At 48.7% G+C, this 106280-nt stretch overlaps 2 protein-coding genes across 6 annotated transcripts; both read left to right on the top strand.

The window, feature by feature from the left end:
• The first annotated feature begins 1140 nt into the window (after nt 1-1140).
• On the top strand, nt 1141-32186 carry FAM3D (FAM3 metabolism regulating signaling molecule D). Of its 4 annotated transcripts, none has more exons than XM_037905773.2 (11): nt 1141-2190; nt 2911-3051; nt 14818-14887; nt 16602-16709; nt 17469-17489; nt 18526-18649; nt 19149-19207; nt 23786-23836; nt 26825-26909; nt 27589-27715; nt 28777-32186. In XM_037905773.2, the coding sequence occupies exons 3-11, from the start codon at nt 14875-14877 to the stop codon at nt 28864-28866; spliced, it is 678 nt and encodes a 225-aa protein (XP_037761701.1). In that variant the 5' UTR covers nt 1141-2190; nt 2911-3051; nt 14818-14874; the 3' UTR covers nt 28867-32186. The 4 variants fall into 4 exon arrangements, with proteins under 4 accessions (XP_037761701.1, XP_043406692.1, XP_037761702.1 ...); XM_043550757.1 differs by having other exon boundaries at nt 14821-14887; nt 28777-31025; XM_037905774.2 differs by lacking the exons at nt 1141-2190; nt 2911-3051 and adding an exon at nt 13630-13748 and having other exon boundaries at nt 14821-14887; nt 28777-31025.
• Nucleotides 32187-38545: 6359 nt separating this feature from the next.
• FAM107A (family with sequence similarity 107 member A) lies at nt 38546-103688 on the top strand. Of its 2 annotated transcripts, XM_037905520.2 has the most exons (5): nt 38546-39471; nt 70026-70089; nt 93644-93818; nt 98490-98646; nt 99719-103688. In XM_037905520.2, exons 1-5 carry the CDS (start codon nt 39448-39450, stop codon nt 99824-99826), a joined length of 528 nt encoding a protein of 175 aa, XP_037761448.1. In that variant the 5' UTR covers nt 38546-39447; the 3' UTR covers nt 99827-103688. The 2 variants fall into 2 exon arrangements, with proteins under 2 accessions (XP_037761448.1, XP_027684043.1); XM_027828242.3 differs by lacking the exons at nt 38546-39471; nt 70026-70089 and adding an exon at nt 72072-72594.
• The last annotated feature ends 2592 nt before the right edge of the window (nt 103689-106280 follow it).

Below are 106280 nucleotides of genomic sequence, written 5' to 3'. Positions count from 1 at the left end.
TTTGCTGTTAACTCTGGGCTCCGTTGGAAGCATTATGTCTTCTGGAGAAATAGGTGCTGGCCCAAGACAAACCGTACCGTTTCACGTGAAGATAGCAGGCTAGATTCTGCTCTCAGTTACACCTGTGTACATTCAGCATCACTCAGGCCAGCAAATGGGTTTACTCCAGATTTACACCATTCTCAATGAGAGCAGAATCCAGCTTATCTATTTTATAACCATCCAAGGACACTTTCCTTCTTTTCTTACAGATTTCTGTAAATAAAGACACCAAATGATGTTCGACTAAGATGAAAAGTGGCACAAAAGAAGGAACGGTAACAAAGTCCAAAGTAAGGCTGACACGCTGTCCATGATGCCCACAGTATCTTTTTTACACAACTGTGTAAGGTTGGAAACTGCATCATGAGGCCACCCAATCTAGGCTTGGTCAATTTACACCTTTATTCATAAATGTTCAGACAGAATTATTGTCCCTTATAGTTTCTGATGACATAATACGATAGACAATAAACAAATAAGACGGAACAGGTAGGAGCTCAAGTAACCGAGTTCTGGGGGACTGGGAAGTTCTCCTGAACGTCAAGATGGTCTCTGGCCTCCGAGCTGGTGTTCTCCTGCAGTCTCTCATCTGCTATTTCCCTGACTTGGGCCTTGCTTCCTTGGGTTCTTATTTCTTTCCATATTACACAGTCATTAGATTTCCTCCAGTCAACCTTACGTAGCGTGACGCATACCACTTGTACATTCACCCCAAACTTTCATAATTTGTTTTTTGTGCTCCAGGCTATGTTGTTATAAATCATTAGCATTACATCAGCATTAAACATAGCCCTTATTTTCTGCCATTCAGAAATTTCCTTTATGTTTTGATGTCATTGTTCAGTGTATGTGGATCATCAGAACCTTTAATTGCTATTACATCAAAATAGGAGAGTTATGGGAACAATATGACCTGACCTTAATGTCAGTATTTTATTATCTTTTCCACCCAGCGTCTTCATAGAATCATAGGACTGGAAAGGGACTCGAGAGGTCATCTAGTCCAGCCCCCTGCACTCAAGGCAGGACTAAGTATTATCTAGACAATCCCTGACAGGTGTTTGTCTAACGTGCTCTTAAAAATCTCCAGTGTTGGAGATTCCACAACCTCCCTAGGCAATTTATTCCAGCGCTTAATTCAGGGGGACTATTTTGCTCAAAGTCTAATATCATGCTTCTAAATCAGTAAAAAAAGACCTGGTTGGTTTGCCTGTTGTATTTTGAGGTGCTTTTTATTTTGCGGCCTTGATATTCAGTTTTTTCCCCAACAGCTGCATCAGACTTGAATGCTGCGTCAGCTGTCCCTTTGACATTGTTTGCTCCCCTGGCACCTCTTATTTCCTATGTAACAAACTCCACAAGTGCTCCCGGCACGGGGGGGGCCAAGCTCAGAGGGTGGACAATGGTGTAAATTAGACCAGCCCCTCACACTAACTTAGCCCCAACTTGAACAGTGGTTCAACCACATTATAAAGTCACTGAGTGTCTCACAGAGAAAATATTGCTTTATTTCTCTGCTGTAATCTGGGGCCTGACCCTGCGAAGTTTTACGTAGGCAAGTAGCCCAATGACTTCAGTAGTAATATTTATGTAACGGCAAGTACGTGATCATACCTATCATCTGTTGCAATTGCTACGTGAACTACTTTAAAACTGAGCAGTAAAGAGGCACATGAGATTCTGGGATAGGTCATACATCTTCCTGGGTTTATATGTTGAGAAAGAAATGGGGTAGAGAACAGCTAAGTATGAATAAAAGGCCAAAAGGAGGAAATGAACTAAACAAATGAATTAGCAACATTTGAGCAAGATAATTATGACTGATCCCTTTGTGTGCACACGGACACTTTTGTCAGTGCAAACCTGAGCTACCATGTGAATAACCACACAGACTTCCTTGTTCTTGTGGTTTGTTCTGATCCGCTGAGCTGTGTGTAGTTGATTTAACATTTACTAGACCAGCAGCACAATGCACACGGAAAGTGTTTGTGGTGATTCACAGAGGGGATGGGCTGTACCATGGACTCAACCCAGTGGATCACTGGACTTACAAGCGTTAGTCAGAAGGTGTCCTGTCCTCTCTCTGACAATACCCCATTTGGAACGCAGCCTTCAGAGAGTAAAGAGACCTGTCGGACGGTTTCCCTGGTATGTACATTTGAATTAAGGCCACAAAAGAGCTCTGATACCTTTAAGTTGCTGGAAAAATGCCCAGAAAGAGGGGTTTTTTAAGTACAGTATAACTAAAATAATAGATTTTTGTCCTTTGTTTTGGTGACCATTGTAGATGTTTTTTACAATTAAATCTGGCTCAAGCAAGGGTGATTTCAGTAGCTCAATGTAAAATAAAACACAGCTAGCAGCAACCGTTTGGGACTGCGTATTTATTTATTTTCCCTTATTTATCATCCCTTATGTATTATCCCTTCTTATAATATGGGGAAGCTGAGAGAGAAATCGGATTAGCTGGTGTACTTTTACAGTCTATAACCTGGGGACAGGTTTTCTTCTTTCCACTCCTCTCTCTGTTCTTACCCTTCTTTATTTCTATGTATCTGGTTTTCCAAAGGAAAATTTTCCAGCCAGGGTTACTTGTACAACACTGTTTGTGGCAAAAGTTAGTTTTAAAGCCCTGAGCCATTTCAGTTTCTGCATGTCCATTGACTAACTGGAGATAGAACCTGTTGTCTGATGTGTGTTCTGTGCCAAATGTCTTTATTGTTTACTAATATCAGAATATCACTAGAAGTATTTCTGAAAGAAACAGGATTTTTTTAGTACCAGTGCCAAATGCTGTGGCTAATTAAAATGTAATGTTTATGGCTAGTCTAAGGGCCAGTTGAGTATTGATTGGTTGTTTTTTGATAGCGCCTGAAGAGATCGTTCTCGGATCAGACCTCCACAGAACTACACCCTGTACACACATGGAACAGACAGCTTACAATTTCAGCACATGACAAGGAAACAGGCAAAGAGAAACAACCAATTCGAGGAGTCGAAGAAGACAAGGTACCCATGTAATGATCAGGTTTAGTGCAGATCATGTTTAGCACTCAGGCTGGCTAATAATGAACTCTTCACTGTCTTACAAGAGAAATCTTTTAATATTCTTGTTCAAAAAACCCAGAGCTGAACTGACCTGAGCTGTAAATAAAGCAAATAGGTCTGTAAACTGTAGATCTGTGCAAGGCTTCACCGCGGACTCTTTAATGCTGATATGACTCCAATGTGCTGTAGAGGGAGGCTTTGGGTCCAGTGCAGCCACATGTTTTATTATCTTTTTTAGCTGATTTTAAATTCATCCCCGGTGTAAGCAGTTCTCACCAGGAATGTTATTAAAAACGAGGATTGCCAACGTCGGCTGTTGGGTTTGGTTCTCCTCTGCTCTGGTGCACAGCTCAGCCAGGTTTGCAGGAACATCGGGGAGCCAGGTCCAGCTCCTTCCGTCTGAGAGCCAGGTTTGGCCCTGCTGAGAGTCTGGGCGACTTGTACCATGGACTCTGGGTCCTTAGTGGAACAAAGAACGCAGCTGTACTTACACAGTGGGGGATTCTACCCAGGAAAGCAGTGACTGTGAAAAAGACTTAGGGATAATCAGCTGAACATAAACTCCATTTGCAATGCAGGGGCCAAAGGGCTGTGGGATCCCTGGATGCAGAAACACAGGACTCTTCAATAGGAGTAGAGAGGTTATTGTACCTGGGTATTTGGCACTGCTGCAGCCACTGTTGGAATACTGTGTCCAGTTCTGGAGTTCACAATTCACAAAGGCTGTAGATAAATTGGACAGAGTCCAAAGAAGAGCCATGAGAATGATTAAAGGATTAGAAAACCTGCCTTATAATGATAGACTCCAGTAGCTCAATCTATTTAGCGAAGAGACAGTTAAGAAGTGACTTGATCCCAGTTTATAAGTATCTGCAATGGGTTCTTCAGTCTTGCAGAGAAAGGTCTCGCGTGATCCAATGACTGGAAGTTGAAACTAGACAAATTCAGACTGGAAAAATAAGGTGTACGTTATTAACAGTGACGACAATTAACCACTGGAACTGTTTCCCAAGGGTCGTGGTGGATTCTCCATCACTGGCAAAGTTTCAATCAGGATTGGGAATGTTTCGAACAGGTCGACTCTAGGGCTTACGGGGGAGGCCGGTCTCTGGCCTGTGCGATGCAGGAGGTCTGAGGAGATGATCACAATGGTCCCGCCTGGCCTGGGAATCGATGAATCTCTGGACTCATCACAGTGGAGCATAAATGTAGCACAGTCGCCCTCCGCCATGCCACTCCCCACGCATGCTTACCCCCGCCATGCCCCTTACACCACAGGGGTGGGAGGCAGGTGGCAAAGCCGCTGCTCTCTGGCTGATCTGAGCCTGGAGGCCACAGGCACCTGGGCATGAATGAGAGGACCTCTGAGACTGCTCTAACTGGTGCCAGGGAGGGGAAGGTCCCAGCACAACCCCCAGCAGTCTGGCCCTGCATCTTTGTAACCACCACCCTGCTGTCTGCTGCTCTTTACTCACAATCTTCATGGCCCTTCCAGAATATGCAGCTATCTAGGGTGCCCTGGACCCTCAGCTGCCTGTCCCATTGATCCAAGTGCTCAGTGCCGTCACAGCACAGTGTATCTCATGGCCCAGACAACGGGCAAGGTTATTAAACAGGTTTCAGAGTAACAGCCGTGTTAGTCTGTATTCGTAAAAAGAAAAGGAGGACTTGTGGCACCTTAGAGACTAACCAATTTATTTGAGCCTAAGCTTTCGTGAGCTACAGCTCACTTCATCGGATGCATACTGTGGAAAATACAGAAGATGTTCTTATACATACAAACCATGAAAAATGGGTGTTTACCACTGCAAAAGGTTTTCTCTCCCCCACCCCACTCTCCTGCTGGTAATAGCTTATCTAAAGCGATCACTCTCCTTACAATGTGTATGATAATCAAGTTGGGCCATTTCCAGCATTTCCATTTCCGGGGAGGTGGGGAGAAAACCTGGATTTGTGCTGGAAATGGCCAACTTGATTATCATACACATTGTAAGGAGAGTGGTCACTTTAGATAAGCTATTACCAGCAGGAGAGTGGGGTGGGGGGAGAGAAAACCTTGTGTAGTGATAAACACCCATTTTTCATGGTTTGTGTGTATAAGAACATCTTCTGTATTTTCCACAGTATGCGTCCGATGAAGTGAGCTGTAGCTCACGAAAGCTCATGTTATTAAACATGGAGCTATCAGGTATGAGAGCCAGCTGCAGTTTACTGACACTGTGCGTCAGGTTCCTTTATCTCTCTATTTGCCTTGGTTTCCCACCTCTTCATTTCCTCCTTTTTATTGCGCTCACAGTGTTCGTTGCTCTTTGAGATTTGTTTTCTTACCCGGTGTGGTGGCTGTGCTGGAGATTGCGGTAGAACAGGTTCTTCCTATTGACCTGCCTCCTGCTTTATCTCCGAGCCTGATAAACTCAGGGCAGATCCTGGAAGGTGGGTGCGGGGTGCCATAGGAACACATCAGCTGCCAGACTGGGTCAGAGCCAAGGATCGCCTCGGCTGGTAGATGGTCTCTGATGGAGGCCAGCACTAGCTGCTTCACAGGAAGGTGCAAGAACCCTGCAGCAGGCAGCTCTGGGAGAAATCTGCTGCCAGGGAAAATTCTCTCCCAAGCCCCAGTAATTAGTGGCTGGTTTATGCTTGGAGCGTCAGATTTCATGTCTGATCCCTGACGCGGGAGGGTTTTTTAGCATGTACCATTCTAATTCTGGGTATTCTTGCTATCCATAGAAATGTCCAGTCCTTTTGTGAATCCCGCTGAGCTCTGGGACAGTGCCAGAGGGACTGACGTAGTTTTACTTTACCTCCAGGCCCTGCTGCAGAGCTTGATGAAACTCACTGTGAGGCTGAGTTCATGGTGGTTTGGATATTGACTCTGTGATGGGCACTGAAACTGGACAAAAGGCTGAAAATCAAGGATAATAAGACAATAGGCCAGATTCTCAGCGGCTGGGAATCGCATAGCTCCAGCTGCAGTCAGTGGAATTCAAGATCTAGCCCAGTGCGTGGAGCTGGGGATAGTTGTCTAGTGGGGCCTGGCAGACCTTCTGTTGAGTCCTGTCACTTGTAGGCGATCCCATTAGGCCTTGTCTGCCAACCCCTTCTTCCCTGAACCAGCTGACCAGCCACATCAGGGTCAGAGAGGAACAGCAGGACGGAGGAACTGGACCCAGCACAGAGAGAACCCAGCAGAGCAGGTGGTATTGGAAGCCATGGCCGGTGCTCCATTCCCTCAATGGGCCCGTCACCACCATAGGGAACAGTGGGTCCCAGATGCATTGTCCAACGCGAGTCTCCCAGTGAGCAGTTCTCCAGCGCAGCGGGCACCAGGATGAGCAGGGTTCTAAGCCAGGTGAGGAGGGGCTGGGACCTAGCCCATCCAGGCGAGTTCCTGGGAAGAGGCGTATTTAGAATAGCTCTGGTAAACGGGGCTGCCCCACAGCAGGAAGGGTTCCTGCCACGTTCAAGCCGCAAATGCACCAGAGGCACCTGCACCTCTTGGGGCACGTTAGTACCCGTGCCCTGCTCTAGAGGGGCAGGAATTCCCTCACTCATCAGCCTCACCCTTCAGGACCAGCCCACAACAACTAAGAGAGGAGAGAAGGGTAGGGCCAACCTAAAACTGCACTGTGCAGTGCGCAGGGACGGAGCCAGGCCATCATCTGTGTGGTGTTGACCCTGGTGGCCCCTGAGCCTTCACCCTTGCCACCTCCAGGGGCCTTCACGCTGCCTGCCCCTTACTCCGGGAAAGCCACAGAGAGTGCAGTGGGCTTCCAGACCCTATCCCAGCTCTGGGCCAGATGCTCAGCAGGACTGGCAGGCACTGCTCCATTGACTTCAGCTAGGGCTGTGCTGATTTACACCCGCTGTGGATCTAGCTGTTTGGCTCTGAACTAAAGATCCAGGGGAAGCCTTTAACCCTGACAACTTATCACTGAGTAACTATTTTCCTACAACAGCTTTGAATTCTTCAAATGACTGACAACAGTAAGCCTTTGGCCGAATATTTGTATGAGTTGAACAGTAAAAAAAAAAAAAAAAAGAAAAGAAAAGAAAAAAAGCCATCTCGCAGGTAGCATTTGCCTATGGACTAGCCCAGCTAATCACATTCGCCCCTACCCTTTTCACGGGTAAAAGTACATTTATTCCCTGTCATAAAACAATCCAGCCCCAGTCCTCTTATCAAATTAGTTTTGATGCATTTGGTTAAGTTTTGCCTTATAAATGTCAGTATTTCACCTTCTCGGCGTTCTACAACTCAAAAGAGCCTGGGATTGACTGGGCCAGGAAGTCTCCTTAGAGACCCATTTGTCAGCCGGGGTTTTCCACACTTCTGCCAAGCAGGACTGCATCTCCCCTCCTTGACTTGCAAGAAGGAAAAAGGTTTAAACTGACCACCCTGAACATCCTCCCAGAGAACAGTGATACTAATGCTGGAGGGGGACTGCTGGGGAAGATGCTGCCTCGTCTTAAATACACAGCTAAGGCATGAACTCAGGCTCACTCATCTGCCTGCTTCTCTGAACTGCCCGGTATTTTTGAAGTCAAAACAAATACATTTTGCAAATGCTCTGAACAAAACAATGATCGTTTCAAAGCAAATTGTATCTATCTGTTCAGCTAGAAGGCACGGTGTCGGATCCTCAGCAGGGGGGAATTGGCACGGCTGCATTAAAATCAATGAAGCATTGCTGATTTACATCAGTTGAGGGGCTGGCCTAATTTTTTTCCAAAGCTGCATAGCGAACATGAGAGACAATTCAGGATGTAGGTCTGTCTTTTGTCTGTGCTACTTTTCTTTTGATCTCTTTGAAGGGAAAATCCTCAACTTCCATGTTTTGGTCAGCTCAATAGCTAGAAATGTCTATTGCCACGAGTGTGTATGTGAGCATGTATCTGAAACCAGGTGGCTGAGCTGAGGTCATCAGCCTGCCAGGAGAGAGAGAAAAGTGCAGCAGTGAAATGAAAAGGAAAAAAGAGAGAGCAGTGTTTTCCTTGGGAAACTAACCTGAGTTTTCCTCCACTATTGAGAGGAGAATGTGAACATTCATAAACTGGAAAGTACTGAATCTCTGAAGCCCTCTCTAAGAATATGTGCATTTCATGAAATTTCTCTCCTAAGGACTGACTGCTGCAAACAATATCTTGGAAAGATCCAAGATCTAACAGGTAGAGAATTTCCTTTAATGTTAGTATTTGACAGGGGTCCTGTAAAGGAGGAAAAGTGTTGCCTGGATAATGTTTATTAAGAAATCGATTTGTTCTTGGAAAGGGTTTTAATTGTTGAGCCAAACAATCTGTACATTTCACCCCCCACTGTCTTCCACAACTTCCTCCTTTCTGCTCTCTCTCTGGCTAGTTGCTTCCTCTTCCATTGCTTTTCAGTGGATCTTCCAAAATCAATCCACACAATTAAAAGGGAACATCACAGAAATAGTGGGATGAAATGATCCCTGGGATATTGCAGTGAAGTGCTGGGGATTTCATTAGGGGCATATTTGATCCAATGAGTTTCATTTGGGGTTACATCAGAGACAAACGGCACAAACAAGTAAATGACTTGCTGAAAGGTGTATTGTTTATTGGCTTATATGCCATTTATCTCTCTGCATACCCTGCAGCAAAATCAACAAGAGTACAGATGAATACACATTGTGTGATGGATAAAAGCTGGGCAAGGGGAGGAAGCAATTGGTTCTGTAGATTATTTTGCAAGAGCCTTCCTGGGAGTGGTTCTCTTCCTGTTAAGGTGGGATTTGGGGCCAGTTAGAATGGGGTTGTGTTGGGCATGAAGCCGCTGCCAGTGCAAAGGGGAAATGCTGGGAAAAAAGCCTTCTTGGAAACACTCCTTCCCCTGACTGAATTCCTAATTCGTTTGAAGATGGAGCTTGATAATTTTATGAAGAGGATGATGGGAGGAGATTGCCTGTGACAGCAGGGAATTGAACTTGATGGCCCAGGAGGTCCCTTCCATCCTACATCCTTATATTTTCTGTATCTCCCTTTCCTGGTTTCTTTCATTGCTAGGGATAGTGGTGTGAAAACAAGCACATGGATTTTCAAGGCTCCATCCCCTGTTTTATGTTTGTGGTGCCAGCAGCCTCCTGGCTTATGGCAATACTCACAGCAGGGAGAGGAAATCTCCACAGGATCTGCTCATGGAGATCCCCCTGTTAGAGAGCTTATTCCTTCACTCTCCCACTTCCCTGGTCCTTCTCGCATGAACAGAGAGCAACAATACCCGAAGTCCAAAGGTGCAAACAATTTGATGTTTATTGGGGTGAACTTCCAGCAAGCTTAAATACAAGTTTCTTTTTCCTTATTTTCGAATCCTAACTTACTTCCTGTTTGCCCCTAATTTATATAGTAATATTCTTAGCTATACCTTAACCAATCATTCTACTGAAATTTAACTAACCAATCCTAACATATTGTAACATGATTAGCTAACCAATTATATCCCAGGTTTCAGAGTAACAGCCGTGTTAGTCTGTATTCGCAAAAAGAAAAGGAGAACTTGTGGCACCTTAGAGACTAACCAATTTATTTGAGCATAAGCTTTCATGAGCTACAGCTCACTTCATCGGATGCATCTTTTTCTTTTTGCAATTATATCCCACCACCTTAATTAGTTTACACCCAGCAAAATTAATTATACAGCAGACAGAAACAATCACAGAACCAGACAGAGACCATGCCAATAAACAACAGCAAAGTGGGAACTATAATGACAAAACAATACAGAAGTGGGGATTTCATAACTACATCTATAAAGACGTAAGACAGGTTTCAGAGTAACAGCCGTGTTAGTCTGTATTCGTAAAAAGAAAAGGAGTACTTGTGGCACCTTAGAGACTAACCAGTTTATTTGAGCATGAGCTTTCGTGAGCTACAGCTCACTTCATCGGATGCATAGCAATGAAGTGAGCTGTAGCTCACGAAAGCTCATGCTCAAATAAACTGGTTAGTCTCTAAGGTGCCACAAGTACTCCTTTTCTTTTTGCGAATCCAGACTAACACGGCTGTTACTCTGAAACCAGCCTAAGCACAGGGCCTCAGACTGTCACAGTGAGAGAAAGACCTTACACTGGCAGACAGTGATTTTGATTCTTTCTTTTATACCTCTAACTAGCCAAGTGATAAGAATACACCTAAATTCTTAAAGTACAGGCCTTTGCAGACAGGCCTGAATATCTATATCCTAACACCCCCTCCCTCACATCATCCCAGAAAAAGCTGCATGGCCCGAAATCTGGCAGTGCTCTGGGAGGGTGGAGCACCCACCCCCCGCCCCCATCTGACTCCCTGGCTTCATGCTCCTCCTGACAGAGCACGGAGTTCTGGTGACTCAGTCCTGGGTGTTGCACTCGGGGCTGGGCAGGGTGGGAGCCCAGAGCTCGGAAAGGCTGAAGGTGGAGGAAGCGCACGCTGTGTTCCCAGACTCGTCTGAATTGGAGTCGGGGGAGAGCGAGGCGCCGCAGCAGAGACGGAAGGAGGCGGAGGCCCTGCAGAGCAGGTCTGGCCGTTCATGGTGCCCGTAGCAGTCGCCAGGCCTAGGTGCTATTCCTGTGACTCTCGGCCAGTCTCGTTCTCCTGCGTGCCTGGGACCTCTGCTGTGCATGGTGGTGCCACAAGAAGGTGGAGGCTGCAGGTCTCCTCCTTTCTCATGCCTTTGCCCCAGGCACAGCAGGAGGGAGTCGCAGCCGCTACAGCCTGAGGATGTGCTTGCCAGGGACCTTGTTCGGCTGGCTGACAAATAGCCGCTGCCGTGCTGGGCCTGAGGCTGCAGTGCAGGGGAGTCCTCGGTGTCCACTGGCCCCTCAGCAAAGAGCCACCGGCCCAGTGACCTGCAGAGAGCTGGGCCCAGTGCCAGAGCAATGGATGGAGTCTCCAAGCCAGGAGAGGAGCTGGGCAGCTCGGGCTGATGCTCCTGCCCCATAACCCCCTCTTCTTCTTCCTGGCCTGGCTGTGGCTGCAGTGCGGGCCTGGCTCTCTTCTCATGTGCGCGAGTTTATCGCCGCTGGCAGACAGAGCAGGCGGACTCCCACGAACGGAGCCATTCTGGAGAGGGGCTGGTCTGGTAACTCCCCCGCACATACGGTGGTTGCCATTGATATCCTTAGAGCTGTCCATTTGCAAGTCCCCTACGCTTCGCCCAAAGGGCTTGACTCAGCCAGCTCCTGGGTGCGTTTGAAATCAGTGCAGCTCCCTGTGAAAGGCAGGACTATTCGTGAGGTTAAGTCTTGGCCCTTGGAGCTCGAGATCCCGGATAAGTGGCTGGGTGAAAGTGCACAGATGTTAATAGCGGTGCGGAAGACAGGCTGAGACGTTTGTTTCAGGCTTTCAGCAATCTGACCTTTGGTCAGCGAACGGCAGTTCCAGCAGGAACCTGAGGAATTGTTCTTTGTCATTCTATTCCAAATTCTCCAGCATCCGGCTCAGACATCTCTATGCTCTAGTTCAAGCCCGCGTTGCTGGGCTGGAGGCAGGAAGCACTGGCTGCAGTTTTGTTGCCTGTAAGATGCAGGAGGTTCTGCATCAGGGGCTCTCAAACTGTGAGTCGTGACCCAATTTTAATGGGGTCACCAGGGCTGACATGAGACTTGCTGGGGCCCAGGCCGAAGCCCATGCCCCACCGCCTGGGACCAATGGAGCTCGGGCTTCGGCTTCAACCCCCCCCACCTGGCATGGTGGGACTCGGGCAGGCTCAGGCTTCGGTCCCCCCTCCTGGGGTTGTGTAGTGTTTCTGTTGTCCGAAGGGGGTTACAGTGCAATGAAGTTTGAGAACCCCTGATGGTAAATGGTCCTAAATGGCTGGACCGCAGCTAAGGGATCATCTTGTGGACATGCTAAGAATAGGCAGCCAGCTAAAATCTGGCAAAGTCCCTTCAGTCTCCACTGTCTAGCCTTTACTGGGAATCAGAGATGGATCTATGGGGGCAGTTCTCCAGTTTCTTAGTTTCTCACATTATAACAGGACTCCAGTAAAACAAGTCAGGATGGAGTTTCCTACTTTTTCTTTCCTTGGACGTTGACGCTGTAGAGAGGAATGTGTCTCTTACTTTCACGCCAACCCAGAGAAATACCTACAACCTCAATACTGGCTGAAAAGGAAAAAAAATTGACTTTGGCCCCTGTTTTCCTTGATTCATACAGTCAAGGTCAGTGGCTGGGGCATGAACAATATTTCACTGGAATAAATTAACTGCCAGAATATTATCTCCTGTAAATAAGATTTTCTGGGGTCAGAAAAACCCACGATGCTGCTAACTGGCAATACATTGCTTAGCAACTATTTATTGTGTTAATAATAAACCTAGATGTGAAGCAACCACACAGAGAGCAAGCTTTGGAGCTCCTTTAAAATGCAGCTAAGGAAAAGAAGGCCAATCTTTTATCCCACATCATGGCTTGGGCTGGTAAGCCCGGGGTCATTAACTCTTCCTTGGCATACTTCAATATTCGCATCAAGTAAAAGTAAAACCAGTACAGCCTTGTAATCTGGTTGAAACCCTTTGGCTTAGCACAGACTTGGGGAGAAGGGGCAATAATTTGCTAAGAGTATAAGAACTTGCCCATCCTAAATGCAGGGTCTTATGGGTAAGGCACTCGGCTGGCCGGGCGGTCTGAGTTCATTGCTGGCTTTGGCAGACCTGCTGGGCCAATAAGGCAGGGCATATCTTTCCCTCCAGCTCATCTCCACTCTCCCTGGGCAAGATGTAAGTTCCTTCTCTGGGATCTGATTGTGCATTGGTGGGGCACTCCAGCCCCGCACTGATCTCCTGCAGGAATGCAGCAAAGGCCCCTGGGGTGGAGTCCTGGACAGGCTGGTTTCTGGGAGGCACCACCAGCTCTTAAAAAAGCACTTTGGGATGCAAGCAGAATCATGTCCTACATGCTCTGAGGGCTGGATGGCGCTTGTAGGTGCTCAGCCACTTTGGGAGGGGGGCAGCGGAGCTGCATCCGCCCAGCTGGAGGCCAGAGGGGCAACGAGCTTCAAGGAGCCACAGCGTCTCTGGGGGCTCACCGGCTTGCAGTCAGGGCACGCATGCCCCTCTGTGGGGTGCAGAGAGAGGGGCCAGGCCATGCCCCTCCACACCCACTTTGCGGGGCTGGAGACACTGGCAGTACCAGCCTGAGGACTGAGGTGACACTCAGCCCTTGCACAACTACGGAACTATTGTCCGAGTCTGAGCAGGAAAAGAAAGATCCGGGAGATGGTTTGCCATTAACTCTTTGGCCCAGTGATTACATGACCTGTCAATCTGGTTATGGGAGGGTCAGTGGAGAAAAGGGAGAGACTCGAGGGAAGGATCTGTTTTCTTCCATCTTTACATAAAAGCAAAATGCACTCTCCTTCCACCGCAGCCTGGCAGCAGCGTTCGTTCTGTGCCCGACAGGCAGGAGGCACCGAACCCAGCACTGCTCGGGTGTGAAATTTTCCAAGGAAGAGCTAACAAAAGTAGCATTTGCTCCTTTAAGGCTGAACTAAGCAGAGCTGGGGGCGTGTGTTGAGCCGTTAAAATTAGCCTCCCAGCTCCAGAGCAATCACAAGTGGTAAAGCAGGAACTGCGGTAAGGGATCCGTCCTCCACAGTCACCTGCAGTGTGTGTGTCAGATCAGAAGCAGCAGCCTGGGGATAGGCAGCAGCACAGGAGGTAAATGTCCCCTTTCCCGCTTCCTTTTACCACTGCTAAGGGGTTAGATTTGGTCAGACAGTCCGATTCATTGTGGCCTGAAGGTGCTCAAAGAGAATGGTAGTGAGGGCTTATAAGAGTAGACGGATAGTCCATGCTCTGTCCCTATGTAGGCAAAACTCCCAGAAAAGTCAATGGGATTATGTCTCAGTAAGGCTAGATAAACTCTCATCCTGTGGAACAAATGCTGATCTTACTCCACTGTAAATCCAAAGTGCTTGGCAGACTTCTGGTGCCACCCCAGGGCAAGTAAGAATCGAATTTGGTCCTGTGTCTTTATTTACATTAGAAATTATCCTAATGAATTTTAATAACTGTTACAGTTATAATTCCCATTTCAGGTGTGTAGCCAAAAAAAAGTATCAAATAGGTGATGCAAAGAATGGAGATCTATATGAGCATGTAACATTTGCTTGTTACTGTTTTCAGGTATTCAGATACTGTGGTTTCTTTGACGGTATTGATTTGTGACAATAAACTTTCCCTAACCTGTCAGGGTCAAGCCTTGCCATGTCCCCACCTGGTGCTTAGCACGCTTTAGGATTAGAAATGTGCTTTGCATTATCCAGCTATGAAATGCAACAAAACTATGATTTGAAATATTCTGTAATAAAGAATGTGCTATCCAATTTTCAAGTAATTTCAGAACTCATTATTCTTATTATAATCGGCAACAGATAGAAAAAAAAATTGATCCATTTTGAAGTAGAACGTAAAACATTACTGGTGGGTCCAAAGAGTAAGTGGTGAGTAGCCAATGGTGGTCTTAAAAATGAAGTAAGTTTAAAACGATGTCTGCTGGTCTCATACAATTGGACGCAAAATTATAAAAATTCTGAGAATTGTAAAAATGACTTGTACTAGCTGTACAAGAGCCATGGCAGCTGAATCCAGTCTGGGGATAAATATGTAAAATGGGATACTTCTATGGTGCTCTAGCAGCATTACGCAGCAAGTAAGCTCTTTAATCTACCGCTTACCTGGGTTTGCTGGAGGACAGTTACATTTCAAGATATTTTTTCTGTTTCAGCAGGTTGACCTGTGATCTTTGATTACAGCCCAGATTCCACTGTACCTGAGCGCTACAATGAGGTTGACAGGTAAGAGGCGAGAGGATATTTGTCTTTTATAATGATTATAAAAAATGCTCTTTGTTCCTATTCTTTGGGCCTGTTTCTCATTCGCATGAAGACCTCTAAATTACCGCGTCCAGCCAGAGTGGTAGGAAAGGATCGACGTGTCAATAAGCATGCTGCCTTTTTCTGAAGAACTTTTATACAGTTCAGCCTATTGTCTTTTTTCCAGTGAAATCCCTCCAGCCTGGGGAAGAGATGACTGTGGAGAGGTTCTTGGTTCCATAAGAGCCATTCACATGCAATATAAATGTTTTCTCCAATCATGTTTCCAAGGCAGGGAAAGAGCATTGTGCTCCATTGACCGTTGCTTTAAAACCAAACACCAATCAGATTTACATTAACAGCTGTTCAACGGCAGCTAGTCACTAGGTGGGGAAGTCAGGAGGCTCCCAGCTCTGGGAACTCAAGAAGGACTTGGATTTACATGGCTTTTGAACACCTCAGAGATGCTTTGCAGTTATGTAGCATCTTTTGCCCACAGACCTCAAAGCGCTATAGAAACATTCATTAATAGAGCCAAAGATTTTTAAGGCCAGAAGAAACATTATGATGATCTAGACCAGTGCTACTCAAAGTGGTGGTCCGCGGACCGGTGCCGGTCCGCGAGCCATCAGCTGCTGGTCTGTGCGCACATTGGGGAAAAATTGCCAGTCCCCCACATCCGATAGCTTGAGAAGCACTGCTCTAGACTGACCTCCCGCATAGCACAAACCAGCAGCTCCACCCAGCGCATCGAACCCAGCCCCAGTAACTCGGGCTAAGCCCCATGAGGCCCATATTATTTGTATGTAAGAATGGGAAACTGAGGCACAGGGAGGCCAAGCGGCTTGCCCAGAGTCGCACAGTGGGCCAGTGGCAGAACGTGACTCCCAGTCTCGTGCTCTCCCCACTCAATCTCTTGCTACATGCAGGCCCCATTAAACAAACCCGCTGGAGCCAGCGAGGGCCGTGCCCCAAGCTCTGAACACCCCTGAGCTCAGAAGAGGGTTGGCTCTAGACGTTGCGGTTCGGGCTCATAGCTAAATGGAACCCACGTATAGTGACATTGCTGTTGCCGGAACCCCACCTTTACAGCACCCCCATCCCTTCGCCTCAGGGGGGATGAGCAGAACTCCCTTCCCCGCCTTCCTGCCCCTCCGCCATAGGGGATCTGGCAGTATCTGCTCTTTTCCCCACGCAGCTGTCAGGGGTATTGGTTGTCTCTTCTCTTGCCTTCTCCCTCTGCAGCTGCATGGGAACTGGCTGATAAACGCTGCTTGGCTAGCCCTCTGCAGCATTGTGCTCTAGGGCCGGGGGCGTGGAGGGCAGGCACAGCCAAACAACAGGAACAGGGTTGGCACTGATGGCCTGCCTAACCCCAATGCTGGTAATTACTTGGGCCCCGGCTCCACGGGGGTGGATGTCTGCACCAGCGCAGGGCCACATCAAAGGGGCTCTGTGTGGGGGCAGGGGTCTGCCCCCATGGCTCCGACTGCAGGGGGGCTCTCGGGCAGCTAAAAAAAGAGAGTCACGTTTTACTTCTCCAAAGGTCGGAGGAGAATTCTGCCAGGAACTTGCGTCCTTCTCTGAGAGTGACCCGTGGTCCCCGGCAAGTGGCGGGAAATGAGCTCAGGGGCCGAGCTGCTCCACTCTCCAGAGCGCTGCGACTTACCACGCTTGTCTCTCTCTCCCATGGCAGGGCTGATCCGGATAGCAGCTGTGATGTTCTCACTGGGCACCACCTGGCTCTTTGTACAGACGTACGTCAACACCGGCTGGAAGGTCATCAGTCTGCGGAGCTGGCTGGGTACGGTGATGTACCAGGACTGCTGGGGCCAGCCTGGAATACATCCAAGGCTTCCCCGGGAGGAAATAGGTGGCTCCATGGGATGTGTCATTTGTAGCAATACTGATCCTATCAGCTCTCGTGGTCCTGCCTCTGGCGGGATGGGGTATTCTGCCCAATATCCCCTCCACAGAACCCCTTTCCTCAGGGCACAGGAATGGCACCGTAAGATCTCGCATCCATCTCTGCAGTGGGTCTGCATGGGCAGCGTACTCTCCATCCTGCTTGCCCACCTAGATCAGCTTCACCGAGTCCTCCAACTCTGCGCCATTTAATGCCCACAGCGGGGCCATGGGCCATGGGCTAGGCACACCGGGTATGTCCACACAGCAGAAAAAGACCTGTGACAGCAAGTCTCAGAGCCTGGGTCAACTGACTGGGGCTTGCGGGACTGGCACGGCAGGGCTATAAAGAGCTCTGTAGATGTTCCGGCTTGGGGCATAGATGTTTGCCCCTGCACTTACTGGCTCTGCATCCATGGCGCCCGGTCAGTTAGTCCATGACAAATCATCTTTTCTCATTTAGACTCATGTATGTATTTCTATGAAGCAGTGGGTCTCCCCAGCCGGCCCCGTTAATCCAGAACGGTGGGTTGGGCTTGTTTAGCCAGACACCCGCCTTCCTCCTCCAATCACTTCCTTTGCTGCCCAGTCTCTCTTTCGGCTCGGCAAAAGGGCAGGATGTCTCAGAAGTGTAATGCTGTTGTTTGTGTCTCTCCAGGTTCCAGCCCCGACCTGCCCAGTGAGTATACCGTTCTCATGTCACTTGTCCCACGCCGGAGCCGCACGGAGCTCTGAGAAGTGCTGGCAGAACGAGGGAGGCAAGGGGTGAAATCCTGCCCCGCTGAAGTGCCTGGGAGTTGTACTGGTGACTCCTGTGGGGCCAGGAGTTCATCCCTGGGGCCTGACTTGTTGTCAGAGAGCCACACCAAGGCCCCAGTTCTGCCCCCCCGTATTGATGTCAAGCGGCCCCCTCCGAGGCGAGCCTTCCCAAGCATGCCAGCTCGAGGCTCGGTGTCTTTCCGAAAGATGCACTGTGGCTCACAGCGAGGTGCTGGGCTGGACACAGGAATCCCTGGGCGAGGTTCTCCGGCCCATGCGATGCCGGAAGTTAGACGAGGGTCCCAGGTGCGACTGCACGCAGTGAGAGCAGCAGTCTTCACTCGATGGACATGCTGTGTCTGGGACTCACCTGCCTGCTGAGACAGCCGCTGACTGGGGCGGGACAAACCCCTTCTGGACGCTGCACTCTCTAGCGATGGCAAACGATTCACTCTGAACCAGCATCACACAAGCCTGCGCCAGGCCCTGCCTGATTCACCCCCTCCACTGACACACTGATCCCCCTCCACTGACACACTGAGCCCTCGTTAAACTTTCAAGGGACTCGGCTAAATGAGCCTTTTGCTCAGCAACTTCCATGTCACTGGCTACTGGAGCTTACCCCAGCCCGTCTCTTTCCTGAGAGATGCTGCAGTTATTTCAGACTCCCTTTTCTGCCCAGAATAGTTGCGTGCCAATATCAGAACAATAAACTCCTGTGGTGCTCTGCCAAGGTGATGCCCTCCCCCCCCCCCACACACACACACAACTGTGCAGGGATGAATTTCACCCAGTGCCCCAAACACTGAAATCTCTGCTCAGGTTAGATGCAAACTCCCTCTGGTGTCTAGAGAAACTGAGTCAGTCCCCTCAGGATTTGGCCCATGTATTGAAAACCCTCACAGGCTGCCTGTGCAATGCAGTGCAATTTACAGTCTGCTCTTCATTCCCTTCAGAGACCCAACCCCCACGAAACAAGTGTGGTAACCAAAACAGTTGTCCTGAAAACTCATTTGCCTTTAAAGTCATGAGTGGAGCAGCCAATGTTGTTGGGCCTTCGATGTGCTTTGAAAATACGATGTAAGTACTGAAGTAGCACACCAAAACACTATGTTACACTGAAGGTAGGAGGGACTCTCTCGGGAGAGGACTTGGAGGGGTTGGCTGAGCAGCCTTGAGGGAGGAACCTTAGCAGCAGCCAAGCTTGGGGAGAGGGATTCAGCCGCTCCTTGTCATGTTGTTAATTTCTTTGCTTGACAAAAGCAGACTCAGGCAAGGGACAAGTTTGGACCCTACATAGTATGTGGGCTGTGCATGGGGGGAACCTGGGGACGGCACCTGCTCGCAGAACAGGAGAAGAAAGCCTGCTGGGTAACAATGGTGATGGGCACAGGCACAAATGGGGTTGAAACCCCTTTGAAAACAGGTCTCCCTGCTGCTGTGTTCATGGACATTGCAGCTGGCCTAAACCAAACCCTACGGATGCCCTTTTCAAATGGCTGTGCTGGGCTCTTTCCTTTGCATGGACATTGCTAGGATGATGCTACTTGCCATTTTATTCTCTGTGCTTTATTTCCAGTATCATGAGTGGCGTGAAGAGCAATGTTGGCAGAGGGTTAAACATCGCACTAGTAAACGGTGAGTTCTCGGAGTGGGAATCATTCTCCTTTTTACACAGGGTGCCCTGTCCCGCACCGACGGCAGGGCTGCAGCCCCAGCCATTTCGATGCATTTGGGCAGCTGCTCACCTCCATGAGTAACTGATCAGTAATGACTCCTTGGGCTCTAGGTTTATAGCTAGTTACCGATTTAATTATTAGTCGGCTGTCTCTCAATTAACTAATGCTTGCCCAGCAAATACAGGGCCAGATCCCAGCTAGCGGAGGTCAGCCCAGGTCCAGTGACTTCAGCTCACACCAGGTGAAGATCTGACTCTTGCATTGCAGAGCACTAAGTAGCATTATTGGGCCCACTCCGGACGTCCTTAGCCGGGCAAACTCCCGTTGAACAGCATTCAATCCGTTTTCATCTAATCTTGCTGGGGCAGGGACCTCAGGGTTTGGTCCCTTATTGGCTGCTGACCAAAAACATATTGATTCCTGGAGTAAACCTCCCTGGTCATTTAACTTTTCTTTGTACTCTCCCTGTTAGCCCCAGCACCCCCTGCTGAGTTTCCCAGAGTGGGCAAAATCACTGGCCCGATGCCGAATTTGGCACAGGCCCCAGAAACACAGACTGACACTGCTGGCTGGGCACTGAACAGAGCCAAGTCCCTCATCCTGCCGGTCTCCAGAAAGATACGGTGGCAATGAGAAAATAGCTGGGAGGTTCAGAGCTCAATGGGTGTCAACACAGCTCAGGGTTTAAATAGCAATCCCCACAAAAAGCACAGAGCTTTAACCAGGTAGCTCCCCCACGGGGAGGAAAGCGGGCTAAGCAAGCCGTGCCCTGGCAGAGTTAATGGAAGGCGGTCAGGTATCAGTAGGTTTGCCCTGAGTCTCTCCTACTGCTGGACATAACATGGCACCCCTTAGGAACCCATTTAGCAGGAGCTGGGGCATAAGCTACTGGGACAGACCATAAAAGACACTGTAGCTTTGTCTCTCCACTCACTGGCATCCTTAACCCGAGAACTGAATTCTCTGGTCGGCATTTCAGGGAAAGGGCCCAGCTCCGGCATGAAGGAGCTGCCATGCCCCCGCAATGGGAGCTCAGCTTGGCAGCTTGAAGTCAATCTGACCAAAGGCCGATTATCAGAGAACGTCTCCGGTAGAAAGAGAGACCCCAGGGGCCCCACTGTTACTCTGCCCGGGTGGTTCTATTGCAATCAGGGGAGCTGTGCAGGCAGGAGACGAGGGTAATGCAGCAGTGAAAGGGGCCCAGGGTGCACTGAGGTGTATCCAATTGCAGGATCAGGATCCTGAGCTATGCATTTAGTTCCGTGTGCCATTAATCTTCATTTCCATTGCTCCCGCAAAACTCATGCTAGTGAAATGGAATTCCATAGTTACTGAGCAAACATTAATAATAGATGCCTGCTTCCATTGGTTTTGCTGGCAAAGACGGCTTTCCATACTATGGCAGTGACCATAATGAACATAATTTGTTAGGAAAGAATCAATATGGTTTTTGTAAAGAGAAATCCTGCCTCATCAATCTACTAGAATTCTCTGAGGGGGTCAACAAGCATGTGGCTCAGAGGGATCCAGTGGATGTAGTCTACTTCGATTTTCAGAAAGCCTTTGACCAGGGCCCTCATCAAAGGCTCCTAAGCAAAGTCAGCTGTCATGGGATAAGAGGGAAGGTTCTCTCATGGAGTGGTAACTGGTTAAAAGATAGGAAACAAAGGGTAGGAATACATGGTCAGTTTTCAGAATGGACAGAGTTAAATAGTGGTGTCCCCCAGGAGTCTGTACTGGGACCAGTCCTATTCAACATATTCATAAATGATCTGGAAAAAGGGTAAACAGTGTGGGGGCAAAATTCACAGATGATACAAAACTACTCAAGATAGTTAAGTCCCAGGCAGACTGTGAAGAGTTACAAAGGGATCTCACAAAACTGGGTGATGGCAACAAAATGGCAGATGAAATTCAATGTTGATAAATGCAAAGTAATGCCCATCAGAAAACAGAATCCCAACTATACATATAAAATGATGGGGTCTAAATTAGCTGTTACCACTCAAGAGAGATCTTGGAGTCATTGTGGATAGTTCTCTGGAAACATCCACTCAATTTGCAGAGGCCATCAAAAAAGCTAACAGAGTGTTGGGAAATATTAAGAAAGGGATAGATAATAAGACAGAAAATATCATATTGCCTCTATAGAAATCCATGGTACGCCCACATCTTGAATACTGCTTGCAGATGTGGTTGCCCTGTCTCTAAGAAGATATACTGGAATTGGAAAAGGTTCAGAAAAGGGCAACAAAAATTATTAGGGTTATGGACCGTTGCCATATGCGGAGAGATTAATAAGATTGGGACTCTTCAGCTTGGAAAAGAGACAACTAAGGGGGGATATGACAGAGATCTATAAAATCATGCCTGGTGTGGAGAAAGTAAATAAGGATGTGTTATTTACTCCTTCTGATAACACAAGAACTAGGGGTCACCCAATGAAATTAATAGGCAGCAGGTTTAAAACAAACAAAAGGAAGAATTTCTTCACACAACGCACAGTCAACCTGTAGAACTCCTTGCCAGAGGATGTTGTGAAGGCCAGGACTATAAGAGCGTTCAAAAAAAGAACTAGATAAGTTCATGGAGGATAGGTCCATCAGTGGCTACTAGCCAGGATGGGCAGGGATGGTGTCCCTAGCCTCTGTTTACCAGAAGCTGGGAATGGGCAAGGGGATGGATCACTGGATGATTACCTGTTCTGTTCATTCCCTTTAGGGCACCTGGCATTGGCCACTGTCGGAAGACAGGATACTGGGCTACATGGACCTTTGGTCTGACCCAATATGGCCGTTCTTATGTTGTTAAGGAAAGACCATTTCCAGTACGGCCACTATGTGGCTTACAACCAGTCCCCTTGTTCTGGTGGCTAGGCTGGGAGTTTAATGGGGACAGGGTGGCCCGTGGCAAGCAGGGCAAGGCACGGCCGCCAGCAGGAGACCACCACTTGGAAAGAGCTGGTCTGGTGTCCCAGCCCCAGCACAGGTCAGTAGGACCAGAGTTACGTTACACTGTGAGGTTCGGGCACTGAGTAGCATTCTCCTGTGCTGGAAACCAATGCAGCCGGTGTCTGAGGGAGCAGGAGGGCTGACCTGCCATGGGGACCCCACACTGGATCCTGGCTTACACGTCTGATTGGCTGGCCTGGGATGCCAGGGGAGTGCCCGGGAGAGGGACATTTGCACACGCCTTTGACCGCCCACAGCCTACCCTTCTTCCTCTCCTCCTGCCCCCGGGCCACGTGGATGGAGATGTGAGCTCGTGGCCCTCCCCTCTCCTCCCCTGCTGGGGAGGCTGGGAGTGCTGTTGACGCGCAGCTGCTCCAGAGTCTCCCGTCCCCAAACAGACTGTGCCCAGCCCCCTGCTGCATCAGAAGTGGGGCGAGGAGACTCCCGGGCCCTTCCCCTGCATCCCGCAGACCCAGGCAGAGAGATCTAGCAGAGAACGGACATCCCCGTCAGCATGGGATGGTACTATCAGTGATAGCAGAGCCTGCCAGCTGCGTGTCACACCTCGGCACTCCAATGCACCGAGCGGGTTAGCGGGCAGCCTCTGGAGTCTCCGAGGGGCACAGCGTGAGACTGCCCAAGAGCGTTCAGTTCCTGCCGATCCTAGTTTGCTCCTGCCCGACTGGGAGAGTGGGCAGCGGTGTGATAAAGACGGAGATGGAGACACCCCAGCTGCTCCTGAGCCTGGCTACAGACACCACAGATTGTCAACATCTGCCCACACATCCACCTAGCCCCACAGATGTCAGGGGGCTGCATGGGTGTCAGAGCAGAAGTGGGTCCACTGAGGAGGCCAAGGGTTTAACGTAGGGGGTTGGTCTTAGGGAACCTTGCATTCCTCCAACGTACTCTGCTCTTTTTAGAGTGAAAACCTTCACTGTCATTTATCAGCAGCATCGCTGCAGATTGACGGACTCTGTGGGGTGTGAATTTAGCACTCAGGAATTCCTAGGAAGAGCTCACACAGGCCTGGGACAATCCACATTGAGCTTTTCATTACGGAATTGTGTGAGATCAGCGCTCCACGCTTTCCTTCTGCTGGTGTCATTTCTCTCTTTGGCAGCTCGGGCCCCTCTCCCTGGGATCGGGGGGTGCTGCCATTGCCTGATTTAATGTTTTCATTCCACATTATGGTCCCAATCCTGCAATCGGATCCACCAGCTCAGACCATTCTGGAGCTCCATTGAGCCTCCTCTGCTGGTGGCACAAGGATCTGTTCTAGTTGGTCCCTTTTGCTGGACTGGGACCTAAAATGAACTGATGGCCGTTCAGCCTGGTGTCACTTATTTTAGCAGCTCCGCTCATTCAACAGCGCTAGATCCTTTCCCCACTACCAGATCGTTGTGCTAATCCCATAGTTCCAGTCATAGGCACCGTGTCCTCTACAAAGTGCAGGATTGCATCAAGGAGCAATTCTGCACATATTCCACTGGATACATGAGCTGAACAGAAGGACTAAACAATGCATTTCTGTCACAAAGCTTACAGTTTCGAAAGTAATTGCGCTATTTCATTTCCCACTTTAGGAACAAATGGCCAGCTCATGAAAACCGAAGTCTTCGACATGTATTCTGGAGGTAGGGCTTTGCTTTCCCTAAACACTCAGCATCTACCAGCACTTCACTTTTATAGTAAGATCCAGAGAATTGCAAGCAGTATTGATAACTAGCTCCTTCTACCTTCTCGTCTGTTTACTCACTAGTAAAATGAAATGGACCTAAGCAGTGCTGCCAACTCTTGCTATTTCTGTTTGGTGTTTTCCTTAAAGTCCCTACTCCTGGAATCATGTTATTAAATGAGACTCTTGGGTTTTATATTTTTTTTAGAAAAGGACATTTCTGGCCCTCATGGCTATGGAGAAAAGCTTGAAAACGTGCCCCCTAATGTCTCAATAAACAAGGCGCATAAAAAGATCCATATTTATTATTTTTAAAGTCTTTGCAAAAAGAAAAAGAGTACTTGTGGCACCTTAGAGACTAACCAATTTATTTGAGCATAAGCTTTCGTGAGCTACAGCTCACGAAAGCTTATGCTCAAATAAATTGGTTAGTCTCTAAGGTGCCACAAGTACTCCTTTTCTTTTTGCGAATACAGACTAACACGGCTGTTACTCTGAAACCTTTTAAAGTCTTGTGATTATTAAACCAATGAGACCTGACTCATGGTTTTTGAACACTGGGGTTTGGCAATCTTGTTTTATGTAGCTTGTTTTCTTCCCCTCCTATCACAGAGTAAATTACAGATTCAATGTATGGATGCTAAGTCGCTTTCTGCATTAATCACATCCATCTAAAAGCATGGTTTTAAAAAACAGTCTTTATCTTCCTATAGAAATCCCCCTCGCTCTGCTCACATGAATTATTCTGCTGGTTTTAATGGGATGCCTCTTGTGAGTGAACGGGACAGTACTGGGCCCACGTTTTGTGTCGTGTAGATACTACAGTGCCCAGATGCCAGCCCTTCTGAAACGTGTATCTAGCAGTTGGCCGATCACAAAGCGCAGAGTACGTGGTGTTAGCTCTGTAAGAAAGCTCATCCGTAGGTTGTATGCTGAACTCCCCAAGGATCTCCATGGGGCTGTTCTCCATTAGGAATGTCATTGCTCAGTGTCTTCCAGCCAGAGAACCCTCCAACCTGCAGTCTGATGGGGGGAAATTCCTTAACTGCCATCGTGCTCTTGGCTTTCCAGCATGATTATTCCACCTGCCAGTATCCAAGAGGCCAAATTCTGCATGCGGGTACACCTCTACTACCCTACTGCAGGCAGCAGAGGGCAGGATTGGGCACTGCGGGGCCAGCCCCTCAGCTGGTGTCAATCAGCGTGGGGCTGTTAACAACAGTGGAGATACACCAGGTTACACCAGCTGAGGATGCGGCCCTAGACGTTTAATTTGAAACCGATGTGGAAAGAACAGAGGGACAAGTCACTTACGCTCTGCGAGTGCAATTCACCTGTGCGGGGTGGCAGCGCGAGGCTCAGGAACCACTCGAGCCCGCAGAGGGGCTTAACTGGCTCTTAGGGCTTGTTTCGGGCCTTCTGCGCAGGATGACTATTGCTTTCCGGGGCTAAGGGCTCGGTGTTTCCTGTGAGCTGCAAAGCACCCTCAGCCGTCCTGGACGTCTGGGTGCTCAGCCGTGTACAGGATTAGACCTGTTCTGCCCAAGAGCTCTTTATGCCCTCCTACCCCGGCTGCGGCTGTGCACCGGCTGCACATTTGCTGCGCAGGAGGCCCCAGGCATTGTCAGTCCAGAAGCTGCAGGTCTCCGCAGGTCCCTAGGCAGAGCCTTACGCTGAAGAATCTCAAGTGACTACAGTAGGTACCGGTAACGGTTGCAATGGAGTCTCAAAGTGCTAGCTAATCTGCATCCAATTTTATGTAGCTAACTAGGGCTGCAAACATGCAGTTGGATCAGACCGTTGCACCTAGGTGTATCCGATTGCAGGATCAGGATCCTGAGCTATGCGTTTAGTTCCATGTGCCATTAATCTTCATTTCCATTGCTCCCACCAGACTCATGCTAGTGAAATGGAATTCCATCGTTACTGAGCAAACATTAATAATAGATGCCTGATGCCTGCTTCCACTGGTTTTGCTGGCAAAGACGGCTTTCCATACCATGGCCGTGGGAGAAATTAGCTCTGCACATGGTGCAAAGGGCCCAATCCTGCAAAGTGCAAGGGACCGTCTGCAAATTGGGGACTGCCTTCGAACCCATTGAAGATAAAAGGTGCTGAGGGGGCATTCGGCACCTGCTCCGATCCTACCCCAAAATGTGGAGAAATTAATTTTCAGCTGAACAGTTCTCCCCAAGGCAGAACATTCTATGCACAGTTGTTGTGTATCTGAGGCCCGGTCATTAACCCACTCCATGGAACCGCCCAGTGGGTATGGGAGGTGGCAGTTGTCTTTGATCCTAATGAGTTTAGCCCAATCGCTTTTAGCTGATTGATCAGCAAGGAGGTATTTTATTAATTAGCCTAAATGATGCTGTGGGATGAACTTTGATTTAAACCATGTTGGATAGGAAAGCTATAAATAATACTTTACGGAAATGGGCTCATTTGGCTCACCAGGGAAACCCAAAGGAGAATAATTGGAAAGGAAATTATTAGTGGAAGACAGACGCCATCTTTCAAAAACCATAGCCTTTCCATACGGTCAGGACCTCAGTATCCAAGTAGCTAGTCAAATAACTTAAGGATCATTGCAGTAAGATCTCTGTGCAATTTTTTTTCTAACATAAAGCATGATTAAATGAAACCAGGATGCATGTTATGCCAGGCAAGAGTAATTGTGTAGAAGTTACATTGCTGTCTATTGTCTGAAACAGGTCTGTTCTCTTAACGTCAATGTGCTGCGAATTCAGTCTGACTTGGAAAATGCTGTTGTACTCTATGGGTGAAATTCTCCTCTGCAATTCACGCTGCGGACTCTCCCAGGACTGTAGGACGTAGTGCTTATGCTGGGCCACTATCCCTGTGCAACATCTGTTGGGAAACTGGTTGTGGCTGGGTACCAGGTCTTTTAGCAGAATGTTTCCATTGGTTTTCTTTTCTTTACCAGATATCAATCTGTTACTGGACTTCCTGAAAGCAATCCAAAGTGGCACTATAGTGATAGTTGCCTCCTACGATGATCCAGCAACAAAGTAAGTACAATCCAAGGAGGTGATGTTTGATTTCCAAGGGCCAGTCCTTCATCCACAAAGTCAATGGGAAATCTCTCATTCGGTTCTGGGGGAGCAGGATCAGACCCCAAGTCCATACAGACAGTCCTTGCATTGCAATCAAAACTGGATTAAGGTAATGTGCTCTACAGGGAGCTACCCCTTGAGACCATTCAGAAACCTCATACGATGCAGAATGCAGCTGTCTGCTTGCCAGTCACCATGTGTCAGGCGGAGAACACATTACGCATCACACCAGTGCTCAGGAAGCTGCACTGAATGTCCCCCAGGAGCTCTGGACCATCACGAACCTCCCCACCTTCTTCCCCAAGTGCAAGGCACATTTCTTTGACCTGCCGTCTATACCAAACATATCACAACAGGTACATTACCCAATTATTATAAAAATTATAATGCTATGGTTTTAAAAACTCCAAACCCAGCACTCCCCTGCACACACTTCTCCCCCAGAGGAGAAGATGAAAGAACAAATAGGTGACAGCTCTTTGTCAAGTTGCGTAATGCCCAACGGGAAGACTCAGCACTATGCTGGTGAGCGCGTCGCACCGATCCGGAACCTGGCTGGAACGGCAGTGCAGGCTTCCCTTGAGAGGATGAGGGAGCTGCTACCCAGCTCTCCTGTTTTCCCTTTTTCTCCTAGGCTGAACGATGAAGCACGGACGTTACTCACCAACCTAGGAAGTAGCCACGCGAGCAAGCTGGCCTTCCGAGACAACTGGACTTTCGTGGGTGCAAAAGGGCTCAAGGATAAAAGCCCCTATGAACAGGTATTTTCCCCTCTCCCCCAAGAGGAAGCCTGTGGCCTTGGTTAGTAGTAGGGCCACTTCTGCCTGAGCTGCTACCATTCAGGCTGTCCTGTCTCCTGCAGGTATTCGTTTGACTCAGACAAATTCTTTTTTTTTTTTTTTAAAGCCTGGCAAGTGCCTGGCTCTGGCCATAGTTCAGCGAGACCATGTGGCACACACAGGCAAATCCAAAGCTTGCCCTCTGTTCCCTTGCACTGCTGTACAGCCGCACGGAACTGGAGGAACCTGCCAGGCCTCGCGTGCAAACGGACAAATCGAACGTCCCCTTCTGCAGCCCAGTTCCTGTGCCCCACACTGAGACGCTGCACAGGGCTGACCTCCAGTGGGCACTCTTCACACACGTGCACTGGAGAAGCCCAGGCCATAGAGAATGTGTGAGGCAAAATGCTTCTGTCCTAATTCCAGCTGTCTCCAAAGCCACCAATTGAGAAGCCACTGCACAGGCCTCCCAGTGACCGCAACTGTGCAGCAGCAGAGACATGTCCTGTGTGCCCCAAGACATGACTGTCTCCTCTGTATTCCCCTCTCCACGCAGTCTTGTGCTGCTCCCGCACAGACAGTCTGCACTGGCAGATGGGAGCCTGGAGCCACCTCTGCTCCTTCCAGCACACACTGGTGCTGCTTTTGCATGTGTGGTCAAAAATGTATAGAGTCAGAACTGGGTTGATAACTCTGTAATGGCATAATCTTTATACCCTAAGTGGTAAGCACCTGAACTTTCTGCACTGTCTGCTGAAAATGTACCCTTCATCTTGCATATACAATTCACTAACTAAATGGCAGGTCCACTAAAGGACAACAGCCTACTACCACTACCAGCTAATGGAGCTTCTCCTTTAGCTCAAGCGGTAGAGCTCTGTGCTGCAGGGCTGAACATCCATGTTCCAAGCCGTGCTGACAATGCATGCAGGGGAGATGACATTATACCCACATTATACTGATTATCTGTCGTCTTGTAAATCTGACATTCCCTTCTGCCCTTGCCAAACCCTCTGCTTTATTTCATTTTTCCCCCTCCAAAGCACTTAAAAAATGAAGCAGCAAAAAACAAATATGACGGCTGGCCGGAAGTTCTGGAAATGGAAGGCTGTCTTCCAAAGAAGATGGATTAACAGTGTGCTGAAGTCAGAACAACGCCCGCATCAAGCCTTATTTAACAATACATTCCTGTTTGGCTGGAAGACGGCATTTCCAGCTGAATCCAGCATATGAACTGATCCCAGCTCCGTGACAGCACAAGCCAACTGGCTGTTTTCAAATCACCAACCAACTTATAACGGTGTCTGAACGCTGCTTTAAAACCGTGTTGGCTATGGTATACTACACCGGCTATGAAGTCACAGCAAAGTCTAATCTTCCAGCATCCTGCTTTATTATATTAATACGGCACACGTTGAGGTGAAGGCAGCGGTGTCAATACCAGGCATTTAATTTTTCTGTCTGTCTCAAAACAATAAGTGCACAACCCCACTTGGGAAGAAATTGCTTCAGCTTCTGCTTCTTGAGTTGTTAAAAGTGATGTTCCCAGTTAAATCCTCCCACGTTGTTGCCAAGAAAAGAGATCAGCAGGCAGGGGGCTTCTCAGCCTGGCTGACAAAGGCAGAACAAAATCCAGTGGCTGGAAGTTCAGGTTAGATCAATTCAACCTTGAAATAAGATGCCATTTCCTAGCAAGACGAGGGATTAAACGTCGGAACAGCTTGCTGGGGAGGTGGTGCGCTCGCTGTCACTTGGAGTCTTTGAGACAAGTTTTTATCTCTTTTTTAAGTTTACACTTTAACCCAGCTTCTAGGAGAAATTCTAAAGCCTTTGGAGGGCGTGGGAGGGGTGGATGTCATGGTGGCCTTGGAATGTGGGAATCTATGACTCCCCCTGTTTGATCCCTTCCTTCATGGGCCACGGGGAGGCCAGGAAGCCCTGCACTGCCCTCAGCATGCTTGTAACACCTGCAGTTCTGCATTATGAGAATAACTGTAATCAAATCTCATGCTTCAGTGCTATAGCCGGTCACCTACAGTGGTCAGGAAGGGATCTTTCTGCCCAGTGAACTGTTGGATTGATGTGTTCTGAGATTTTTTTTTCTCTCCTTCCTCTGAAGCATCAGGGATTGGGCACAGCCAGAGTCAGGACACAGGGCAGGGTGCACCAGAGCTCAGGTGTTCCAGCAAATTCTCTTTCTTGGCTGCCTGGCTGGTGAATCTGGCTCACATGTGCAGGGTCAGACTGATCCCCAGATCTGTGGTCAGGAAGGAATTTCACCCCAGCTCAGTTTGGCAGGGACCATGGGTGGTGGGTTTCGCCTTCCTCGAAGCATGGGGCTGGATCACCTACTTGGATCACCTGGGCATGTGTCACCTAATCAATTCCCCACCATTGCAGTAGCCTCAGGCACTGGTGAAACCATGGTCTGTCCTTTACCCTGCCTGTGGCACCCAACAGTTTAGTCTCCTGACGAATTTACTCCTTTAGCCTAACTAAAATCACTGGGCTCAATACAGGGGTCATTGAGTGAAATCTCTGGCCTATGATGTGCAGGAGGTCAGAGGAGATGGCCCAATGGTGCCTTCTGGTCTTAAACTCTATGAAACTATGTAACATTTTAACATTCTATCTTCAAATAGGTTTCAGAGGGGTAGCCATGTTAGTCTGTATCAGTGAAAACACCAAGGAGTCCTTTTGGCAAATTAGAGACTACCAAATTTATTTGGGCATAAGCTTTCATGGGCTAAAACCCACTTCATCAGATGCAGGGAGTGAAAAATACAGTAGGTGCTGTAATATATATACTGCTTACTGTATTTTTCACTCCGTGCATCTGATGAAGTGAGTTTTAGCTCACGAAAGCTTATGCCCAAATAAATTTGTTAGTCTCTGTAGCGGGGTGGTCACCCACTCTGGGCCTGAAAAGGTTACAGCCAACCCTGGGAGAGGGCTGGGGCTGGGAGCCAAAGACTAGGCTGATGGGGAAGCAGCCACAGCTGGGGCCTTGCCCCAATCAGGCCGTAGCTGGAGCTATAAAAGGCTGTGAGCCAGGAACTCAGGCAGTCTCTCTCTAGCAGTGGAGAGAGACGGGCCTGGCTGCTTGGGACCTCAGCAGGGTACCTAGAGTGGAGCAGGGCTAGGGAAAGGCCAAAGGAGATGGGGTGCTCCAGGCTGCAAAACCCCCAGCCTATAGGCCTTGCTGAAGGCCTAAAGCAGGTACTGGGGTTGCAGAGGGGCAGCCCAGGGGTAGGCAAAGGCAGCAGGTCCAAACCCCCCTTGCCGATGATGAGTGGTTCACAGACTGCAGTCCGCCCCAGTGAGCAGGGGCTAGATGGGGACTGGCAGTAGCCACTGAGGCAAGGTGGAGATAGAAGGTAGGGATTCCCCAGGGAGGGGAGACCTAGACTGCAGGGGCAGTTCAGGGGGCAGAACCCTGATGTAGAGGGGCACCGGGGTCCGGGAGGGACATGGGACCTGCAAGCAAGCAGGACACCAGCCTGCAGAGGGCGCTCCAGAGGCTGGAGAGCTCATTCCCAGGATGGCCAGCGGGAGGCGCTGCAGCAGTGAGCATTACCTCGCTACAGTCTCTAAGGTGCCACAAGGACCCCTTGTTGTCTATGTTCAAATAGTTTTCTCAGGGCATGATGATGCCTTCCAATATATGGTACCCAGTCCTGTCATTCAGATCCCAGTCAGTGCACCTGCTTGCATGCCAGAGGGTGTTTCTGCAGGATACCTGCATACCAGAGGGTGAAGTCAACATTTTAGATTATTAGCGCCTGAAGGAGCCATAATCCAGACAGCAGAACTCCCAGTGAAGTCAATGGGCCAGTGATGAAGTCAATGGACCGTTGAGTCCGATGGGACAGTTTGCACTATGTGCAAAGTTACCTTCATGTGCACGTCTTTGCAAGAATCAGGGCCTCAGCTTGAAAGGTCTTTGTGGCAGGCAGGGGCCAACTTTTACTCTATGGACAGCATCCAGCACAACGGGGGCCCTGTCCTGGTTGTCTCACTTGGACCAGCAGCCTTGGGACAAAGTACTGGGCACTGCCGGGGCCCCAGGGCTCACTGGAGCGCCTCTCTCCCCTCCCCTTGCCCAGCGGGGAGGCTGGGGAAGTTGTTGTGTGTGACGTCTTTTGTCGGCGTTCCCTGAGTTTGATTCCCGCCAGCCAGAGAGGTTTTACTGCGTGTCGCTGGGGTTGTACCTGCTCAAGTGTCCCAGCAGCTCACAGAGCGAGTGTGGGGAGTCCAGAGAGTCCAGAATCATTGCCGGGGGTGGGTTTGCTCTTCTACGTCACACACGCAGGGATGTGGGTTTCTTGCTTTCAGACGTTTATCAGACACAAATTATCTACTTTATATGGGGTCTCTGGTTCTGGGAATATCAAATAGCTGAACGATGGGGAGTTTGGGATTTTTTGAGTCTCTAATAAAATTTTTAACCGATGATGCTAACCGGCTCGTTTTTGGGGAGAGTCACACTGCGGAGCTGGGGGGCCAGATCAGGCAGCACAAGTGTGGATGAATTGTAACTGGGATAAAATAACCTTGTGTTCTCATTTCAAATGACCACATCTGAGCTTGCATAGTCCCCTGAGAATAAAGCCCTAAAAGTCACTGTGGCATGTGCAGTGAACAGGTCAGCTGACCACTTGGCTGGGTCCATGCACCGCTCAGTGCAGGAGTGCATGGTGCGGGTCACGGAGACCTGTACAGCCTGTGCAATGAGATCTGATGGGCGAGGGAGGCAGAGGGGACTAGTGGTTAAAGTCAGGGCTCTGTGCCCAACTCTGCCACTAATATGCTGTGGAATCTGACTTCTAAGCATGGGAAAGATGCAGCTGGAAGCTGCTTTTTCCTTTCTCCCTCGCTCGTTGAACAAAGGGGCGCTGCTGAGAAGGACGTGCCTGAGCATTTAAAACCATAAGAAAACCTTTCTTCACACAGCACCAAGCAAACCTCTGGAACTCGCTGCCCCTGGAGCTCCCTGAGACAAACAGGGCTGGAAGGAGGAGAAGGGAGCCACTTCTGGCCCCCTGTGGTGAGCTAGTCCTAACACTGCAGTGCCAGACCCCCAGGATGAGAGCACCACTCCGCCGGGGGGAGAGAGAGTAGGCTTGCCTTACAGAAGCTGGCAACCCCATATGGGCACCAGTTTGGGATCAAGAAGTGCGTAGTGGGTGCTGCTGCTGTGGAGGTTTGCGTTGCATAGCATGCCTTGGCCATCCATGCAGAGAGGGGGATTTCTGTGCAGGGATCTTCCCAGTCTGCATGAAATGGGGGAAGACATTGTGCTGTCCGGGACTGGATACCGTGCTAGATGATCCACTGGACTGAGCTTGTATTGACGTTCCTGTGAGAAATCTGAGCAGGGAAGGGACTGGGGCCGTGCACCAAAATGAGCAGACCACGTCCCTGACATGATCCATGGAGAGAAATCAGGATTGAATCTTTCTCTGAGCTATGCTCAACCAGAAGTTAGGAGCTTGATGCAGGAATTAGTGGGTGGAATCATGTTATATGTGAGGTCAAATCATAATGACCCCTTGTGACTTTACAAACCTGTGAACCTTAAGCTACATGCTTCTTTATGGCTGGAGCCACTGGACATCCGCCAAGAGCACATGGGGGGTTGAACTCCCTGGGTTGTGGGAGGCACAAGAGTTGTTTCACTCAGTTCTCTTCCTGGCTGCAGATTTCCTTGCCTACTCATATGGGTAAGCAAGAGCCAGCCTGCAGCTGGGCTGTGAGTGACTGGGGAGAACTTTGATACAGATGGGTTTGATTCTCCTCTCACCAGTGGAAATCAGAGCGACTCCAGGGAAGCAAAGCTCCAGTGGAGTTACAGGGGACACGCCAGTGGTTAAAAAACAAAAGGAGTCGGGAGAGAATCCGGCACCGTTACCCTTCACTGAGAGACACACTTGTGACTATTGAGAAATGAAACTTCTGAAAGAGTGATAAACGCATTTAACAAGTTGAAGGAGTACGTGTGGCACCTTAGAGACTAACCAATTTATTTGAGCATAAGCTTTCGTGAGCTACAGCTCACTTCATCGGATGCATACTGTAGAAAATACAGTGGGGAGATTTATATACACAGAGAACATGAAACAATGGGTGTTACCATACACACTGTAACGGGAGTGATCACTTAAGGTGAGCTATTACCAGCAGGAGAGCGGGGAGGGGGAACACTTCAATCTCTTTGGTCACTCTATTACAGACCTAAAAGTGGCAATTCTTCAACAAAAAACTTCAAAAACAGACTCCAACGAGAGACTGCTGAATTGGAATTAATTTGCAAACTGGATACAATTAACTTAGGCTTGAATAGAGATGGGAGCGGATGGGTCATTACACAAAGTAAAACTATTTCCCCATGTTTATTCCCCACCCCCACCCCCCACTGTTCCTCAGACGTTCTTGTCAACTGCTGGAAATGGCCCACCTTGATTATCACGAAAAAAGGTTCCCCCCTACCCCCCCCCCCCACACACACACACTTTCCTGCTGGTAATAGCTCACCTTACCTGATCACTCTCGTTACAGTGTGTATGGTAACACCCATTGTTTCATGTTCTCTATGTATATAAATCTCCCCACTGTATTTTCCACTGCATGCATCCGATGAAGTGAGCTGTAGCTCACGAAAGCTTATGCTCAAATAAATTGGTTAGTCTCTAAGGTGTCACAAGTACTCCTTTTCTTTTTGCAAATACAGACTAACACTGCTGCTACTCTGAAACCTGTCATTTAACAAGTTGTAATTCTAGGTTCAAACCAGTAGGTGGAAACCTTCCCGCAGGAGAGCTGGGAACACAGGCTGCATGTTTAAAATCTCTACTAGAAAACCAAAGCCTGCTGTCCTAGGACAGTAGTGATTCACCTTGTGCTTTGGAGTCTCACTAGACATCTGATGCTGAGTAAACTTCACCAGGGTCCCTACTAAGAGGTTTCATGTAGATACGTGACTCCCTGTGTTTGCTGTGGATCTTATTCAGGGCAGAGTTGTGCAGAATTTGGTAACAGCCCGTGGGCTATTCAGAATGCAGGGCTGCCTTTGACAGAGCCCCTTTGGGAGCGGGGCAATGTCTGCACAAGTTTAAGAGGAGCAAGAGCCGCAAAGCCCTATTTCACAAACACATACGGCAAACCAGGCCAGCCCAGATGTGCCCCAGCTCACTCATGAGCCGAGCCACACTCAGATCTGAAACGCCTGTGTGCATCCAGTGCCTAAAGGCTGGGAAGATGTCTGGCCTAAAGCCTCTGTTAGACTGCCTTCTGCCTCTTGAGCATGGTCTGGGCTAGGAAATCTAATGGCAGGTGAAAACGGTTGTCAGCAACCAGGTGAGCTGGATGGAGGAAGAACATGGGTTACCTGTAATTGTAGACCAGGACAAACTGTGTTCCTGATTCTATAGTCTTTAATTTCATGATCACATATGATTTTTTCCACCAGTCCTGGCCTCATTCAGTGCACAGCAGTGGTGCTGGAACAGTTTTTGGAGTTGGGGTGCTGAGCTGCACCCCTCTTACCCCTGTCTGCGCCCCTCACCGCCCCCTAAAGCTGCAGCCGGGAGCAGGGATGTGGCTCTGGGAGGTGTGGACGGAGACAGGGTAAGGCAGCAGAGACTGGGCTCACAGCTAGGGGTGGGTGCAGAGCCCTGGGTGTGGGGCTGGTGGCTGGGACCATGCCTGTGGGTCAGGCAGCCAGGCAGAACACTGGGGCTGGCGGTGGAGCCCCCGGGCCCGGGGTCAGTGGGTGGGACCCCACATGCAGGCCAGTGGCTGGGTCCCTGAGGCGGGCAGAAGAGCCCCCAGGGCCAGCAGAAGAAATTCATTGTTGATAAATGCAAAGTAATGCCTGTTGGAAAACATAATCCCAACTATACGTATAAAATGTTGGTGTCTAAATTAGCTGTTACCACTTGAGAGAGATCTTGGAGTCATTGTGGATAGTTCTCTGAAAACATCCACTCAATGTGCAGCGGCAGTCAAAAAAGCTAACGGAATGCTGGGAATAATGAAGAAAGGGATAGATAATAAGACAGAAAATATATTTCCTCTATATAAATCCATGGTATGCCCACATCTTGAATACTACATACAGATGCGGTTGCCCATCTCAAAAAAATTACATTGTAATTGGAAAAGATTCAGAAAAGGGAAACAAAAATGATTAGGGGTATGGAACAGCTTCCGAATGAGGAGAGAGTAATAAGACTGGGACTTTTTATCTTGGAAAAGAGACGACTAAGAGGAGATATGACTGAGGTCTATACAATCATGACTGGTGTGGAGAAAGTAAATAAGGATGTGTTATTTACTCCTTCTGATAACACAGGAACTAGGGGCCACCAAATGAAATTAATAGGCAGCAGGTTTAAAACAAACAAAAGGAAGTATTTCTACACACAACACACTGTCAACCTGTGGAACTCCCTGCCAGAGGATGTTGTGAAAGCCAAGACTATAACAGGGATCAAAAAAGAACTAGATAAATTCATGGAGGATAGGTCCAGCAATGGCTATTGGCCAGGATGGGCAGGGTGCAAAACCATGCTCTGAAGTGTCCCTAGCCCCTGTTTGCCAGAAGCTGGGAATGGGCGACAGGGGATGGATCACTTGATGATTACCTGTTCTGTTCATTCCCTCTGAAGCACCTGGCATTGGCCATTGTCGGAAGACAGGACACTGGGCTCGATGGACCTTTGGTGTGACCCAGTATGGCCATTCTTATGACTGCAGGAAGGGACAGTCTGGTCTAGTAGATAAGATAAGATAGATAGATCAGGCATGCGGCCTGCTAGGGTAAGCCCCCTGGCGGGCCAGGCCAGTTTGTTTACCTGCTGTGTTCGCAAGTTCGGCCGATCACGCCTCCCACTGGCCGCGGTTCGCCGCTCCAGGCCAATGGGGGCTGCGGGAAGCAGCGCGGGCCACGGGATGTGCTGGCCGCCACTTCCCGCAGCCCCCATTGGCCGGAGCAGTGAACCGCGGCCAGTGGGAGGCGTGACCGGCCGAACTTGCGAACACAGCAGGTAAACAAACTGGCCTGGCCCGCCAGGGGGCTTACCCTGGTGGGCTGCGTGCCAAAGGTTGCTGATCCCTGAGATAGATAGTTGAGCATGACCCATGAGAAGTGGGGTCTATCCCTGGCTTTGCCATATGTTCTTGTGAGAAATTGGGCAAGTCACTTAAACCAGCATTTTCGCAGGTGGCCACTATCTGTGTGTTCCTCATTTCCTAGGTGCCCAGTGAGAGACAGTGGAGGTCTAATTGTCAGGAGTGCGAACCACTCAGAATTAAAAAGAAAAGGAGGACTTGTGGCACCTTAGAGACTAATCAATTTATTTGAGCATAAGCTTTCGTGAGCTACAGCTCACTTCATCGAATGCTATAGCTCACGAAAGCTTATGCTCAAATAAATTGGTTAGTCTCTAAGGTGCCACAAGTACTCCTTTTCTTTTTGCGAATACAGACTAACACGGCTGCTACTCTGAAACCTGTCACTCAGAAGTGTGACTGATGTCAATAAGAGGAAAAACTCAGGCACTCTGTGGGGTTTTTGGAGACTTTAGGCGAAGGACATTCAGCATTTATACAGCCTGGTATCTGCTTTTCCTGCAGGCTGCTCTGCGGCCTCCAGAATTAAGGCAATTTTGTTACATTCAGAGACACTCTTTCTGTTGCCTGGGAAAGAGGCCTAGGCCAAGCTAAAGAATAAAGGTCCACAGATCAATGCAAAATACCTAATCCACTTCTTAATAACCTAGGGCAGGGGCTGCACTCCTGAGCCTGGGCCTTTGGCCTCCAGATTTCGAACCCTAGATCCCCTAACCCTAAAAACAATTAGGAAAAGTAAGCTGCAGTTTCTTTTCTTAAATACAAATAAAAGCAAAATTCCCTTTAATAACTTTCAAAGGTTATTGCAAAAAGCAGACAGACTTACCAAAATGTTTAAACCGTCAGGAGCCTGCCTGGCATTTACCCTCGTACCAAGAGCCTTATGTGCTTTTCCAATACGTTTAATGAAGTCATGATTTCTCACAAATAAGTCCTCAACTGTGCTGTAAAAACACTGCTGTTAAAGCCAAGTGCTTATGCACACACCCCATATCAGCGCTGAGAAACGAGGGCCATGTAACAACTGCAGTAGCTTTTCCAACACCACACGCCTCGTGCCTTGCCAGCGTTAATCTGTCAGCTGGTTCTATTCCCCTCAGAAAGCAGGGATTCCACGCGAGGGCAGATTAAATGCAAGTTGTAAATATTTCCCACAAGGCCACGGTGTGTTTGTGGTTGGAGTGGAAGGATTTCCAAGGGGCCCTCAGGTTTCAGGCTCTGGGCAGAGACTCTACTTTTGATCCCGTGATTGAGCAATGAGTAAGGCGGGTCAAAAAACGGGGGCTTTAAAGTCAGGCGCCTAAATCCATATTTCGGCAGCTTGCCGAGCAGGCAGCTTTTCAGCAGTGCTGCGGCCGAGCAGCTCCCCCTGGCGGTACTGGACGCCAGTGATCACCCAGCACTTTGTAAAATCCACCCATGTCTCTAGGGGCCTAAGCGTGGCCTTAGGAGCCTGACTCTAGCCACTTTTTCTCCAAAACCATTTGGCTGTGGTAGCTCCACAAGGGGCGGTGGGTGCCCCAGGGGCTCCAGTCACTAGCGGTTTGAAAGGATTCTCCATGACTGAGATCGTCCCTGGTGAGTTTATTAAAGACCATTGACAAGTGTCCTGAGTGGAACTGAGCCTCCCCATCTCACACTGACTTCAACAGAAACAGAGGGTGCTCAGCACCGCACCGGATTGGCCCTGGGGGCTGTCTGAGCTGGGCAGAACTCCAGTTCAGCTGGAGTAAGCATGTAGGACAAGGCCTTTATACGGTGCGGTTCGGCGGTGGGTACCCGCTGGGGCTAAGCCGCGCACAGTTCACGTTATGTAACATCTTTGTTTAAGATGCTTGTTTGTGAGCAGCCGCAAGAACTTGCAGAAGTTGAAGAGCTGCCTGATTGGGATTGCAGACGCCGAGTGCAGGAGCCACAGCCTCGCCGCTGAATAATAATCCTGCATTCTTTCTCTTGGAAGTGGGGAAATGGGCTTATTTTTCAAGGCGTCTCCGCCAAGCCATCGTGAAGTGCAAGACAAATGGCTAGAGAGGATGGCACAAATCCACTAGCAAACAAGGACCTCCTAGTGCTGGGGCCCAGCCGAGCCCAGCAGGTTGAATTCTTTCACAGATCAGCTCTGCATTCTGTGACATCTTGGTCTGTCAAGTACAATTACTATAATCTTCCACAGCCTTTCAGAATAAGGAACCCAGCTTAGAAGCCAGGCATCTACGGGATGAAAGCTGCCTTTGTGCCTGGGCAGACCTTGTGTGCAAGTCAGACATTAGGTATACAAAAGTGAGTTCTTTACGTGGCAGGAGAAGAAGTCAAAGGAAAACTTCGATGCTCATCTCCTTTAAGATCCTGCTGATTTTTGCCTGCGTTGCTCTGTGGAATAAACTGGAGCTGTCAGGGTGCCAGGAGCTGTGTGTTTGCACATTCCCTAGTGTTTAATGCAGCCCATGCCTCTCCACAGATTGTGTGGACAACACCACAGAACGACACGGAGCCTGCGACTCCCTGCAAGCGCAAGCCAAGAGGACAATTTGGAGGGACTGCCGGAGATTTGGGGGAGGCTTCCTGGACACTGAACTTGTACCATGGGAGCAGCTCACGGGAAAAAGGTAATGGGATGCCTTCATTCTTTGATGCTTAAGCATTCGTGGCTTTGAAGAGATGACACTTGTCTGCTCACATGTAGCTCTGCTTCACCCCTTTGTGCGCTGCCCGAGCTTTTCAGTAGTTCAGTGGTGGATTAGAGACCAGAAGCCGCTGGTGTGGACGCAGGTGTCAAACGCTGTCAGCTGGATGAAGTAATTCGATCTGATCAGATTGATAAATTGTCCTTCCTTTAGGGAGCTCTCTAGAGCCAATGAGGAGCGTGGGGTGGGACTGAACAGTGATATGTCTGGAAGCTGGAGGGTTACACACACACACACACACACATAGGGCTTAGTTTTTGCAATCACTGCCAGTGACAATGTTCACTCACATATCTGATGTTTTTAATCCTGTCAGGGAAGGGCAGCAGAGTTTTACCAACTTAGCTTGTGACAGTTCTGAGCGATGTTAAAAGCAGGGCAGCGTTTGGGTTCTGGCGCACTGGGGAGATGTGTCAAGTGATTGGGTGTGCAGGTCTGTAAATTGCATTCTCTGTAGATCGTCTCCAACATGGCTCCAGGGGGGCATCAGCAAGCCAGTGCCAGAAGTGAAGGAGACCTCCTGGGATTGTTCTACTTGCTCAACTCAGCAGTCTGGCGTCTGGCGTCACCAGCAGCTGCTCACTTTTTGCATTCTTTTTTCATTTCATTAGTCTAAATAAAATGCGAACGTGTTCCCCTGCAGTAAAGAGCACTCCTCTCTGGCCTGCCTACACACTTCTTATCAAAAATGACCCTCCACCCTGAGAAAACATGTTAGAGGCTACAGCTGAGCCAATATTCATCACACATCATTTCTTTAATGTAGCCTCTTGTCTGTTCAAGAATCACCTGCAAGCAGCTCAGCATTTCCCCTGAATGTATTCATTAGGCAAAAGCATGACAGGTTCTCAGGAATATTTCTTGCCCTGTACATTGTTCACAGCTCACTCACCACAAAGTATGCAAGGCAGGATTCCTCTGTCGGTGAAACTCAGCTGAGACTCTCCCTCCCCTCATCCGCCAGGAGCGCTCTTTTAAAGGTTTCCTCTCTTTCTCTTCTCCCATAAACTCCCCTTCCCCAGAAGGGCACATTCAGCGTCAGATCCCATCGGCAGAGAAGAGAGGAGGCAGCAATTACAGATTCATAGATTCCAAGGCCAGAAGGGACCATTGTGATTATCTAGCCTGACACCCTGTGTAACACCGGCCTGAGACCCGCCACCAAAACAACCCCTACAGCAGAGCTTTTGGAAAAACATCCCATCCTGATCTCAGAACGGTCAGTGTTGGAGAATCCACCACGACCCTTGGGAAATTGTTCCAGTGGTTAATGACCTTCGCTGTCGAAAAATGATGCTTTATTTTCAGTCTGAATTTGTCTAGCTTCAACTTCCAGCCATTGGATCTGGCTAGACCTTCCTCTGCTAGACTGAAGAGCCCATTATTAAATATTTCTTCCCTGCATAGGCACTTATAGACTGTGATCAAGTCACGCCTTAACCTTCTCTTTCTTCAGTTAGATAGATGGAGCTCGTTAAGTCTCTCACTATAAGGCAAATTTTCTAATCCTTTCGTCGTTCTCAGGGCTCTTCTCTGACCCCTCTCCAATTTATCGCCATTCTTCTTGAATTGTGGGCATCAGACCTGGACACAGGACTCCAGCAGCAGTCGCACCAGTGCCAAGTACAGAAGTAAGATAACCTTGCTTGCACCCAGTTTACCAAGCGAACTAGATCACTCTGAATCAGGGACCGCTCCTCTGCGTTATTTACCACTCCCTCAATTCCTGTGTCATCTGCAAACTTCCATAAATTAGCCTTTTCCTAACCTATCCCATACGCTCCAGCACTGACACAGAGTATAGCTGCATTTGAACTGCACAGGGTAACTTCCTGCTCAAGGAGCCATGCCTGTGCTAGCTCTGACTGAGAGTAGCCACGGGGCTGGAAGTGGCAGGAGGGGATAGCCACCCCAACCATGGTACCCTCGGAGCCCCTGCGTCCATGCTCACAGCAGCTAGCCCCTACTGCTGCTCAGTCCCTGCGCGTGGACTTCTAGCTCCATCAGGGATGTCTCGTGGAGCTGGAGTTTGCACCTGGCTTGAATGATGATGCCCCCGAAGTCTGCAGGACGGAGGACTGAATTTGTACCAAAGCAGCCCTGAAACGCACTTCGATGCCTTCTAAGTTACACCAAGCCTTGTGCTAGGAGCTGAGCGGGGACAAGGTAACAGCATTTTTTAATTTAACGATAAAAACCCCCTCACGAGTGCTGCCCTGGGGCCAGTCCCCCCAATCGCCTGGCCTCTCCGTAACCCCTGCGCAGTCGCTCGTGAATGGCAGCCCCCACAAAATACAGGCATTTCCAGTATAGCAGGCTTGACTCTGACAAGCTTCTGAAAGATGCTGGTTTGGAGACGATTTGATTTGCGTGGGTAAAACAAGGTCACAGATTTCACTTGCATTGCAACAACCACAACATTGCCTGGTTAGACAAAAGAATGTGGCCCTGGATAGCGGCCGTTAAGCAGGAAGACCTGTTAAAGGCTAATGACTTGTGGGTCCATTTTTGATGGTCTAGAGTGAATCTGATGGCAGTGGGAGGGAAAGCCCCTTGGCTCCTGTTTCCTAGGTATGGTTAGGTTGTGCATAAATGGTGCAATCCTTTCTTTCCTCCAGCACTGAGTTAAAGTCCATGGGACCGAACAGAAGCTAGCCTGGCTGATGGGCTGTAATCAGGGGTTCCCAAATGCTGACCTCCTTTCTCTGGCGTCCTTCACAGGCATTTACAAACTCCCTGCGTGTGCTCAGACAAAGTTTCGCCTGATACGTAAAAGTGAAGCAGCAAGAGCCGGATTTAACGTGCCTGCCACAATGTCTAGTGAGTAGCTCGGCCCCGAAAAACACAGGAACAAAGGACAAGGGACTAGCCAGCCATAGGAGGACTAGCCCCGGGCAGGCAAAGCAGCCCCTGAATGACACGCCTCTCTACGGACAGTATCGGGGCTGTGGCCAGGATATAGCTATGCCCCACTGACAGCCCTTTGTGAGTCCTGCCAGCTAGCCCCAGTTGTTTGCTTTGTGGAGACGTTTGGCCCTGGTTATGTGGGTAGGACTTTCATCCATCCCTGCGGTATCTGAGCCCCTCCTATGCTGCTGGATTCAGCCTCCCAGGTGTCCTGCGAGGCAGGGACGTCAGCAGTCCCATGTTATAGCTGGGGAGCCTGAGCCATCCGATGAAGTGGGTTCTAGCCCACGAAAGCTTATGCCCAAATAAATGTGTTAGTCTCTAAGGTGCCACAAGGACTTCTCATTGTTTGAGCCAGAGAGGAGAAGTGACTCGCTCAGGGACACACAGGGTGTCTGTGGCAGAGGTGGGAATTGGGATTCTGTCTTGGGAATTGGGATTCTCTCCAGTCCAGTCTCTTAACCTCCTCTCCGGCTCTGATTTACACGGCTGGACCAGCCCTGTGCACAGGGCCCCGATGAACAGTACTGTGTACTCCTCGCTGCAGCCAAGGACTCAGGCCATAGCCTGTGCTCCTTGTCTCAGATCATGAGAATCGGGGATCTGCGACACTGACAGGCTGCGTGGAAGCGTACTCTGGGGCCCGCAGCGGGAGCCACACCAAGAGATTAGCAGTGTTTGTGCAACCTAAGGAAAGACATCTGCCGCCACACACGACAGGCACAAGGCGGGACTAGGGCCTGCACAAGGAGCGAGCTGATCGCCTGTGAGAGTCAAGGAGGAATTTTCCATCCTGGCACATAGGTGCTGTGTGGGAGGAGCATTACTGCCCAGTGGCATGTCAGTATTGGTCCCTCCGGACCAGCTGGCTCTGCTTTGCCCATGTATGACATCTCCTGTGTGAGCTCCTCCTCCCCTAGCTGTACCTGCCGGTCCTGGCCAGGCTGTGCTAACGGAGGCTGCGTGGTGGTTTTCTCCAAGTCTTCACAGGCGTCATTAAGAGCTGCATTAAATACGCTGCCCCAGACGGGCTGGGTTCCCTCAGCCAGGCCCAGGAAAGCTCCGGTGTAAAGAGCAGGACCTGCACAAGGAAGTGCCCAAAGGCTGAGCCTGATATGGGGCTTCACGCACGTCACACCCAAGCTAGGACTGAAGTCAGGAGTTGTCCCAGCTTCGTACCTCTCAGATTTAGAACAGAACAGCAGCACTGAGGGATTAAAATAAGTGGATTGTGATGTACAGGACATCAGCAGAACAATAGGGCTTAGCAAAGAACGCCGGCATGTCCGCAGGGCATTAGCCGCCAGCCCTAGGTCAGGGATCTGATGCAATTCCCCCTTCCAGGGCTGCAGCCGCTTCACCATCGCTGTCTCACGTGGGGACACTGGCTCCGCATGGATCGGCTCCAGCGCTACCAACTGCAAGATCGGGGCTAAAACAGGGACAAGATGCAATGGGAGGCGCGGAACACGGCCGAGGGCAGGAATGGGGAGATCAGGGTGAAAAGGTCTCAGGGCCAGACCCTCTGCCCAGTGCTTTGCACAGCACAGGCTCCGCAGTCACCAGTAAGATAGAGGGGAATAAAGGCAATGGGGGGGTTATTAGATTTAGAGTGGATCGACCTAGGCTAATCTAGCTCACCAGCCCTGTCTGGGAGTGACTCCAGAGACTGGTTTGCAGTTCTGAGGAGAGACTGCAGGAAGCGTCGTGGGATGGAAGTGGAATTGCTCTTTCATGTCTCTGCTGTTGTGTCCGGGGTTTCCTTGCATCTCTTGCTCACCAGCACATTTAAGACATTAGCAATGCTGGCCCCAAGCTTTGGCTGGCAGAGCCGGCCACCTTCTCAGTGGCGGTTCTGGCTACACACATTCTCCGGAATGTCAGGCTTCCACAACACTGCAAAGACATTACCCTGGTGTCGGCTCATCTTCGGTTCCCCTTCCCTTGCAGCCGGGAGCGCGGCTTCGGGTATGAAATATTGAAGGCAGCAGTCCAATGGTTTAGGAAGAAGGCTTCAGACAATGACCAGGGGGTTGCTTAAGCAAATGAAGCATGCTGCACCAGCCTGGTCGTCTGTTTTAAATTCTCCTTGTGGAGAGGTGTAGTTATAGTCAAGGGGAAGGGTCTGGCGTCTCTGGGAACTGGAGATATGCCGTAGGTCAAGAGTGTTAAACTGGAAACAGCAGCTGGAACTGAAAACTCCACCAAAGCCGTGGAGTCAGCCTGTGTAACTCATTTCTTTATGAACTGCCACGGTGCTCTACTCCTTGGCCTGTCAGTATTTCTAGTCTGTCATAGGGCAAGCCCACCTGCAGCACCCTGCAGTGGAAGAACAGGCATGCTGGCCTCAAATTCCCTCCTTCAGAGCCCCCATTAACGTCACACAGGCTTTCTTGTCTCAATAATTCCCTCCTTTGGGACAGTTTATTACCAAAACATAGTTAAAATACTCCGTAACAAAAGCTCCAGACTCAGTTCACTTCTCCATAGTCGCCAGTGTTTATAGTCCTTAATGCTTCACATTGTCCAGTCACTGACCTAGCACGTACCACATGCCCGCATCTTCCACCACACCCAGATACTTCTTTGGACCTTTCAGCAAGACAGACATCCCAGCCAGCACAGCTGGACTGTAACCATGCTCTTCCCAGCAGGAACCCCCACATCCTCTCTGCTGGGAGTTCTGCCTCACCAGGGGACCACCCATATCCGCCCCCTTTTCCAGCTCCCAGCCGCCGGTGGATAAGCCCCTCTGCTGCTCACAAATTCCCGAAACATCGGACATTCACACACTTCTGGGAACAGCATGGGCCCGCCCCCGCCAGCATGACCTCACATGCCCGGCGTGTGCAAGGTCTCGCCACATGGGGGATGCCATTTTCTAGAGCACCCCAGCCCCGCCAGCCTGACCCACTTCCAGCGGGCGAGGTTAGGTCAGAGGGGTGGAGTGACGCCCTCTTCAGAATGGTGCCCCCATCTGATACTGGACAAAACCACCTCTGGTTTTCTTCTAGGACCGGATGGGGGACAAACCAGCCAAAGAGAGGCCAGGCCGGAATCAAACCAGACGAGTGGCCTCCCTATCCTCTTCCCCTTTCCCTCAGCCGTCTCTGGCCCTTTGCTCTGGCTCTCCAGCTTTGATGCCAGGAGGCAACTCCCTCAGCTGTTCTCCTGCCTTCAGCCCCGCCGCGTCCCAGCTCTCCAGTGTGGGCAACTCCACAAGCAAATGCCTCCACTACTCTCATCTTCTGCCTTCGACCAGGAACCACCTACAGCTTCCTTCAGGGACCTCCCGCAATCTCCCAATCTCTAGCCTCCCAGGCAGCTGTCACTGCCCCTTCCTGACCAGCTCTTCTCTTTAGAGCCCCAGTGCCCTCTTTTAAGCCCAGAGGGGGTCAGCTGACCCATCACAGGTGGCCTCTTCCCTTGCCACCATGTGACTCATGCAAACACATTTAAGGATGCTACATAAAAATAAAATGTGCCACACAGATGTTGCCAGGATCACTAGAACTGCTCTGTACTCGGCTGTATTTCTGCCAGTGTCCTGTATCCCCTCGCTCCCACATCTCTGTATTACTTTTCTGACTGCTGCTGATCATCGAGATATTTAAACACTCCCAAGAGCTTTCCTCTCTTGTAATCAACTCATTCTGTCAGTTCCACTTATCCACAGACAAGGACACAGTCCAGTGACGGTGACATCAGCCACTGGTATGGGAAACCGGTTGTCACCAGGCCCCAAGTCCATAGGAAGTGAAAGCAAAGCAGCTTGTAACCTTTTAGTACTGAGTGATAGCCTGTAATCTCTGGAGAGCTGAGCTGCTCCCGATTTAGAGTAGCTACTGTTACAGCAGTCAGTGCTATATGCTATGCCAGCCGTAGTGTAAATGTACCTACTGTGCAACTTTACATTCCATCCGTTTCATAGGTGCATAGATTCACACATATTTAGGTCAGAAGGGACCCTTACAATCGTCTAGTCCGACCTCCTGCACAACGCAGGCCACAGAATCTCACCCACCCACTCCTGCGAAAAACCTCTCACCTGTGTCTGAGCTACTGAAGTCCTCAAATCGTGGTTTAAAGACTTCAAGAAGCAGAGAATCCTCCAGCAAGTGACCCAGGCCCCATGCTACAGAGGAAGGCGAAAAACCTCCAGGGCCTCTTCCAATCTGCCCTGGAGGAAAATTCCTTCCCGACCCCAAATATGGCGATCAGCTAAACCCTGAGCATATGGGCAAGATTCACCAGCCAGATACCCAACTGACACGGTATATCAGGCCATTGCTGAGATCATACTGCAGCACTAGAGAAGTTAAAGAAAGTTGCATACTTCAACTCTTTTCTATTTAAGAAGCTTTGGATAAGAGTGAGCTCTTCCTACTAATTTCTTCAGATTTTTACCTACCGTCCCCTCCCAAGTATAAAGACAGCTCCCCAAGAAATGAAACGATGCCTTGATTGTTCAAAGGTACGGAGTCCCTGCAGCTCCCATTGATGCAAACACAGGATAGTCCAAAATAGCCCTGTTGTTTCAAAATGACCCTGCTTCCTGCAATTTCAAATAAAATATGGTTAGTCATACATTAATTGCAAGTACGATCATTTCATCACACCAGATAATTCATGCTGCACAGGTGACGCATGCTACAAGAGTCAATATTTCAATGCTAAAATACAAGCTAAGTCCTGGAATAAAATCCCTAGAAGGAAATGGGCTAATATTACTTATACTGTACCTCTTCTCTAACGGGAGGAGAACTGTGCATTGATAAATAACAGGTCCCTTGCCCTTTTCATTGGCTTTGGTACAGGTAATAAAGTAAAGCCATGTGATCATATGTTCATAAGAGGTGTCTCTTTCAAAGCTTAGTCCATGGTAAGGCTGTCCCAGATTATGAGCATCTACCTCTTGAATCTGCCACTGGCACAGCAAAGGTAGCAAGTAAAGAACTAAGGAAAAGTTGTGTTTCTTTTGGTTCTTCCTCCTCCAGCTCTCAGTATGGCAGGAGGCAGCGATGCCATTTTTATCAGTGTCACCAGACGGCTGAACAGGTGAGTTCTCTTCCAAGCCCCACAGGTGGATCAGCATCTGAACGCAAGCACAGCCTCAAGCATTGTAGCCCAACCAACCCTAAAAGGAGGGCTTCCTTTTCTGAAGGGCATATTGTTAATGAGCATCTGTTTGCCACAGACTGGACATTGGGTCAAAGCAGCACCTAATATAATTCCATTTGTTCCAATGGAGTTTACACCAGGGAAGAGTTTGACCCTTTCTCTTGAATGGTGCCTGCTGTGAAAAGGCAAGAAGCTGGCAGTGAGCAGAGCTCTTAAATGCTAAGAGGAAGTTTAAAGGGAAAATCTATGTTACTAAATGGAAAATTCATATTGACCAAAAGCCGCTTCTCTCCCTTGGAGCTTTTGGAAACTCTTGTCCTGGCCATTAGAATGCTGGGCCATTCTTTTGGAAAGAGAAGTGCAGAGAAACGGCAAACAAGAGCAGCAGTGTTTGTGGCTGGCAGGACAGAGAAGGGCTTTATCATGCGAGCCAGAAGCGGGCTAGTTCATTGACTGCAAGGCAAAGTGCAAGGAAGAAAGAACTCCGATTTCCGGGGGATTAACATGTAATGCCAGCCAGCCACTCCGAGAGCCTGATCATGATTCCACCAGAGTTATAGATCCTGGAACTTCCATTTAACGGGAAGAACTGGAACTGGGGTCCCAGATGTGATTACTCAAAGACTGCTCTGTTCAATCTGCAGCTCAGTTCCCCTTTCCTTCCTTCGAAAGCTCATTAACCTCCTCCGGCGTCAGCTGGAAAGCAACAACCAGTAACAAAACCAGCCTCAGGAATCGAACGGGAAAATGGAACAGAATGGGCCAGGTTCTCAGCTGCTATAAATCAGTAGTTCCATTTAAATCAATAGAGTTTATGCAAATTTACAGCAGCTGAGGATATGCCCCAAAATGTATTTATGTGTACATACAGCTATCCCCAAGTTAGTTGTTAATCCTAATTAAACTGGAAACGCCAATTCTGAAAGGCAGAGCAAAACTCACTGGCTGGAAGCTGACGCCTTTGTGCTCCAAGAAAGGGATGTTGGGGAAGGCAGGAGCATCTGCGCGGGAGGAGGATAAAGCAAGGGGGAAAGAGCATTTGCTTAGATTCAGAGATCCCATGGCCAGAAGAGACCACTGCAATCACGGAGTCTGACCTCCTGCATAGCCCAGGGCAAAAACCGGCCCCACAGTAACCTCTAGAGCAGATCTAGAAAAACAGCCCGTCTGGATTTCAAAATGGTGAGAATCCACCATGACCCCTGAGTAATTGTTCCAGTGGTTAATGAACCTCACTGTTACAAACCAACACCTTATTTCCAGTGTGACTTTGTCTAGCTTCAACTTCCAGCCATTGGATCCAGTTAGACCTTTTGCTGCTAGACTGAAGAGTCTATTAATTAAATATTTGTTACCTGTGATCCCTTCTAGGCTGTGATCACGTCACCCCTTAACTTTCTCTTTGTTAACCTAAATAGTCTGAGCTTCTTGCATCTATTACTGTAAGGCAGGTTTTCTAATCCTTTAATCATTCTCATGGCTCTTCTCTGAGCCCTCTCCAATTTATCATCATCCTTCTTGAACTGTGGGCACCAGAACTGGACACAGGATTCCAGCAGCAGGCACGCCACTGCCAAATACAGGGGTGAAATAACCTCTCTACTCCTACTTGAGATTCCCCTCTTTATGCATCCAAGGATCGCATTAGCCCTTTTGGCCACAGCATTGCATTTTGAGCTGACTATCCACCATCACTCCCAAATCTTTGTCAGAGTCGCTGCTTCCCAGGAGAGAGTCCCCCAGCCTGTAAGCGTGACCTACATTCTTTGTTCCTAGATGGACACATTTACATTTAGCCACATTAAAATGCATATTGTTGTTTGTGCCCAGTTTGCCAAGAGATCCAGAACGCTCTGCATCAGTGACCTGTCCTCTGCATTATTTATCACTCTCCCAATGTGTGTGTCATCTGCAAACTTTATCAGTGATGATTTGATGTTTCCTTCCAGGTCATTGATAAAAAATGTCAAATAGTGTAGGGCCAAGAACGCCCCCCACAGGACTCCATTGGAAACGCAGTGGTGCTGCTCAGTGGTGACTCCCTGTTTTAACGCTGGGGGGGCAGGGAATGCTGGTTGGGGGGAGAGACACTGTGAGTCTATGAAACAATTGCCCTACGTGTGGTTACGGGCTATACTGACCTTAAAGAACTCTTCGTTTATGGCCAGAAAAGCATGCAGGTGTGAGATGCTGTAGGACTGATGGGAATGGCTTGTGTTGTGGTGTGAAGGCTGGGTGCCCCCAGGCATTGCAGGGGACACTGACGCCCAGGCCAGAGTTCCCAGGAAGGACCCGCACTTCCGGATTGTCCCTAGCTCTTTTGTGTAGCTGTTGAGGAAAACCCAGTTTGGACGTTGCCAACTCTCCGCGTTCCCCTCAGCTTTCTAAGGGCAGCCTCTCCGCGCTGCACTGTGCAGGAGCACGTCCGTCCTGCTGGAAGAGCAGCAGCCTTCGCCGCGCATCTGTGCAGGACACGCCCCCTTTGGGCAATGGGACCATCGATGGCAAGGCCCAAAAGGCAGAGCAAGCGGGGCTGGGGGTCACTAAACGCTGCCAGGCGCTTTGAGAGAAGATCCAAAAATCAGCTGTCGCTGTGGGAGGAGGAGTGGGGGGGTCCCTTGCATTTTCCATAATAAACACTTCTGTTCAGGAATCAGAAGAGTTTCGCTAGAATGACTGGCCTGGCCGGCGCTGAAACGACACCTGTTTGTGTCTCCTAGCACTGGCGAGCTTGTTGATGAGCCGTTGGCTCTGACGCAAAGATGAGCGTGCGCACTCTCTCTCCATGCAGCGCTGTTAGGGCTGGGGAGACTCGGGGCAGTGTGTCCACCTTGGCATGTGGCAAGGTTGGCGTGAGCTGGGGGATGAATCCAGTGGCCGTCTGTGGTCTGAATGTCCTCACAGCTCTGTCCACAGGAATCCCTGCAGCCTGCTTCATGATGCCACGTCCCCTCCCTTCTCCTCTTCCTCCTGTGTCCTCCTTCTGACCCTGGCAGCCTCTCCAAGCTGGCTTATAGCCAAACCTCTCTCCGGAGGAGCATGCCTTTCTTACAGCACTAGAGCCAGGCAGAGGGACAATTTCATTCCCAAAGGCTTTCCCACCTCATTTTATGCTTATCCCTATGGGCTAATTTCAGTCACGGTCAGCTAGGCACCACATTTGTGCCTTTGCACGGAATACCCAAAGGCGTCTGCAGCACCCTGGCCTCACACAGCCAACGGGTTGGTAGTTGTTCAGTAATTAATAGCAATCATTGTCTGCAGTGGCCAAAAAGCCACCCCTTTTGCTTTATTTGGTGGAAAGGGGTTCCCCAGCCTTTACTTCCCTCCAGGCCCTCACCTGCAGCTCGCTCCCGCCCTCCCTTTGGCTCCCTTCAGCAGCAGTACGTCAGCCAAAAGGATCAATGCAGAGTGACAGGAGGGGCTCTCTGCCCATGGGTCTGCTCTTCATGGCACTTCAGCTCTGACAGGCAGCAAAAAATGGCCAGTTTGGAGCCGTATTCCTAGCCACGGAGCTAGTGGGTTAGCCCCACATGCTGGGGTTTTTGTGCCAGCTGCAGTATTGACTGCCCTGCTAAGATGGACAGTCTGACACTGGGACCTTCTGCCTTTTGTAATTAAAGGTATGCCCGAGCCAAACCCCATAGCCACAGCCTGGCAAATGTTGTTGACATTCAGACTCCAAAACCAGATCCACACCCAAATTTCTGGCTGCTCCAGATCAGCTAGACCAAAACTCTATCCTGAACAACCGTGAATTTTGGGGTTGGGTGTCAAAATCTGGGCTTGACCAATGAGTCTTGGGCCCTTCACTATTTTCCAGATTTCTTGTGGGAACCGAGATCTCTGAGCTTTGTTACCAGGAGGAAAAGGAAAAGCAGCTCAGTGGTTTGTGAAGCAAAGAAAGCCCAAGGGTAATTAAAGAGCCCAGCTTGTTGACAGGCCTCAGACTCTGGGCTTTTGCTGCAGCCGCAGTCTAGGGAGGAGAATACACTCATGTCACTTCGACATGCCCACAGAAAATGCCCTGATGTACAGCTGAACGCACTGGGCAGGAAGCAAAAGAGAGATGCTGTCTTCCATCCCTAAGAGACCGTTTGAATAGAACTAAAGGGACTGAATTCTGCTGACACTTTGGCCAAATGCCACCTGCTGCGTTTGGGAGGCTGCAGAAAGCATTTCTAGACAGATCACTGGCCCACAGAATAGAGTTCCTTTTAGGACTTTTTTGCACAATTATGCACACTCGTTTGCATGCGCGCACACACACACAATCATTCTAACCGATCTAGCTCTCTCAAGCAGACAATCCCAAATGTATTATTGCTGGGTGAGATTCACCCAGTAGGGTAAGGCACCAGAGGAGAGTCTGAAAAGCAAACAGAGCTGCTACAATTCCACTCTATAGCCCGGGAGCTGTGGAAGAGGGGAATTTCATATCCCCGGTGTGCAGTGGAGTGGGCTCAGCATCACCGTCTCAGGAACCATTTACTTCTCCAATGTGGAGTCAACAAAAAACAGAGCAGCTGAGAAATCTGGGTATTTTCTTTTGCTCTTTCTCCTAAAACTGTTTCCTTTGGGCCCTTCAGAAATCCAGGCAGTTCTCCCACGCTTAGGCAGTGCCCAGTCTGAACTTCCAGCCTGGAGTACAGGCTCCAGATTTAGGACAGCCGCTCTTAGCCCCACAGGAGCCCTTTTGTAGCCAGTCCCAGTTTCAGGGGAGAGTGTATAGCAGGAGATGGGACTGACAAAGCCAAATAAAAGCTCAGCTGGGGAGCAGCCTGGTCTGCGGAGTAGGAGAGGCAGGTGGAGTCGTTAGCGGGAAAGTGACCAGAGCCATCACTGCCCAGGAAAAGCACCAGCTGACAGATCTGTGCCAGCTTGCTGACTCCCAGATCAAAACTGATTCAAGTCTCTGCTGGGCTGCTGCTGTGTCTTTGTTCCTTGGGGTTTGCATTTCGACTGAGCCACTCACATTTCAAGGAAACTTCAGGAAGTAGCAAAATAAGAAGAATAATTTTGGGGTGGGGGGTTGTCATCCCCACAGAATCCTTGAACTCTTACTGCTGTGATCTCTCCATAGCCAACTACTGCTATGCAGCCACCTCTGGGGTGGGACCATGGCTGACAGGTGCACAATTTGCTCAGCTTCTACTGTACGGAAGTCTGGACAGGGGAAGTGTTGGCCAAAGATGCTGGGGCAAACCGCTAAGCTAGCAATAAACACGCTGCCACAACGTTCACAAACAATCTCTAGCCCGTCTCCTCGGCCAAAAGCTGGGAGTGGACGACATGAGATGGCTCACTCGAAGATCACCTGTTCCGTTCATTCCCTCTGGGACACCTGGCATCGGCCACTGTCGGCAGACAGGACACTGGGCTGGATGGACCTTTGGCCTGACCCAGTCTGGCCGTTCTTAGGTTCTTCTCCATGTTTTCCAGTGATTTTCTATCTGGCACTTTTGCAACGTTTCTTCTACATGTACCAAGTCATGTAGGAGCTGCAGTGAGCATACTTCACTCTAAAATCAGCGTTAGCCGAATGTGGGACTAGAGAGAGACTCGAGATGGGCCTGGGTCATGAAGCTCAGACACTCGGCGGTAGCTAAACTTGCCCAAAGTCAGATGGTTCAGATCCAGGTTTTTGATTTAGCTGGTTATAGAGAGATGGGCCAGCCACAGAGACAGACCTGAATGTCTGCCACAGCCTTCAATTGTCCTTGTAAAAGAGCAGCAGAGAATTATTCAGCATTAACATCTCAGAGAGGAAGGCTTCCTCTACATCTAGGAATGTCTCCTTCTGTACAGGTGATGATAAAACCCACTGGCCCCATTAAACTCCAGTGTAGATCATGATTCATTATTTTATGGAAACCACAAGTGTGCTAGGCGCTGCACATAAAACATCCAGCGGGCAGGTCCCTGCCCCACAGAACGTACGGCCTATAGGAGTGGCTTACCAGGTGAGGGAGGGCGTGCCACACACCAGGAAGGGGAGAGGCTTGGGAGGACACAGGCTGCAGACATGCCCACATGGCTGCCTGTCTAGGAGTCATACGTCTTGGCAGTTCAAACGTGAGGAGACTTTTGTTTGTGGCACCTCAGTGCCTGGCCCGTGGAGCTGGGCACTGGGCAGACGTGTGAGTGACAGGGGAGAGGAACCCATGCAGCAATCCCATGCCGTGCTCCAAGCTAGACAGGGTACTGCTACGAGATCCTGCTCCCTCCATCTGCACAGCACAGCCAGCTGGGGCCTGCTGCCTGGGGACCCACCCCGGCCATGCCCACCTGGGGGCTGAGACAGGATCGGCCAGGAAGTGTCTGTCCGCACAATTCGCTCAAGCCACATTCCCCGCCTCCAGATATTTGTGACGTGGGACAGGAAAACACAAGAGGGTGCAACATGCTGCTGCAGCCTGGGAAGGCTCCCAGCATCCGCCACCAGCAGAGTGCCAGCTTGCAGCCCTTTGGACGGGGTGGCAAAAAGAGTGCAGAGAAGCAAGAGGGCTGGGAAAGCAAAGTCTTTCAAGGACTGGTACTTCAGGGGCAGCTGTATGCCCCAGCCAGGCCAGCAGTGCCCCACCGCTGCTCCAGGCCTGGCTCCTTGTAGGACGTGGCAGCTCAAGCCACCAGCAATGCACAGAAATAGCATCCAGGAGCCTTAGGGTCCCTGTGACAATCCTCCATTTGGTGTAAATCAGCCCAGTTCCATGGGCTTCACTGGAGCTATGCCAATTTACATCAGCTGAGGATCTGGCCCAACGTTTTGCCATCCTCAGTGCCTTACTGGTCCTTGCACGTTGAGCGTGTGCATGTGGCAGACCTTCCACTCCATCTTCCCGCGCTGCATGACCCCACCCACCCCCCCGCAGCTTCAGTATGAATCTCTCTTCCAGGGAGCTGCCCTCTTGGGATCCCTCTGCCTTTTTTGCCCTTTCTTTACTCCTCCCTCCCTCCCTCCGTGACATGACCACCCCCGGAACGCCCAGGCCGCACTAGAGCGACGCTGACCAGCCTTGCTCTCCATTTCTAATTGCTGCAGGAACCAGGGGGCGATGGCAAGTGGATGTGTTTGCCCAGGGCACGCTTTGTCCCAGGTTTTAAAGAACTGTCCCTGTTTGCATTCCCAAGCCAGTGGTGATGTGTCCAAGTCCTAGGCTGAAACCCCAACAACCCAAACGCTGGGGCTGGGAGCCAGACATCTAGGCCTGGGTACAAATTCCGCGGTTACCACCCCTGTCTAATGGGCTGAACCAGAACCCAAAATCTGAACAGAGCAAACTTTGAGAGGTTTGGCCCAAACATCGGCTGGCTTTTCCTGCTAGGACCCATCTCCTGTAGGCCTGAGGCAGTGAGGTCAAGTGGGAAGGGGGCCGTAGTGGGCATCAGAAGAGCTGGGTTCTGTTGGTAGCTCTGTCCTCTGACCATGAGCAAGTCAGGTAACCTTTAGCACCCGACTTCCCCCATCTGTAAAATAGAGATAGTGGGTAAAATTACCATGAACAGCTGTATGTCAGAGCTAGGTATTGTTACATGCGAAGTTCTTATGCGATGAGTGTCACTTGTTGCAAAGCCCAATTCTATTGGGCTCTGTAGCGTCCTCCTTACCGTGTTCTCCTCCGTGTGACAGCAATTCAGCTGTGACTCTCTCTGGGCCCCGTTTGTATCTGCCATCAAGGTAAACTCTTGACACCCCTCGGCGTAGCCAGGAATATCATTTTCATCCTTCATTCAGTGTCTCTGGTGCCATGCACAGAGGACACTAACTCGGGCAGAGCAAGGAGCCTTGAATGGCCCGGGGTTTCCGTGGCCGGTCTGAAAGGGACACGAATAGCAACAGCTCAGGAGCTGCTAACTAACAAAGCTCTGCTGAATGGTGTGAATGTAGCCAGCTGAGGGCAGTGCAAGAATTTGGCTGCATGCGTGTGCACATGTTACACACTCCGCGCACCACAAGGGACTAGCTGAAAAGTGACCCATTGCAGGTGAGGATTTGGCTAAGGCCTAGAGCCAACGGGGGGTCCTTTGGCATCATGTACTGCATGGCATAATGTCTCACTTTGTTTTGTGTTAGGTGGCACCCAACCAAGACTTTCCTTGTGTTCTTTGTGTTGGTGTGTCAGATTTGACAGTCAGTGCCAATGCTTCCCAAATTGTCCTTGCATACGGATTGGCTGGGCTGTGGGCAGTGTTTTACACTGTGTCTGGCCATTCATTGCTTTGGTTAGTTTGCAGGAAGTCTGTTGTTCAGACCTGTCTAAAAGCAGTACATTATGCTTGATCTCACTGGTCTCTGTAGGGTTTGTTTTTAGACTCAATACGCAGCACTGAGACTGGACATTTATTGGGGCCCAGTCTAACTCCCGTTGAATTCACTAGAGGGTTTTTCCACTTGGATTGAGCCCTGAGGTTATTAGCTTCCCTTCTTTGTCTTTGCAGTTATACTTTTCCGGGGAAGTCAGCAAAATGGGCCCGATTCATCAGCGTTTTAACACTCGCGGCCCTCTTCGTTGGTTGCACATTGTTATTTCCATCGTGCAGCACTTGCAGCCTGAGCAGTGCAAAGAGTAAAATCAAAATGAACCAGAAAGACAGGAATCCCTGCCTGGAATAGGTCCCAGCCTAGAGACACAAGTGGGCACAGTACTGCAAAGAGCACACACAGCAACTGGACTGGGCTAAACTGAATTAAATCCAGACCTGCTGTCCACTACCCCAGCATCATACTATGACAGTGAGCCAATCAGTCCAACAACACGTCCTTTGCCTAATGCAGAGACGATTAGCTAATGCACTAAGTAAAGGAAACGTGCTTTTCTTTTCTTTATGTTGATGCATTTATTGTGCCTGAAAGCGAAGCTTCACACTGGTTAGAAGCAGGCATCCTGCTTCCCCAGTGCATGTCCATCCTGACCTACAGGGTCCTCTTCCAGCTTCTTGGACCTCTCTGGGGCAGTGGCAGCTGGTTGCCCTGTGCAGCGCTGGTTTCTGGTTCTGAGATGTGAATGAAAGTCCGTGGGGAATGGGATGAGGTCACCAAATCTGCTTCCATTTCAGGCCTAATCCGAAGCTGAATCCTGGCCTCCCCCCAGAAATGAAAAGCTCATGCCATGAGGCCACAGAAACCCTTAGGGAGGAAAGTGTAGTGCCTCTTATTCCTTGCTAAAGTTGATTGACTAGTCTCCCGCCAATAGCTCCAAAACGGCAGCACTCATTCAGGACCTGCGCGGTGTTCTGCTACCCTGTGTTAAGTATGATTATGGAGTAGCTTGTACTCAGTCCAGACTTTGGCCATGAATTAAAAGGGTGGATTCATGTTGTGATGGCCATGCCTGTCCTGTGAGCAATGAGCATGACCTCTTGGTATTTCAGGTCAGTGTGGGCATTTGCGTTAAAGGTCACAAGGAAAAAAAACCAAAGGGTGCTTGATTTATGAATAAAATAACACAAAGTGCTATTTCAAGCACTGGCAACGTTCTACTTGAATAGCTAGTAAAGTGGCCACCTGTCTGACAGTCTCTGAGCGCAGCCTGAGAGCCGCAGTAATGTGATAATAGTATAGTAATGAGATCTCGTGACTCGCCTCACTGTGTAAGCTTGCCATTTTTCGCTACAGTCGTTGAAAAGTCATTAGGTCACTGTTCATTTTCCTGAGATCAGCCAGAAATTAAATCACACGGAAGTACTATAACCCTGAGCCTAGCTTTAGCCCCAGTGGAATAGGACAGATTTTTAAAGGTCAGAAGATCAGTAATGAAATGTTACACCAATAATTTGATATACTGGAAAGCACTTTGCAATATGATAGTGAAATCTGCTATGTTATGGGAAGGGAATAGAGGTAATATTATCTTTGTGCTTTGCTTAAAAAAACTAATCAGATGCTGTACAAACCCAGCTATGCATATGAGTGCCAGACAATGGGAACTGGCATAAAACAGCAATGCTTATGGTGTGCTGAAACCAAGGTGACAAACGCAAACCACCTGACTCTATGCTCAGAGGATGGTGTGTGTATTTCCCATTAACTTGTTCCTTATGTACATTAAAGGATTCCCATTATTATAGAAACACATATTCTGTCCTTCGTGGGTTAATGCTCTTTTCTGGAAATAAAGATGAGGCGCTATCAGAGAGGGAGGTGTTAGAAGAAGAGGTGTGGTCGCAAACTGATCATTAAAAAAGCATTAAACCACTAAGCCCACATGGTCCATCCGAGAGATCTGAAGGAACTTAAGTATTAGCGGGTGAGCTGCTGACGAAGATATGAAATCTCTTCTTAAAAACAGCTACTGTTCCACAGGACTGGATGGTAGCAAATGTTGAACCTAAATTTTAAAAAAGGCTCTGGGGAATTACACCGCAGTAAACCATACATTGGTACCTGACCAGCTGGTTGAAACAATGGTTAAAAATAGAATTATGAAACACTTGGAGATGATGATCTGATGGCGTCTATCTGGCCTGGTTTCTGTGAAGGAAAATCATGTCTCACTAATCCCTTAGAAGTCTTTGAATGTGTCAGTGTAGTAATGGTTAAAGGAGAACAGGCTTACATTATTTAGACTGCCAGCATGCCTTTTACAAGATCCCTCACAAGAGGCCATAAAAGAACCTAAGTCCTCATGGGCTGGCAAAGTATTGTCATGGGTCAATTCAGCTGCTAAGGGACTGTAACAGAGTGGCTTGCCCCTGAGCTGGAGAGCCTGGGGCTAAGCCTGCCCTGATTACAGGATGAGCCCACCTGGGGGAATCGGGTATTTCAAATACAAAAGGCAGCTGGAAGCTGCAGGAAGCGGGTGTGGTTGAGATGGCCAGAGGCAGAATCCTTGCCAGTAAACCAGGGAAGAGACTGTGTGGATCCTGGAGCTGCAGAAAGATTGTGTGTTTGTCTGGGGACTTTTTTGAGTTCTGTTTTGGACAATTATCTTGCCATCTTGCTGACAAGTGAATTAAAGGAGCTGGGGCTGAGAAGGCAACTGGAACCATTGTGAGTTCTTAAAGGGGCCTCGTGAAGGGGGAACAGAGGCAGGTGGCCCTGGGATGACAGAAACAAAAAGCAAAAGAGTGGGATTCAATGGGCACACAATTTTCAGATGACACAAAGAAAAGTAGGGAACTCAGGATCAGAGAGGACTGTCAGGACCATCAGAGAGACCTGAACAAGCCAGGAGAATGGGCAACATCATGGTAGATTAAAAAAAACTAGGAGGTCTTGTGGCACCTTAGAGACTAAAATTTATTTAAGCATAAGCTTTCATGGGCTAAAACCTGTCATCATGGTAGATGAAGCTCATTGTCAACACATGCAAAGTAATGCACACTGGAAGGAAAAAAATTAATCTGCTCGTACATCTCACAGGGTTCTACATTAACTGTATCACCCCAGGAGAGAGACCTGGTGATCACTGAGGACAGCTCAGTGGAAGCCTCTGCTACACAATATTATGGTACATAAGGAATGACAGGGAGGCTAATACAGTATATAGTTTATGCCCTTGCATAAATCAATGGGCAGCCTTGCTGGGATACTGTGTGCAATACTGGTCAGCCCATCTGCCACAGGACATTGCCGAACTGGAGGGGGGTCAGAGAAGGGCAACAAGAATGAGCAAGAGAGTGGAAAAACTCCTCTGAAGAAAGAGTGGAAAGATTGGAAGTATTTACCTTAGAAAAGTATATAAAATACTGACTGATGCAGAGGATGTAGATCAGGAGTTTCTTTTCTCCTGGTCTCATACTATAAGAACTAAGAGACATTTAATTGAATTGAAAGGTGGCAAATTCAAAACTGATAAAAGGAAATACTTTTTCACACAATGCATAATTAGACGGTGGAACTCACTGCCACAGGAAGTCATTGAGGCCAAGAACGTAGCAAGATTCCAAAAGAAGCTGGAGATTTATGTAGGTGTCAAGAATATCTGGAGTTATAATTAATGACAAGGCCTAGCTGCTGAAGCACCTGCCGTGCTTGCAGTACACCTGACACACTGCTGGCGCCCGAGGGGTTTGGTGCTCTGAGCAACCCCCCAAGAAGTACTTCACTCATCAGCAAAGGCTTGATCCAATGGCTGATTTCCGTGGGCTTTGGACCAGGCCCCAGTTGCTGAGAGGGAGCGTAACAGACAAACTATTGAGAATTAAGATGTTAGAGCAGAGCAGCAGCTTCAGGTAACGTCTTAGTATCTAAGAGGACCCAGCCACATGGTCTCATACAAGGCATTGGGAGCCAGCAATGGGACGACGTCTCCGGTTTAAAATAACCAATGTTCACCTCGGATTTAGCTAATGTGTTTCTAAGTCTCATATGATATGGTTTCACCAGGTGGAATTGCTGTGTCTCTTGGATGTGTCTGGGGCTAATGTGTGGTTTCAATGCATCAGACCTCCATTTAAGGGTTTATTTTTTAAGCACTAACATTGTTTTCATTAATCAGTGTGTTCATTCACTGACCATCCGTGTAAACAGTCTCTATGTCAACTTACGGGAAAGAATTACCTTTTTTCCAATCTCCCTTACACTAGAATATTTTGAGCAAACTCCAGTCAAGTTAATGGAGTTATACTGGTATATACGTGTGTGGGTGTTCAGAACCAGGCTGTAAATGTTCTTTCACTTGGTGGCATTTTATACACCTTAATATTTCCTAGTTACCATGATCTGATTGCAGCAATTCCTTTCCTAGCTCATTTACTCAGATTTTGATTGGCAACATAATACTATGACTATAATGCTATAAGATAAGGGCTTTGATATGGACCTAAAACCATCTGACACCATACTTACAAAAGAGTCATTAAATTTGCATTTGCCACTTGGATTGTGCCCGTGTTGACAGCTGGCTTATCTAGCAACTTTAATCAACACACGAACACAAGTAGAGATTACCGAGAGGATTAATTTTACTGAAAGCTAGCGTTATGTTATCTAGGTGTAGGACAAATATCACTTATTCGAAATGTTGTATAGGAGGGCTGGGTAGGGGCTTTGGCAGAGGCATGGGGTCCCTGGAGCAGACTCTCCCTCACTGGGCTAGAGATGGAAATTAACGAGTAGGGGGAAGAGGAAGAAGAAGGAAAGCTAATTGATCCTTGCTCTTACCAGCCACTTAATGGAGGTCCCCGGGCTTTGGCTTCACCTAATTTATGGTGAAATTCTCCAGTCACAGCTGTTCAGAACTGAAATATCTCAGGAACTACAAAAAGAAAAGGAGGACTTGTGGCACCTTAGAGACTAACAAATTTATTTGAGCATAAGCTTTCGTGAGCTACAGCTCACTTCATCGGATGTAGCTCACAAAAGCTTATGCTCAAATAAATTTGTTAGTCTCTAAGGTGCCACACGTCCTCCTTTTCTTCTTGCGGATACAGACTAACACGGCTGCTACTATGAAATCTGTCAGGAAATATAGTGGTTTCAGGATGAAAAGGTGGGGAAATGCTTAGGATCTGGCTCCATATCAGAGCAGGATCCAAATTTGGGGACTGTACAACACACAGGAGCAGAGCTGGTGCTGTACATGCTGACTATGAAACAAAATCATACCAATAAAAGAGCAAATTCCTGCTAGGAGATCACTCGAGCCGGTCTTTATAAAATAAGTCATTTTCCCAGTTGTCTCTGCAACACGCAATGCTGCAGCCTATCAGAGAGACTTGTGCACTACCAGGAATACAGCCGTCCTAGTGTGGTGTAACGATGGCGCACCACTTCTGGAAGTAACAAACAAAAATCCATGTTCTAGGTTCTAGGTTCTATTTGCGTTTTCCATAAATACATGTTATTATATTTTAACTAACTTTTAAAGGACAGAACAACTCCAGGACGTACGCTAGGAAGGGAGTTTAAAATGGAGGGCTTGGCGCTTGTAAACTGAGGTCACTGGAGCTATGCCAGGCTATGCCATCTGCGGCCCTGCCATGTGGACCGTAAGTGTGTGCTTGGTGCCCCCTTCAACAGCCATGGTGTTTGAGAACCTCTCTCCACCAATGGGGAAATTTCCTGGCTGGATTCACGCCTGGTGGATTTTTTCATCTCCTGTGGGTATAGGGAGCTCGAAGGAATTCAGCCATCCTTGGAGCAGCTTCTTAGAACAGACTAGGAAGGCTAGTGACTCCGTATGCTCCTGTGCATTATGGCTCCAGGCTGTTTGAGGTTCACGGGTTAGATCTCACACCTGGAGGCATGTGTGATGCTGACAGTGCTTCACATGAAACGTCACAGCAAGCAGGCACCTACAAACTGACGAGAATATAGGGCTCTGTCTGGGAGACGTTAGAGCCCTTAGATCCCATTTACTTCAATCAGGATTAAGAGCACTCAGCACTTTGCAGGAGGTGCTCAGAACTTCACAGGATGAGGCCCCCAGTCCCTTTCATTTCATCTGTTAAGCATACCATGGCCTTCCTGCCTGTGGATTAGCTAGTTCTGAACCTAACCAAGAAAACTCTTCCCATCAGATTTTCCACTTTGGGTCGTTTCCCTTTCTCTTCATGTTCCCCTCCTGACACATTGCTGTTTTCCTCTGACATCACATCCCTGTAGGAAAGCAGCCATGATAAGGTTAACTGGGTAACCCAGGGTATTATGGGATGGAGCCAGGTTCCACCCAATCCTTTGCTTCCTGTTTAGACAGTGGGACTTTCCCCTCAACTCTGGAGTGATGCAGTGAAATAAAGCAGCAAGTTCCCAGCCTGTAGTGCTGTGGATTGACTTAGTTTTGTTGCATTGAGCGAGCTCTGCAAAACTTCTGTGATTTAACTGCCTAATTCTCAGAGGGAACCTTCAGCCCATCTCCAGTGGTGGCATGTTCCTGGGATAGCACAAGGTTTATGCTCTGACTTACTGCCCCCCATCCCCATGCAACTGCACATCTGGTGTTGCCATCTCTAAACCATTCCTACATGAGTCTCACAATAATTGTGGGTTCTCCGTAAAGCCCCAGCTCCTGGAGACCAGTGATTACACATGAGACTCCAGCTTTCCTTTAAACAAGTAGTAAGTTTCTAGCCCTCATGGTTGTAGAGAAAAGATCAAAAATGTGAATCAAGTGTAAGGTAAAGACTCAGAAACCAGAAAACAAATTAAAAAAAACAATTTTTAAAAAAAACACTGATGATTTTTAAGCCAATCTCATGATGTTTTTGGAGCCTGAGTCATGATTTTTGACCATTTGGGGTTGGCAATATTGTAAATCTCAGCAGAATTCAGCCATTGTTATGTGAAGAAATCCTCTCCTGATCTCCCCTACCATGCACAGCAGTCTTTGTTATCTCATTGTGGTGCACGTGTTGACATTGGGCGTGTACCTCCGCATTTTTTGCCTTTGGAGTGTGTCGTTAGGAGCCGTGTCTTTCGCTTCGCCCTGATCCGAGTCCACAGTTATAAAGCTAAGCCCAGTACGTGACTTTTTGCTGATCAGTCCAGCTAAGCATGTTTACCGTTTTGACACTGGAACAAAGCAGTTCTTTGTTTGGAGCCCAACCTGCATGTCACTCCTGGCCTGTCACCGTTTGACGTTCCGGGGTCATTTCAGAGCATTTTTGTTCCTCTGCACGTCAGGGCCTTCGTCTTTCTACACAATGAGTAATGTATGTCCTAACTGACAGCCCTAGGGAGGAATTCACCCCTCAGCACAGGGCCCAGTCACCCCGACCTACAGTTTGAGCCCTGGCTGCAGAGGGGTGAATTTCACCCAGTATGAGAGCCCGTCCAGTAAAGACTCTGCAGCCTTTTTCCTGACCTGTCTCCGTTAACAAACTAGGAGGAAACACACCTGACCCCCTAATGCCAATAGAGTCAGTGGGGAGGCGAGTTCTCTAAGCACAGTTGCAGTTACTGACCTGGTTGAGTGTGCATGTTTAGTAACAGTTCTTTGGGGGGAAACAGATTAACGTGGCAAACTCATTCCCTTGTCTCTCCCTTTAAAGAAAAGAAAACAAAAGAAGCAGCTCTCCAAATCTGCAGCCTGGCTTTAGGGAACTGCTCCCCAGAGTTACACACTGGACCAAGCTGACATTTGCCTGCCTAAGGCCTTGTCTACACCACAAACCTGGGCCTGAATAGCCGCACAAGCAGAGCCCCCTACTGCAGATGGAGCGTAAGCTACGCCACTTCCCAGAGTGACACTAGCCAAGCTGACAGACACGCTTGTCTCTCAGCACAGCTGTATCCACACCGCGGTTTTGCCAGCATAGATACACCCACGAGGGATTAGGATTTTGTCACGCTCCTAGCCCACTTAGCCGTGCCATCAAAGCGTGGCCAGGTAGACCAGCCCTGCAGGGTTTGCCTTCAGTTCTATCAGGCAGCTTGCAGCGAAGGACAAGCCACTTAGGCAACGTCACCCACCACAGCAGTGCCGCTATCCACCGTCAGAATACGGGCTGTGGAAGGTGCTCGGCGCCTGACAGTGAGTGTCTGCCCCACAGTCGTGCAAGAAGATTCTGCTCCTCTTGGGTGCCGTGGAGCTGGGGTGGGGCCAGGCCAAGGCCACAGGGTCCATGATTATAACCCTTTGATGGAAGGGGTGCACAGGGGCTGACTTGACTCATGCCACACATGGCCTTAGTGCTATACAAAGAGGGAAGAACAATAAACCATCATTCCAGACCCAAAGACAAAACAGCAGCGCTGCCCTGTACCCTACTCTCAGGGTGCAGATAAACTCCATACCCCTATCCAGGCACATTTCTCCACCCAAAATCTGTCATGAACATAACGGGAATGTATACCCCGGTGTAAACCCTTCAAAGCCAGTAGGACTGGTCCTCCACTCACCACCTTTTTACACCAATGTAATTCCCTTCAATGGAGGGACTCCTGATTCACACGAGGGTAGAGGAGAGATTTGCATTCATCACGATCCCCCTACCCCGACCCGCTGGAGGACTGGAAACCCTGTGTTTTCCAAACAGTATAATATTTTCACACGTTTTCCAAACAGTATAATGTTCAGTCATGGTTTATTTCCCCTGGAGCAGCGTGGCACTGAGACATTGTTACCGGGTGAGTCATGGATGTCCTGGTACCTCCTGTCACACTATGTCCCTCAGTCCAGGAAGTCTGAGAGCGGTTACAGGTCAATTATGTTTTAACAAAATAATACGTTTCCCCCTCCCCCACCCCCCACCCCCACCCCGTCTTTTATTAACCTTGACAAGATTCTGCTCTAGCTGCCTCTGGCAGGGATTTACCCAGGAGTGTCCCCAGTTTCTGGAAAAGGCCGAAGCACATTTCTCAACCCATCGCCGCAATGTTTTCTCCAGGTCTATGATTTGATTTGAAAAGCAAATGCCTGTCCGTTCCCATAACACCTCTCCATAGACCCCGCTGGGTCAGGCAGAGGCACCCATCCCCACTCCCACCCCTCTGGAGCAGAAAAAGAGCGACCTGGGGTAATTATCTGCATCTTGAGGGCTAGAAAGAAGCTGCTGAGGAGGGTTGTAGCCGTTGCAGTGACTCAAGTGACCTTACCCGTATTCAGAGTAGCAGCCGTGTTAGTCTGTATCCGCAAAAAGAAAAGGAGTACTTGTGGCACCTTAGAGACTAACAAATTTATTTGAGCATAAGCATTCGTGAGCTACAGCTCACTTCATGTAGCTCACGAAAGTACTCCTTTTCTTTTCACCCGTATTGTTGGCACTTTTCTTTCTCTTTTCTCGGTGGGGGAGGCATTATTCTAAGGCCCCCCCATACTGAGCAAGTCACTTCACTAGGCCCTTGACTTTGATATTGCTGACCAAGCCCCCGATCCTCAGCTGGTGAAAATCAGCGTAACACCTTGGACTTCCATGGATCTACACTGACTTATGCCTGGTGAGGATCTGTCTCCTGTTGAGGCGAGGAAATATCTGACAGGTTTTGGAAGACGATCTTCCAGCAAGTGGAGTGAAATCCAGGCTCAATTAAAGTCAAAAGCAAAACCACCATTGACTTCAACAGGGTCAGGATTTCACCTGTGGACTCTGAAAGACACAACTGTGCACAACATTACCTCCACCTTCCTGCAATCAGCTCTCAGTGGGCTGAGCGTCAAATGAGGTTTATTAAAGACACGTAAGGGCCAGAAGGAGAAATCTTTTCAAAGTGACCTGAGCCTTTCCCGGTTTATTTTGGAGCTTGCATACACGGTGATGGTTCACTAATGTCATAGCCTGGGTGAATAGTAAATATAAGTCGGTTCATCCCTGTAGAGGGGTGGTTACCCGCTCCTGCCCTGTGGGGCTTAAAAACCAGCCCTGGGAGAGAGTCAGGGCTGAGGGCAAGAGAAGCTAGGCTCATTGGGGAAATGGCCACAGCTGGGCCATGCCCCAATCAGGCCGCAATTGGTCCTAAAAAGGAGCTGCTAGGCTGAAGCTTAGCCAGAGTCTCTCTCTGCGTTCAGAGAGGGAAGGGCCTGGCTGCAGGGATCTGGGGGATACCTAGATTGGAGCAGGGTTGAGGGGGGAAAGGCCTTGGGAGTAGGGGAGCTCTGGCCTGGAAACCCCCCAGGCTGAAAGGCCTAGATTAGGGCCTATTAGATACTGGAGTTGCAAGGGGGCAGCCCACGGGTAGACAGAGGCATCAGGTCCAAACCCCTTTGCCTGCGATGAGTGGCTGATACACTGCAGTCTGCCCTGGGGAGTGGGGTTAAGCGATGACTGGCAGTAGCCAAGACTGAGGCGAGGTGGGGGTAGTGGGTGTGGGTTTCCCGGGGAGGGGAGACCCTCAGGGATTGTTGGGGTTTACTGCCAGGGGGCAGCACCCCAGTGGGAGGAGGCATCGGGTGCTGGGAGGGACTGGGGCCGGCAGTAAGGCAGATCACCAGACAGCAGGGGGTGCTCCAGAGGCTGACGAGCTAATTCCCAAGGACAACCAGCAGGAGGTGTCGCCGGGTGAGTCCGGCTCGATTACTATCCCCTTGCCATGCATGTGAGGAAGGACCATTTCATGCCATACAGAGCTTTGGAAAACTGAGGGTCTGGCCTTGCTGATGCCCTGTCTAATTTCTGTATTGATTATTTAGTTTGCTAGTTTTAAATAGCAATGAACAACTGCCATGCAAAAAGCTCTAGGTGCCCTCGCAATTAATTAGACAAATGACAACCACCCAGCAGCAACAAAGAATCCAATAATGAGTTAACTCCACCAGCTAATAAATCAACGCAGCAAACAGCCTCTGTAAAGGTTTCAGAGTAACAGCCGTGTTAGTCTGTATTCGTAAAAAGAAAAGGAGTACTTGTGGCACCTTAGAGACTAACCAGTTTATTTGAGCATGAGCTTTCGTGAGCTACAGCTCGCTTCATCGGATGCATAGCCTCTGTAAACTCCCCCACCTAGGAGCAACCCCTACACCTTCCCCCACCTCACTGTCAAATTAAGGGTTAATATTTTTATTTATTTTACAATAATTCCTCATCTACTCCATAGGCGCAGTATTCAGTGCACTGACTGAGTCTCTGAGAACATATTTAAGTAAAACCTAACGCCAGATCCTCAGGAGGAGTGAGTCCGCTTGGCTCCCCAGAAGTCAGCTCACTGAGAGGGAAGACTGGTCCTGTGTTGAAGGAACGGGTCTGGGACACAGGAGATCTGGGGCAGTCACTCAGTTTCTGGCTCTGCGACAGACATCCCTGTGTGTGATGCAGTTCTCCAGCTGTAAAAACGGAGATAAGAATCCTTCCTTTCTCTCCTCCCCCGCTTCCCCCCAGCATGTCTTGTCTATTAGTTGTAAGCTCTCTGGGGGCAGGAATTGTCTATACTGCACCTAGCACAATGGGGGGCCCAATCTCAGTGGGGACATCTAGGCACAGCCGTACCCCAAACACTAAGAGCTCATTCTCCTTTCAGCCTGAGAAAAGCCCATCTTCTCTTTGAAACACTGGTTTTCATTTTCCCAAGCTCATGAGTCACTCTGAAATTACAAGACCCAAACAGCTCAGGGTCACAACGTTAGTGTACAGAATTGCTACAATAGGAAGAACAACATAAGGAACATGGCCTACTAGGTGCCTGCTTAGGACTGTGGATAGAAGAAGTAAGAAAAATAACCAATCTTGCTGATAACATCCTGGATGAGTCATCGTCAGATTTCATTGTCTCAGGGTACCAAGTCCAGGAATTTCAGCTTTGCTAGTAAAGTTGGGCGAATTTGAAAACCATGAAATGCATTGTCCGAAGGAGCCGCTCCAGATAAGTATCACCTAGCAACCAGCTGCATTGGCACAGTAACCTTCAGGGAGCCGTGGAGAAATACAAAGGCTTTTTGTTAGCCCCGAAAACTTAAGAGCACAGGTTGAAATTGTTTACTAATTTAGATGCCAAAATGAATCGTAGCTCAAGTAACTCCTAGGAAAGCAGGTTTGATGTGAAACTCCATGGCCCCCTTTGGCTCCACTGAAGTTCTTTACTCTCAGAAAGACTCGTCCATCACAGTACAGAGCCTGTACACCCCTACACATGTACAGGAATCCCTTAAGAAGAGAGTAAACAGGCTGCACAGCGGAGAGGAGTCTGAGAGTGGCAGCCTTATGCATGGGCATGGGAGGCTGTGAGAGTGTATCAGACACAGAGCAACATTTCAAGAGTTTTGAGCATTTCATTTTTACCAGTTATCTGACACTGAACTGATACAGGCTTCCTCATGGGCCCCCATCTGTCCTAGCAACAAGGCACTTGGGATCTGAAGGCCAGTTTAAATCCTGCTCTGTTCCCCTTGATATGGGCCCCCGTGAACTTGCTGATCCAGAGCTGAGCAAAAGCCACTGGCTAGTTCACAAGCAATATGGAGAGACTGCACCCACCCCTTCTTGGACAGAAAGCTAGACATATGAGTTAGGAGCTTGAGTGTGGGAGAACCCAAGAGAAGCTTGAAGGCCCGTTCTGAGGGCAAAGAATTCCATTTGGGCTGTCACTCTGTATGCAGTTTAAACAGAGAGCTGGCGACGACTGTAAATAACACTGGGCAAAATGCTGCTGTCTAATGGAAGTGACTAGCCTGAGGCCCGTGACCCTGTATTAATAACCTGATACTTGGTGTTAGATCCATGTACTGCAAGTATTTGAATGGGAAAGGAGTGGTGCCTGTTGGTTAGCGCAATACACCAAGGGCCAGGAGGGCTCTTGAGTTGGAGCTGACTTGCTGTGCAACTCTGGGACAGGGACTGGGAAGGGATCGTTTCCATTGCTTGTGTGTACCGCGTTACAGGTCGTCACCAAGTGGTGTTGCCACTTCAGAGGAAACAATACTGCCCTATCCTTGTAGTTGGCCAGTTGCTTTTAAGGTCATTGTTCTCATACAAGCTTATTCATATCTGCCTATTAGTTGTAGTCATTATCTTGAGGAAGTTAGAGCCCCCGGGGCACGTTGGCCATGTCAGGAAAATGAACCATCCTGGTGCATCTTTGCAACAACACAGAAAAATTAAATATTTCCTCTTATTTGCTCCACTTCCCGGCAAATGAACCAATGAAGGTTATACGTGTCAAAGGAATTGTAACAGAACAGTAATGCTGAAGTGCTACTACTTGGCTGGACAGACAGACATCTTTGGATCGTCGTAGGTCTGTGACATCCTGACTCTTAGCTTTCATTCTAGAACTTCTTGCTTGTGCTGAAAGTTAGCATGGATCCAAACCAGTTAAGGTTCACCAGTTTTCCTGAGGTTCTTTTGGAACTGTCCGTTTGAGTGTATTCCTATGTCTTTGCTGCTGTGGATCTGGAGTTCTGCTGAAGTGCCTGAGGTCAGAGAACCCAAGAGAGGTTTGCTTTAATTGTGAATTGTGTAACTGTGCTGTTTAAATGGAGGGCACTCACTTTTCTGGCATGGTTTTGTTCGAGAGAGTGAGAGTCCTTCTGTATATGTCAGAACGGCTCTTTTCAAACTTAGCCCTTTTTTTACACAGGAGTGTTCAGGATTGTGTGTGTGCATGCGTACGCACACGCGCTCGCACACACACACATATGTAGGTACCACGTATAGGTATTGGAATACATACCAGGTAATTTCTCCACTACACCCGGTAATATTAAAATCCAGCATTTCCCCCCAAATCGAGGTGAAAACTCATGCCCCTACTCTCTGGGTCCCTACTGTCTTCAAAGTCCATTTATAAGTCCATTGGCAGACTCTGTCCACTGATGATGAATTCAGGGCCTACGCCGGTGAAACTAAGGCATACGGCAAGGGTGATGAATTGGACTCTAGGGCTAAAGGAGGTGATTGCTCCTTGCTACATTATTCCTCTTCCTTCCTAATGCCTGGGTTATCTGAGAAGACGGCCAAGTCCCTCTCCATCTCTGCTGGGGGGAGCAGCCTGAGGTGAGAGAGTGTGAGGTGCAGAATGTGAGTGTGAGGCGCTGGGGCTCGTCATGTGGATCAGGTGGCCAGACTGAGGAGATGGAGACAGACCCCTGGAGCACACAGAAAGGTCACCTCTCGCTTTTCTCTCTTCTCTTTCACAGAAAGAATATTCTCTTCAGTCCACGTTTCCCAACGGAAGTGGGAAGCATGTTGTCAACGGCTCAGGTGAGTGTCTGGAGCGAGCCACACTGGGGTGGGAATGGCACGTTCTGCTCAGCCAAGCAATGGGGTGCTTCGAACAGCAAACAGGGCAATGTCCATCGTTCTGCACAATCAGTGTTCCTGGGGCTACCCCTTGCTCGCAAACACTGCCAGGCTGGGGGGCCAGGGCAGGGAGCTCAGAACATGGGTTCCAGCCAGCCACAATCCTGGTCCGCACTCAGGGCGGAGCAGTGTCACTGAAACACAGTATTTAATATAGGAACATCTGACTGGTTCTGTGTGGGGGCAGAAGGGGAGGAGAGGGTGCTGGGGCTCTGTGCGGCAGCAGAAATGGGGGAGAGGGTGCAGGAAACCCTCTCCCCTGCAGAGGGACCCACCACAACCTCAGTAGGGAGCCCAAGGAATATGCTAGTCTAATGCCATTGATGCTGCTAGACTGTGGCCTGGTACCCAGGGCCCATGGTCTTGTTCCTCATCTGCACTAGCCAGTGTTGTTTAGCGGGTGAGGCAGGATGTGCGCATGACACCATGTAAAGGGTAGCTGAGCTCCCCCAGAATCCCAGGAGGAATTGGGGTTGAGCCAGCCAGAACCGCCCTGAGAACCCCGGCTACAGCATGGCCCCTCCCGAGCAGCCTGCCGCGGTCCCATGACTCTTCAGCTCGATGGTTAGTAAGTCTATATTACAGCCGGCGGGAGATCCACAGGCAGCTTCCCATTAGGCTCCCACACTGCCAGCGTCACACAGGGCAGGCGGCAAAATGGCTGCCCCCAGCAGGGTAACTCTGCTCTGGCCCCCTGTTTCTTCCCAGGTGGTAAAAGTCTCAGCCCCACCCCATACAGATTACAGCTCTGCTGTGACTGAAACGTGGCGATCGCAGGGCACCAGAGAGGAGCTCTGACAGCTGGGTGGGTTGTCTTGCAGTGGGCTAGCAGAGGGGCTCTCTCACCCCTACACCCAAACCCCAAAAGGAACCGTTCTCAGGGCAGAACGTTTCTCGCCCCCGACATCCCTCTCACCGATACGTGTTTGTGGCCCCTGCTGAGACTGAGCCCCAAAATCCCATGAGATCGTGGAGCTTGGGGTATGGCTGCCCCTCCCCGCCCCCGAAGAAGAGGGTGAAGCCCTGTTGGGGAGGGGGGGTGCCCCCTTAAGAACCCAGAGATGCCAGCACCACTGGACGTTCCTTGCTGATAAGCAGTTTATCCAAACCGCCTCCTTCCCCCGCTCACAGTCCCACCCATGGCAGCCTCAGTCCCCCCTACCCCCACCCGTCATGCTACTCTCCCCTTCCTCCCTTCCCTCCCCCTCCATGATCCTGTTCCTTTCCTGTTCTTTACCCCCATGCTCCTGTGAACTCATCCCCTCGTGCCCTTCCCCCGCCCCCCCCTGTTAACAGGCTGCATGCCTGGTATGACCCCGAGCCTTTTGTCTGTGTCATACACTGACACGCAGCATGTCAACATGCGTGTCTGGGCTAAGCGACCATTCAGCCTCCTATCTGCTCCCAATTCAGAGAGGTTTTATTTACTGCAAGTTGTAGGAGCTTGTGGTTTAGGTGTCAATGGTCCTGGGTTCGATCCCTGCTCAGACTCATGGCGTCGGTACCTCTGTGTTGCTGTGGTTTGTGACACTTGTACCTTTTTGTCTTGTAGACTGTAAACTTGCAGGGGCAGGGACTGCCTCTTCCTACATAGTCTCACAGCATCTAGCACGTTTTGGGGCACCACCAGAATAGGAGCAATCATCACTCGAACAGTAACGCTGTTGCCCCAGATTCATGTTGCAGTGGATTATCCCGGGCGGTGGGGAGTGTGGGCCGATCTTTGGACAGTCTGGTTGTCTCTGTCTGCGTGTGCCATGCAGCTTTCAGGGCAGAAATCACTGCTAGAACCTGGGCAGTGATTCTGACGCCTCTGTCAGCTCTGTGGGTTGCGGTGAATGTTCTTGCCTAAATTGTTGTTCCAATCACTTGTCACATGGGAAGCTGTTTTTCCTCCCATGAAAAGAATCATCTCGTTCCTGAGCATTGAGCTAGCCACTTGCTTTGGGGAAAAATGTCCCCAAGCTGAGCAATTCACAGCAAATAAGCCATTTCTGGGTGGAGTTGCCCAACTAGTGCAGAGGAGTTAATAATGCTCCCCTAAGGCGTGGGCAGCTCCCCTCGCACAATAGTAACGTAATATTACAGGAGCCGAGCGGAATGGTTTTGTTAGTGCAGAATGTGCTTGTCAGCAGGGGAGGGCAGCAGCTATGCAGCAAGCTCAGATCACGTGACTGTGTATTCTCACTCCCTCTGAAAAGATCTTACAGAAGTGAGAGAGCTTAGCAGTGCAGAGCCAAAAAGTCATGCACACTTAGACCTGCACAGCACTGAGAAGAAGCTAACTCAGACTACACAATACTGAGAAGCTCAGAGACCTGGATCTCATGTCTCAGAGGGTGGAGGACCAGGTGAGGGTACCACCTGGAGCTACCGGACTGTACAGAGCAATGCTGGTCAAATCAGGTAAGCACAGGTGTCTCTGGCAAAAGTCTCCCAGGCGCCCTCTCAGGCAGAACCAGAAATTTGATCAACTTGAAATTTCCATTCGACCTTCAGCCGGCTCTTCCTCAGCGTTGGCTTTGACAGCAGTGAAGGTGAAGTATTTTATGAACCCTCCTGGGTCTGTGCTGTCTCTGAGTTTCCCTCATAGGAATACTCTGCAGCACATATGTGTTTATTTAAGGGACTATTTTACAGCTAGTTTTAAGCCATGTAACTCTTTTGAGATCTTTCCTTTAAGCCTTCTGCAGTTCACAGGCTTCTTCTGCCTCTCCAAACAGACCCACAGGCCTCTATGTATACTGTAAGCAATCCTGTGCTGTAATTCAAATGCTCTGTTTGGAAGGGAATTATGCTGGAAGAAGATATGTGCTAATGAAATCCCTGCTGTTAAACTTTGGAGATTTTTCTCTGTGATCTTTCAGATATCTTTGGACTACCTAAAAACGTTTGCTGGTGATTGGGACAATGGGATCTTTTTATCATGAGTATGCCAAAAGCAGAGAGCAAATATGTGATGATATATTAGTAGTGAATGTAGGATTTCTAGGCATCTGTCACTTCTTAACAAAAATAACTAGGCTGGTGCATTGGTAGTAATTAGCAATACGTATGTTAGAGAGAATTCTTCTATGCCCATGAGAAATTTCAACAGTAATGACCCAAAACCCTGCTGTCACATTATGGTTTTGACCACTCCCATAGAATACCAGGGCATGTTTTTATAAGTGTAGAGCGCTTGGCATTTCTGAAAGGCATTTCACTGAGACAGCTTGTTAATTGTTAATCAAGGCAGGAATCCAAGGACTGTCATGTGTATTTAACTGTCACAATCCGCGAAACTTTAAACTCAATTGTTAACTAATTTACCAGATTTCACCTGCTGCCACCACAGCAGGGATTTGGCTGTAGGGATAACTTTATAAGCAGTTTCAAGCTTAGCTGAAACACAGTCAAATTTGCATGAATTGTAAACACCTTATAATTCAGTTTGTTGAAAAATAAACCAGTGTTTGTTTCACTTGGAACATTTGGTGATTTGGTGACCATTTGGTGAACCTGTTCTGTTCATTCCCTCTGAAGCACCTGGCATTGCCCACTGTCAGAGACAGGATACTGGGCTAGATGGACCTTTGGTCTAACCCAGTGAGGCCATTCTTATGTTCTTGAGAAATTAGCTAGTGAGCAGGATTGGAGCAGTCCCAGGTGTCATGTACAACCCTTTTGGATTTGAACACCTTTTGAAGGTATCAATACTGGCAGCTTATGTTCTCAGTAGACAATGCTAGCAGCTGGTTCTCAGTAGGCACTGGACCATGCTAAGTTACACCAGTGTAAAGCTAGAGGGACTCTATTACATATGAATTTCTTTGAACTTAATTTGCAACAGTATAGATGACAGCAGAATTTGTCCCCATATTTTCAAGAATGGCACTAAGAGTTGTGATGGATGGGTACATGGGAATATTAGTGAGTTACCAGCCCCTAGAGGCCATGAAAGAGTGTGTTACTCCTTGCACAGCTGTTTGGGGATGTAGCAGGGCGAGTCTCTCAGTAACACTGGTGTAAATCCAGAGTAATGCCACTGACTATTTACAGATCAAAAATGGCAGGCTGTAGGTGCGGCTGGATGGCTCAGGAGTTTGGTAATGTGCTGTGGAGTCTTTGCCTTTCACAGCAGGTTGCTGGATCGATCTAGCTTAGATCAGTGGTAACCCAAAGATGGTACCAACTGAGAGCTGTTGACCTACATGGAAGTAAAGGGTGTGGTCTCCTCCCAGTGGATGGGCACCCACCTCCCAAAGCTGACACTTCCAGTGACCCACAGGAAAGCTCACGCTACTGCTGGTTATGCTGAACTTGCTCTGTGGATGAACAGAGATCTCCATTCCCCAGGGCTTTCAGCCTGGTACCTTTCACCAGCACAAAATGAATAGAACAATATACCAGGTTAGAGAGATTTGACAGAGTGAAGTTCAAAATACATTGTAGGGAACAGGTCTGTACTGGCACTAGGGAAGGACTAGGCAATCCAGCCATCTTTTAAGTCTCTAATTTATGAATACACCTCCGTGGGGCCACCATTTCAGAGCTAATAAGTACGACAGGGAGGCGACCAGCCCTGCTCTGAGCGGGACACTCTGAAATGTTCCTTGTATGTTCTTTATCCCTGAACCCGGCTTCAGGAACACAGTTAAAAATCCAGGTGACAGTAGGTAGTGTGGCTGCTATATTAAAAATGTGAGCAGAGACTGCTGTCAAGATTTCTTTGCTTTCCCCCAGCAACAGTTTGTACCACGAAAGGCCATTTTCTTCTGCCCTTATTCATGGTGAGAAGTGCCTTATTCTGCGAGCAGTCCCTAGAGAGATTGCCTGTGCTATGAGATGAGCTTAATAAATTAGTGGAGAACAGTTTCTTTCCACACCCAGAGTGACATATCGCACAGAGATTCACGCACTGCACCTGGTCTGAAATCACATGGATCTTAACTGTAAAAAAAAAACCCAGTTAGCATTATAGAAAACTAGGGGAGTTATGCTGAAGCAGCTACAGCACCTGCAACCCCAGTGAAGTCCGTGTCGCACAGGGTTCATGTCCTGGCGACTTCCCAAAAGTAACTGCAGCCCTTTCCTTCCCATAAAAAACGACTTATGGCATTGCAAATGCAATTCATGTTTTCTTTCTCTTCCTGACGTTGCACCCTCTGTTCTTTGTTTTGTCTCTGAATTTTAGTCTTGATCAAAGCTTAGAGAACCTGCAATGTCTGCATTTGCTGCTCTCATTCAGAGAGTTAGGAATCATTTCCCAGGGTGATCGCATCTGGTTACATTTGCCCTATTGCATTATAATTACCAGAATTAGGCTTGGTTAATTATTTAAAACTATGGATTAAACGGGGACAAAGGATTTCTGTCTTCCTTTTGGAGCATGCCCTGTTGCTCCTCAGAGGTGTGACTGCCTAACCCAAGGGTGAGTGATGAGGAGGGAATGTCTGCCAGGTCTCTAGTTAGACCCCGTTTCCCCTGGATGCCATGCAGATGGAACAGAGCAAACGCCATGCACAGCAAATTCCAAAAGCTGCCTACGTGGCAGAGACTAAGACCCCAGACAGTTAAGAAAATCATAATGCTAATTGCTAATGCTAATTGCAATGTCCATCACCACTGCAGACACTAAGCTAATGTAAGGGAATCAAGTTGTTGTTCTCTCCCCAAAATGATCTTTGTTAATAATGAGATTCAAAATGGTTACTGCTCTGAATCACGTACTGTAGATTTTGATCCTTATAAAGCATCTGTCTAAGAGATTTCTAAACACCACTAAATCTCTGGTAATGCATCTGATGAAGTGAGCTGTAGCTCACGAAAGCTTAGGCTCAAATAAATTGGTTAGTCTCTAAGGTGCCACAAGTCCTCCTTTTCTTTTTGCGAATCCAGACTAACACGGCAGCTACTCTGAAATAAATCTCTGGTAGATTCTAGGATGCGTTCACTTTTGATCATATCAACGAGACAGTTCTGCATTTGGCTCTTTTCTTAATCTACTGACACCTCAGGGGATAGAACAGGGGTGGGCAAAGTTTTAGGCCCGAGGGCCACATCGGGGTTACAAAACTATATGGAGGGCTGGATAGGGAAGGCTGTGACTCCCCAAACAGCCTGGCCCCCACCCCCATCCGCCCCCTCCCACTTCCCGCCCCCTGACTGCCCCCCCTCAGAATCCCTGACACATCCAAACCCCCCGCCCCCGCTCCTTGTCCACTGATCACCCCCTCCCGGGACCCTCGCCCCTAACTGCCCCCTGGGACCCCACCCCCTATCTAACCCCTCCCTGTCCCCTGACTCCTCTGACCCCTATCCACATCTCTAACCCCCCCCGCTCCCCATCCCCTGACCACCACCCCAAAAACCTCCACCCCATCCAACTGCTCCCTGACTGCCCCCCCCGAACCCTCAACCCATCCAACCCCCACTGCTCCCTGACTGCCCTCCCCCAGAACCCCCGACCCATCCAACTGTCCCCTGACTGCTGCCCTAGGACCCCCCCACTCCCCGCCCCCTTACCATGCCGGAGCCAGCCCCACCGCCGTGCTGCTCGGCAAGAGCGGCGGGCCAGAGCGCTGGCGGCGCAGCACGCTCAGGCTGTGGGGGTGAGGGGACAGCTGGGGGGGGCCAGGGGCTAGCCTCCCCAGCCAGGAGCTCAGGGGCCAGGCAGGACAGTCCCATGGGCCAGATGTGGCCTGCGGGCCATAGTTTGCCCACCTCTGGGATAGAACAAAACTTTCCAAATCAGTTCATTTTCCTGGGGTTTGGAGAATTCAAGAGGATCAGGCCAGGTCAGCATTCAAAATGCTTTTTATTTGGAAGCTAGGTTCTTATTAATTTCATGCAAGACACATATTCCCACTGGCTAAAGAATACTAGCTGTGTTGCTCATAACTGTGACAAAATAGGGACCAGTATGTGGCTGCTTTATTGGTCTGTGTCTTCAGAGTAATGTCCAGGAGGAACTGTGTCTGGAGCAAGTAGCTTGTGTCTCTCTGGTCAGGATCCTTTTGCAAATCTAACTCTGATCTGTAAACATGTAGGGGCAGATCTTGGCACAGCATCACTGACTACAGAGGAGCTATGACAATTTACTCTGTAGATCTCTCCCAAAGACCTTACTATGGAAATTATAAAGCAAGGAGAACTCTACCAAACAGAAACTCATGACAGATTAATGTTTCCTTTGTGTTTGTGGAACAAAAGTCAAAACAAATATCTGTCCCTTTCCCACAGCATCAGATTATACCAAAGTCATTGTGCGTGTCAGCAATGTTGGGAAACAGAACAACCGATCTCTGGATCCCCTGATGTGGTTGGAAATGTTACCTAAGGCTCCTCCAGAGATCTGAGACATGTTACCATTACTTGTGCAAAGGGACTGTAGAAGGATTCAAAACTCGCATGACTTCTCCAGTGTAACCTCAGGTTAAAAGCCTAATAAAGAGCCTCCTGTTGACTTGTTACTGTATCTTGTATGTCTTCGTATGACTTTGGGTACAGGACGTTGGGATACAGAACAGCCTACACTTAAATATTTCCAATCTTATCGCTTTTTAATAAAGTAGCAAAAAAATCATCTAAATAACTGCAGGGTTATGATGTAAATTGCCAAGAGGCAAGACATTCAAACTGAAGGATCATCATAGAATCGTAGAATCATAGAACTGGAAGGGACCTCGAGAGGTCATCTAGTCCAGTCCCTTGCACTCAAGGCAGGACTAAGTACTATCTAGACCATTCCTGACAGGTGTTTGTCTCACCTGCTCTTAAAAATCTCCAGTGATGGAGATTCCACAACCGCCCTAGGCAATTTATTCCAGTGTTTAACCACCCTTGTAGTTAGGAATTTTTTCCTAATGTCCAACCTAAACCTCTCTTGCTGCAATTTAAGCCTGTTGCTTCTTGTCCTGTCCTCAGGGGTTAACGAGAACAATTTTTCTCCCTCCTTCTTGTAACAACCTTTTATGTACTTGAAAACTGTTCTCATGTCCCCTCTGTCTTCTATTTTCCAGACTAAACAAACCCAGTTTTTTCAATCTTCCCTCATAGGTCATGTTTTCTAGACCTTGAATCATTTTTGTTGCTCTTCTCTGGACTTTCTCCAATTTGTCCACATCTTCCCTGAAATGTGGTGCCCAGAACTGGACACAATACTCCAGCTGAGGCCTAATCAGTGCGGAGTAGAGTGGAAGAATTACGTCTCGTGTCTTGCTTACAATCCCTTTGCCTTAATTCATTCTTTAGGACATGCATATGGCATAACATACAGGATCATCACCGTGCATCTAGCACCGTATATAGAGCCAGATTCAAAGTCCGCTGAAGTCAGTGGAAATTCCCCCATTGATTACAATCACCTTGAGATCAGATCCAGAGATTGCCTTCCTGCACTCATTTGAGACCCGCTGCCAGTTGGCTTAGCAGACTAGCGTCAGTTGTGTTGTCAAGGGCCTGCAGGAAGCAGAAGTTCTGGGTCTTGCTGTTTGAAATGCACACATTAAAACTTCTGGAAAATACATCTTTTCTTCAGAAAATGTGCAGGGTTTTTAAAGTTCCTAATTCATCACAAAGGCTCCCTTAAAACTATAGTCTTATGCTTTGTCCTGACATCTCCCTGGGAACCTTTATGTTGTACGGTGATAAGGTGGAATTTCTAATACTTAGTGTATGGATTCTGAGATATCAGGTGGCTCCTTCAGTCAACAGGGACTCTTTCCATTAAGTTTAGGGATTTTTAATATGTGGATACTGAAATACTCGCCAGTAATAGGTCCCTTGTGTTCCATGATATTGTCAGTGTGGATGCCATTTATTTTTACGTGAGACTGAAGGTGCTCTAGGTTCATACCTTAATTTCCTTGTGGAGTTCGGGCTGACCAGCTGCAAGTGAGCATTTGCAGTTGTCTCTTCTAAACAAACAAACTGCAAACTGTTAGCTACTGTTTTGAACAGTCACATCCATGTTTAGAGACGTGAAGGCCCCAAGAGGTGCCCTTGATGTGCTCATGCAACAAAGAGTCATGTGGGGCATGTAGACATGGGCACGCGCGCTCCAGCCTTCCTTAAAGTGCTTAACTTTAAGCATGTGCTTAACTCCCATTTGTTGCATTAGCGATGAGTGATGCGGCAGGCAGAGTGGCAGGAAAGAGCTCTGTATTCAGCATGCACAGAGGCCAGCTTTATATTCAGAGAGCCCTGTGTTTGTCTTGTAGCCACCTTGCCCAGCTTGCGCTCCTGAGCCCCGGTGACATACCAAACCGGGTCCCTCCAGAAAGTTCACCCTCTTCCTGCATTTCCACGCGTTGTAGTGCACCTTTGACTTCAGTGTTCAAGTTAGGGGTAAATTGGCACCTCAGGGGGTGCACCTCTGTAAAATTCCAGCCTACAGCACAAACTGTACAGATAGAGATATATCACTAAGTTCTGCTTCTTGTTTAAGCCGGGGTGAATTTTGGCGGCCAGGTTATAGACTCCTTAAAATCAGGGAGCACTGCTGACACACCTGACGCAGCCCTAACTGTGGCAATGTGACTGATGGCATTATTCCATTTCACCTGAATGCCCAAAGTCATTTCTTCGACACAGACATTTGCTGGCAGTGCACAGTCAAGGCCTGCCAGCACCACTGCAAACTGTGGTACTAGCTTGAAAGAAAGAGCTTCATTTGAGCAGCTCGCCAGGTTACCCAAAGTCAGCCCTTTTGTGTATGAATACAGGCTTAGCTGAGATTTCTCAAACTCGTCCCACCCTCTGGCCATGTGAGAGCCAGATTGCTGTGGGTAGGCGAACCATACATCTGTAGCCGTTTGGCAAAGCATCACACTTCAAACATCTTTGGGAGCAGAAGGCATTCAGAATGCTGCAGAATTTTCCATCCACCCAGCGAGTTTGAAATGGCCTTTGCCAGATCCCTTTTTGCCTCTGTGCAACAAAGGAGATTGAACTTCTAAGTGAATTAGCAAGTGCAATGGTGCTGCAGTGCCGACGCTTCATGGCAAGAAAAGGCCAAGTCAGCTATTCCTAATTGTAATGGAGGTGGGTTTTTTAAAGCTAACAGCAAGATCTTTGTGTGTCTTTGAATAGAGCCGTAAATATCTGCTTGATACTTCGTTTCCTCCCTGCCTTACCCTATCTGTTATTCAAAAGATATTAAAGCTGTTGCTATTTTTTTAAACATCTTTCCCAGATCCCATCAAAACTTGCTCCATACAGATGGTTTTTTAATATAATTTCTGCAGAATGCAGCATTTTGGGGCTTGTTGGGTTTTTTTTTTGTTTAGCAGATCCAGAGTTATAAAAGGAGTTGGCTTGGGCACTGGAACCTTGGTGCAAGTTTGAGTTGCCATGGAGACCTGTTGTGTTTAATATTTGTGCTTTGGCAGATAAAACGCTGCTTGAGTTTAGAACACCACTGGGATGGCAAATTCTTGGAAATGACTACGAGACTCGTCCGTGTTGCAGCTGAGCATGTTGAGTGCATAATGTAGGTTATTTCATCGTGTCAGAGCAGCAACAGAACCATTCCAACTAGCTGTGATAAGCCACATTGCAATACAGCATATTGAGTTGTGGCTTTTAGATGACTTATGCAATGCATCTTCTCCCACTACACGATAACGGTGTTGATACTACGCCGACCCAGTTCAGTAGCCACATCACTAATTTACTATTTTGCCATTACTGTACTGAGATTTGTTCTTTTTTTATTACAATAAAATACAGACAGGATATGCAAATGAGCAATGGGTTACTTCCTAGAGTTGTATTCGTAAGTCACCATTCAGGAGAGGTGGATTGTTAGAACACTCCATTCAGCCAGTGATTTTAAGAGCCCTGAACAGCCACATTTATACCCAAGCTTCTGGAATCTTGGTCAAGTTTTGACTTTCTGGCAATCTCCAGCAGGAACAGGGTTTCCTAGAATTATGAACATTAATGCTCCTTCCCTGTGAGTCCTGACCCCACCATCAGAATCATGCTTCAGGCCTCTAGTTTTACACTGGTGCCCTATCATAGAATATCAGGGTTGGAAGGGACCTCAGGAGGTCATCTAGTCCAACCCCCTGCTCAAAGCAGGACCAATCCCCAATTTTTGCCCCAGATCCCTAAATGGCCCCCTCAAGGATTGAACTCACAACCCTGGGTTTAGCAGGCCAATGCTCAAACCACTGAGCTATCCCTCCCCCCTCTGTCCCAATCACCTATAAACAGAGAGAAAGAGGAGGAGGAAAAGGTTTTAATGATATCATTTGGCCTGAAGCAATCACAAACATATAGAAATGTGAAATACAACGCACATTCAGTCCTCCCTGAAAATCCAGCAACAGTATTTCAAGAACCTGTAAGAGGGATAATAGGAGTTTGTTTGCTGCCCTTGAATACTGCAGCACCCACTGTAGTTAAGGTAGGACTATTGTATTTAACAGATACCACCTGTTGTAGATATTTTCTAACTTTCATCTAAGCCCCCTTTTTCAGTTGTTCCTAGTTTATTTTAAAAACTCCTTTGGGGGCTGAAATGTTCTATGCTTGGTCTCTGCCCAAAGGTGAACTTTTGTGGAAAGATTGAGTGAAACCATTTTGCAATCATTCAGTCATGAACAAAAACCTTTTCCCCAGATGTTCTAGCCAGAAAATTAGTACTCAAATAACTCAACTATCAGAAACTAGGAATTGCAAACTTGGCTTGTTTTGTAGATCTCGCTGAAGTTTAAAAATCAAAGGGCTCTGAAGAGGAAAAGCTCAATAGCGTTAAAATTATACCTTTTGAAAGTCAGCACTTTTTGCATGTGTGCATTAGAATTTTTCCACACATTTTTATGAAAACATATAAATAATTTATATTGGTATATTTCCAGGTTAAAGGGGCATTTGTTAAGGTCATCCCAGTTAAGGTTGCATTAGTCAAGGATGCGTCAGTTGGCAACATTAATCACTGAAACATCTGTGAAATTATTTTGTTCAAATAGTGATCGATTTTAAGTGTCAATGAGATCAACCAAACCAGCTAACTTTGACATTTCTAGCTTCAGCCCTATTTAAATTTTCTACGCTGGAATAAAAACAGCAGAATAGCAGACACCCAGTTAATGGAATCCCCTCGTTAGTGAAGCCAGCAGAACTTATGAGCACCACTGGTTGAGAGTTCTGCATCAAGAACATTGCAAGGTCGGCCAAGAAAGGATTTCTAAAGGCCTGCTGACTTAGAGAGAAGGCCTCAGTGAAGGACAGTGCTGCTTCAGCCACAAACTCCAAGAGTCTGTGGAGCTCATTAACACCGTTAGCCCATTGTTTGTATTATAATAAGCAAGATGGGGCGGGGGTTATTGTTCTATTTGTCAAACACAGAGCGAGAGGCAGTCCCTGCCCTGGAGAGCAACAATCAAAATAGAGAAGCTAGAGAAAGGGAGGAGGGAACGGACATACCAAACAAGCAGCGTGAACAATGGGACAGCTTGTAGATGCTGTGCGGAGTCGGGGAAGGTTGTGGATGGGTTGGTTTCCTGTTTTCCTTTTTGTGGGGGTTGTTCAGAGGGAAGGGGACTATAGCTACGAGGAGGGGGGCAAAGTTAAAGGGGAATTGAGAAGGGAGGCACAAGGCATGCAGAGTGATGCTGGAAAGGAGAGACTGTCAGGGAGGGAGCGGGCAGCCAATCAGCAAAAGGGAAAGAATTTCAGAGTAAAATCTGTAAAAAGTCGTCAGGTCTCCCCTGAACAGCTCTGGTCCAGGGGTGCTGGGGCAGAGCCTCAGCCCAGAAATAAAGCTTCTGAAGCCTAATAGCCCTGGGTTTTGTTCTTTCTTTGCTTTTGTTTTTAGTCATTTCCACCCCCTCAATCCCTTTTGTCTTTTAGAAACCTGCTGGACCTAGCCTCAAGCTGTAACCAGCCATTGCACCTGTCCACTGAGTGATTACTTTCACTTCCCTTTAGAGGGGAGCTAATCCACTTAACATTCCTTGAGATTTTTCTCATGCACCCAGACTGGCAGACAAGGCAGCTAGAGCCCTTTAATAACAGCACCTGGGGCACCAGTATAACAAGTCTCTGCCAGGTATGGGAATATATGGTCCTGTGGTCGTGGTGCACGGCCATAAACTGATCCATTTTTCCAAGACGGGGCATTTCCAGAGTGAATCCTTCCTAGTTAGAGATAAGTCGAAGGACCCCAAATACATTCTCTGTGAAGTGTATCTCCTGTCTCGTAGGTAAATGACGTCACTGTGACCCAAAGAGCAGAAACAAATGAGATACAGGGATGGGGTTTATAGCTCAATTCACCCTCTGAGTTTGGGTTTCCACTCCAGTCCAGAAAATATAACTTAGCCCTGAAAGAGAGCGATGCTAGTGACGGCGAGACTGGCTCCCAGGGGAAGAGAAAGCATCATGCCACTCCAGAATCCATCACCCCAGCCTGGATAGTATTCAGAATAAGAACATATGAACGGCCATACTGGGTCAGACCAATGGTCCATCTAGCCCAGAATCCTGTTTTATGTTCTTATAGGCAGCAGGTTTAAAACAAACAAAAGGAAGTGTTTTTTCACACAATGCACAGTCAACCTGTGGAACTCCTTACCAGAGGATGTTGTGAAGGCCAAAACTATAACAGGGTTCAAAAAAGAATTAGATAAATTCATACAGGATAGGTCCATCAATGGCTATTAGCTGTTTGCTAGAAGCTGGGAATGGGCGATGGGCTGGATCACTTGGTGATAACCTGTTCTGTTCATTCCCTCTGGGGCACTTGGCGTTGGCCACTGTTGGAGGACAGGATACTGGGCTAGATGGACCTTTGGTCTGCTTCAGTATGGCCGTTCTTATAGTTATGTTCTTATGTTCTGTCTTCCGACAGTGGCCAATGCCAGGTGCTTCAGGGGGAGTGTACAGAACAGGGCAGTTGGAATGATTCACCCTGTCTTCCCCTTCTGGCAGTCAGAGATTTAGGGTCGGACCGAGTATGAGGTTGCATCCCTGACCAGCTTAGCTAATAGCCATTGATGGACCTATCCCCCATGAACTTATCTAGTTCTTTTTTTAATCCAGTAATACTTTGGCCACCACAACATCCCCTGGCAATGAGTTCCACAGGTTGACTGTGGGCTATGTCAAAAACTAATTCCTCTTGTTTGTATTAAACCTGCTGCCTATTAATTTCATTGGGTGACCCTTGGTTTTTGTATTGTGGGAAGGGTTAAATAACACATCTCTATTCACTTTTCCACTCCATTCATGATTTTATAATCCGCTATCATATCCTCCCTTAGCCATCACTTTTCTAAGCTAAACTGCCCTAATCGTTTTAGTTTCTGCTCACACAGAAGCCATTCCATACCCTGGATCATCTTTGTTGCCCTTCTCTGAACCTTTTCCGGTTCCATTATATCCTTTTTGAGATGGGGCAACCAGAACAGGACATGAAATTCAAAGTTTAGCGCACCATGGATTTATATAGTGATAATGATATTTTCTGTCTTATTTTCTATCCCTTTCTTAATGGTTCCCAACATCTAGTTCGCTTTTTTGACTGCGGCTGCACACTGAGTGGATGTTTCCAGAGAACCATCCATGAGGACTTCAAGATCACTTCCTTGAGTGGTAACAGTTAATTTAGAACTCAGAATTTAAATCCCAGAATGGGACTGTTAGAGTTCAGTGGACGCTTAGATCCCTCCTTAGTCAGAGGGAGAGCCAGGTTCGTATGGGGCCCGGCAGGAGGAGAGGATGAAAACAGAAGATAGGGAAGGTCTGCACAAAACTACCTGCATTCCAAGCAGCGCTGCCATTCGGGAGTTGTAGTGAGGATCATTCCATCCAAGTGTAGGTTTCTTCTTTTCTAAATCTAGTGTTTGAAAGCACATTCAGTGCCCCCAGCAAAAGCTGATTGACAGTGTGTTCTATAACACACATCAGGTTGGGACTGAAAACAGCCTAAACTGGGAATGGCTTGGCTATTGAAGTGTGGCTGGAAGCCCTTGCTGAAAACAGACACCCTCACGCTGAGCAGCAGGATGGGCATGTATTGTTCATCACCTGGATTTTGTTTCGCACTTTGGTGACACTTGCAAACATGCAGTTCTGTCTCCAGAATACCAGGCCTCTGACAGGGGCCCAAAAAAGGCCAGAGAAAATTATCCACCTATGCTGTAATGTCAGAGACAGCTGCATGGCTGAAAGACCTCAGTCTGTGGTGGGTACAGGGATATTAATTCAGTATAGATCTTGGCAATTAGACAGAGACCTGACATTTTAGCTACATCTTGCACCGTGGGTCTCAAAGGCAGCGTCTAGCAAACTAACAAGTATGCATACAAGTCTGGGGAGCTACAATTTTCCTGATGTGGCAGTTTCCAACAATGCATTTGCAGTTATCTAACACTCCAGAGAAACCATGCTTTTCAAACCCCAGCTAGTGCTTTTCCAAAGCATTCTACCCATCCTTGGTTTAAGGGGAGGCAATCAGTGCTCCACATTGGGCTGGACAGAATGGTCATTAACCCTCTCCTGTAAAATGCGGAGGTGGACCAGAAAGGAGGTTGGCTTCAGGTCCACAAGTCTGGTGGTGATTTTAGCTCTGGATCCCATTGTAACAACCAATGTCTGGGGCAGTACTTGGGCTCAGATAAAAGGTTCTGGTTTGGGCCCCTCTCGAATAAAATATGTGTAAAACTCGATAGTAATGACACTGTAATTATGCCAAACCCACTAAAGTTGTCCATCAAAACCTAGATCTATACAAACATTCAAAGATAAGGAGGGAGAAATGTCACCTAAGCTCCTCCCCTAAGTGAGCCGTATGGTTTAGAAGAAAAGTCTGTGTCCTGTGTCCTGGCCAGACTGGGTATTCAGGGTCACACATGATGATGCATATACTGGAGATCTGTGTATTGCTTATGAAGCAGAATCATAGAATATCAGGGTTGGAAGGGACCTCAGGAGATCATCTAGTCCAACCCCCTGTTCAAAGCAGGATCAATCCCCAATCAAATCATCCCAGCCAGGGCTTTGTCAAGCCTGACCTTAAAAACTTCTAAGGAAGGAGATTCTACCACCTCCCTAGGCAACGCATTCCAGTGTTTCACCACCCTCCTAGTGAAAAAGTTTTTCCTAATATCCAACCTAAACCTCCCCCACTGCAACTTGAGACCATTACTCCTCGTTCTGTCCTCTTCTACCACTGAGAATAGTCTAGAACCATCCTCTCTGGAACCACCTCTCAGGTAGTTGAAAGCAGCTATCAAATCCCCCCTCATTCTTCTCTTCTGCAGACTAAACAATCCCAGTTCCCTCAGCCTCTCCTCATAAGTCATGTGTTCCAGTCCCCTAATCATTTTTGTTGCCCTTCGCTGGACTCTCTCCAATTTATCCACATCCTTCTTGTAGTGTGGGGCCCAAAACTGGACTTCCCCGTTACTTTTGAAACAGGTGATATGACAAAGGCTCACTGTATTTTTTTTGAACGAGGTGTCCTGCATGCTAGACACAGCACAAAACCTAAGTAAAGCAAGAAGTTGCTATAGAAACTTCCTTTATATTGATATCAGAGTAAATATTTGCTTAACACTTACCTAACTTGTTGACATGCCTGTTTCAAGTACTGCAGCTCTGCAGTGACTTTGACTGTGGGCTGAAATGAAAAATTTAGGTCAAGATTCTCCTTTAAGATCTGCTCAGCAGTGAGACCTGCACCGGTCAGGTGCAGAATATGCACTGTGTGCCTCTGAGAGCAGAATTTCTCCCTTACTCTTTGGGCCTAGGCATTGCCTTGGTAAACATTTAACAAAGGGAACTCCTCCTTTCGCCACTCCTTTCCCTAGGTGTGGTAATCTTGTTCCTTTAAAAGGAAATGGCTTTCCCCCTCTTATTCCTCACGTCCTCTTCAGTCTGAGGTCTTGGTTCCTATTTCACCTCACTTTCTCCCCTCTTTGACTTGCATGCTGCCTAGGTATACACAGTTTAACAGCAGGCGGTGAGCACATGAATAGCTGCTGCAGAGAAAGCTGGCCTAACCATTTCCTGGCATCCAGTGCTTTAGAAATCTCATGTTTTTATTAAAATAAATTAATTCCTGACTCTAGATCTTGATTACGCCCAGCTGGACTCTGCATTGTTATGAATGTAAACATTCAGGGCCCAGTCCCCCACTGGTGTAAGTCAGCACAGCTCCATGTCTGACTGGGCTTTGCAGATTAAACTAGTTGATGATTTGGGCCTAAACCAGGGCTGGTTTACATTCTGCAAAACCAAAACCAGTGGTGGTTTGGATCCTGGCCCCCTGCACAGGCTAGGGCATGGCTGGAAGGGTTTGGGTTTGGCCCATTTCTAACTTCAATGTTCAATGGTCATTTAGGCATCGAGGCAAGCAGGAGTAGGGCCCAATATCTGCCACGCAGCCTCTCTCTCTGTACGTATCATAGCGACAGCCCCAAGAGCTCCACTCCACGGTCTGCTCTGTCTGGCTCAGATAGATGCGCCGGCCACTTGACCGGCTCTGGTAACTCTCCAGGCAGGCAGCCAATCCACCCCACAGGCTTTTCAGCCATAATACTTGTTCCTTTCTCTGGAAAAACAAAGCGAAGGCAGCTCCTCTCAAGGACTGAAATGTTACATGAGGCTTCTCGGACTAATAACAAAGGCCGTGCCCTTCTCCCTCAGAGCCGCATGAACGCCAGGTGTCTCTGTGCCTCCAGTTTCACCCCGGAATACAAAAGGGAAGGACCCCTAAGGCAGAAAGGCGAGAGAATTACGACAAGGCCAGGAAATGCAGGTGTCAAGTTGTCATTTCCAAGCCTTTTGCTTTGGTCTTCTCTCTCACTTCTCTCTAGCTTCTTTCCAAGCTAGAAAGGAGGAGCACGTTCTATGGTGGCCTTCCAATTCTGTGTGTCAATGAATGTAAACAATTCTGAGATGGGTCAGTTCTCTGCTTGTCTGGCACAGAGACAAGTAGCTTTAGTCTGAGGTATGGACAAGCACTCGAAGCTCCTCCTGCTGCTCCATCAGCGGGCTTCAGCCTGACCTGTGGGCCCCCCTGTACATGGGAGAGGCGGTTCAGGCTCCAGGGCATCCTGTCTCCTCCTCTCTCCTGAAGCTGCCCTCCAGGGCGACAAGTGGTACAGTGGCTTCTCTGAGTCTCCTCCTGCCTGCTAGGAAATGGACTGAGGCCTCCACGCCTTGCACAGCTCTGCATGGATGGGGAGGAAACTGCCGCATGCTGAGCCCAAGCCAAACGCCCACCAACGTCCATGGCCTTTCTCAGATCTACACACTCTGGCCTTTTTCACCCTGAAAAGCGCCTTCCCTAGAAAGCCTGAAATGTCTAGCGACGAGGAAAGGGAACGTATGTGAACAGCAAGTCAATGGCTTTTATAGGGGCTGGTAGGGCTGCCAACTTTCTAATCGCAAAAAACCAAATGCTCTAGCCCCGCCCCTGACCCGAGGCCCCGCCCCCACTCACTACTTTCCCCCTCCTTCAGTGACTCGCTCTCCCGCACCCTCACTCACTTTCGCTGGGCTGGGGCAGGGGCTTGGGGTGTGGGAGGGGGTGAGCACTCTTAACTGGGGGTGTGGGCTCCAGGGTGGGGCTAGAAATGAGGGGTTCAGGGTGCAGGAGGGGGCTCTGGGCTGGGGCAGGGAGTTGGGGTGCGGGAAAGGATGAGGGTGCCGGCTGGGGGTGCTGGCTCTGGGGTGGGGCTGGGGATGAGGGATTTGGGATGCAGGAGGGGGCTCCAGGCTGGGGGATGGGGCTGAGGGATTCGGAGTGCGGGAGGGGCTGCGGGTTGAGGCAGGGGGTTGAGGTGCGGGGGGTGAGGGCTCCATCTGTGGGGGTGCAGGCTCTGGGGTGGGGTTGAGGATAAGGAGTTTGGGGTGCAGGAGGGGGCTCTGGGTTTGGGGGCTCAGGACTGGGGCAGGGGATTGGGGCTCGGGGTTGGGCAGGCTTACCTCAGGTGGATCCCGGTCAGCGGTGCAGTGGGGCTAAGGCAGGCTCCCTGCCTGTCCTGACTCTGCACTGCACCCCTGAAGCGGCCAGCAGGTCCGGCTTCTAGGCAAGGGGGCCAGGAGGCTCCACGAGCTGCTCTCACCCCCCCATCTCCCACTAGGCCATTGCAAGGGGCCAGATCCCACTGACATATGACTGAACCTTGCAAAAACGGGCCCGGTGCTGCAGAGAGGGAGCGTGGGTGACCACACAAACCCTCTGAATGACGATACTAAGCCAGCTGATAGCCTTATGGCTTTGATATTAGTGACAGCCAGGCCTGAAAACTTTGGCTCAGCTCCACTAGAGGTCATTTGGCCATAGGGGGCCCGTCTGGTAGAGTGCGATGGAAGAGATGCCTGGGTCCTTAACCCACAGGCAAGCCCTGAGTCCTGTTTCAGAGAACACAGGCACTTTTCACGGTCTCGCTTTTCTTTTTATACTCCACCCACTGTAAATTACACCCTGAACTGCACCAGGCAAAGGACCCATGAAGCTTTACATAAGAACAGCCAGCCTGAGTCAGAGTAAAGATCCATCTAGCCTAGTATCCTGTCGTCCGGGAGGCTCCATCAGCAGCATAGCTAGGAGTGGAGATTTGGTTGGGCCCCGACTTTCGGGTGGACGGGCAATGACAGACGGTGCTCGCTCCGCTTCTCCCCCACCGCCACGCTCTGTTCCTAGCGCTGGTGCCCCCAGGCACAGGGCTTCACCTGCCGAGCTGGGCACGTGCACGGGGCGGCTCAGGACATGGCCAGGCAGAGCTGCCGGAGTGTGGCTTTCTGAAGGGCGGGCACGTAGCTCCATCCTGGGTTTCAGGCGCCCGAGTGACTACACGCCTGCACAGATTGGAGTGGGCCTGGATGCTAAGTGGGTGGGCCGCAGACTCACCCAGGGCTACGCCTTTGGGCTCCACTATTGGAGAAGACCCCGACATTGGAAAATTGAAGGGCCGGATAATAGTATTTAGCCATTGGCCTACACTAGGGGTGGTGTGAAACCTTACTTGAAGTCAATGGAGCCTGATTCCTATCTGCTGTACATTGGCATTACTTCGCTGAAGTCCCTGGAGCTGCAGGGATTTACACCAACTGGGGATCTGGGCTTTTACGTGCTTAGTGCTTGATTTTACTTTTGAACTTGCTACTTGGTTTCAGCTCTGTTACCCACTGGCTGGGCCGGACACCAATAGCTGGCGCACAGTGAGCAGGATGAAGATAGTGACATACCTAAGCAGACAGATGAGTCCTGCCCCATCTGAGATCTAGCACCCTCTTTGGCTTTTAATGGCCTCATATTCAAAGTGCTGAACACCCAGCATCTGATCTTGGCATCAGTGGAAGCTGTTTGGGTGCAGGGATGCGAGAACAATTTGTACAGAGAAGGTCCTGAGAGCCATTGAACCAAACTGCAAACCCTATCTATGATGGAAACCACTTCAAGTTAGGGGGGTGTCACCACACCCCCACCACCCCTAGTTCCAGCACCTACAGTTGGGGCTCAGTACTTTTGAAAATCAAACCACGTATTCAGGTACCTAAATATGAACTCAGGAGCCTAATTTCCTTTGGAAGAATCTTACCCCTAATGTATTGATTTGAGATTTGAAATGCTGGTAACAGCGACATTAAGGGCCAGACCCTCAGTCAGGCTGGTTGTTCAAAGGTACCGTAAGTATTTGCCAAGCAAAACTTTGCAAGAAAAGAAACAAGTTTGTTTTTTTCCAAATTTTTCTTCAAACATTTCAGTTTTTTGATTAAATGAAACAAAACATTTCTTCGCAATTTGGGATGAAAATTCCATTTCAAGTTAATTCAAATCAAAACGAACAACCCTTGGGTTTTTGGTATTGTCTCCCCTAGCTTTCTCATCCTTCCCCTTTCTTCCTCTGGAAAAGGGAAGAAACAAAACAAATTAAACGCAAAATTATCCTGACCGACTCTCCCCCTCCGCTGCTGCAAATCAGTGGCCTCCATTGAAGCCTGATTTTCACCAGCTGAGGATCTGGCCCTAGAACAGGGGTGGGCAAACTTTTTGGCCCGAGGGCCACATCAGGGTTGTGAAACTATGTAGAAGGCCGAGTAAGGAAGGCTGTGCCTCCACAAACAGCCTGGCCCCTGCCCCCCATCTACCCACTCCCACTTCCCACTCCCTGGCTGCCCCCCTCAGAATCCCTGACCCATCCAACTCCCCCGTTCCCTGTACCCTGACAGCCCCCTCCTGGGACCCCCACCCCTAACTGCCCCCTGGGACCTCACCCCTTATCCAACCCCTCCTTCTCCCTGTCCCCTGACTGCCCCAACTCCTATCCACACCCCCAACCCCTGACAGGCCCCCTGGGACTCCCATGCTGTATCCAACCCCCCCTGTTCCCGTCCCCTGACTGCCCCCCCCAAAACCTCTGCCCCATCCAACCACCCCCTGCTCCCTGTCCCCTGAGCGCCCCCCGAACCCCCAACCCATCCAACCTCCCCGCTCCCTGACTGCCCGCCTGAAGCCCCAAGCCATCCAACCCCCCCGCTCCCTGACTCCCCCCCCGAACCCCCGACCCATCCAAACCCCCCGCTCCCTGAATGCCCCCCCCAGAACTCCCGACCCATCCAACCGCCCCCTGCTCCCTGTCCCCTGACTGCCGCCCCGGGACCCCCCGCTCCCCGCCCCCCCTTACCATGCCAGAGCCAGCCACGCTGCCGTGCTGCCCAGGAAGAGCGATGGGTCAGAGTGCTGGCAGCTCGGCGCGCTCAGGCTGCGGGGGAGGGGGAACAGCAGGGGAGGGGCCAGGGACTAGCCTCCCGGACTGGGAGCTCAGGGGCCGGGCAAGACAGTCCCATGGGCCAGATGTGGCCCACGGGCTGTAGTTTGCTCACCTCTGCCCTAGAAGTATATGAATCAGTCAGGCATTTGTCACTGAACGGCTGCCCCCAGCCATCTTTCACGTCTGCCAATAATAATGTATGATTCTAATAGAAAATAATTTGGTATAAGACATCATTGGCCCAGGATCCCAGCAACCTTGAAATGTGTACTGAACTTTTCACCCCAATTATGCTGATGTAATGGGATGTGATTTGTTTTTCTTCATTCCCAGCGTGCTGGGGCTCTAGCCCCATTAACATGCAATGGGAAGCTGTTCAGAACTGAGTCATTTTCCTCAGCAGTATTCGTTCTTACACAAGTTTATTTGCTAGCAACCCATTTTAAGTTTGGTGAACTCTTACTGATTCTGGAAGAATCACCCTAGCCGGCCTTGTTCCATTGATTGCTCTTTCAAATGGATTTTATAGCTGAAAAGAGAAAGATATTGCAAACCAACAGTTTGCCCTGCTGTTCCCCGGACCCAAACACCCCCACAGTACGCTCTCCAAAACAGTGTAAAAGAGAGAGAGTTCCTGACGTAGTGCTGCGTGCACTTGCTTCCTGAGGTTACGCTGCACTGATTTGTAAATTTCCAAACTGTACGCGCAGGTGGTTGTGAGTGAGTGGTTAAGAATGAATTCCTCGTTACAGGCCACTTCAATTTCTGCACGCATGCATCCTTTATGCATCCTGGCACAAACCTCGTCAGCCTGGCTGTGCATTGTGCTAAAAGACCCTTGAAAGTTCGCGTACTTTATCCCTCAGTCTGTGGTTTTGGTCATTTTGTATAAATATATATTTTTTAAAGTTATTGAACTTTGCACAACATCAGCAGGCTAGTCTGACATCCAAAATATTGTCAATTACAACATCACAAGCACATGTTTTGACATATTAACATATTAAGTATGAGATGTGTGAACTGTAATCTTGATACTCTGGGGCACAGGGTTGGGTACAAAGCAGTAGACCAGTAGGGTATCACTGACAGTTTAAGATTTCATACATTTCATACAATTTATGACAGTTTCTTCGGAGCAGTTTATGGGGTCACATCCTGTCGTCATGGGTCCACCTGGATCTGCGCTCGTTAGGGTCTGGATGCATTAGCAGTAAGGTGCAAAGTAGCAGCACCACATGGGAGTATCTGGGCCAGTGTTTGTCTTTTGTTTTATTATGCCCTATTTCATTGTCATAAACGATTGCAGCGTAGCGACGGGCATTAATCGATCATTGTCATTAAATGCTGTAGCCCGTGAACTGAGCAGCTGCCACCGTTTAACAAGTGGACTAATTCATTTGTATAAAATTCACACTATCATGGGGATTTTCTGAACAGCAAGATTTTTTGCATGGGTACATGCACACCCACACACGCCAAGCCACACACACCCACACACTTAGATTGTAAGCTCTTTGGGGAAGGGACCCTCTTTTTGTTGCGTTTGTACAGCACCAAGCATCCTGGCTCTTCACTGGGGCTACCTGGTGCTATTAAAAAACACACATACATACCGGCACACACATACACACACCACCCGGGGGTCGGGGTGAAAGGAAGGTGTACCTGTTGGATTTTTGACCTCAAATTCAATTTGTTCCTGTCTATAATGAGCCTTCTCTTTTCTCTTCCAGCGTCTATGTATTCAGAAATACAGAGGGAGCGGCCTGAGGTTAGGAATTTCATGTCTCACCCAGACTACATAGATGGAAACCCGGATCTCATCAAACCTAAGAAGCTCCTAAATCCTGTAAAAGCCTCGAAAAGCCACCAAGAGCTCCACAGAGAGCTGCTTATGAACCACAAAAGGTGAGGTAAAGACGCAAACGCCTCTTCAGCGGCCTTTGCATTGGGCTGGATGAGAGAGACTGTGGTTTCTGGTGTCACATCAGGGCAGGCAGCAGTGACTCATCAGAAAGCCACAGGCTGGGTTTTTGACGATTGCGGCAAATCGTTTTACTGTTATGGGCAAACAGCAAAAGGCGTGAAACAGGCTACAGTGGGAGGCGGCTTTTCTCTGCCATGCTGTGACCCAGATTGTAAAAGAATCGCTCTGTCATTCGGAAAAGCTAGGAAGTTCCTAAAAGCTAGGGGCCTGCTTTTCAGAGCTGCAGAGTGCTCACCAGCCATTCCAACGGAAGGCAGTGGGAGCTGCAGGTGCTAAGCACCTCCGAGAATCAGATCGCTCAGCCAGCTGAACCCTCCAAGTCTTGTCTTGTGTCCCACAAACATCCCTCCCTCCTGTCTTATTCCCCCTGCCCACCAGGCAATGCCACGATTTACAGCCCGTCTATGCCTCTTGGAGTGTTTGGTGTGAATTTTTTGCTGGGGAAAGGTGGACTGCTCTGTTTATTGACAGCGCAGATCATATCAATGCAGGCTCCTGCATACTGGGAAAATGCTGACACCCATTTCCCTACAAGCAGACTGGTGCTAGGTTAAAGCCTGAGACAGCATTCATGGGCCTGATTCTCCAGTGTGTTCCTCCAGTTTAACCATGTTGTAATCAATGGAGTTACAGCAGTGTAAAGCTGGAATATGGCAATAGGGAATTAGGCCCACAGGTGCATCAGCACTCCCGCAGTAACGTGGAAAGTGATGATTTCGAAAGCAGCTGGGTAAAAGCACATTTGGTACAGAGCCCTTTGAGCAAGGAGCGAATTCTACTGACTCTCAGTGGGATGTTTCCTAACAGTCTGAGCTGTTTGCAAATCTGACATCATCAAATAACAATAATATCCATTTGCTCGGCTAATTATGAACAGCAGCCAGACTGATTGAAAGTGACATCAGTAATCGTAAGAGACAAATCAAGGTATTTAATCGGCTAACAATCAAGCCCTCCAAAAGCAAATTGGGGTCATTGATATTGACACAACCTGGACTTGGACTTGACCCTGTCATTACAGATGATAATGTGGACTTGGACAGGTCACCTGCGCACACCACGCTGGGAGCAGAGCAGAGAATGCACTTCGTTTAGCTTAACTTTTCATTGATCAATACAAAAGTGAGCTGCAATTTGATGGTAGAGCGCTGGGCATGCTGCCTTATGTTACTTCCCCTTAGCCCACTAGATGTCCCCAGAATACAGCCTATACTACCACAAGCTCTCTCTCTCTTTTGAGAACCTCAGACATCTTTTCTTTAAACTCCAGTTAGGTTTCTCAAAGCTTCAGTTGGCCCCCTTCCCCTCCCCCGCCCAAGGCCTTGTGAAAAGTGACCAAGAAAATCCTTTTTCCAGAAGAATGCATGATGCCCTGTATTGTACAAAATGTGCCTCATATCTGCAGTTAAATGTAACTGTGTTCAGAATATTTCATCCAGCTTTAAAGGGCTTTAGGGGCTGAGCCAAAGCGCATTGATTTACATGGAATTTGGATCAAGCCTACAGAAATGTGGCAGATCACAGTATAATCAGTCTTTCCCCATAGTGGACAGCTATAAAACTTCTGATTCCTCTCCCTCAAAAAATAAAACTTCCCCAACTACTTCTAGAAGTTCAGTAAAATGTACAATTCCAAACTACTCCAAATTGTCCTCCAAGGACACTGACTTTCCAATTGCCCTGGACAAGGGGGCTTGGTCGCGGCCATTCTGTGTCAATATCACTGAGATCACTTCTTAATCAGCTCTTCTGTTAGTTTCTTATAATTTAGCACAGTCAGACTAAAGTTAAGCAAAGTCTTTGCTTCTCAAAGTTCAGCAAGTGTAGATGTGTCCCTATAAGTGGATCGGTTCATATGAATTTATAGCTGAGCAAGCGTTGCAAACGTGTCAAGTATGGAGTCACCATGAGGCAGAAGTGATTACAGGAGATTTTAGTGATTTATATCAAAGGGATTTTTAATATTGACAAGGGACAGGTTCAGCTTCTCTGTGGTGGGGAAGATTTTAAACCCTCCCCCAATCCTAGAAGAAGAGTAGGGACCCTCACACTGTAGTGTAAAGAGAGGAAAAAAGGTGATCTTGTGTTTGGGGCATTAGACTCATGAGGACATTGGGTTCTCTGTCACCAATTCCCTATGCAGCCCCGGGCAAGTCACCTGAGCCTCTCGCTCATTCTGTTATCTCGCCAGGGCGGGTTGCCCAACCCTTCCCATTCTAAACCCCTGGTTTCAGGTACTGATGACTATTTGGGTTGAAACTGTCCATGTCAGGTGTCTGTTCAGGCTGAATTGTTTTTTAAAAAGTTTCAGCCAGAGTGGTCAAGCTTGTGGGGGAACAGGCAGAAGTGAAACCCACTGGCAAAGTGCGTGTGTCTGTCTGTGCGTGTGTGTGCGAGAGAGCGACAACCTGCTCTTGCAATCAGCTGCTGCTCAAGTGGCAGAGGGGTGTGTGTGAGGTGGATCTGAAGGGTCTAACCCAGCTGATCACCCACGTGCGTGTCACTATGATGCCAGTTTGCTTTTTTAAAAAACCTAGGAAATTACACACACAAAAACACTGCTAAAAGAACATTAAAGTGGCATAGCTAAGCCCTCACAAGTTAGGAAATGCCACAATTAAGACGGCCTGTACACCACCCACCCTGTGCACTGACTGAGGCAGGGGTCCTGATGAAAATAACAGTATGTGCCCATGTAATTGACGACTGTCTCATAATGCATATGCACAGGAAGCTTTAATTTTGGCATTTCCTGACTTCTGAGTGTTTGGCTTTGTTATTTTAATGTGGTTTCGGTGTGTTTTATAGATAGAGAATCAACTAGTCATGAGTCCTTCTGACCTGGTGTCTTAGGGGTTCATGTGGCCCATTATGAAGAAGGTTGGAGGCGTTTTAAAAATCGGAATCTAGCTCTGGTTGGATTTTGAACATCCCAATGATGGAAGGTGCTTGAATCTAGGGATTTGCTTCAGGACCTTCTCTCGTGTGCCCACAATGCGCTAACACGCAGGTGAAAGCTCCGGACATGTCTCATTTCCAGTGAGCCCATCAGGTCGCAGACCTCGGCTGCTCGGACCAGCACTGCTGTATTAATACACATCTCAGGGGTGAAACTGCCTCAGTTATTGACAGACACTTGTGCGTTCAGGAAAAGGGGCCTTTTATTTTGGCCAAAAGGCCCAAACTCTCTACATCAGGCAGGAGCATCACTCTGTTAGCTCCAGCTCTAAAATCAGCAGAGCCATAAAGCGAGTGGAGGTGAACCTAGACTAGATACAGTGAGGAAATAAACTGCTTGAGGGTTAGAAGTAAACTGCAGGGCTAATTGCTGTCACCCACTCCCCCTGCCGGTAAAAAAGAAAAAACTCAGGCACTTAAACAGCCTCATAAAGTTACACACGATTAAGGTTACGTTTTAGTCACCGGGACTGTTAGTAAAAGTCATGGACAGGTCACGGGCAGTAAACAAAAATTCATGGCCCGTAATCTATCCATGACTTGTACTCTATACAAGTCCCCTGACTAAATCTTGGGTGCACTAAGGCAGGGGGTGGCCTGCGGGTGCTCGGGGCAGGGAGTGGCCCGGGAGTGCCGTGGGTGCTTTGGGGGGGCAGTGCTTGGCCCAGGACCCCCGTGGGTGCTGCGGGGGATCGGCAGCAGTGCGCAGCCAAGGACCTCTGCAGGTGTTGGGGAGAGGGGGGACGGGTGGTGGCAGCCAAGGACCCCTGCTGCTGCTGGGGCGGGGGGGCACAGCAGTCGAGACCTCTTCTTCTGCTGCTGGGTGATGGAGGGGGCAGTGGCCTGAGACTGCCCCAGCAGCAGCCGTGCAGCTGGCCCAGGGGCTGCACAAGGGCAGCCCCGGAGCCAGCTGCACTGGCCACTGCAGAAATCACGGAGGTCCTGGAAAGTCACAGAATCCGTGACTTCCATGACAGACTCATAGCCCAATGATCCCTTTTTAGAATTAGCTACAAATCAATAAGAAAGGCCACTGCAGACTGTCCCACTTCCCCCAGCTCACAGAACCTGACGGTGGCAATGGACATGGGGCACCAGATCTGGCTAGCTTTCTATGCCCATGATTCCCAGCCACCCACTGTAAACATCACACATGTTACACATCCCCTATTAATGCATTAATGGGTTAACAGCAGATACATATCGCTACCTGTTCCCAGCCAATAAACTTCATTAACCTATAGTTAAAGTGTAAAATCTTCATTATGTTATTTTAATGTTGCTTGGGTTTTGCATGTAGTTTCGGAGACTGGATAAGCTCCACCCCAGGAATAAGGGAGTTTCCATCTCATTTACTGTGATTTATTTCGATTTTGGCACCAGGCCGTGCATCATTATTCAGTGGGTGAGGAAGGGCCATTTAGAATCCCATTCAATGCCCACTGAAACTGTTGGGAGTCTCTCTGTTGACTTCAGTGGGCTTTGGCTCAGGTCTTTCATGTTCCTGTTTGGATCTGAAGACTGCGCCCCAGCTCGCTGAACCAGCAGGCTCCGCACACCTCGAACGGCAATGAGATTCAGGGCTGAAGGTAGAAAGGGCTCCAGCTGAGAGATACTCTGTGCTCTATTCACAGAGGCTTGGGTGTGGAGAGCAAGCCTGAGCTCCAGCGAGTGCTTGAGCACCGACGGCGAAATCAACTGCTCCGGCAGAAAAAGGAAGAAGAAGAGGCAAAGAAATTGCAATCTCCATTTGAACAAGAGCTCCTGAAGCGACAGCAGAGGCTGGATCAGGTAGAAACTGAATTTTAAATGACTCCCAATGTTATATTAAGTGCCCTGCACAAGGGCCAAGTCTAAAGAGAGGGTTTGCTCTCCATCAGAGCTGAGCCAGGGCCTTATCTCTGCCCCAAGCGCGAGGTGGTGCTGTGGAAGGACAGTGGCTGAGTAGTGGCACGCGAAGCCAGTCTGCCCCAGCGGGCAGCCTCTGGCACAACACCTCCCGGAGACCGCCGGAAATTGTTGACATAACGTTTTTTCACCAGAAAATGCCAATCGCTCAAACCAAAACCTTCCCCGGGAAAGTATTGGGATGGGCAAAGCTTTTGCTGGGAAGGTTTCTCGGGTCCAGGATGGAATTTCTGGTCAAACCCAGAGAGAGAGGGCGACCCACCAGGGAATAGCCAGTAATCCAGCAGTTAGGGTTGTTACCTAGGCCATGCGGAGCCAGGTTCAGGTCCTTGTTCTGCCTGATGCAGCCTCTCACATCCCAGGTGCACGCCCTCACCACTGGGCTATTGGCTAGTCTCTCTGTCGCTCGCTCTCAATTTCCGGGTGTAAAATTTCAAAAGGTCTCAGTCTGTTCTGCTGCAGAACGAAACCTAATGGCAACACCTTGACATTTGTCACAAACCGGTATTTTTGTTGCCGGCCAGCCCTACTCAACAGCGTTCCTTACGCCCGTGCCTGGCAGGGACCGGGCCCTCCCTTCAGACCTGCTGCCAGCCCAGATGACTGAGTGACATTCATTCCGATTTTACTGTCTAGTTTCTCTAACTACATACAACTGAAATCTTTAGCTGTTCCAGGCGTAATAACTACATTAACATAATACTTTATAATTATCCATTGCTTATTTATGTAGGGACAGATCTGCTACCCTTACTCACGTTAAGTAGTACCTTACTCTATAAATAGCTCCACTGAAACCAACGGGACCAATAGCAGAACAAGGGGCTACTCAGTGTGAGTAAGAGCAACAGACTCCGGCCAACAGTAATTAAGTATGAAACGTGCAACAATGTAGTGAATGGCTTGCACTTCTGTTCTCTAGCAGACTAATAACAGTCACTGCTCTTTCATCTAGCTGGAGAGAGGACAAGAGAAGCATGAAGAACATGCACCAGAATTTATTAAAGTAAAAGAGAACTTGAGAAGAACATCAACGCTAACTGGAGAAGAGAAAGTAGTGTAGCATCTGCCAAACCTAAATGGAGGATCATATCAAGCTGGCGCTAACACCTACACACTGCCATCTTTGTATGTGGTGGACATTTACAGCCATGTCCTTGGGGCTACTTACTGTTACTAATGCTTGCTCCAGTAGAAATGCATAAAAGGGCTTTCCCGTCCAGGACAGGGTATTTAAATGGTAAAGGTGCAGTATTTGCCAGTAGAAGTACTCACATGAGAAGATGTGGAGGCAAATGAGGTCATTTTCCCCTCAGTTTGTGGGTCCATGCTAACATCTATCCCTATTAACTCTTGGTTAACCCCTTGAGATACAGCATATGCTCAAGACAGAGGCGTTTATGGAGTGACAGGTTTGGGAGACCCTCCTAAGTAATCATCCCAGATGATCTCCGACCGTGTGGCTGCTGGTACTGAAATCTACAGGACAGCAGCTGTAGCTTGGGAGGGCTTCCTGGAAACCTACAGGTGATACCTTAAAGGGATGATCCTGCATATCGCTGGGCATGGCCTCAGTGACGCGCAGGGGCCAGATGGGAGAGCTATAGGGTGGCTGTAAGATTTAAGCCTTAGAGAAGCTATGTGTCCTTGCAGTACGCCCCTGTTTAGCTGCTGTGAGAAACTCAAGTCCCATATCTGCGTGTTACTGAGTCATCCTTGCCAAACAGGGTCCTGGTAGCTGTCCTGAACTTACACTGAAAATCTGATAACGAACTAGGACGTAGCTACATAGCAGGTAGCACAGTGGGCTGCACCACAGAGGCCACCTCGGGTTAAGGCTAATGTCAGACACTTAAAGCAAAGACTGGGAGTTCTGAGCATTGGGGTTAACCAGACTGCACCCTGCCCAGCCAGCAGGTCCCCTTGGCCAGAGCAGCTCATCCCCAGAGTCAGAGCAGCAGACTCATTGACTCTTCTCTCCAGATTGTTGGGCTTTGGGTCCCCTCCCCCCCGCTAGACACCTGTTATTTTAACAGCTCTGAAAAGCGTGTTCCTGGTGCATTGCTTGACAGCTCGCATAGCTGGGCTGGAGGGGTCAGTATAAAGCCCCTCAGACCTAGCAGCAGCTCGACTTAGTGCTACTGCATAGCTGGGACCTGCACCAGTTTTTGTGACTGAGGGGCAGATGTGGATCACGGCAAAATACATGGTCATGTTCCATAGTTATCCTCCTCCCCTGGAGGCCTGTTAAGGGGAGAGTGGCCATGCTCATTTGCCACGAATGCAGAGTATCTTCTAGTGTTCATGGTGGCAGCGCCCAGCGTGTGTTGCCATGGAAGGTGGCACCTTTGCAGTCAGAACTCCCTCACTCCTAACCCAAACTTCAGCTCCCCCCATGCCTGAACTTTGGGGAAGTTCCAATCTGGAGAAAAATTCTCTGGCTCTTGGCTTCTTATCACTCACTGTGTCCCCGATAAAATGTGAGAGCAAAATAAGCTATTGGCTGCCTTTGGATACCGACTGTCTGATCACAGCAGTCAGTGGGCCTGGCCTGTGACAAAGGCATCAGGTGATTAAACAATATCCACTGTGTGAGCCCCAGCGGATTCACATGCAAAGTCAATGAGCACTGGGGATTCATCACATCTTTGTTAAAAAATTAAAGCAACCCCCACAAACACATTTTCTGGTCTCCCCAAGCTCTGCTAGTTCAAGAGACTGTTGCTTATTCTGGCAGCTTGAGGAAATATCTGAACCCAGCAACGAGGCGTGAGCAGTAACCCAGGTATCTCCGGGTACTGTATCAGACTCTGGAAGCCCTTAGCTGAATCCGGTTCATGAGAGCTCCAGCTCCCAGCACTGTCTCTGTGGAGATTAGCACCACCTCACCCAGCATGTTTATTCTAAACTAGTGTTTGTTTCCAAAAGCTAGCGCCTCTCGTCAGCATAGAGCCAATTCAGTCTGAAATCAGCTACTCCATCCTTTCCGCTAAATGCAGCTTTTCGCTTAGCTTGTTGGGCAATCAGTGTGGAAAAAGCAGTATTGTGGGTTTTTTTAAAGAGAAATTTCTCACCGACACAAAAGGGGAGCAGTTGGGAACATTTTACATATGGCTGTGAAGAACACTGTGTTACACCCACTCAGTAGCATCAACTTAAATAACATTGTTATTAGCCAAACCTAACTGAGCCAGGTTTCTGATGGCTTCAGTGCTTTCCTCCCAGGGGTTACAGCACTGGTTAAGGTGTCTTAATTAAACATGGCCAAGAAATGAAACAAACAAACATGACTTCTCTAAAGGTGAAACTCACCCCAGTGCAGACAGCCTGCACCAGTTAAGCTCCAGGCTAATCGCTCACCATAAGCAGAGCACAGGACCGTATGTCCACTCCCTGCACTGCAAAAAGAGCTAAGCGCTTGCATAAAGGAAAACCTGCAGTACTGGTAGCAACCGTGTCCTTTTAATCCATAGCATGAAAACCACCCAGCAGGGCCTGGCTAAGCTGAGGGCCAAGGTCAACATGGGCGAGTCTGTAAATCCCTGTCAGTGGACTGGCTGAGTAGGCTCATGTTGGCGGAGACCTGTGCTGTTCACATTTTGACCAAGTGTCTGTGTTACGGGTGATGGTAAAGCATGACTGCAGCCTGGGATTCATTGAGGCTGCAGGGCAGGAAAAGGTGGGGTGTATTCTAACAGAAGGGAGGGGCCAAATCATGCACTTCTGATTCAGGGTAAGTTCCCCAGCGATGCCAGAAGACATCTGCCTGCCCGTGGAGAGACAAGGCCCAAACTACAGCCGAACCGAAAGTCACAGAGGGCAGACCCACACCAGGGAGACGCCACGTGCCCCTGTGCACTGCACAGCCAGGCTCCACAGCATCACACGCCATGGTGGAGACTGAGCCACGCGGAGGGGGGCCAGCAGGGCCACACACTGCCCAGAGCCGCCGAGCTCGCCATAATCAACGACAGCCCAATTGCTAGAGTAACACTCGCAAATCAATTGCCTGGTTCCCTGCTCCCTGTTCCACATGGTAGAAGAGGGGTCCCTCTGCCCTAGCCCTGGCATTCAGCCCTCAGCACAGGCTGGGAGAGAGGAAGACGTTCACCCTCAGCAAGGACTGCAGGCTCTGGCTCTAAGGGGCTGCACGTTTGAAATGATGCTGTGAGTATTTAAGGGTTTACTAGCAAGTTTAAAATTGCATCATTTTCAAACACACATATCCTCATCTGTTTTACCCAGCAACCGGTTAAGGTGTGAAAACTGAAAGCATTTGAAAAGTCCTTTCACCGCAGATACCATTTGTATTTCACCCGCCACTCTGCTCGGCCTAGAAAAATGCGGGAGACAAGTTTCTAGTCAGGTTCTGGTCCTGACCCTGGAGTCTGGCCACACTGTTCAGGTTGTAAACACTGCGGGGAATGTTTAAAGCCAAAGAAAATAAAACCAGTTGTCACGGAATTTTAAAGAAACTGATCAGTGACAACAGTACTATCATTATTACATTACTAGGTTTTGTAAAACTTTTTTTTTTTTTTTTGACTTTTAAATAAAAACCTAAATGATGGGCCTAAATTTCCTGCTAGTATCCCTTTCAAATGCTTCCGCAAATAAATGTGATGTACCCAAACGATGCACATTCCCAATACGACTGAAAAGACAACCTTTTGCATTGTTGATGCTATATAATGCTCTACATAGTATACATACTGTATGTGTGTATGTATATGCACTTATATATTATGCAATTTTATTCAAATTAACTGTTGTTGCTCACATTATTTAATGCACACATTTCTGAAGAAAGATGATCAGCAAATAAATCAAGTGATGATTGTATATTTTGCTCTTTTCCACAAGGAACTGAAAAAGCTCCATGGATGAAGGCAGACAACAGCCAAATAAAATGATTTCAAATTAAATCACTGAAGTCTGACAGTTGATTGGTCCATTAGTGCTGCAGTATCAGGCTCAACAAGAAAATGTTTTCCTCTCCAGGGCCCAGTCTTGTATTTCTTGATCACCCAAAACTCACACTGAATTTACTGAAAGTAACTATGCAGGAGCAGGCCCCATGTCTGTAAGGCCTTCCTTACCCACCCTCTTAAAATCAGAAACCTTTATTTTTTTAATTTCCAAACTGAAAAGTCGAGGCCCAAATGCTTTAAAAAAAACCCGGTGAGGAACCGTAGCAAAGCGACTCTACTGAACACATCCCTCTGGTAAGGGTCTCGAGCAGCTGTGATGCTTTGGGGTTCACCCAGACCAGGAAGGGGAGGTGTCACCTCCTGCTCTGTAACCCTGGGTGCGTCTGTGTTGTGCAGCTTTGGTTCAGAGCCCCGATGCCAGCGGCTTGCTTACAGCACAGTGCCCTCCCCGTAGCTTCCACCAGCCTGTGTACGACTTGCAGGGTGATCCCAACAGCCCCTTTAGCCCTGAGTCTCCGCAAAGCTGTCTCCTCTGCAGGGCTGTAGCATTCACAAACATTGTCAAGTTGGCTGCTCCTTTAAAGAGCCAGCACCACCCTCTGAGCTTGGCTGGGGATTGCACTCTCCAGTTTGAAACGCTGCACTGAGCTGGTTGTGTAATAAAACAAGATGAGGTTTATTAACACAGACCAGAGATTTAAGAGACACCAGGTGGAAGGAATTGGGATACAAATGGCTACAAACAAACAAAATTAAAATACTCTTCTAAGAAAGACTAAAACCTAATGTCATGAACCCATCTTTTGTACACAGTAGATTCCTCCCTGCAGGTGTTCTTCTGGCATGGCTGGCCACTCCTTACCTAGGATCCAACACACACAGCACAAAGCGCTGGACTTCTTTGTCTCCTCGGGCAACCAGTGCCAAAATGGCCTTTTCTCTCTGCACAGAGTCTCAAAGTTTTCTCTTTGTTTTCAAAGTCAGGAAGCTCTCCTGCAGCTCAGCTTGCTATGTCCACCAGGTTGCTGACACCGTGTTAATGTGAGCAGTCTCCCCCTGCCATGCTAGCTAAGTGACTATCTCCCCCACGCAGTAGTTTGATGCCCTGCCTGTCACTGTGCTTTCATTGTCTCTCACGGGAGACACCTCCAAGTAGGCCAGGCCATAGTCCTTTGCCTAGGGCAGGATGACTTACGCTCTACCTGCCAAACACGTTTGAAGAGCATCTTTCCAGCATATATTTATAATGTTTCACGTATCACCCGTACATATGCCACGCAAGCCTTTCACCGACCAGCGTGTTGCCAGTTTGCATACAACACCCTCCATGACACCTTTTAGCCACAGACCATGACAACAGCACTGGGGTGCTTCTAGGGTCACAGCTGCCCCTTCATACAACTCTCAGGAAGACAGGCCATTGTGATTGATTTCACTGGGCTGGGCCATAGTCACTAAGTATTTTTACACGCAGGTTTTCTAGAGCATCCATAATGTAAAGGAACACACTGTTGCAGCTGATAACCCCCTGTCATTGCCCAACGCCATTCCCAGCGGAGGTGGGCAGGAAACAGATTTCTTATCCCATGAAAATGTTCCAGACTTTGACATTGGTTCCTGCTCTGCACTGGGACAAACCCTGAGATCGTCCAAAGTTTTCCATGAAAACTGAGAGAGGGACCCACCCCAGAACAGCCAGTAGCTGTGAGAGAGCAAGGAACGATCTAGGATGGGGAAAACCAGGTTCCAGTCCCTAGTCTGAATCAGGCAGAGAAGAGACTTGGGCCTGGGTCTTCTTTGTCCCCAGCGCTGACTCCCCAGTCTATCCTGGGGGGGGGCCTCTCCCACGCCTTCTTCCTCCTCGCTCCCAAAACTCATCCAGGGCCTGAGAAACCTTCCCAAGGAGAGTGTCAGCAAAACCGACACATTCCCGGGAAAAGTTTCGCTTTTCATGAATCAGCATTTTCCAAAGAAAGGACGTTTAACGGAGCAAGTCCCAACCCGCTCTAATTACCAGCATTCTAATTCCAGAGAAGAGGCGCTCGCGTGGCAGGAAAGGCTAGCGTGGCCCCTGTGCAGGAGAAGCCTGGGTGCTCTGACTGCAGCCTGGCAATGCAATCAGTCATGTCGTTACCAGCACTGGTCCCTGGCATTCCTCTGGAAACCCTGGTGGGGTGAGAGCAGAAGCCTCACGCTGCTGCGCTCACTGTGTGATAACCCAGGCGACGCCATTCAGATCAGCTAACTAATACAACAAAGGGCCCTACCCTGGTGCTGTGCCATACCCAACGGGGGCAGACGCCATGTTCACTGGGCATCCCATACTAACTGTGGACATGGAAAACAAAGTGAAAGCATCTCTGCCTGTCCGTTTGGGAGAAGGAGGAGCAAGCCCCCTCCAGGGCTGGCATTTGTTTTCAGGGGAGATATGTTTTCCCATTTGGGCACATTTCCCATTTTCTGTGCATGCGCCTGGATGCACGATATAAACAAACCAACATGCACGCAAGATCCCAGGCCTTTGGCTAGAGACAGCCGCATCCCAAAACCAGATAGGCTGAGTTTTCACCGTCAGCTGTTAACAGA

Source organism: Chelonia mydas, chromosome 7, assembly GCF_015237465.2.
Source record: "Chelonia mydas isolate rCheMyd1 chromosome 7, rCheMyd1.pri.v2, whole genome shotgun sequence".
NCBI classification, from domain to species: Eukaryota; Metazoa; Chordata; order Testudines; family Cheloniidae; genus Chelonia; species Chelonia mydas.
The sequence above is the reverse complement of the archived record's forward strand: the minus strand, read 5'-3'. Positions and strand labels throughout refer to the sequence as shown.

Bases quoted from the DNA above. Each gene is read 5' to 3' on its own strand.
- FAM3D (XM_037905773.2), top strand. The intron at 16,710-17,468 runs GTACGGTGATGT...GTGTCTCTCCAG, and splicing joins CAGTCTGCGGAGCTGGCTGG to GTTCCAGCCCCGACCTGCCC. The intron at 19,208-23,785 runs GTGAGTTCTCGG...TTCCCACTTTAG, and splicing joins AAACATCGCACTAGTAAACG to GAACAAATGGCCAGCTCATG.
- FAM107A (XM_037905520.2), top strand. From the start codon at position 39,448: ATGGGAGCAGCTCACGGGAAAAAG. The intron at 39,472-70,025 runs GTAATGGGATGC...TCTCTTTCACAG, and splicing joins GAGCAGCTCACGGGAAAAAG to AAAGAATATTCTCTTCAGTC. The intron at 93,819-98,489 runs GTGAGGTAAAGA...CTCTATTCACAG, and splicing joins CTGCTTATGAACCACAAAAG to AGGCTTGGGTGTGGAGAGCA.